Source organism: Triplophysa rosa, linkage group LG21, assembly GCF_024868665.1.
Source record: "Triplophysa rosa linkage group LG21, Trosa_1v2, whole genome shotgun sequence".
NCBI lineage: Eukaryota > Metazoa > Chordata > Actinopteri > Cypriniformes > Nemacheilidae > Triplophysa > Triplophysa rosa.
Genome location: NC_079910.1, coordinates 13163491 through 13307669, shown reverse-complemented (window position 1 = coordinate 13307669; position 144179 = coordinate 13163491). Strand labels below are relative to the sequence as shown.

At 38.1% G+C, this 144179-nt stretch overlaps 4 protein-coding genes and 1 long non-coding RNA gene across 9 annotated transcripts; 4 read left to right on the top strand and 1 right to left on the bottom strand.

The window, feature by feature from the left end:
• Positions 1–49783: 49783 nt before the first annotated feature.
• Positions 49784–51735, top strand: LOC130545342 (protein LKAAEAR1-like). Its single transcript, XM_057319780.1, has 3 exons — positions 49784–50065; positions 50209–50328; positions 51632–51735. Exons 1-3 carry the CDS (start codon positions 49784–49786, stop codon positions 51689–51691), a joined length of 462 nt encoding a protein of 153 aa, XP_057175763.1. The 3' UTR covers positions 51692–51735.
• Positions 51736–53728: 1993 nt separating this feature from the next.
• Positions 53729–94013, top strand: rgs19 (regulator of G protein signaling 19). 4 transcript variants are annotated; one of them, XM_057319152.1, is made up of 6 exons: positions 53745–54257; positions 66970–67080; positions 84080–84219; positions 85630–85713; positions 85833–86067; positions 87353–94013. In XM_057319152.1, the coding sequence occupies exons 2-6, from the start codon at positions 67066–67068 to the stop codon at positions 87539–87541; spliced, it is 663 nt and encodes a 220-aa protein (XP_057175135.1). In that variant the 5' UTR covers positions 53745–54257; positions 66970–67065; the 3' UTR covers positions 87542–94013. The 4 variants fall into 4 exon arrangements, with proteins under 4 accessions (XP_057175133.1, XP_057175135.1, XP_057175134.1 ...); XM_057319153.1 differs by lacking the exon at positions 53745–54257 and adding an exon at positions 63157–63304; XM_057319150.1 differs by lacking the exon at positions 66970–67080 and having other exon boundaries at positions 53729–54257.
• Positions 94014–97012: 2999 nt separating this feature from the next.
• On the bottom strand, positions 97013–103871 carry tcea2 (transcription elongation factor A (SII), 2). The gene is made up of 10 exons (XM_057319874.1): positions 103671–103871; positions 103001–103063; positions 101119–101224; positions 100944–101037; positions 100379–100512; positions 100221–100288; positions 98556–98699; positions 98304–98450; positions 98004–98075; positions 97013–97073 (listed from the first exon to the last, which is right to left on the bottom strand). Exons 1-10 carry the CDS (start codon positions 103737–103739, stop codon positions 97065–97067), a joined length of 906 nt encoding a protein of 301 aa, XP_057175857.1. The 5' UTR covers positions 103740–103871; the 3' UTR covers positions 97013–97064.
• A 36-nt stretch (positions 103872–103907) lies between these two features.
• On the top strand, positions 103908–122905 carry LOC130545412 (uncharacterized). 2 transcript variants are annotated; one of them, XR_008961644.1, is made up of 3 exons: positions 103908–104010; positions 122464–122602; positions 122704–122905. It is a non-coding gene; the product is annotated as an uncharacterized LOC130545412 (long non-coding RNA). The 2 variants fall into 2 exon arrangements; XR_008961645.1 differs by lacking the exons at positions 122464–122602; positions 122704–122905 and adding exons at positions 114761–114889; positions 115132–116237 and having other exon boundaries at positions 103918–104010.
• Positions 122906–125281: 2376 nt separating this feature from the next.
• sox18 (SRY-box transcription factor 18) lies at positions 125282–130181 on the top strand. The gene is made up of 2 exons (XM_057319204.1): positions 125282–126379; positions 128049–130181. The coding sequence occupies exons 1-2, from the start codon at positions 125980–125982 to the stop codon at positions 129041–129043; spliced, it is 1395 nt and encodes a 464-aa protein (XP_057175187.1). The 5' UTR covers positions 125282–125979; the 3' UTR covers positions 129044–130181.
• The last annotated feature ends 13998 nt before the right edge of the window (positions 130182–144179 follow it).

Here is a 144179-nt window from a genome sequence, read left to right as displayed (position 1 = left end):
TGGCAGACTGCTTACTTTCAAACAAGGCAACATAACACACTGCATGAAATGTAATTTTCATGATCTCATGCTACTTACTCTTTAAGATAGTGAGAATAATATTGGAAGACCAAATTCAATTCACACCTGAGTAGTATCTGCATGCAAGTTGATGAACCCAGAATATAAATGTATGGTTTATTCAGGGCTCTAGAGTGCGACCTAATTTCTCAAAGGTGCGACTAAAAAAAATCTGAGGTCGCACCAGTGCGACCAGCCGTTCGAGGGAAAGAAAGTCTCTGCGAAAGTCTCCCTGTGGTTCAACAACAGACACATTAGGCCCATGTCGTGGTCTAAACCAATCAGAGATAGTGAAGGGCGGACCCCCCTCTGATTGGCCGTGGTCCAGATATTCCTGTACGTGTGTGTGTGTACGTTTGAAAATGCTGTGCTGCAGTCGGACAGAGAGGTGAGTAGCCTATAGGCCCGTCAGATAAACAGAGTGGATGTAGCCGCGGATGATGAGAGAAGATGAAAAGAACGATTGACAACTTTTTCGTTAAGAATGTTAAGTTAAGGCCTGATCCGTCCGAAAATAATAACCAATGCTCTGACAAGCTAGACTGCGACTAAATGGTCTCATTTTGCGACAAATTTTCCTGCCAGTGCGACAAGTTTTTCTTAATGGTCGCACCGGTGCGACTGTCAAACTGATCAATATATAATTTTTGCGTATTATAAATTTAATGCGCAGAAATGTTATATTGCACAAGCTGCGCATTCAGTCACTCATTTTCGTCTCCCCTCCTTCAACCATTCACTTATCTATTAATGCCCCCGACCCCAAAGGCGTAATTCGCGGGTTACGGGTAAGAGGCGAAGGACCGAACGAGCAGACGAGTGAAGCGCTCAATCTTGCAACTTAAATAAATATGCAGAATACAAGAATTTCCCCTGCTAAGGTACAAAACAGCAAAGATAACGAAATGTGTTGCAAGTATTGTATGCATGTGAAGCTAATGCAGGAAACGCGTGTTTAAACTTTAAGCACTGAACTATTGTATAAAGATCTCTAACAATACTGCAAAGCATACAAAACGTTACACATCACGCTAAATACTATTTATTTGTGAGGCGCTATTGATAGAAGCCAAACGTGTATCAATGCAGCTTTCAGGAAGAATAATCACTAAAAGCCTTCAGGTCTCGCGGGTTGTTTGAGATATGCGCGCGCCCAGAGATTCAGAGCACAAAATACTAAACGGAGTTCTCTTTCACACCTTCTTACTCTGAAACGGACATATTAACACAAAATAACCTAAACATTCCCATATTAACAAGAAACCTTGTAAAGGTATTCAGTTTGTTTCGTGACCAAACAGTTGGGAAACAAGATACGTGTTCCAGTTATAATGTTCATCAAACAACAACGGACGGGCCCAAAAACACTCACTGATATTAAAGGAATTGTGTTCTCTTATATGAGTCGTTCACAACAAATAAAGGAAGAAAGTAGCTTTAAGAAAGATGTGCTTTAAATATGGTAAAGTGTTGAAAGAGAGTTTACATATACAATAAAAATTATTAAATCATAAACAATGATTTGTATTAATTTCTAATTGATTTGTTAATGTATTAAACACATTTTAATGAAGTTTTAGTGATTCTTTTTTCTTACCTCATCCCATGACTCTGGTGCTATCAAATTAAGGGCTGGTGCCACCAACTGAATAACTTGGTAGCACCAGTGCCACCTCTCTCAAGTGTTAGTCTAGAGGCCTGCTTTCTTGTAGAATTGTGCATCAAATAAAGAACTTTATGTTGACCAGATTGTTAGTTAATCATTTACAAGTCAGTATGGATCAATATTGCCTATATGGACAGCGATTTAAAAAAAAGTGAACTTGTAAAACTGCGGTGTTAAATGCGATGCGGTCGAAAATTTGCAAAAAAGTTAGTCTAGAGCCCTGGGTTTATGCCATTTCAGCATTTTTTAGTGGCATTAATCCAGATGTGTTTTTGAGAATAAATATCTACAGACAAGCTGATGAGGCCAGAATTAAAAGCGGACGTAACATACGCAGTTTCTGCCAATCTCAAATTAATCTTGAGTACCTTTACAGTAGTATTGCATACGTCGTATCTGCGACGAGTCTTTAGTTTGATCACATTTATATAAGACAGATGCAGCTGTATGATTATTTCTGAAAACAGACGAGTCCTGAACGCGTGCAGGGGGGGTGGTGGTATTTTGTACAGATGCTTTTTATTCAAAAAGTGCAATTATTCCAAGGCTGAAGAATTACAGTAAATCAATCCCCTTCTCCGTCCGCCTTAAAACTCCGATCCGGACCGGCTGCGCACAGTGACAGATTTAAAAAATCCTAGTGACAAAATTCTATGAAAATTCTTAGAAATGTGTGTGATTTCCTCTAAAATTACAGAAAAAATTCTAGTAAAGAAAAAAGTTATTCATAAAGCATCTTAACCCTTAAAAGAGCTCTTAAGGAGTAGTGAGGAGGACTTTTAAGAGGCTTAAGAGTTGGACTAAAATGGACTAAATGGAGAAAAATGGACTAAACGCAAAGAGGGAGAAGAAATGTGTTGCAAACAAGGCATGACAAAATAAAATAATCACTACATTAACTACATTAACATATTCAGCATCTGGAAAAATGCAACTATGCAGCAGAGATGATTTGGTTCTGTCCCGACCTTCTGTAAGAAAAGTGATCAAGCGAAGAATTACAGCACTTATAGAACCTTGCTTTGCTGTTCATTTCCTATCAAATATGTTAAGTATGACATTGGAAATGAAAGAATAAATATACATAAAAATTTAAAAACTGAGTTATCTAATTTTGGAATTAAACTCTTCATAGTGTGTGTGTGTGTGTGCGTGCGTGCGTGCGTGCGTGCGTGTGTGTGTGTGTGCGTGTGTAATCAGCAACATAATTTATGCAGTTTGTACCATGTTTTTACACTCATTAAAACTTGTACAGTATGTATAGGGTGTTGCTAGTAGTGTGGTAAATTAGTCTAATATGTCACCCTACCCACTAACCTTAAAGGAGTCATGAATTAAGACCTCAATTTTAACCCAAGCTTTTGTTATATAAGAGGGAATCATATTCACGCGAACATCATGTAAGTGTCAGAACTGAAAACACCCTTGTTACTGAAATTACAACTGTTATTGACACCAGGCCCAGTGAACGCCAGGTCCTGCATCTATCTATGATAGGTTGAACACCGCCTCTGCAGAAAAATATCAACGACTACTTCTCTAGCCCCTCCCACTGGTTCGTGAATGACAGTACTGAAGTAACACAAGTGGAACCAGATAGAGCGAGCAAGCAATAAACATGCCGTTAAAGATCGCAAAATATTGTGGAGTCAGTGCCTGGTTGTGGAAGAACATAGTCGCTGCATAACCTTCCTTCGGATTCTGACATTAGTAATGCGTGGTTGAAGTTTATTTTTAAAGACGTTCCAGCTCACCATTGTTGGGCAAGTTACTCTGGAATGTAATTAAATTACTGATTACTCCTTTTAAAAGTAATCAAGTTACTGGTCTGATTACTTTATTTCAAAAGTAATTAGTTACACTACTCGTTACATTACTACCCCCCACCCCTCAAAAACACAAAATAACCTCTTTAGCCTTCTCAAGACTAAACTTTATTGGGAAGTGCATACTCTACTCTATCTCGTCTTTAATTATTTTGATACATTCATTCTGCTTATTCCATACTAAAGCCTGTCATAAATAATAATAATAATTAAACTCTGTGACATTTTAACTTAAAACATTTTTTCATATGTTAACTAGTATTTCTAAACCTGCATACTCCATAATGTAAAAAGTCTCTCCTTAGTTTCTTATAACTTGTATATCTTGTATATCTATTTTTTATACAACTTTTTCTGTAAATTATATTTCATTCATTCTGCTGTATATAGCACATACCTTGTACTACAGTAGTCTATTCTTATTTTTTACTTGTACATATTTACATACATACATAGCTTTACACTCTCTATATCTTTATCTTATGTTTATTGTATTGTATTTCTTAATTTTTTATACCCATAGGCCCTTATTTAAATCATTGTGTACTGTATTCTATTGTGTTATGGTCTCTGTGTAAAGTTGTTGCTGTTTCTGTGTTCTGGATGCTCCTGTCACCAAAACAAATTCCTTGTATGTGCAAACATACTTGGCAATAAAGCTCTTTCTGATTCTGATTCTTAACTAGTGCTTCTGCATATTTCTATGATGATTTCTTCGTCATTTAACAAATATAACAGCGTTAGAGCAGCAAAAACTAGTCTGACAAAACAAAACATGTTGCTAATAGCAGCCTGGCTGGTACTCGACAACAGAAGTTGATTCATTTCTCTCCGTGCCCGGTGACGTTACTTTCTCCAGAAGTTTAACTGTGCTGTACTGCCCTTTCAGGTTGTTTTTCGCGGGAGAGAGGGTTTTGCATACCTCCACATGACCGACAGAAATAAACTCAAAATAATGGTTGTATTTCCAGCTACAGAACGCATACGTTTCTCTCTCCATGCTGAGTTTGTTTTCACTGGTGGTACCAAAGATTGTCTTGTGACAGGGAGATGTATGGGTATGTAATACGTACAATTGGAGCATAAAGGCTAACATCGATCACGAGAGGCACCTCAGCCAATCAAATCCGATGTCTAGTCTCCTTGCCTGCGTTCCGTGCGGCGATAGCATTGGCCGTTACGAGTTTTTAGCTTAAGGTGGCAGGCTTTCCATGGAGTGGCTTTGGTAGTACTTTCCGCGCAGGCGCGTTTTAGTTTGATGACGTCGCGGATGCGACAGGCAGGCATCCAGCCAAGCTATTTCGCTTTTTACAATTTAAATGATAAAACGATACAACGGCAATGATGTAACGCAGCTGTAACGTATAGTTACCTGGGCTTGGAACTATAATCTAATTACTATTTTAGGAATTATAACGCGTTAAATTACTCCGTTACCAAAAAAGTAATCAAACTACAGTGACGCGTTACTGCCCAACACTGCAGCTCACATGGGTAAAACATTGAGCGTTTGTTTGCTTCATTTCAAAGCGGATTCCTTTGTGAACAAGGCACACCATATTTTAACACCGAGGTCCTGTGATAATATTAGTCACATGTGAATCGGCATCTCTGTGATTTGGCGGGCTCATATATCATTTTTCAAGGTTTTATCCACGGTTTGCGAATAATGGAGGCTGTTTTGAAGTGTTTTGATATTATTTTGGGTGCTGGGTCATATCCATAAATTACCTGCCAACACTGTCGTTTAATACTAATCCCGTGCGAGTAGAGCTAATGTGTAACCTAACATTACGTGTCTACCCAAATTCACAGAAGGCTCCAACTAAGTTTACTATGCAAACTGCTATCCAATCATAGCAGTGGGCATTTACTTCCAAGTCTTCAATGCGACATGCCCATTAAAACAGAGCGTTTGTAGAGCCAGCCTCAAAACCCGGGTGGAAAATAGCCTATTACTTATTGATTTAGATGTTTTTGAATGTAAAAACCACTCGAGCGTCATAAGTAGACCTCAGGCAACAGTATAAAACAATAAACAAGCCCAGTTCATCACACCTTTAATCTGTTTTACATTCTGTCATTCTATATATTCCCCTACCTTCACCCTTAACCTAACGACTCTGGGGAAAAAACACTCACCATATGCTTCAATTTAATGTAAACGATTAATTGCATTTTCAGTGTTTAATTTTCAAACTTTTATTTTGAAAAGTAAATGAAGTCTATAGCTGTATTGCGAGTGGCGACTCCACCCCCTTTTGGAGGTTACCGCCCAATTTTTATGTCAGTTCGTGGTATGATTTGACTAAGACTGCCCAAATGTATTCACAAGTAAGGTGGGCATGCCTTTATACAGGTGCTGGTCATATAATTAGAATATCATCAAAAAGTTGATTTATTTCACTAATTCCATTCAAAAAGTGAAACTTGTATATTATATTCATTCATTACACACAGACTGATATATTTAAAATGTTTATTTCTTTTAATTTTGATGATTATAATTGACAATTAATGAAAATCCCAAATTCAGTATCTCAGAAAATTAGAATATTACTTAAGACCAATACAAAGAAAGGATTTTTAGAAATCTTGGCCAACTGAAAAGTATGAACATGAAAAGTATGAGCATGTACAGCACTCAATACTTAGTTGGGGTTCCTTTTGCCTGAATTACTGCAGCAATGCGGCGTGGCATGGAGTGGATCAGTCTGTGGTGCTGCTCAGGTGTTATGAGAGGCCAGGTTGCTCTGATAGTGGCCTTCAGCTCTTCTGCATTGTTGGGTCTGGCATATCGCATCTTCCTCTTCACAATACCCATAGATTTTCTATGGGGTTAAGGTCAGGCGAGTTTGCTGGCCAATTAAGAACAGGGATACCATGGTCCTTAAACCAGGTACTGGTAGCTTTGGCACTGTGTGCAGGTGCCAAATCCTGTAGGAAAATGAAATCTGCATCTCCATAAAGTTGGTCAGCAGCAGGAAGAACGGCATCAAATGCCGTTCTTTCTCTCGCCTCTGAGCTTTCAAGTGCACAAGTTAGTTTTGCAAAGGGTTTATCGCGAAAGTAGTAGCAAAAGTCAAGGCGGGAAGATTTGAAACTGCAGTGACAGATCTGAGAGGTTGTGGATGCCTATTTGTGGTTGCAATTCTAATCTGAATCTAGGAAAACGTGTAAATATGTGTTATGCATTTGTATCTGCCAATGTATTTTGTAAATGCCAGTTTACACATTTGTGACTATTTTTCTGCAACTTCAAATTCAGAAGACAGATTTGTGAGTTTTGTCTACGAGTGCAAATCTCAACATTCAATTTCAGTTTTTTATTTGACAAGTTTTCACATTGGGGCTGTGAGTGTACATTTTAGTGTACAGGTACAAATACTTACTTTACAAGTTCACAAATTAAAATCTACATGCTCTCAAGTTTTGCTACTGAAATACCTTCATATACATCCATCCATCCATCCAACCAACCAACCGTCCGTCCATCCACCCTCCCTTTTCTTACTCCCCTCATTCATTTCTTTCATTTCAACTCAGCTCCTGTGACTGCACTCGTCTCTCCAGCCTCATCTGTTCTGCTCCCTTTCTGATTTTCCACTTGGAGCCAAAACGCATTACATCTCCTAACAGCTCTCTTGCCGTCTGGCATCTGTAAACAAGTATCGTCCTGCTGTACCCCTCTAGTCTTTCATGTCTGATCCATTACTGTTCATTCAGGGAGAACACAGAGTCCCACACACAATTTCTATAGTCCTGAATATGCCACATACAGTATATTGGAGGAAGCATATTCACATGTGATTCTCTTATATTGTGGTCAAACTATAGAATATAGAATAACCAACTACTTTTTAAGTACATTGGTTGTAGTTTCATTTACATACAAAATGTAAAAGTAAATAATAGCTTTCCCAACACTGAACAGACTGAATTTTTCAATCAAAACAAGTCAAAGATCAACACAAAAGCAAATGAGGACACACCACACAGAACTCTTTGGTTCTCTTATTGAAACATGAAGAGGTGCAATGCATCTAAAAAGACCTACTTAAATATATACAGTAGTATGAGACGAACAGTATGCAAACGAGAACACTCTTTAAAAAAAGGGTGCTTCTCAAAAGAACCATTTCCTCCTTACGTTTTTGTAATCTAACTAACCTTTTACCACAACAACAACAAAAAAACATTTATGAAGCAGAAAGGTTCTTTGGATATTAATGGTTCTTTATAGAACCACTCAGACAAAACTGGTTATTCTACGGCATTTTTCTATGGCATTGCGAGTGCAGTACACTCTTAAAAATAAAGGCGCTTAATGGATCTTCACAGCGATGCCATAGGACAGGAGTCTTCAACTAAAATTGCTTGAGGTCCAGTAAACAAACCCTCCTTACCAGCCGAGGTCCGGACAATTAAATACCTAAAAATATGAATAGATGGTTTTTTTATATCTATACAATGGCATAACGATGTCTGACAACAATATAATGAAGGAACATGTGCAAAATGCCCTAATCTCTAAACCTGCACTGAACATACATTCATTTCAACATCAACAACTTTAAAAGAAAACTAAAGTGTTGTTTTCTGCTGAACTGGGATGAACAAATAGCAGCATCAAGTTGTGACTGATCATCCTGATAACATTTCAGCTCTTCTTGTGGCTGTTGCAGCTGAAAGTGGGGTTTGTTTAATATTTTCTTTTAGTTCATGTCTTTATTTTCCTTCTAAAAGTGTTTCACAGAAGCCTCCATGCACTCTTTTACTTTTTTCCCCATCAGTAAAGGGCTTTTTATGTTTTCCTAAGATCCACTGTATTCTTAGTGAACATTCATATGCTGGTCGTTGGGCGGTAAGTGAGTGAGGGAGGACCCGTGTAGATCGCTACTACTCGGCTTTGAGCTAATATATTTTTCGTGTCCTTACCTCGGACTGCTGCGGGTAAGTTTCTTCAAAGTGTCCACGTCTAATTTCATAATGCCTTTTAAAGTTTCCAATTTTGACAACCGCAACAGACTCCGAGCAAATGAGACAAACCGGTCTCGTGCATGTCGAAGCAAAAAGAATAAATGCAAATCTCTCGACCCGTTCATCTCGGAAAACATGGTTTTCGGCGTCAACTTTTCTAACTTTTGAAAAGGACATTGTTTTTCAGTCACTGACAGTTACATCTGTCTGCGCGCTGTGCAGCGAGTCTGTCACGGCTCTCTTCACTCAACGACGTCTGAACTAGCGACAGTGCGCATATGTTAACTGTCCGTGGCGCCGTAGGACCCAAACTGCTACTGAGCGGACCTTGATGTGCCTGGTATACATTTTATTGCATTAGAAAATAATGTTAGGCGTTCATTTTTTTTATTATGTCAAAAGTCTTTGAGGTCCGGACGGACACATCTCGCGGTGCGCATTCGGACCGGAGTCCGCTAGTTAGTGACCCCTGCCATAGGAGAACCATTTTTGGTTCCACACAGAACCATTCAATCAAATCGGTTCTTTAAATCTTTTTCTTACTTTTTACAATCTGAAGAACCTTTTTTGCCACAGAGAACCTTTTGTAAAACAGAAAGGTTCTTCAGATGTTAAAAGTTCTTCATGGAACCAAAAAGTTATTCTATGGCATCGCTGTGAAGAACCTTTTAAGCACCTTTTATTAAGAGTGTATGTCCGGAAGCTTAATATGCAAATACAGTATGTAAGTCAGAAATACACCTGGATGCTCGACTGCTTTCAATGAGATTCCTCAGTATGAATGGGGAAAAGTACGGCAACACGCAAATGCGGAAGTGGTTATACAGCATCTGGGACGCAGCATCTGTTGTTCTGTTATTATGGATATAATAGACAGGTAAGCACATTTTTTTATTGTAATAAATGCTAACGTAGCATTACATTCCACGTTTCTTTCAAGCTAATTCATTACGATGACATAAAATAAAATTCATTCATTACGTCGTCCGTGAACATGATGGGCGATCTCCACACGCCTCTGGATGGTGAAAACGACATGTCCCATAATTCCACTCTACTACATTCGCCTTTTGTTGTTGTTTCGAAAGTGCGCCATCTAGCGGTCCAAATATTCCATATTGTGGCTTTAACATCATTCCAAACAGAATGTTGAAAACACAGCGACTTAAATCGGAGAGTATAATTAGGCAGGAATATATTGAATATTCCTCCAGCATTAACAAATTAAGTTGATAATTAGGTTTGACATTTTAGCAACATAACTCAGGTTAACTGCATAATGCGCCATCCATTCATCCTGCCTGCAGTGCCAAAACTAGAAGTACGATGCTAACAGCTGCGACGGACTTAGTGTAGTGTATGTTTGTTTGTTTGTCAAAAAGTTCTGCTGAAAATATCCTCAGAACAAAAGACTTAACACGGTCTATTCATAGGAATGAGATACTCTCTTCTGAAATACTGTAATTACAATAGTCAACTACTGAACTTGGTGACACATAATTATGGGAAAAGCGCATCAGAGAGAGACTTATTAATGCCAGACTCGATGATGCGTGAAGTCTTCCGGTTGTCGATTAACACAGAAGTGGAACTCAATATTATTTCATGAAAGTCTTTGGAAAATTCTGGTTAAATCTGTCACACGGCTGTCACTTGGAGTTACGGTTACTTTAGATGCAGAAATAAATCTAGAATGTGAATTTGGTTATAACGCTTGAAACTTTCTAATGACTGTAGTTAAAATGCATGAGCATCAATCAGGTTCTCATGACTGACTGACTCTGGTTTCTCCCTGAAGCTGAACTCTGTCTAGAGAGAGTGAAGAAGCACTCTAGAGGACTTCATCCAAAACCCACATCCTTTAATTACACACACAGTGAGATGATTGAACCACCAGTCTCACGCACGATAGGGTGAAGGCGGTCCCCATGGAAACGCATCGCCATGGCACCCGAAGTACAATGGGGCGAAAGAGGACAAAACAGTCATGTAAAAGTGAAGGTGTAATGGATATTAATAATTGAACAGGTAATGAAACGTGAGAAAGGAAGGATCGATGCGAGGCAGATATATACGCTGCTTACATTCTGAAGTGAAGAAAAAGGCCGCTGGCGTTAAATACCACCATTGTGTTTAAAATCAACACCACTTAGTGTTAGAACTACAGTGTGATGGTATGCCATTAGAGAGTGAATGCGTAGGCTGTAATACACAACAGGATTACATGTTATTGAATTAAATACACACTTGAATGCATTCATTTAAAGTGTGGATGACAAGGTGGAACATGTTTTTACTGTTGTTTATATTTTTATAAGTTTTTTTTTTGTATATGCTTCAAGACGAACAATTTGCAATTTCATTAGTCAACACACAGCATTTTCTCCTAAAACTGCAGTTTAAAAACGGTCTCAAAAGGAAGGTTTGAGCCCACCTCTGTTTTCTTTGTCATAAGCATGTTGTAACCAATCACTTCACACAGTTAGTGCGATAGATAGTGGATCTGGATCGGGCTGAGACCAATTTGCATATTAATGAATCAAGCAACCATACACCATGATAGCACACATACATCTGGGAGACGTCTATTTGATGTCTCCATTTAGACCTCCAAGACATATTTTTCTGTCATGGCTCTGCTTCATTTAGTCATGATTTTCTTGGTCCTGTAGCAAAGTCATGACAAAGCCTTTGGTTATGTGTGGAGAGAAACATATTATTGTCCTTTTGACAATAATATGCGTTCTCTCCAGTGTCTTGTCATTGGCCCCGCCCCTCTCGTTTCGTGTATTGCTTTCCTTCCATGTCTAATGTTTCTCACCTGCCCTCGCTCGTTATCCTTAGTTTGTCTTACCTATAAATGCCCTCATGTTTCTTTGTCTTGTGTTCGTGGATTGTTCTGTGTACCTGGTACTTCGTGCCTTGTATTTGTGAGTTCCTGTGCGGTGTCTGTATCATGTGCCTTGTTTGTTTGTTTATTTAGTTACCATACCCTGCCTTGACATTGTGTCGTATTTTATTTGAGAGATTTTTTTGCCCCATCGTGGGAAGTCTTTTGTTTTATGTTTGTATCTTAGTTATGTTCTTGTTCTACACCCCCTCGTGGGGTTTTGTTTAGTTTAAATAAATATCTTGTTTAACCCCTTCACTGCCGCCTTCCTGCATTTGGGTTCTTCCCTCACCACCCGTGACATTTTTCAGTTTGCTCATTTCCAGCATTATCTATGTGGAGTCACATGTCAGATGTCTGTAAGATGTTTATGATTTAGAATGTATGTAAAACTGCCTTTATAAGACATTTATTAGTTGTTTTTACACAGCAGGGCCCGTATTCATGAAAAATCTTATATCTTCCTAGTGACAAAATTCTAAGAAAGTAATTAGAAATGTGGGCGTTTCCCCTTAGAATTACAGAAAAGATCCTAGTAAAGAAAAAAGTCATTCATAAAGCATCTAAAACCTTAAAAGAGCTCTTAAGGTCCAAAATTTTAGGAGTAGCGATGAGGACTTTTAAGAGACTTAAGAGTTTCTTTAGCAGCAGAAAAAATGGACGAAACACGAAATGTGTTGCAATGCATGACTATTTCCATATTACTTTAAAGGTTTATATGATTTTTTTTATTGATTTTGTGTGTGTTCAACATTGGTTTATCTTGGTTTTCTTGTGTGCTTTGATGCAATGCAAATTGTAAAAGCGCTATAAAATAAAATTACATTGAATTGAATGACAGTGAGTTAAAAAGACACAACACATTAGATCGTGCAGGGTTCATGTTTGTGACCGATCCTATTAGAGACACGCTAACGTCTTCAAGACAGCTCAGAAATGCCATAGCGCTAGTGATCACACAAACAATTTAAAACTGCGCTGCCTAGCATACATCTGGTGAATCTGCGCTCTCTGCCAAACAAAACGGATAAACTTCTACTCTACCAAACAAATAAGGATTTTTCAAACTCTGCTGTTTTGTGTTTCATGGAAATGTGGCTGAATGACATCATCCTGGACAGCGCGCTACATCTGCCCAGCTACCAGCTGTTCAGAGTGGACCGCGACGCAGAATCAACGGGGAAATCGCGCAGTGGTGGGGTATGTTTCTACATCAATGAAAAGTGGTGTACAGATACAACACTGCCCTACAAAGGCAAAGTGCAGTAACTACACATTTACTCAAAATTGAGTTAAGGCTTGAAATGGGCTTTGTGACACCCGCTTTGTCTTGTGACAAAGTCTCCTGGTTCAATCTTGTACCATTTCATAGAAACAAGTGCGTCAAAATTGCAGTAACTACAAAATTAATTACTCGAGTAAAACTTTAAAGGGATTTTTTGCATAGTTACTGCACTTCTTTGGAGGGCAAAACAGTGATGAAGAAGATGTGCTGTCTCGACCTAGAAGCACTCTTCATTAACTGTATGCCCTTTTACTCGCCGCGAGAGTTTTCCTCGTTCATTCTCGTGTGTGTTTACATTCCACCGCAAGCACACGTGAGGGTGGCGTTACAACAGCTCGCCGATCACATCACGGACACTCAGCAAAAACACCCGGACTATGTTATTATTATTCTTGGCGACTTTAATCAGGCAAAACTTACACTCGAGCTGCCAAAATACAGACAACACATCACATGCCCTACCAGAGACAAAAATATTTTGGACCATTGCTACACCACAATAAAGAATGCATATCGCTCTGTCCCTAGAGCAGCTATCGGACTGTCTGATCACTGCCTGGTAGTGCTGTAGTACTCGAGTCCGGACTCGAGACGTTTTTTTATGGTCTCGGACTTGTCTTGGACTCGTTGGTATTTGAACTCGGACTTGTCTCGGACTTGGTCATTGGTCTCGCAAATGTTCTAGTCGGTCTCGTCTGAGTCCAGCGATATAATGTGTTTTATTTTCTCCTTCAAAACAAAACATTGATAGAGCAATATTCTTGTGATCCGAAAACTAATGATCCGAAAACTGTTGCCGACTCTCGACTCATAAGTTCTCTTTTCACACAGCAGTTCAGTTCAGTGTGTGCTGTTGTTGTAATTAAATAACTCCGGTATATTGGTTCAAGTCAGCGGGACTGTCATGCACGCCAGAAAGTGAATAACTGAATTAATTTGTGGATAATATTAAGTGTTTACGGGAGACGCTAAACGGGAATGATTCGGGAACTGGTTCGACCGGTTCACTAAAAAGAAAGAACCGGTTCGAATGAATGATTCGTCCACGGCGCGAACCAGCATCAATCATTCATCAGGCACGATGTGAGCGAGCAGCGGCATAATACAGATTGGTTTTACAAACCATAATAAATGAATCGACAGTGCGCTTAAAAGGAAACTTTTTTTTTCGTAAGACACCTGCAAAGGCATCACAAAGAGAGGTAAGTTAATGCCATGTTTCAGAGTTAGCAATGCATTTGAGTATTTTAGAAAGTTTGGAAAGTAGGGCTTAAAGATAAGAATGATCGTATTTTTATTGTCATTGTGATGAACATGTTATTTAAGGATGGGCACCGACGTGCTTATAAACGAGCCGTGGAGCCTCTGCTCTTTCTAGCGACTCCTCTATCGAACACGCACGTGCACAGGCAGGCGCGCACACGCACGCACGCACGCACACACGCACAAAAGTGTTTATTGCTGCACAACCTTGCTGTTAGGAGGGCTGATAAAAAAGTTCCTTAAAAAAGTAATAAACAGTTACACTTCGGCTTTGTGACTTTAGTGCTATACCTACTGTATATAGTAAAAATAAAATGACCTTATTTGATCTGCTTTTTGATCATTACAAACAATAATGAAAATGATTATCTTAGAATAGAAGATATGCTGTCTCTTGCATCACATAAATTATCAATAGTTAAGTATGTGGTCTTGTATAGTCATGATTTTTTTTCTGTCTCTGATTTGACTGTCTCAATTGGACTCGGTCTTGACTTGGACTCGAACCTCTCTGGACTTGGACTTGACTTGGACTCGAACCTCTCTGGACTTGGACTTGACTTGGACTCGAACCTCTCTGGACTTGGACTTGACTTGGACTCGAACCTCTTTGGACTCGGACTTGACTCGGTCTCGACTAGTCCTGGTCTTGGACTTGTCTTGGACTCGACAATGGTGGACTTGACTACAGCCCTACTGCCTGGTTCACCTTATCCCAGCCTACAGACAGAAACTAAAATCTGCCAAACCTATGGTAAGGACTGTTAAAAGATGGAACAACGAAACAGAGCAGGCCTTACAAGCCTGTTTAGAGTGCACCTATTGGAGTGTTCTTGAAGCTGCTACCACCGATCTGGACGAGCTCACAGAGACTGTAACATAATACATCAGTTTCTGTGAGGATTTGTGCATTCCTACTAGGACTTCCTTAAAATACAACAATGATAAACCATGGTTCTCAGCAAAACTCCAAGCCAAGGAGGATGCCTACAGGGGGCAAAGTCTTGTACAGGCAGGCTAGGAACACATTGACAAAGGAGATCAGAGTGGCAAAGAGAAACTACTCTAAAAAGTTGGAAAACCGGTTTTCAGCCAAAGACCCTGCGTCTGTGTGGAAAGGCCTGAAAGACATCTCTAACTACAAACCACCATCCCCCAATTTTGCAGGCAATCAACACCTGGTCAATGATCTGAATGACTTTTACTGCAGATTTGAAAATGCTAACTTTACACCTCACTCCAACTCTGACATTCTCTCTACACAACACCTATCACCTTCAGTCACCCCACCTCCTGCACTTCAGATCAGTGAAGAGGATGTGTGCCGAGTCTTTAGGAAACAAAAGACAAGAAAAGCACCAGGCCCAGATGGTATCTCCCCAGCCTGTCTTAAAAGCTATGCTATTCAACTAGCCTTCATCTTCTCACAGATCTTCTGGATCACTGGAGCTGTGCACAGTTCCTTCCTGTTTCAAGCGCTCCGCCATAATCCCCATACCAAAGAAACCCAAAATCACAGGACTGAATGACTACAGACCCATCGCTCTCACATCTGTGGTCATGAAGTCATTCGAGAGACTGGTACTGGCCTATCTGAAGGACATCACAGAACCCTTACTGGACCCCCTGCAGATTGCCTACAGAGCAAACAGGTCTGTTGAGGATGTAGTTAACATGGGGCTGCATTTTGTCCTGAAACATCTGGATAGACCAGGGACCTATGTGAGGATCCTGTCTGTGGATTTCAGCTCCGCTTTCAACACCATCATCCCATCACTGCTCCAGACAAAGTTAACCCATCTATCTGTTCCTGGCTCTATCTGTCAGTGGATCACCAGCTTTCTGACAGACAGGCAACAGTTAGTGAGAATGGGGAAACTCACATCCAGCACCCGCACAATCAGCACAGGGGTGCGTTCTCTGCTCTTCTCTCTGTACACCAATGACTGCACTGCGCAGGACCCTTGAGTCATATTTCTGAAGTTCGCAGACGACACCACACTCATTGGCCTCATCCAGGATGGTGATGAGTCTGCGTACAGACAGGAGGATGAGCAGCTGGCTGTCTGGTGCAGTCATAACAACTTGGAGCTGAACACGCTTAAAACAGTGGAGACGATTGTGGACTTCAGGAGAAACCCCCCTGCACTCCCCCCTCTCACCATCATGAACAGCACTGTGGCAGCAGTGGAGTCATTCAGGTTCCTGGGTACCACCATCTCTCAGGACCTGAAGTGGGACAATCACATTGGCTCCATTGCTGAAAAAGCCCATCAAAGGATGTACTTCTTACATCAGCTGAAGAAGTTCAACCTACCACAAACTCTGTTAAAACAGTTTTACTCAGCAGTCATAGAGTCTGTCCATCACTGTCTGGTTTGGCTCAGCCACAAAGTCAGACATCAGAAGACTACAGAGGACGGTTCGGACTGCTGAGAAGATCATTGGTGCTCCCCTGCCCACCCTCCAAGAACTGTATACATCCAGAGTGAGGAAAAGGGCTCAGAAAATCACCCTGGACCGCTCACATCCAAGCCATCATCTTTTCCCAATGCTGCCGTCTGGTTGGCACAACAGAGCACTGAGCACCAAAACAACCAGACACAAAAACAGTTTCTTCCCTCAGGCCATCTACCTCTTGAACAGTTATTTTTTTACCCACCGTGCAATTAATAACTCTGTGCAATAATAATTAAGTGCAATATTAATTATATCCTCCAGATAATACACTATCTATTTTTATACAACTTTTTCTGTAAATTATATTTCCTTCTGCTGTATATAGCACATACCTTGTACTTACAATAGTCTATTCTTGTTTTTTACTTGTACATATTTACATACACACATAGCTTTACTCTCTAAACAAATTCCTTGTATGTGCAAACATACTTGGCAATAAAGCTCTTTCTTTCGTTCGTTCGTTATTTCACAAGATGTGTATGATTTAGAATGGACAACAGCTCTTTCTAAGATGTTTAGCAGATGTTTTTACACAACAGATGTTTTCCAGATCTTTAGCAGACATCTTGCAGATGTACCTGTGCTATCTGGGTTAGCTTGTTCAAAGCTAGAAAGGGAAACATACAAAGGAGAATTGAAAGAAGGGAATGAATGCCATTCAAAGCGCTTCCAAGAGACCACACGGACTCTTAAATATTAATGTGGATGCCTGAGAAGATCAAGTGCCAGCTTATTAATATTCATGAGATCAGTCTTTGCCATATAGTAACATCACATGGCAAACATCTTGAAACCCTCCCCATGTCTAAAACTCCTTCCTGTGCCACTATCTCTCGGTTTGAGTAATTAAACAGAAATTTCTCCTAATTGTTACATAATTCCTATGTAGTTATGAGTGTTCACTTTCATGTTCATTTGTCTTTTCCTGTGTCATGCTATCGCGTGGATGCTGGCCACCACTTCAGTCTTCCAATTACAAAGCACCTGTGCCTGAAGCACCTGTGCTAAATCAATAATCTAGTCACACTACACTCTAGTGTGCTTGCTGTAACGACATAACGTCTGGATAGCGCCAGTGGCGAAAAAATGGGATATTGCAGTATATGCGGTGCATAGGGGCGCCGCATAAGGGGGGGGCGCCATTGTGCCAAAATATTAGTTAAAGAATTTTTAAATAAAACATTATAAATAATGGAAAATATAGCGAAAAAAGTAATTATATAAAACGTTTTAGTTGAACCTTTGTCTAGCATTTTAAACGAGTTTAACAAATATATTTTATTTAAATCAAGTTATTATGTCAACTACTCACTCTGTGACAGTCACATGACCAAATGGATCGAGCAAAGAAAGGAGGCGCAGAACAGAACAAGAAAATGAAAAACAAGTAAATTGACTCGTGCTGTTTGCTGTTAACATCAAGACAACAATCAAAAACAAAAACTATGTCCAAGTTAATAAATATCTATTGGTATATCATTTCATGGCTAGTTCATATCATAGTATATGATATATTAACGTATCAGTTCACCTCCACATACCTCTGTCGCTTGTAAAAGAAATCTATGTTTGTGAATGAACATGAACTGCCATTTCTTATTTCAAATGCAAAACTCAAAACTATGCATATCTCCATCAAACTTTAAAACTGCATTTCACAATAGGCTTTTTGCCGAACGTCATATGCTGAAACCAGAAAACAAGTCTCATCGCATCCGCTTGTATGAAAATGCTTTTAAAACATACACAATAAAAATGGCTGTGCTAAAACAACACATTTTGTGTTTAGTTAAAGACAACACACAAAATACTGTATGTTGTCTTTAACCAAACACATCTCTGTTATTTCTGGACAACACATTTGGTGTTACTTTTAACACTACTTGTGTTGTCCCTTACATTTATTTACCACAAAATCGACCCAAAATGTGTTAAAATGACACACAATAGAATAACACAAACAATGTGTTAAAAATTAACACATCCTTTTGGAGAGTGTAAAGATGAACTTAGTCGATGTCTATAATAGCCTATAGTGATATTTATTGATATTGATATCGTTTTTCTTCTCACTGACATTACGACAAATCCTGTAAACAACAAGAACACCGATAAAGTAATGATGATGTAAAAATTTGGAAAAAGGCATCTGGTATCATGTCCAGATCTAAAGTTCACGCAAAAGCTTTTTAATTTAATGTTTGTGTGTGTGGTCACTAACTCTTATCCACCTTTTCCCCACGCGCTGACATTTTGCACGGTGTAAACAAATTTTTCTGTTGTTTTTCTAGTCTTTCATAGCAGGATGTATCATAAACTATGACGGAGCTTTTATAGGACATCAACATAACATCCACTGCTTAATAGAGAAACAGGATGACAACTCGTGGCCACTAATTACTTTGTACATGTTGATTTAGTTGTTAGTGACAGTAAGGCAATGAGCAATTTGAAAAGCTTTAAAGCTCACCAATTCATTTTCTGTAATAATGATAGTCAGGTGCTATTCAAAGAAGTACACTGTATTCCCGAATAGTACAATCTACTCATTAAAAATGGTACTCAAAACTGAAATAGTTCCGTTAACTTAAAACTTTAAAGTGTCCCAGATAGCAAGCAACCATTGAATTAATTTAAAAAACAGGTTAAAATTTCCCAGACTACCATTATTGTGATCAGTGTTTGCTTTAGTTGGGCTCTTGACTCTTATGTTTTACTACTAGAACATTTGCTTTGGTTCTCTTTAACTGCTGAAACAGTGTGGTGAAACCCGTTTGTTAGGGGTAAAAAGAAAAGAAATCTGGTAGCTGTTTTCAATTGGTGATTTAATCATTATGAATCACCGATTAAGAGCGGTGATTGTTATTACTTTGTGAAGTGCTTTGATATTACAGATTAGTGTTATGACTGTCACATTCTCAGAGACAAAATAAATATGCGAACAAACCTTTTAACTAAATAAATTAGACATGTATAATCAGTGTATGAAACTCAACAATGGTGACAATCAACAAAATAAAACTTCAAGTTACAATGCATGCTGGGTAACATCATATGTCACGAGTGGTGAGGCGGAAGAACCCAGATGCAAGCAGGCAGTGAAGGGGTTAACAAACAAGACTTTATTAAACACAAAACGCAAAACAAACACCCTCAATGGGGGAAAACGAAACTAAGAGATATATATAAAACAAAAAGACTTCCCACGTGGGGGCAAAACGAAAACAAGAACAGCAAAACTAAACTAAAGGACACGACCAAACGTCTTACACCACAACACGACACGACACGACACGACACGACACGACACGACACGACACGACACGACACGACACGACACGACAGGGTAGACCACAAAACTCACAGAACACGGGCAAGGCTGGGAACAGGAACACTGGACGATGCACATACACAGTACAATCCACGAGCACAAGACAAAGAAACATGAGGGCATTTATAGGCAAGACAAACGAGGGATAATTACACAGGGCAGGTGAGGAACATTAGACACGAGAAGGAAGCAATACATGAAACGAGAGGGGCGGGGCCAATGACGAGACACTAGAAAACACATGAGATGTAAAACATACACAACTCATGGCTCTCTCACATAAAACCTAAGGGCCGATCCTGCCACACGACTAGAAATACAGAACCAGGAAGGCAGGACCGTGACATCATAGTACAAAACTCATTCATGATTCCCAGCATGCATTGCAGTTGATCTGTTTATCTGAATTTGTTTGATGATTGTCACCATTGTTGAGGTTTGTATGTTGAGTGTTGATGTCTAAATGTGTCAGTAAAACATTCTTTATTTTGACACAATCCTTGTGCACTTATGAACTGAAACATTGTTCATCAGTAAGAAAAGGCTGGAACTCATTCTTGTTTACAACAGCTTCTGTACGTTATTAAAAATTGACATCTATTATGAAATCTGCTCCAAACTGTACTTTTTAAAGATCTATTTTTAGTCAATATGCAAGTGTTATTTCTGAAACACACACAAGCACTGACAGAGAAATTAACTTAACAGAAGGCAAGAGTCAAGAGCCCAACTAAAGCAAACACGGATCACCATAATGGTAGTTTAATCACTTGCTAATAATTCTTTAGTAAAGTGAACACTATTATAATAAGTTAACTTAAGTAATCATTTTGAGTCAGCAGTACTTAATTGTACTTGATCAGTAAGTTCAGACAACAATTATTTTTGAGTTCTACTAGCTTAGAATTAAAACACTTCTTTACTTAAAAATATTTGTGCAATCGGTTTCCTCATTTTTTATTAGTAAAGTCAATTTATTACATTTCACAGTTTGACAGAGCAGTTAATGTTACTAATTATTTTAAGTTCAGTCTACTTAGAATTTAGTGCAATGCCCTTTTTTATGAGCTGAACATTTTAAGCTCACTTTACTCAAATATCAAATACACATTACTTAACTTTTTTAAGGCAATCGGTTTCCTCAAAATGTTGAAATAAACTCAACTTATTCAGGTTTACAGTGTAGGAAGTGATTTTTGATGTGTGCTACACCATTAAAGGGGTCATATGGAGCGAATACGTGTTTTTCTGTGTCTTTGGTGTGGTATAAGTTGCCCATGCATGTATTAGACACGTGACAAGTGTCGGAACAAAAGATGCATTCTATCTAAAAGCGAATGCTCACCCAGACCTGCCTGAAACGCCTCGTGTAACCACACCCCCACAAATCTGCGTCAGTTCGTGGTATGATTTGACTAAGACCGCCCAAATGTGTACGCAAGTAAGGTGTCAGTACAATTGCTTTGGAACCTGATTTCCACGGAATGTGGAAAATACAGCGTTTTTGAACCTTAAATCGTGTATAAACATTGCATATGTGTAAACAAACGATACTATTCTTTTCAGCCGTGTCATATGACCCCTTTAAGGTTGTACCATCAGGTGGAAATTTTATCTGACAAATTATTATACCGAAGATCTTCTTTCAGCAACAGCTGAAAAAAACTTTACACAACATTTTGCTCACGAGAAAGCTACACAATAAATACCTGCAGCTTTCCAAAGAATGTATCGGGTGAGATATGTCCCAGATGAAAAGTGCACAAATACACTAAAATGTACTTAACGTGCTTTATTTTCACTTACTATACAAAAAATTGTTTTTACAGAACATAAACTTAAATGTGCAGTGTGTAATCATTTTTTGGAGGATCTAAATATACATAACTATGTCTTCAGAGGTGTATAAAGACCTTACATAATGAAGCGTTGTGTTTTTATTTTTTGACTGGTTGTAAGTTCAGCAACGAACATCACATGTTGTTCCCTCATAAAGACATTTTACCATATTCCCATCTGAAGCAAACAATATTACAATTCAGCACATAAATCGCAACACAATTTACTTTCATCGGACCAAACCAGTCAACATTGCATTGCTACTTCTGCTTGAAGTTCTACCCATAATCGTTCTTACAGTATAAAGGCTGAAATGCACCATGACAACAGACTCTCAGAAAATATTCTATGTCCTCACATGTTTGTTTACACAATCAGAATTCTTAAATAAACAGGAATGACTACAACTAGCTGAATACTTGCCAGTCTGTGAGAAGAAAGCAAATGACTCCAGCACAGAACATTAAAAGCTAGATTAATGTCTGCGAGTCAGGTTTTTATGATCCTGTAATATCCTTGTGAGCAAATAAACATGTTTATTTGGAAAGCAAGTTCACTGAAAGCAGACTTGGAATTTGTTTCTTGGTATTTTGGGCATTACTGAAGCCATATAAAGCCAATACAGCAGTGTTATTTAACAGAGCACCGGTCAAATGTATTTTTTTAATAAAATGTCTATTAGAATATGAATATGAAATTAAGCCGTGAGTCTGGGGTGCAAATACAGACTGTCAGCTCTAATGTAAAGGTATTTTAGGTTACAAACTTTCTTCAAAATATCTTCTTTTGTGTTCTGCAGAAGAAAGCAAGTCATACAGGTTTGAAATGACAAAAGGTTGAGTAATTGATGACAGAATTTTCATTTTTGGGAGAACTATCACTTTAAGCATAGTATTTATGTGCATAGTGTTGAGATGGTTTGAGCATTTATGGCAGACCCTGGACAGGGCTCATTGGCCTTCACCGATTCTATATTATCGTAGATCTTCATGAATGAATGAATTTTTACAAATACAGATCATAGAGGACCAATGTTTAAAGTGTAATTTATGTACCATTAGAAACACCAAAAGAAATGAAAGAAAAAAAGACTTTTCAAACCATTATTACAGGTCATCCATCATTTGTATCACACTACCACCCATATACAGTATGTGCCTAAGATCTGTTGGCACGGAAACCATAATTTAACTGTAAATCAAATTTAAAGAGATTTAAAGAGATTCATTTATTCACCCTTATGTGGTTCATAACCTGTATTTGACCCTTTCTTCTGTGCAAGACATTTTGAGAAATGTCTCAGTGGTTTTGTGTCCATACAATGGAAGTCAGTGGGGTCTTGTGTTGTTTGGTTACCAACATTCTTCAAAATATCTTTTGTGTTCTGCAAAAGAAAGTCATGCAGGTTTAGGAATACATAAAGATGTAAATTATTTTTTAAAAATCATTTTTGCGTGAACTATCCCTTTAAGGTCAGAGATCTAAAAGTCTGTCCAAAGAAGCATGAAGCATGCAAAACATACAATATTTGAAAAATAAATAAATATCCTTTACAAAAACAGCTAAGAACTATGAAATATGTTTTTGTGCAAAACTGAACAAAGCAAAGATTTGAAAAACAGGTGGAGCATGACTGTAATTTTACCATTTGTCTCAACCACCTCAATGCAAAAATTGGCATGAACAGTGATACAGCTTTTCAATTTTCTTATTTCGTATCCCACCGTGAAACTATTTTTTACTCAGTTTATGCTTCAGCAGACCCTGCTATGTCAGGCTGAAACAGGAGCCAGCTAACAGATTTAAATGTAAATATTTAAGCCAGAAAAGTTCTGGAAACCACAGTTTGAAAGATTGTACTTCAATATTCCAACTTATAGGTTACTTTCTATCACGGTTTGATATTACAAGCTGGAAATCAATCGATACGTGATCTCGCCCCATGCGGCTCTATTTATATAACCATTTAAATATCATGTTGGAGATTAACTATAAAAATCAATAAAGACTGCAGTCATTCTGTCTCTGGGTGTCTGCTGGGATAGTGGCGGTATATCAATGTCCAGCACGGGAATATGGAAACAAACAGGTTCATGAAATATAGAATTTCAATGAATGTTGCTTTTCCAAGAGGAACAGAGCAAACAGTAAAACAATGAGAATTATATTATGAATATGACTTAATCTTATGAAACTGTTAAGGTGATGATAAAATTTGCAATGGAAAAAAATATCAAGAGTACAACAAGCATTTTCCTTGTGAAAAGTATCCTTATTTTTAGAATCTGTTTAAATGATGTTCTTCTCCCAAAAAGCAACAGTATTACTTATGTTCGGAGTATGCAGTGATGCAGTGATTAATGGGATAATGCAGCATTAATACATAATGTAAGATAGGCTGCGCTGGGCTAAAATCAGCCTCTTTGTTCCGTAAGAATGGAGGAAAATTGAACGGAAATTGCATGACAAAATCGCTACAATGTCTACAACCAAGCCAATGAAAAGACTATGAATAGTAATGTAGAGGCCGTGCATCCACTTTTGACTTCATGCTTTTAATTAAACATCCTCTCACTCTTGTCAAAATCCATGAGTTTTATTTCTCAGCAGGCTATGTATTCAAACATCAAAACATCTACAGGTATTACATTAAAGGGACATATACAGCAGCGGAAAAAATGAAGAAACCATTCCAAATTTTCATTTCAAACCAGCTTTTCTAGATTGTGGCCATTCCAGTCTAGTGTTTGTTCTTTTTCAATAAAATCAAACCTCTGGAGTGACAAAGACATCCAACAGCAATGTGAAAGACTGACAGCATGACAAGACACATGAAAACTGTGATAGAAATCCAGGTTATCACATAAACTTTTCTTAAATACGTGAACAAATATTACTATTGTACTGCTTAAAAGTAAATATGAACTTGTTTTCTTTGCAGTATTGTTTCTGTTAACTTGACCTGTTTCTCCAGTTTTCATTTTCTGCATTCATATGGTAGTCAACGGGGCGAAATCTATCTAGTTATAAGCATTCTTCCAAATATCTTTCTCCGTGTTCATCAGAACAAAGACATTTATACAGATCTGGAAAAACTCAAAGGTGAGTCAATGATGACAGAATTGTCATTTTTGGGTGAACTATCCCATTAACTAATAAACAAAAATGATGTATTAGTTACTTGTGTTCCAGAGAACAAAGACATATAGACTGATTTCGCGCCGCCGCCATGAAATCGAAAGCGAGGCAGAGGTGGGAAGAAAACCGGAAGGACTGCAATGGTTTGGACAACCAATGAGTTATTAAAGCGATATATGATCTTAAATGTGAAAATATAAGCATAGGATGCATGTCACACGAGCTGTTTTACTTGATCATTTTAGCTGTACCATCACATATTAGTGACTGTTTAAGCTGCCAGAAGCGGGTTTCATTCGTGCACACACAGCTACTGTAACGTTGTTTTAAACACATCATTTATTTATTCATGTCACAGACACCCGTTGGTTGTCCAAACCATTGCAGTCTATCTGTCCTTCCGGTTTTCTTCCCACCTCTGCCTCGTTTTCGATTTCAACATGGCAGCAGAGTGAAATCAGTCTATAGGAATGATATACAGTATAGGCAAATCATCTGAATTGTTTGAACTCTCTTTAATATTCCAATGGCAGCAACTTTGGTTTTAATATGCATTGATTGCACTAAATGACAATATGAACAACAAAATAGAGAACACTCTTTCAATTCCCAGACGAAAAAACAAGCCCTGTCACTTCACGGCACAAAGAAAAGCTCATGGTTAAAAACAAACGACTCCGAATAGGATTGGGTTCTAAAGCCACTGACCCTGAGGTCTAATAATGTGAATGGAGATAGGAGACGTCATTTAAAGCAAGGGTGGCTCGTGACCGGCCTCCTTAATTTAATCTCTGGAGAATTGTCTTTGGAAATTATTCTTATGTTAAAGCAATGTAACATTCAAGATTAGGGGAGGCGATAGTCCAGAAGATATACAATGGAGACTTGCAGAGCAAAAGAAAACTATGCAGGGATGAAACCATAGGGATATAAATTGTATGTGTATGAATAAGGAAAAATAAAAAAGCAGAGGTTATGAGAGAGAGGGCACGAGTCATCGCAATGGAATATAGTGTGTATAGCGTAATTCATAAACTGATATTGTTGGCATGCAAATTACCTTCCCATACACACAATGAGTACTGTGTGTGCATGCGTGCGCGTGTGTGTGGAGCTGAAATGACAGCAAATAACACATGCACAGCAACTGACACATTCTGAACACAAAAGATGTTATTTAGCTGCTATTCTGCAGTTTCTGAAAATTTAAGTATGCTGTTGTAGATAAGAGAACCCATTTTATGCAACATAGAGCTAACAAGAAGAAAGAACCTGAAGAAAGTTGTTTTATGAGGAAAATAAGAGACATTTTTGTAGATTATGAACATCTAGGGCTGTTTCATCACAGATTTATTGAAGTCACTGGGCTTTGTGTACATGCTGAAGGCCCAAAAAATAACTTTAAAACAGGGTTGGAATGTAATTGTTGATGTAATCAATTATGTTGACAGATGTGGTGCAACTTCAAAACACATAAAAAGAGGTATCTTTTCCATCATGGCTGGTTAGGACAAAAAAACATTACGATTACATTGATGTCTCAATGCATCATTCATCATATGACCAGCAAGACAGAAAAAGTAAGGCAAGAACTTAGAAGAAAGGGTTTAGTAGTGTCCCTGTGTCTGTAATTAATCTTTTGTGCTTTATGGTCAAAGGTCACAATATTGCATGGCTACTGGATTATCAAATGCTGTTGGTTGCTAAAAATGTATTAATTTATTATACACATCTCAAGTCAACTCAAGCACATCCCCTGCTGTGACTACCAGCACAGTCAATGAGAAGGTAACCTTCAATCTAACCAGAAGAACCAGGTCACATTTACAGGTCAGATTTTTGAGCTGAATGTGCAATGAATTTCTTATTCTACAGTTATTTAAGGAAAAAATATTCAGTATAAAAATGCAGTGGTAGAAATCTGGAAATGTTGAACATGTATGTAGTCCAATCGAGTCACACCTTCAGCAGGTCATTTGCTTAAAAATCATGTAACCACCAAAAAAAATCTTTAAGAAATTGTTAGAACAGAACATTATCAAAATGTCAAAGCTGTAAATAATTATTATGTTTATAATGTGCTAAACAATAGGTGTTCATGTCTTGATTTTCAAAAAAAGCTTTTATATATTACATATTTCACCTGTGTTTTACACAGTCATCTGGATTCTCACAGGCTGTTGAGATCTTGGTTCTATGAAGTCCATCCTTCTGAAATGCTCTGATTGGTCAAGTTGAGTCAGTCTTTTGTGATTGGTCTATAGCTTAAGAGTGTGTGTTTAGATGTCCCGCCCATTACCAATGTAAATGTCAATGTAAATTTTGGGATTCATGATGTCACCAACCAGGAAAAAGTTTGTTGTAGTCCCAACAAGGGTAGTTCATTGAAGTCTTTTGAAGAAAATATTGTAATTTCTGTGAACTTTGAGCGTTGCAACTTGGCAGATGTTGTTTATGCTCAAACAGCTATACACTAACTAAATTTAAAGAAGTCAAATTCCATCAGACCTCCCCTTTAAGAACCACTAAGTTGTTAAAAAGTGTTTTTTTTATTTTCTTTCGTTTATGTTTTATCTCCCCTGAGGGATCAAGCAGAAGTCAGAGATGCCACAGAGCTCACAAAACTGAAACTACATATTTTTCAGCACTGCAGACTTGGCACAAAGTGCACATTATACTGGATATAGGAGGGGAAGAGTTTACTCATGTATAAAACATCATTTTTTCTCTAATAAACCCGTTAGTTACTTTAGCATCTTATGAATGTCAGTATTGAACTTGAATAACATCTAAACAATTGCATTTGATTTAATTTTCATCTTAGGGTTTAATGCGAGACAATATTGGTAAAGGTTTTAAATAATTACAGTATCGTGTGCAAAATAAAACTTATCTGCCATTTGAAATCAGATAAGAGATACCACCCCAAACCTACCCAACATGAATACTGTGAAGCTGCGAGTTGCATTAGGAAACAGACGAAAATGTTCAATTCCTCCTCTAAATATACCATCCAGAATACTTTCCAATGATTTGTCAGAGAAGATATCCCCCAATTCTTTCCTGTTGTCTGTAATTTGTAGGCCATTTAAGCGCTGTTTTCAGAATAACATGAAAATGAGCTGAGAGATCGCTCACCTCTTTCCCATTACAAACACAACTCTCAGAAACAAGTTAAATGACTCACCAGCAGTGTTCAATATATCACTATTAGTATGAACCACAAACAAACAAAACAAATGTTTTACAGTCATTTTAAGCGAGCGTTCGGTGTTAGCCTCAATTGTTTGTCACTTAAAAGTACAAAGTCTGACAAGTTTTTAAAGACATTATGGTCCTTAGCCAACATATAAACCTGGGCAAACAGCTCACCATTTATTAAAGCTTGAAAAGCTTTTCCCTTTTCACTGGATTGTTTCATAAATTAGCATGCAAAACATGTTCCCCTGTGTATGCTAGAAACTCTACAGATGGTCAAAAATAGCTCCGGGGAAACATTTTGGACAGCGATTAGAAAGAATTGGTTTGTTCAAGGTTGCCTAACTTGGCTCAGAGAATAAGTTTTTTTTTACAGACAACTAAATCTAACAAAGAACTTAATAATTGCTTAAATCAGGTGTGTGAGCACTGAAACTAAATAACATGTCGACTGCCTGCAGGCCACAGACCGACTGCAGACTAAAGAAACAAGTGAAAGCTCCACTGAAATGCATTCTGGGTAGTTAAAAAATAACACTGGCCCCCATGTCTTTCATGTTTTTTACCACACCTATTTGCAGTTCATTGAAATAGTCCTGCAGTGTAATACTTTACAAACACGTACAAATGAGAACAAATAGAACATGTGAGGGACAAGAGAATGAGGTCATAAAACTGAATGCATTATAAAGAATGAGAGAAATGTCATTTTAGATGTTTAGCATCCCGCGCTACAGGACATTACCATCACAGCTTGAAATGTCACGTCGACTGATTCACAAGCAAGTAAACACATTGCCTGTATAGTGTTCAGAGATTTTCTGGAAAAATCTAAAGACATATTTTAAATGTAACTAGACATACAGCAAAATAAGTGTTTTTCATTCAAAAAGATAAGTCGATTTGATTTTACAGTATTACTTCAGAACAATTAAATATATATTTTGAAAAAAAACTGTTTGAAATTCCTCATGGTTTGCACTGTTGAATATCTTGAAATGATTTTTGACTCAGAATAAGTTGCCGCCTGTTGACCGAACGTTACTCTGTCATTATGGTAATATTATAACCGAACAGTATCTCTGTGTGACAGGTGCTGTATGGCCAGAGATGGAGAGATGTTCTGGAGTTGACAGATTGGGAGAGGTAAAGAGAGAGACAGATGCCAAGGTATACAAATCAAACTCAATCAGCCACCGCTGCAAACCCTGGAAGCGGCTCGGCACCGCGGCCATCTGACTTGTAAACAATCTTAGTGAAACAACTCCTGCGCCGAGCATTTTAAACCTGGTCCATCTATTTTTCACTCTGGTCAATTCGCTAGAGGAAAATAGGCCGTAGAATCTAGCTAGCTGATGTGACACCTCTCCAGGCGAGATATATAGTAGATGCAGTCACAAAGCTCATGAGACACAAAAAAGAATACATACTGTATATGAAGTAGCTTGACCTTGTCCTTAGTGTGGAATAAGATTTGAGACTAGGCTTTTACAATCGGATGTTTATGCACTGGATTGTTTATGATATTTCCATGTGTAGAATTAACACAATATCAGAAATCATATTTAATAATATCATGATTATTGTCAATACTGTTTGAGAGACAATTACATGTACATTATATATATTATATATATATTTTTATTTTTTTATTTTTAGAGGAATGTGAATAACTCACCCCCACATCACAAGAGTGCTGTGGGCACAGATAGAAATAACTAGATTCCGCATTATAGCAGCTGTTTCTATGAGCTGCTATACGTAGGTCGTCCGACATATTGGAGCGAGCCGGTCTTCCCGTCTTCACGGTTTTCCCTTGGAATTGGATTACTTTTTAACTGTTGCTATGAGTTGCTTTTTCTGCAGGTTAGAAGTGGGAGGATTTTGTTATTTTAGCTGTCAATCTTAAAATGATTTTATTCATGAATGTTGAGTCCTGTTAGACTAGGGACATTAGACTCGTGATAAATGATTTTGTTACCCAGATCTGGCAGCCCTGCGGCAAACCGGTCCGTTAACACTCAACAACAAGCTGATTGTGCGTTTGCAACTATACTATAGTTATGCACGTGTATGAAAATAATTATCTACTATTGTGTGAACTCAAATATTATATTTGCTAAACTTACACGACAACAAAGGGTATCCCATTTTTCGGGAATTCAAATCCCTGTGGTTTACACACACATGGCTGCACAGTGTTGTGGCATTCTAGCAAACTGAGAGTGACGTCAGTGGATCGTTCCAAGACGGCGGACAATTCTATGTGTCTGGACTGCTTAAATGAGGCATCTAGTTAGGGCCCGAGCACGGAGGAGCAAGCCACCGGCTTGCACCGCAGTGCAGAGCCCTATTGTTTCTGTGTTCTCCCTCTTTGATAGCTAATTTGAAGGCCGAAACATGCTCAAAAACTCACAATAATTTGCACACGCATCAGACGTGGCGAAAATTTACGTCTGATATGGGTTTTAAAATTAGGCGTGGCAAAATGGCTCGCTAGCGCCACCTAGAACTGCCCAGACCGCTACGCAAAACATACATGCACCAAATTTGGTGGGCTTATAGAACACCCCGAATCATTAAGAAAAGTCTCTTGGGGCACATCTCTAAACCCAACAGGAAGTCCGTTATTTTTAATTTCCTGTGCAATTTGGTAAATTTTTGCAATTTCCAGAAGTCGTACTTTAACAAACTCCTCCTAGAGTTTTAATCCGATCAACATCATTTTCATGTCATTCTCATCTTAAGGCCTTTGCGAAGCTAAATTGCGGAGATCCTGACTTTTCGTGGGGGAACGTGACCCTGGCGGCCTGTCAAAGTTTGGCGTTTCACCATGAACAGGAAGTTGTGTAACTCAGGCATACAATGTCCAACAGGCCCCAGACTTCACACATTTGATAAAAGTCCTGGCCTGAAGACATCTACATGGTAATATTCAGATACTGTTATAGCGCCACCTGCAGGAAACAGGAAGTGGCATGTTTCAAACTGTGATTAACTCCTCATAGAGATTCAAACAGGTCAGCGTCGTATATTTGAAGAGTACAGCCAGTATGATCTTCAGACCTTTGTGAAGATACAATGAAAGATCCTAACTTTTCACTGAGGGGCGTGTCCGTGGCGGCCTGACAAAGTTTGATGTTTCGCCATGAAACAGGAACCTAATGTAACTCAGGCACACAATGTCTGACCAGTCTCACACTTCACACATTTGATAATAGTCTGGCCTGAAGACATCTACATGGTAATATTCAGATACTGTTATAGCGCCACCTGCAGGAAACAGGAAGTGACATGTTTTAAACTGTGATTAACTCCTCATAGAGATTCAAACAGGTCAGCATCATATTTGGCCAGTATGATCTTCAGACCTTTGTGAAGATACATTGCAAGTTCCTGACTTTTCGTTGAGGGGCGTGTCCGTGGCGGACTGACACAGTTTGATGTTTCGCCATGAAACAGGAAGCTATAGTAACTCAGGCACACAATGTCTGACCGGCCTCACACTTCACATGTTTGATAAGAGTCCTGGCCTGAACACATATCCATGTCAGTGTTCACTAATAGCAATAGTGCCACCAGCTGGCAAAAGGGAATGTGACGCATTTAAATAAATAACAAATCCTACTATAATTCGCCAGCATTAATTTTATCGCCTACCATTCACTGTTTTCCTTATGCAATCGGGTTGCGGTGGCACTTTCCGCGAGGGCCCGATCATCGCTGCTCGCAGCTTTAATTATATATATATCTATAGTTGTGCGAACAAGGTGTTGTTATGTGGTTACTATGGTGTCTGCAAGATGGTTTCTTACTGGTCAAGTCAAGACAGCTGTAGAGAATCTAGCATAAGCCAAATGGTCGGAGTCATTGAAAGAAGAGCCATCAACCCCCACTCCCTTTTGTCCTGGTTTCTTTTGCTATCATCATCAAAAGACCATAGCAAAAACCTGGCTCCAGGGGTCTGTTTTTTTTAGAGTTTTGATAACGTTTTGTCTCTCTGTTGGATATTTATGACCCCTATGCTTCAAAGCATTGGTGAGAAGTCTCTGTCTCATCTCTAACTTAACATCTGAGGCTAACCAGAGAAATGTCCCTGACAATAGGAACTTATGTGATTAAACTGTCCTTTTCTATACATATATCTAACTATCTAGGTTGTGTGTTGGCGCTCGTGCCATTTTAAATAGTCTGTCACAGTTAGATATACAAGTTTAATTCAGGCTTTGTTTGTATGCGTTCCATCTGAATGAATCATGACTTGTTGCAATTCAAACCTGTCCATTTTTGATATCTAAATGTTTGTCTTTACAATTCCTCCTTGTATATATACATTGTGTGACCATAGAACACTTTCTTTTCATTATGTTATAATTGGGAATGATATTTTATAAAGTTACCAGGAGGTCATAAAGATGCAAATTAGCTGTTGAGTGGACAAAGAACCTCTTCCCTGCTCAACTCTGATTGGTCGATTCAAACTCAGGTGGGCATGCCCTCTCATGAGGTTAAATATCGAGCCTGCTCTGAAAACCCTCTCTTGTCTTGTCGTCATCTCTTCACTTCCGGCTTCGTCTCTTCCTCCTGTCTCTTCGGAGACTGCCCTTCCCCCCCCCTGGGGTCAATTCTGCTCGTTCATTGTGTGCTTTATATTTTTTGTCAGGTATTATTTTATGGACTATTAAGATTATTTTCTTAAAAAGGAATGAACAACTTGCATTATTACATCCAATAAAGACACGTTACAAATCTTTCTGCGTACTGCCGCCTGCAGCGCCTCGCGTTTTAGGCGAGCGCTCTGAGCGCACGAAGTTGAAAAAAAGTCAACTCTGAGCAGAAAAGCGCTTGACGTCATGTGTGCTTTTTTCCATTGTCCAATCGAATGAGTGGAGAGGCGGGCCTTCCGACATGGTGATGGAACTTTACAGTTGATTGGAACGTCAGGAGACTGCAATGATGAAGGAGAAACTTGTGCTGGCTGACACTGGTTAACCGAGAAAGGTCCGAGCAAACGCCCTCTGCTTGTACCTTTTTAAAGTTTCTGATAATAAGACAGTTAACAGGAACTAGAGCGCTCACGCTATAATCCTTGACTGACAGAACAGCTGTTTCGGTGATTACCTAGCAACATAAATAAACGCTGCGGCATGCTCTTTTCAAAGAGTCACCAAAAGAGCAGCGCGGCGCGCCTCGCGTTTTCGAACATGAAAAGCGCGTTCTGTCTGATCGCACCCTAATCCACTGCATGTCTTCAGTATAGACTTCCTGGTCAGTGAGCTGTCAATCCAAATCTCACTAACCAATGAGAGTAAAGTTGCCCACACGTGAGATTTGTGCCAGAAAGGCGAACGAAAACTTGAGAAGCGTAAACGAAAACTCGAAAAGCACAAATGAAAAATCTAGCAACGAGTTCAAAACTATTATTTGCAAAAACTAAACTTAGAAAATTGTTTTTTTTCTTTCTCATTGTATAATTCTGTTCATTTTTTTAAGTTTGCGTTCATTTTTATTGACACAAAAGTAATCCCATATACTGTATATGCTGAGGTTTAGTGTGTGACGCAATCGGAGCAGGACAGCCTATAGGCTTGTTCGAGTTGACCCATACTAGCCTGCCACTGGCGAAATCAGACGGTTGCAGGCGGGGGAGGAGTAAAAAGATGGCCGTCAGGTTGGACACTTTGTGCTTCCCGTAGGGAGCTGAACCTACAGCAGACCAAGGGATATTTATTTCTTTATCACGGATTAAGTGAATATGATAGGAATACCAGATTTTTTGCATTAAGATCAGTACAATAAACATAAAATGTGATACAAAAATAAAATTTGTGAGTATAATCGTGTGTCAGAATATACACGCAACACATTTCACATATACACGTGAACATTCTGGCCAATGAGAATAAAGTGTGTCGTCATCAAGGCTTTCGCAGCCGATTTTGAGAAACTGCAGCGCCTGACCTAGGCGGCTGGTCTCGTTTTGCTCTCGCGGTACTTTAATGGCACATGTGATCTTAAGGCGGCTGCAGCGCAGATCAAAGTCTATAGGCTTGTTCGATTTGATGCGGAGCCGCAAGATCCGACGGGCGGATGACATCAAAGTACCGCGAGAGCGATTCGAAAGCAAACTTTTTATCGATTTTCGAATCGCTCTCGCGGTACTTTGATGTCATCCGCCTGTCGGATCTTCCGCGCCGCATCAAGTCGAACAAGCCTAATGTTAAATGCAATGTTCAATAAAGAGTTTATTTAAAAAAAATTAATAATAATTTTAAAATTATTAAAAAATAATTTATTATTATTATTTAACTGCCGTAAATTGAATCGACCGGACGTGGCGTAGTTTCGCGCATGCGCGGAACAAATCGTGTTTCCGGGACGGATCGGGTAGCGACAAGCGACACTGCACGAAGTCGAACAAGCCTAATGGCGTTTCATAACGTAAGCGAACATAATGACGCAACCGGTCTTTCATCTTTTTAAGTAGGCCTACCTGCCGGGCAAGCAAACAATCAAACAATTACAAAAAAGCCTGATGGCTTAGAAAAAATAACATGTCATCGAGCCACACACTATGAGGTTCGTGTCCACCTGCAACACAAAACGTGAGGTAAGCTGATTAAATCTCTAATACACCACATGAGCTACAGTAAACATACTGTAACTCTAGCTTCAGCAAGCACCACTAATAACACCCAATAAAAATGAACATATTAAACACATCAATTCATGCTAACAGTACATTCGTTTTTAAGGAACAATATTACTTGTGCAGTAGCACAAAAACGTAAAAGTGGCAGTAGCAGTAAAAAATGTTTTTATGGTACATTTACCATGTATTTTAAGTTGGCCAGGACGTATAAAAATGCTTTTATAACTCAGCTGCTCAACAGAGAAAGAAAAAACGTTACGAGTATGTGTGAGGCAGGGTCATATATCACCTGTCTGATAACATATTGCTACACAAACACACACAAGGACTCAAGTCTGAAAATAAAAAAGGCTCTATAGAAAACAAATGTTACATAAGCAGAAGAGACAGCCACATAATCGAAGAGATAATTTTTACTAAGAATCACAGTCTTTAGTAGTGGTTTTAATGCAGTGAAGTCATTCTTTTCATTTACAAGACACTATATAAATGCAAGTAGAGTGAAACAGCTGCAAGGTGAAGCAAAGTGTTGTTTTTCAAGGCATGTACTGTAAGCGGTTTGTTTTTTCACCTGAACTTTCATCAGAAGTAAGGGAAATTCAGAAAGTATTAAAAACATCCATCATCTTTGGACAAATATAGATTGAACAAAAAAGAGACATGTACATCGATAAAGCGTCTAATGGTGTGTGACTTGAACTGGTCCCTGAAAAAGCCACCAAATAGTAACACAAACACTGTAAAAATGTTGTTGATGAAGGACGAAGGATGGGCCATGTGATGTCTTATGGCCAGCTCTCATCACAGTGTGTGATGTTAGAGGACGTCATGTTAGAGGACGTCACTTATCGAAACTAAACGGAGATAGAGTAAAGGGCTTCAATAAATAGATTGTCTCCTAGCAACACCTTGAGGGATGACTTTCCTTTCACCAGTAGAGACTGGATAGGATTGGAGGTAGGGTACTTGTGGGGGTGGGGGAGGGAGTTGAGAATTTGCCTGTCCACATTGAACGCTAAATTGCTGAGCGATGCCACAGCCAGTCAGAACATTTAAATGTAGAGTGGGATTTTGGACCAAGGGCATCACACAGTGGGCGGAGCCACGATAGATGATAACCCAAGTTTGCATGTTACAGTTCCATATTTTAAGGGTCCAAGCCATTTTAATTCAAATACTAAATCACTTCTGTTGTATGAGACACAAAACCAATGCAAGTCAATCGGTACCGCCATTGTTTGGTTACCAAAATTCTTCAAAAGATCTTCTTTTGTATTCTACCGAAGAAAGTCATAAAGGTTTGAAATGACAAGAGGGTCAACCCAAAAACTGCTTGCTGAGGCCAGAGTTGCTTTGCAATTTTTTAGGGGGTTCTCATGAAACTTTTTCACTGGAAGAATTTCTAAAATATGCATATGCTATTACTGTTAAAATTCTCAAAGAGAATTTGCCACTGTTTAAAAAAAACATTTTTAACATTTTATCACTTGCATGGTAATTGTCAAGTGTGAAATGGCATTTTTGGCATTTGTGTTGTCTGTCTGGGCTTTTCCCAGCCAGTGCTTGTTTCTCTCTGTAATCTTTGCCTCTGTGCACTCTACATTAATCTTCTCTTTAAACACCCACTTGGCAATGTTTCACTTCAGCTATTTCCGTTTCTCTCTAGCACAGAATAATCCCACACATCATCCGCAATTACTACTCCACAACGCTGAATCTCTGGCACAACGCAATCCATCTGCGCTCTAATCGCTCTGCATGTTGCATGAAAATGTCCTCTTCTCATTGTATTGATCCACATAAAACTACACATGTTAAAAATGTTACAGAGTGTAAATATCTATGCACTGGTGAAACCAAATTAAATCGCAAAACTACTAATCATGTTGTTCATTTTTTCAGGATGATCCTGTATAGCTCTAGCAAAAAAAAAAACAGGTTAACTAAATAATAAAGATGTCAATGGTTGCTTGAAAATTGTAAATGGAGAATTTATATTGTAAAGGTAAAAGTATCACACTAGGGTTGGACCTCTGCCGGAAAGATCTCCAGGGACAGAGCTAAGCAGTCTCAATCATAAATTGAGGCGGATTATGGAGCTACAGTACTGTAATTTGTTCTGGGAGCTGTTGAATACTAGACAGTGCTGAAGTCTTGAGAGCTCAAAGGTTGAACACACCAAACAAGCAAACCATACCCCAAGCCTTCCACCCCCTCAAGATCAATACCTCAGTCTCGGTGAAGGGTAATATAAATCATTAAAAGCATACAACTAACCTCCGATAGTAAACATCTAAAGCTCAAAGCTGAAGCCACCCTGGAGACGAAATGAAAAACCAAAGTCTCCAAGTCTACATACAGTAGTTTGTTTCCTAGTAGTTTCTTTGTGGGTGTATGCTGGGGCGTACAGTCTTTGTGTTCTAAAATGCCTACTTCCTGCTTGGGCAGCTGCCTTCTATGCCGCCTTAAATATGATTGAACGCTCTACTTAGTGAACTTTGCTCACTATACAAACATCATTCCATGTGCTAAGCAAACAGGAGACTCCAGTCGCAAATGACTTCAATAAAGGTATTGTGTGGAATGGTCAGATGGGATAAAAAGTGTACATTTTACCTTTTAGTATTAAATGAATTTCTAAAAAAAAATGTCAATGTCACTTGTTCAATTTATTATTTAGCTTATCACAATGCATTATGGGATTGCATTCTTCATAAAAGGATACATGTTTGCATTATTTGGCGTAAATGAGGTGTCATGGAATGCAGTAGCATGTTCTAATACTATAATAAACTCTTTAATTCTATATTTTATAAATAACCTCAACATGAGATACTCATTTAAGCCTATGGAGGTTGTCATACTGACTCAACAACTATAAAGGTTCCATTCACCAGTAAAATGAACTGAAACACAAAATGCTATTGATACATAGACATTCTCATTCATCTTCTGTTTGACATTTCACTTCACAATCTACTGATGGAAAAGATTTTTACATCACTGTAACCTGAGACCGGGTTTGGGTTGCAACTTTTTGATGTCACGTATTGTGACCCATACATTAATAAATCCATACAAATTCGAAGGAACCTGTGGCCGTGTGGACAGTGCACCAGACATGTAGCGCAACTGCTTTTCGGGTGACCCGAGTTTGAGTCCCGACTTGTGATCCTATCCCAATCCTGCCCTCTCTCCTCCTCATCGCTTCCTGTCTGTCTATACTGACCATGGACTATCAAAAATGGAAGTCCCCCCAAAGTTTTTTTACACTTTTTTCATTTTTATGTAGCAGAGTTAACATGGTTTTGTTTTTAGTTTTATTCAGTCATATTAATATTTTAAATTAGCCTTTTTTTAATTAAATTTTTTACTTCGTTTATATGTTCATTTTACTTTTTTTGTTACATGCTTTTGTCATTTTATTATTTATTTGTTTATTTCTAATGTTACAATATATAAGGTTAACTCGTTGTATTTTTGTTTTTTTAGTATTTGTTTTTTTGCCATATTTTTAGTGCCTTAAACTAAACAAAAAATTTAAATGTTGCCTCAGAAATAAACTGAAAAAGTTTTTCCAATCATTTTTAGACCAATATTTTATCTGATTTCAATAAACAGAATCATTTTCAAAGCTTTCCTGTGGCTCAGTGGTTAGAGCATGGCGCTAACAATGCCAAGGTCATGGGTTTGATCCCACGGGATTGCATATAGTCAAAAACAAATGTACAGTTCAATGCTATGTAAGTCACTTTGGATAAAAGCGTCTGCTAAATATGTACATGTAAATGTAATTTTAGTAAACAAAAATGACCTTGAAGGCAATGTCAGCTCAAATTTGTTAAGCCATACAAGTCTTCATAGTGGGGGTACTCTTTAAAATTCTACTGTACATACAGAGGTAGCTCACTTGATGCATAGTAACAGACTCCACTGATGGGTTGCAACCTTGAAATGTTCTTTAGTCACCACTAGAAATCTATTAAAGCATTACCATCAGCAGCCATTTATCCATCTTTTTCTTCGGCTATACTGCATCTCATCACGATATGTACATGTTTATGTGGCAGTGGTTCAACATTAGGAACACATCTGAAGCCTGTAAATAAAGCAGTTGAATGTGTTTAACAAACTATACGTTCGTAGAATATGTACTGTTTCAAGCAAGCATTGTGAATATTACTTTGGCTCTTACTAAGAGCAGGAGATAAGAGCAAACCTTACAGTAAGTACTAAACTTTAGCACATAACTCACATGCTTTAAACATGAATAATACCACAAACTGTGTACCGTTTTAAGAAATAAGCAATATTGGGCCTAGAAAGTCTAAATCTAAGTCCATTTAAGGCCTCAAGCAAGATGTTGAGTGCATGTCTTGCACAGTGATATACTAATGATAGTATCAACAACTGAATGACAATAGAAGCACCTCAACCCAACCTGCAGTTTGCTCTTCCACAGAGGGCAAAACATATCACCTTCTGGACAATAACTTTTGCAATATGTGGATTCAGTTTTACATCTGTCCAAGACGCTGCATTTGGTCTGAGACAGCACCAGAAACTCATTCTCTGGATTCCTAATCTTTGTGCAATAATCTTACTCTAGTAATCACACTATCTCTCCAACACACACACATATACAAGGGCAAACAAATACAAGCTAAATTGTAGGAGCAGCTGGCAAGACAGATAGAGTTTTAAAATCAAGACAGTGTGACAAGAGGACAGACTACATCATCTTCCCTGATCGAATTTCACTCTTAAAATACCTCTGCGTGCCACTGAGACACACTATTCTCTCGGTGCTTGTTTCTCCTTTTAAATGCTCCCACTTCTCTGACCTATCCATCCACATAAATGGCTACTCAAAATGGCACTGGCAAAGCCAAGTGAGCTGCCAAAGCGTGCGCTAAGACACAAAGAGATGCCAAAGGCCCTGCTAAGCAGCAGTTGACCCCTTGATGGGTTCAACAGTAAGCCAGCTATCAAGATGAAGATATAATACACAGATATCTCAACATTAGATAGAGAGAAAAAGAGATTAGAGGAAGATAAACACATTCAAAAGCCTGAATTTACATAAGCTATAACACAAGTTTTTGGATTTCAATGCAAATTTTACCTCAGAATATTCCATACAATGTATAGGCAGATGTTTGCATCTCACAACTTGCGTCTCATCTTTCCTCAACTATCTCCTTCACATAGTTGTAGCGATCATTCCTGTTCTATGTTCAAAATAATTAATATTCTATATATGTATACATACACATACATACTGTATATACACAATACATAAGTGCTATACAATCTGATAAAAGAACCATATTTGGCTGTATTTTCTTTATTATCCATTAAGGGTGTCCTCGACTAAGGATTTACATAGTCTTATCAGAATGGTCTTGTCTTGCCTATATCGACTGGGTAGCACTTTATTCTACAGTCCTGTTTCCCATGTACATACTGTGTTCTTATTACAGTAAATATAGTAACTGGTTAATAACTAGGTACTAACCCTGAACCTACCCCTAAACCCAGGGGCACAAAAATGGCCACAAGAACATAAACAAACTTAACACATGTCCGGGCCCGGTCCTCTCTCGTCGTACACACCTGTCGCTCATCCTTTTATGCTTCCGATCTCCTCCGTGAGAGATGCGAGACCGGTGTAACGCACAGCTGACACTCATTATTTCCCTCGTCACAGTGAAACTTTGAGCTTTTGGTTTCAGAACAGCTGATTTGAGTTAGTTCAATCAACTCTGGGTAGGCTTACCTTGAGTTAAGCATGTGCACCACGACTATGAAATATTACGATATTACAATTAACCATGGCAACGGTAACTTAACTCTGCCATCAGTTAAAATTTAAGATTTGCTCAGAAACAAATAACATTCATATATTTATAAGACCATCAGAGCCAGCCGTGAGATTCAGAAGACTTTGCCGAGGAAATACATACGCCAAAGTTCGATTTTGCATGCATAAATAGGCCTATTTCTGGCAATTTGTCTTATTAACCTGTCCCCTAACCCAAACCCTAAACCTAATGTTAGCGTGCGTGCATATTATAACCTCTACCCTAACCCAAACCCTAAACCTAACAGTATTATTTTAATTATTTCAGTGTTTCCTCTTCATGTACGTTTCAAAATGGCTGCTCTCCAGCGAGGTGCACGCAAACATTGGCGTATCATATGCACGCAAAATCGAACTTTGGCGTACGTATTTCACGATAATGCAACAGCGTGTTATTTATACGCAATTCATGAGACCGGGTTGCGCTGAGCGGCCAGTGATTGCCTGGAGCTCACATCACCGTAATCCTTCCAGTAAATAAAAATAAAAGTAGCGTCATGATCGCTTTCTAAAGTATGCCTTCATGGATGTGAAGCTTTATTCGGAGGTAAACAATTTTATAATGTGTTGATGAGGGGCGAACAGCGTAACATTTTTACAGTGGACGAGAAACTGTATCGTTTTCCTCCAGCGTCACATTATGTAAAGTGGATATACGGTATAACAAAGAATATATACTAACTCAGAGTTTCCACTAAACCTCCTTTCTGAAACGGGCCCCAGGTGGTTAACAAGGGTACAGCGCAAAGTGCAGCAACATTGATACACCAAAAAAACAATAAAACATTAATTTACAGAATTTGTTTAGAACAGAATATACCTTTAATAATAAAAAATGAAATAAGCCAGATTCAAGTCACAATGTGCAAAATAAATGCGTTTAGGCAAAATGTCTGAAATGCAGGGGAACATAATCAAGACACGCCACAAATAGTAAAATGAATGGACATTTTCCTTAAACAAGCGCGTAACAATGCTGTGCCACTTACTAGACCAGATCTCGCCTCAAAATTATTTTCAAAACTACTCGATAATAATTAATATGTTTTTACAAACGGGAATACAGCACGTTCATTACCAATGAACTACCAATAAAGTGACTTTATTTACCGCATGTAAAGGAGGAATGCTATAAAGCATCTTACCATTTAAACAGTCAAAAAGTCCCTTTCGCCTTTCTTCCTGCGCACTCTTTCTCTTTTTTCTTTCAGTGCAGAGAATGATAAGTTCCGAAAGTCTGCGCCGTGCTTGCTATATACGGTGGTTTTGGTTATACTTTAATAATATTTTTTGTATCATGCAGCGCAAAGTTCAGTCTAAGTAACGAACCACGTGCTTTTACAGACAAATTGTTAATTCATATTTATATGCCCATTGCCCAACATTCAGTAAATGACAAATGTTTGGAAACAGTGTACACATTCATTTGTGATTCATCTGCGGGTGCGTGCGGAACATGCTGCTTCTACCAGTCTCACAGCACAGAAGACGTGGAGAGACGCGATCCTGTTGCGGGTTGGATCCTGCGCTGGGGTCATGGCCAGACCTTGCGCTCATATGCACCGGGGGTTTCGGTACCCAACCCTAAAATCTCCCATTTCTTTACATCATAAATAATATTTTTGGCGGCACGGCGCAGTGCATGCCCGTCAGGTATGCCACAGCCCATATAACCAAAAATGGCATGATCCCCATTGCATAACACCTCTGCGAAGATTCGACTGTGAGATAGGTATAGTATATCAAAACATCTAATCTTCGACTATTCAGGGTCACCCCATCATCCACAGAAATTTACTGTTGCACAAATGGTTCTTTGCAGTGTAAATAGGTTCGACAGATTACAAAAAGCTAAGAACAAAATGTTTTTATTAAGAACTTTTGACCTAAAGGGACCTTTATTTTTATATGTGTATTTATATATTAATATTTTCCTCAGTCACAATGTCCTTCATTATATTCTTTCAATGAAGGTGAATGGTAATGGAGGCTAACATTTAGCCAAACATCTCCATTTGTGTGTCATGGTACAAAGAAAGGCATGCATAAAAGTATTAAGATTATTTTCTTATACCACATAATTACATTATAGGCCTACCAATAAATTAGATTTAGAAGATACATTTTTCTCCTTACAGCTTTATGTAACATTATTTCATTTTCCTTCACAGTTCAAAGACAGCCAAAGTAATCATTTCACCGCTTAAGTAATTATTGGTTTAACTCAATTGAGTTTGTACCATTAAATAATGTGAGGTTAAAGCAAGCATGCAGTGGAAATGACTGATTAGCTGACTAAAAGCCTAAAAACAATTGAATAAAATATAACATATTGTAAAAACTCAAATATTCAGTTCATCCAGTCATCCTACCTTTGGTTAAAAAGGAAAACTACACTGTAAAACGTTACTGTAGTTTTGCAGTAGGTTTGCCAGTAACTTCCTGTAAATGTATATTTCCTAGTACTGTTTTCAGTATGAGTTAAACTTAACTTTAACCAAAATTAATACACTTTGACTTTTGAGATTCAAAATGAGCAAGAGGAGACTGACATTAGCATAGCAACACTGCAAAAAACGACATTCTTCCTAAGCATTTTTGTCTTATATTAAAAATATTTGAAACTTCTTACAGTAAATTACGATACATTTACATAACAAGAAAAGTACGATATTTAGTCTTGTTTCATGAAATAAAATATAAGAACTAGGTAAGTTTATGTTTAAAACAAAATTGTAAATTACATTTACATCAAGTAAAAACCTGCTGCAAAACTACCGCAAAGTTTTACAGTGTACATACAGTATCTCAGAATCAGTTCACTGGGAAACAAATTCTCAGGCAGAGACAGAACTTCACAAAGCACATACTGAGAAAGAGTTGAGTTAAACCATTTGAATTAATTTCATACTTTACATAAAAAAACTCTTAAACTTTATTTGAATGATTAATAACCAATGAAGATGAACTTCCTTGCAAACATCTGCGACTCATCTATTAACAACTATAGTCAAATGTCAAATCATTATGAAGTCAGCTTCTGCTGAATTAAACATTTAATAATTTCAGGAAAAGAGTTTTCAGTTTAACATCTGCTGTGTCCATGAGACATAAAAGTCAGCACATCAAGGACATTAAATTGGTTACTACTTTAGGAAAATTGATTTAATTTCTATTGAAGTGTAAAAACATTTCACTGTCACCCAAGTATAGACGGTTTCAGTGGCAACAACATAAACAAACATTATGTGGCCCAAACTTAACTTCCGGCAAAGAATCAATAACTGTTGAGTAGTTTTAATACAATTAATATAAAATAAACTATTTATATAAATTAATAATAATATAAATTACATATAAAATAAATTGTTATATTACTAGCCACTAGCCAGACCCATAACCAAAAACAGACCGGAAGTGTGTGCATCCGATGAAACCGTCTAACCGGCTATACGTATTGTGCTGAAAAAACTAACTTCCACCAAACAACAATGCCATCTCATGCAGAACGAGCTAAAGATATTAACACTAGTGGCATAACCATTTGAATAGTCATTTACATATTCAGACAGAAAACTTTGTATGCCTGTGTTCCATCTGGGACAACACTTCCATTCTAAAACTCATGCACTAAAGTAGTGCATGAACATAGTAGAAGCTCATATTGTATAGTACTTCATTTGGGATGCAACTCAACAACATTAGAATTACATTTCTATATTACTTTCATTAAATCAATGTTTTCATTATTCTGAGAAATGTGCAGAGGGTGTGAGAGAGAGAGACAGGCTGAGACCCAAGGCTGACAGCTCCAATGAGTGTGATGTGTCTGGGTTCTCACAAAATAACTTTAGACTTTGTCTGTCCTTATATTTGTCATCACTTGCATTCCACAGCAAACAGAAAGTGAAATCTGGACACCTTCTAGCTTTTCACTGCCAAAACCATAGAGCAGTTGGCTAAGACTTTATTTGTATCCTGTCGACTCCATTTTTCCCCCACACCCTTCATATTTTCTGCCTTGGGCATGCCAGTTGTTTGGCGCTTGTGACCTGTATGAGATTTTAGCAGGGTCGATGTCAAAGAGAAGTGTCACAGTGGCAAACCCACTCAAGACTAGAATCAACACAATTTCTCTTGTGAAGGTCACATTTCACCCCAAGGGACTAATTTGCACATTTCACAATTGCAGGCATTAGTTTGCAAAGATTGCTTCATTTGTCACTGCTTCTTGAGAGATAAGTGCAGCAATTAAAGGAAATTAAATTAAATAAGACCTCATTTTGATGGAAATCTGTTAGACAAGATGGGATTTTCCAAAGCATCAAGAGTGAGTACAATTTTAGTGTCAAGTTAAGCTTCGCTATTCTCAACTCTTCGACAAATTATTTCTAACAAACGTTTTTTTCCTCCTGGTCTATTCATCACTACCCTATTTGTGCTCTTCCTAAAGGTCAATGATCTTGTCCAGAAGCGGTCAAATTATAGCCTTGCTCTTCAGCAATGACATTGGCTCTGCGGACGACGCAAAAGTGGTAACAGTATATTGTATATTGGTGGACTTTTGTGCCTGGTTTCACAGACAAGGTTTAAGGCTAGTCCCAGACTAAAATGAAAGTTTGAGCTGTCTTAACTGAAAATAACTTGCCCAAATATATCTTAAAACATGTCATTGCCATTGTTTTGTCTCAAGATGCACACCAGTAATGTGTTCATCTAAGGCATTTTAATAAAAGCAACTTAAATATCATAATTTAACTAAGGCATAGTCCTGGCTTAAGATAAACCTTGTCTGTGAAACCGGGCCCAAGATGTTCATGCCTGATTTATCTTTGTTGAATTAATTTACTTCTATATTTTGTTCATTTAGTTTTGTTCTGTCAATTAAAAGTATATGCCAACCCCCATTTAATGCCAACCAGTATTTTTGTATTACCGCAAGTGTTTTTTTATTTATCTTTTGTTTTGTTTTGTTGCAGGGACCAGCCTGTGTGAGATTATCTGTCCTTGGGGGTCTTCTGGGTCTCCTCCTGTCTGCACTGTGTGGTGCCGTGAGGTGGTCTTCACTGCATGGAACTAATAGTGTGTGTAATGTGGCTTGTAGGATTTACTGCACTTATATCTTTTGTAGTGTTGTGTGTGTTCTTAAATGCTGGTTTGAGGCCCGGTGACCTGTGCTCTTGTCTCTCTCTTCTCCCAGGTCTGGTTCCTCCTGTGGTTTATATTTCATCAGGTTAAACCTGGTTGGCACGTGTTTTAATGATGTTTTAATTAACTAAGTTCGGGAGGAGCATGAACAGGTAATCAACCCGGCTGGTCCACTATCAGCAATCACAGCATCTAACCTATCGGCACAAGAAAAGCCGTCTTACCTGCATTCTCTCTACATTCTCCAAGCATCCCTCCACCACAACGGCTCCTCACCATGAGCCCGTTTTGCTCCCGCAGGACAACGGGGGGAGCGTTCTGGGTTCGGGCTAATACTGGACTCGGAGCCCTCTCCCCGGACAAGGGCAGAGTACTCCACGTTCGGAAGAATCCACCAAGCTCGGAGCCCTCTCCCCGCACAGCACGCCACATACGCATACCTTCTACCCTGCATTATAATTATTATCTGCATAGGCAAACTCGTGAAGTGAAATGTTTTTGCTATGAAGTCCCTCAAGGAGTGACCTTTTAACAAAGTATTCTCGAATTAAAGACATTTTTACATTCTTCTTAACTCTCATTGTTGTGAGGTTGTTTAATAAAGCGATTGACTTGAAGGTCAAGTCTATGTCCTCACTGCACTATTTGCTACTAAACCTGTGTGTCCTAACAAGAACATTTAATAAAAGTTTCCGTGGGCTTTTGTCCCCGGTGGAGTAGTCTGTTATATAGGCCCTCTACTGGGCCCGGTTACATAAACAGACCCAAAAAGAGATGCAAATCGACCCTTAACTGTATCAGATTGTAGAGATCACAGAAGTAGTTCAGTTTAGTACTACGGGATCCATAGTGATGGAGAACCTTGAACTCTGAATAGCACTCAGAGATCAATGTTAATAGCATGGAAACAAGAGCAGCCGGTGCAGTTTTTCTGCAGCAGAGCCCGCAGTGAACCAATGATCAGTTTATCGTGTTTTTAGTCGTGGTCTAATGGTTAGAGAGTCGGACTCGTGACCAGAAGGTTGCCGGTTTGATTCCCAGGGCCGGCGGGTAACGACTGAGGTGCCCTTGAGCAAAGACACCTTACCCGTACTTGCTCCCGGGCGCTGCAGTGATAGCTGCCCACTGCTCCGGGTGTACGTGTGTTCACGACTTGCTGTGCGTGTGTTCACTACTCTCTGGATGGGTTAAATGCAGAGGTCACATTTCAGGTATGGGTCACCATATTTGACTAATAGGTCACTTTCACTTTCAATTATGTCCCAGCGGGGGGAGGTGAGATAAAAGAGGTGCAGGTGTATGTACAGAAGCTAATTTTCAGGAAGTGCGAGTATGTTTAAATCGTGTCCTTAGTTGTTTACTTGTTGAGGAACAGGGACCCGTTTCAATAAGAAGGTTAAACCAACACAGAGTTAAAATGTGAACTCTGAGTTTATTTACACAGAGAAGCGAAACTTTGAGCTGATTTGAGTTAGTTCTATCAACTCTGGGTAGGCTTACCTTGAGTTAAGCGCTTGCACCACGACTACGACAATCCATGATCAATGGAGCTCCGATATTACGATTCACCATGGCAACGGCACCAAAAAAAGCAACATGGTGGCAGAAATCGCTTGAGAGCGAGGCACACTTTCAGCTCTGCATACAGTGGATTTACTAATGTGATTAAAATGACTTAAGTTTAAATTAATAAATAGATAAATATATCAATAAACAATTAATCAGTAAATGAATAAAACAACAGAAATAAAACAGAAATAATAAAAACAATCTTATGTTCTCACTCCACATCAGTGCTCTAGTGATGAGTGTGAAACTTCATGGTGTATAGGACACTTGTTAGGGTGTCAGACTTTCATGTCAAAGTAAGTCTGATCACTGGTTCGAACCCTGCTCAGAGCAGATTTGGGTAGGAATGGCTGCAAGTCTGAATTAATTGTTTGTTACCTTTATCGCTTTAATTCTGTATTTATGTCTGTATTATTCATGCACTTTATTTATACACTTTATTAAGTCATTTCTTATCCTCCATAGAAAACTACCATTTGTGATAACATGTAGGGGAAAGAATATGCTCTGATTTAATACATGGCCACGGTGGCTGATGTTATTGATGTAAGGATAGATGAGATATATTTTGATATATCTAATTCACTGTAAAGAAAAATGATACAGTTTTAATAAAATGACAAAAGTCCACTTGGGTCCTAAATTGCTCTCCTGAAATCAAAGTACATCCCTATGAATTAATGCAGCCTCTATAAAAGCACATGAAATTTTTTGTCATGGTTCTGCCCCTTTTGGTCATGCTTTTCTTAGTCTTGAGGCAGGATCATGACAGAGCCCACGTGTTTAGTGTGGAGAGAGACATGGGGTGCTTCTCAATATGCCTCCTCGTTTCATCGCTCCTCCGTCCTCCATCCTATGACCCGGAAACCGATCGAGCTCAGCCATCTTTAAGGACGTCTCAATTCTCTAATTGCACTGGGAGGAGGTGAGGATCGAGGATCGAGGAGGCTTTCTGAGGAGTCATGAGCGAGGATACACGTTTCCTTTGCAGAAGTGTTTTATCTACTAAACCTGACACGCGTGTTTTGGCATGCCATGCGCTCTCTCCAGTCTCGTCTCTTGACCCTGCCCCCGTTTCCTCATTAATTATCTTGTTATGGTTTCTTGCCCTTCACCTGTTCCTCTCTTGATTTTATCCCCCATTTAATGCACTTGTGTTTTCTGTCTTGTGCTGTTCGTTTTTGCCTGATACCCTGTTCATATTCTTTGAAAGGCAAGTTGAGTCAGTGTCTTAGTCAAGTGTTTATTTGTAGTCTAGTCTAGTCAGTGTTTTGTTTTTGCCAAGTTTAGTTTGTTTGTGCCTATGGTTTTCCCCCTCATGGGTTTTGTTTTGTGTTTGTTTATATTAAAAGTATTTTTGTTAACCTTACCTGTCTGCACTTGGGTTCTGTCCACACAAACCGTGACAATTTTTAGTCACTGAGATGGTCTCTGTGTGATGAAAATGTGTGCCATGAATGACTGTACTAAATGAATGAATCAATGAGGAACACCATTTGGATTTAAAAAGGGGGAGGAGATCGAAAGAAACTCTGGGTTTACCAAAGAAAACCTGCTTCCGACCAGGTTAGGTTCACGGAGTAAGTTACTATGGTTGACTATAAGTATAAGTCACCTCTGTTTTAGAAACGGGTTTGACTTACCCTGCTTTCTAGAGTTTGACGTACCTCGCATTTTGAAACGGAAAACCCAGAGTTTCCCTCATTTCAGGGTTAATATAGTTTTAACTGAACCTCCTTTCTGAAACAGGCCCCAGGATGAGAGCAGGCACTGTGTGTCTCATTCCTCATCTTCACAGCACCTGTTGTAAGGAGAAGCTGGGACTCATGCCAGTTGCTTACCCCTCCCTTCATAGAAACATACCCAACCAAAATAGCTTAAAACATACAGACCTCTTCTTTTAGAATGTCTTAATATGGTTAATGTACACTCAAGCAATTTCATAATTACGAAAAAATGTCATAAGATCATGTGCATAGTCAGTGATGGTTTCAGAGTAACATAAAAAAAGATTTACTTAAAAGTAAAGTAAAAGTTTTTGCAGTAAATTATTAAAATTAAGCAAAATTAAAAACGTGTGCAAAACTTGCACACAAAATAAACACAAAAAATTGAGTAAATCCTACTAGTTGTTTTTATAGTGTACATGATACTAAAGGATTACCATAATAATTTATTATAGTAAAAAAATCTAAACATTATAATAGCCTGTTGCAAGCTGTTGTCAAGTTTGACAGACAAATTAGAATGGAATAACACTGCAGTCTAGTTTTACAGAGTTGACTTTTGAGGTATAGACTTAGTTCCTTGCTTTTGTTTACAAGACAAAGAACTTCACTATGACAACATCAGTAAGCACTTTGTGTTTACCTTAGCGCCAAAGAGGAACTCACAAGGTAAAAGTTTTAAAGTACATTGAAATATATCGTGAATAACTTTTGCTATTATTTTAGTAATTTAAAACACAAAAAAATGTAGAACAGTATAAAAGTTAGAGTTGACAAAATTACGCATTTTTTAAAAGATAAATGTTCCACCTTTTGTTTAAAAGAACTTTTCGCCTCTGCTCTTAATCAACCGCTGACGACAGTGACCTAAAGTGCAAGAGAAAGATGGCAGGACGAAAATCAGACAGAGGGGAAACTGTGAAGATGTGCCCTCAGCAACGAGCTCGTTTACAAGCATATGAGGCGTCTAAAGATGCGCAGAAATGGATGGCGGCGGCGGGAGCGCGCGCGCGCGTACATCTGACTAAACAAAAATTCGGCGGGACGTGCAACCCATCTTCAGCGGCACCTGTATCTGATCGTCAGAAACAAATTATCGCTCAATTAAAGGCCACAGAAGCGCGGAATCGTGTCAGAAACCTGAGGCTGCGTTACGAACGCATAAGGGCAGGCTATGTTTAATATTTTATTTTCTCAGTATACGTAACACGTTTATGTAATAAGCATAACGTGCTTTTGTGGAGTAATCTAGTGTGCAAGTATTCCCAAAGCAATTGCAATTCTAATCTCTCCCTTTTGCTAATGACCAGGCGCAGGAAATCAGAGTGATGATTTCATGCCAGCCTAGCGCGTGGAGAGCGCAGCGCCTGGAGCGCATGCTATCAGTGAATGAGAAGGTGAACCACACAGACAATTTGGACCCAGCAGAGGTATTTATACTTTAAAATATATTTAATCCAATGATTCCCTTTATTATTAAAAGAAATATACGGCCCACTTAGAAGGTGTGAAAGTGGGCGTAATTAATCTATAAAGACATCTCTGGTGCATGCTGTTTTTCCTATTTCTTATATCCTTGTAAAGCTTTAATATTATTAGTTTCCAATTGATGATTTCCCACTGGCCATCTCAGCTCCAATGCTATCTTGTAAATTGCTTCTCTATATCGCTTCATTTCTCCACATCTTCTGACAGGTGGAGAGACATATTTCCATTATCTCCTCACAGCAGGCAAATATTTAAAGGACTGCTTTAAAGTCATTTTTTCACTTTAAAGGTGTTCTCATAATGAAAGAGGCATCTTAATTAAAAAACTGTTATTTTAGTAGAAAAATGTCATTGCCAAGTGTCATCTGTGTGACATCAGCATGATCAATGTTGCTATCCCAAGTCCCTACAGAAGTCCCTAGTGAATTGAGATATCGTGTGTTTAGACTGTATGTGCATCAGTGCAAAGTATTTAAAAGGTGCACAGAGCAGATCTATATTTCTGGATTGATCACCTGCTGGTTTTGTTCATCACAGGTGATGCGTAAACATTACATTGAAAACTGGCTTGATCTCACCTCGAGTTAAATTGCACAGTAATATCATTGTACTGTATGCTGTACTGTATATTCTTCTAATAATGTTCATTTTATGAAGTCACTACAGTAAACTTTCTGCATAATTCCTTGGTCGTTTTAAAATGCTTTTGGGGCATTCCCCATTCGTAATTCAGATAAGTGACGATGAATGGAATTACAAACAAACTTTGAAGGACATTTTTAACAACATGAGATTTTCTGCCATTGCATATCTTTGTCTCTTGGTTGTATCTTTTGCCTCATATTCCTGTTTCCTTATTTTCTTTTTTCCTGTTCCTCATTGTTCTCACCTCTTAAATGAGAGAGCATTTGTGTTGTGTTATATAAACAAATATGTTAACTAAGTTAAACTGTGTTAGACATTAAAGCCCTCATTGTTCTTTGTCATGTCTTATTTGTAGGAATGTATCCTGGGGTTCAAAGTTTTGTGAAATTTTTTTTTTTGAAAAATGTGTTTCAGTAATAACTACTGCACTTGGATTAAGTTCTGTCTATGTTCCTGCTATGCCTTAAAGTACTTCTGCTTTTCAAAATGATAATGTTCCAAAAGGAACACCACTTCAAACTGAGCAGCAAAGCTCTTCTGAGACATGCCGAAAGCATGTTCTTAACCTCGATTCTGTCTTATTCCTGTGCTTTGTTCTAGAGACGGAGACTAGAGGAGATTTTAGACGATGAGAAGGGCCTGACTATGCTCCGCAGATGACTGAAGAAAAAATATTATTTTCTGAGACCATTAAATGCTGAGTGTATTGTGGCCTCAGTCAGTGTGATGTGAACATAAAAAATATTTTTAAATGGTTGTACCTCTGGTTTGTAGGTCATATTTCATAGTCTTTGTAAACCTTTGAACATTTTACAACCGTTTCCAAAACTAAAGTAGGGACTAGGGCCCGGTTGCATAAAGCACCTTAAGTGTAATTTTCCCTTAAGTGTGTCCTTAAGTATACCTTAAGTTTTACTTAAGTTATTCTCCTATTGTCTTTGGTAAAGGAAAATCACCCCTTAAGTGTCATACTTAAGGGAAAAAACTTAAGGTGCTTTATGCAACCGGGCCTAGATCTTTGGTAATTTTATCTTTGATTATAATTAAGTGCAAAAACCCAGATAGCAAAGACGACTAATTTCAAGTGATAATTAACCCAAAAATGAAAATCCTGTTCTCATTTACTCAACCTCTTGTCATTTTAAACCTGTATGACTTACTTTATTCTGCAGAACACAAAAGATATTTTAAAGAAAGTCTGTAACCAAACAGCGGCAGAACCCATTCACTTCTATTGTATGGACAGTTGGACACAAAACCAGTGCAAGTCAATGGGTGCCTGTCAACAACATTGTTCAAAATATCTTTTGTGTTTTGCGTAAGAAAGTCGGACGTTTGAAATGACACAAGGGTGAGTAAATGATGACAGAATTTGTATTTTTGGGTGAACTATGACTTCAATGTTGAATCAATGTTAAGAATTACCAATATAACATTGATTCAACATTGAATCAATTATCTTTGCTCTCTGGGAAGGCACCTGCCTGAGGTCTCCGGGGTGCCAAAAGGACACAGTAAGGAAAAAATACTGACACTTTTAGCAAATAGAGAAGAGCATAAATAACATGGCAGCTTGCTATGTCAGTAGCAGTCAAGCACAGATTGGAGGCAGCAAGGCCTTTTTGTGTTTGAAAAGCCTGGCAGCAGGGGGTACGTCTGTCAACAGATGATGTGTCTTCTGTGCTGGAGTCTGATCACCTTGCTAATTGCTGACGTCGGGACAGAAGGGAGTTATACTTGCTGCTGATTTTGTGTAGAAATAGCATGACCAAATTAGACTAAAACCAAAGTACTTTGTGTCATGTGTCTTCACTTTTAAGAAGCGAGTTTCGTTCCATCTCTGCATTAGATAATTATTGTTTTTTAGTCATTATGTCAGGGTTGTAATTAGAGGGGAGGGATGGCAAAAGATTGGTCAATGCTATGTCACTTAGATTACAGATGGCCTGAAGATGACAGGAAGCAGATAAGGCAATTGTGCGAGCTACACAGGTGCGGAGAGAAAATTGCCTGTGGCCTTTAACAACATATCATCAATTATATGTAAAAGGAATCTAACTACGGAATGCATCTAACTACCATGAACCAAATGCTCAGCAAAATGCTTTTAAGAGGGATAAGCATTACACCCAATAATGAATCAAACTGTTGGCTGTTTAATGCTGTAGGGGAGGGGGGATTCAGGTCCACCACGAGGAAGAGAGCTTTACTGACACCAAGTGGCAGTCACACAGGTGTCCCTCTCACAACCACCAGCCATTTCCTACAGTGTCTCATCATCAACTTGCAATGTAACAAGGATGTTTTCTCAAAAGAGGTATTTTGGATGAGTCACAAAAGTTTCACATTGTTACGCTGCACAGGAATTCAGTAAACCCCTCGAGCGTTCAGCTGCATCTGGATTTAAAACACATCTAGTTGATTTCAAATAAAGACACTTGTGTATTTACCAGAATGGGTTAAATGTATTGATATACGATTTACGTGTGCCAAAATGTACACCTTTATCTCAGACTTTAACATGCTGTGGATCATTGTACCCCGTTGTTCTCCTTAGTGGCTGGCGCCTCCTGCTGGATATGCGCAAAAACCATCTAAATTAAATTAAGCGCACTTATCCATCATTGATAATGATCATTACAATGAGAGAACATTCTGCAGAATGTTATTCATTATAAGTATGCGTTGTCGTGAACAAAATATTGGGAGCATATTGTAAACAATTCGAGTCAGTTTTTAGCAAACCAGCCGTAAAATAGTGACCATGAATTGCAACTTTTTCACATGTACAGTATAAGACAGAATAGAATAATAATGGTCAAAAAGGCAATGCAAGACCAAGTCAGTATCGGCTTATTTTGGCTGAAACTTTTAGTAAAAGTCCTTTGAAGCGCAGCAATATAAAAGCAGCCGTTTTTTATATTAAAGTCCCCACATTGTATAATATGTTAATTGCCTGATGACGGTAAGATCCACTCTTTTGAAAAGTTAAACTGGAAACGACAATTACCGAGGAAGTCCTTCGTCAATCGACTGAGTAGAACTGTCTAAATTAGCGCATGCGCAATTCATCCTCAGCCTGCCTCGGTAAGGGTGTCGATTCTCAAGCTGGAACATTGGAGGAAAAAGATACTGTATTTTTACACACAAAACAGGCTCAAAGAAACGGATGTGCTTCAGAAAACGCAACGGCTACCGCCCTCCAGATCGTTTTAATGCAAAAATTGTAAGTATAGTCATCGGCAGCCTTTTTCAAGAGCAAACGCTTTGAGTTTGCCCGTGGATGGTGTTTTTTTTTTCCCGTTTTCAAAAGGTCCGTGATTCCCAAAGAATGGTTCGTCCTCCGTAAATCCCGATCTTCTCTTTATATCCAGCGCGAAAAAATGTTTTTTGCATAGTGTAAAGGACAGCAACTTACTTCTATGGGTTGAAGAGAATGAAGCCTTTCTAGAAATAGAGAGCTTGAATGTCTTCGCGACTACAGTGGTTATTCGCAGTCGAGCAGGGAGTACCGCTTATTCCCCCCGTCTGTTACTGCTTGTTTCGCTTCATCGCGATGGGATATGTACGCGGTTGGAAAGCTAAACTGTGTTGTCAACTGTCTATATTGTGTTGTGCATCATCTGTATTTCGTGAGCTTCTTGCAGCACGTCGTGCTCCGGGAGGGATGTGTTTTCTGTGTACAGTTACAGGAAGAACGAGTGCACCCGGTGTGTGTCACGGGGATTACGGTTTAGCAACAGTTTTCCCCAACGATAAACTATATATGCATAAACAAATGTTAGGTTTCACTATACAGCATACTGAAGTGACCTCTGGAAGGGTGTCGTTGTGTAACGTTGCTTCAAACGCTGCTTGGCTTCTTATAAATCTGTGAAACAAATGCGTTGATAAAATTGTTGGTTCGTGGCATCGTGAAGTGAAAGCTAATGCGGTGTGAAAGTGGAATATTATTCAAATGAACCATAGGAAGTGGGGGAGGATAAAGCTCAGGTTATCATCTATCAGAAACGTTTTTTATTCATACATTAACCGCATGAATACGCGGTCGATGAGAGTAAATTCAACACGCCTTGTTCTCCGTGGCTTCGCGTGTCTTTTCATCTCGAAATATGTTCCCTCTCTCCGTTTTGCTGGCTGTGTAGTAAAGCGCGTTCGCGATTCACGCGCGGGACCTTCGGGTGAATGAATTCTGTGCGCGCGTACTCGTCTCGTTCGGGGGGCGGGGCCCGCGGTGTCGCGTGGCGGCGAAGAGCTTTGAACGCGGTCGCGCGTGTGTTCGCGCAGGGCACGCGCTTCGCATACGGAGGGGAGACACAGTGCACGTGTACCAGTGACGTCACTGTGAGAATTCCCGAGGTTAAGAGATATTTATGTCCAATCGATGATATATAACCTTATTGTTCCTCAGAGGAACTCAAACGTGGCTTTTTTATTGTAACTTGAAAAGAACAGATCATCTTAGTGTGTAGGCTCAATATGTAGTCTTCTTAGTAGTGACAACAACGAGGTCTATATTTAGCAAAAGGAATTACATGTTTTGATACATAAGGTATGCATCCATGGGCATGCCAGTCAAGTATGTCTTGGGTCAGACTAACTAACATGAGAGCTCAACATCACAGCTGTTTCTATCTTTAGTTATTTCGAAAATATATGTAGTACATACAAACGTTATCAACGTTATTTTGCTTTATCAACCTCAAGCTAAAATGTTAATCTACATGTTTGGTCTTTTATCCAAATGGAAGCTAGTTTTGCTTTTAAAACTTCTTGTGATCTGATATCAGATATTTTATGAATACCATTGCATGCAGATCCACCAGCACTTTCTTATTTTCACTCATTTCGTGACCTCAAAAAGTTTGCATTTGTGCCAAAATATAACGACCTACATCAGGTTTAGAGATAGCAACCATTGCTGCAAAAAACCACATCCTCCTGCGATAGAAAACTCACTCTGTTTGCAACACAGGCATTATTCAACACAAGTTTCTGAATGAACAAAACCAGAGAAAATAGAATTGCAATGTGACCAGTCACTGGAGCAGGATCCTGAATAAATGATTCTCTTATTCAGGGCCTGCAGGGTTGTGCTGGGTTCATAAGGGGCTAGTCTGCCTCTCTGAAGCCCTAATTCAATCAGAACGGCACTTAACAAACACAGCTCCTTTTAAAACCAAAGTGTTTCTCTCCTGGCGAGCGTGCCTGTTTTTACGTGAGGAGCTGGAGTTAATGACTGCCGGCTTCATGTTAGCATGGGTGAGAAGTTTTTTCCACAGCTGATTGCTTGGACAGAGGTCTGAAAGTGTGACCAGTTAGCAAACCAAAGCAGAATCTGTAGTTAATTTTATTTTGTAGTGCTTTGGGGGCTAAAAATAACTTAAGTTAAACATCACTTAGACTACTACACTTTTGGAAGAGTTCGGAACGATTGTACGGGTTGCTAAATGTTTAATAATCATATTAGCCAAAGAATTTAATAAAAGACCACGGCAGGATGTGTAGAAGTGTTTTCTGTAGCACTTTTCACACTACTGTTTATCGCCACAGCAAAAGAAATTAGATTTTACATAAATTATTTCTGAAGTGAGTGTAATATGATAAAGTGTCTGGGAATGTTTTTCCGTTGCATTATCTTTTTTGGCTGCATGTGAAAACAACATAGAGTATTTAGCATCATGACCCATGTGGGCAAATTACAACTATTTTGAGTCAAGTTCTTCTAATGAATTTGTCAAAAAAGCCTCACAAATTGAATCCAAGTAAAAAATACAACAAAGAAAACTTCTTGTGAATGACACCCATTAATATTCTTCAGACATCTGCAGAGCTTTCTGATTTCCCATGGAACTGTTGATAAGTTACCTTGTAAGTAAGTGTGGAGTATAAGCATAGTGTTGCCTATTGATTAAAGATCTCAGCTTCAGACCAAAACATTTTAGGTTAAACTTAGTCACTAAAAATGGAAAACTTTTTATGCGTTTTGGCTATACGACCGACAACAGCGTTTTGGGAGACCGAAAATTTAAAATTTTGAAAGCCGGTCTCAAAGTGCAACTTTTTGAAAACAACGGCGTTATCGTCTGTGTGTAAACTCTGAAGATGGTGTTTTCCAATAACGATTACATCATACGCATCTGTATAACGTGTTCAGTCTGTAGTCATGCGCGAGTAGTCCCAAAACAATAAAAGCGGCCTCCATACTGTGTGTGCTACGTGACATACTTGATAACATTTCTCTAGCTAAAAGTAGATTTACTGCAGGGGCGCAGATGGGATTTTTCAACTGGGGGGGACCAAGCTGTAGTTATTTTGCGTAATTTGGGCTTTAACTAGTGCTCAAGTAGTTACTTTGCGTAAGTTGGGCTAATGGTTTGCACTAAAAAGCCATTGGAGGATTCTTATTTGAAATCATGGATAAACAACAATGAACAAAGGCCAACCTATCAACACTAGCAATGCATGATCAAACGGTTATTTGCCTAGTATGCTTATCACCCACCAAAACTTCATGCCTTCTGAAAAATATGTTTTATTTAAACAGATATCAGAGCACATTGGGTTAGATAATGATGTTATGCCAGGACCCTAATTTAGTCTTGCAAGTCCAGATACATTTTCAGATTGATTTATCCAACCATTCTTTTTGTGTTAATTCGCTATTTGCCTCTGTCCACTCACCTAATTGCATAGTCTTGCTCTCCACATTTTGCTGTGTTTGCTAAGTGCAAAAGACTAGCTATACAAATAAATAACAAAACTTATCTGCCACATCTGGGAAAAGTCAACAGGCATAGGACACTTACATTGTTTGGTTTTTGAAAAACGAGGTGATTGTTTTTTGTCTCTTCATTGCCTTTATGTGGCAGTTATGCAGTCCATTTTTTCAGTCCAGAAAAATCACCAGCTCAGTCATCGACGATGGCATTTGATCACTATGGTTACCGCTACTACAGGCACAATTGAGGCAGCTAACAGCTCCTCGTAGGACCCCGGGGGCGGGGTCAGGAGTCGTAGCAGGCTAGCAGCCAGCAGCACACAGAGAGCACAGAGAACGTAATGTCGGTGGCCGACCCGGTTCTGAAGCAGTGACGGCAAAATAATTAAGGAGCAGCGGCCCTGTCCGCCACTACTTAGGCTAATGTAACTTTACATAGAGGAAATCCTGATTGATCCTCAGTTTTACCGATGTTTGTCACCTTTCATAATGAAAGTGAGGGGGACGGATCGGGATCTGAGGGGGTCATGTCCCCCCGTCCCTAGTGCTATCTGCGTGCCTGATTTACTGCACTACTCCGACCAGCGGAGACATAGTATTTATATACACAAACTATAAACACACATACAAAGGGTATTAAAAGTTGTGGGGATTCATGTCAAAATCAGGAACAACTGCTGGTAGAGTTGAAATAAATGTCCATTTCTTTATTATAGACAGGTTTCTTTTTTAAAAAATGACAGGAAAATAAGTTTTTCACCATACTATGCACTGGGTCCCGACATTATCACCTGGGACTCCCAGCCCAACCATACCCAATTCCAAATTACCCCCCCTTTTCACCATTTGGGACAACCCATTCAGTACATATGGAGGGGGAGAAAAATACCACACATAATTATCACCTCACACACCATTTAAACAAAATATAAATAAAAACATAAATCATTTCCACAATTAAAGAAAATGAAATGGAAAACAATACAATATGATATACAAACAAATACCTAATATCATCTATTTCTAAACCAAATAAACTCCACACCTACTTCCCCATACTTCCCTAACAAAATATAAGGATAATCGGGAATTAGTACACCCGTTTGATTAGCAATTCACGACTCCTGCTGCAGTCCAAGATCGTGGTGGAACCACGGGTAAGGAAACAAAAATATTACCTTTAAATAAAGATTTAACCCAAAATATTTAGTTTGTTGTATTATCCCTTTTTGTCATGTCTTTATTTATTAGACTGCTAGCGTGCACTCTAACAATAAAATTTAAAAATACACCATCGCATTCTAGTTGTATTAAAGGCCAGCAATGCTTCACATAAACCAAACTTTTTTTGGGTTAAGAAACGAAACTACTGATACAAAAATAAACCTTATTACCATAAACAATAAAACAACTAGCCTACTCCAAACACTAAATAGACCAACATTTTACATATTTATACATGATATCGATTTGTGTGGCCTTGGCCATCACAAAAGTGCTCTTGGCTTAAAACAGAGTATGTGTGCAGACACGTAGTGTTTCTTTACAAAGTGACATCGCTATCCACTGGCCTGGCATGCACAATACAGTGTTTTACTCATGTTTTGGCGGATCTATGTAAACGCAGATCATTTTGACCAGTGCAGGGCTCTAGACTCATTTTTCCCATTTGTCGCACCAATTTACAATTTGGTCGCACACTTATAGTAATCATAATGACCTTGGTTGATGAATCGTTCTGTTAATTTGTCACTCTGTCTTTTAAAATTGTCGGCTATAGATCGTTTTATATTTGTGCTTTAACACATTTTTTTATCTCTGCACTGTGCACTTGTAGGTAGGGGCGAAAGGAAAAGTTAATCTCAAAATCAAAATTGTGTTCTTTTTTCTCACCCACATGACGTTCAACATGTTTTAAGACCTCTCGGCGTCTTCGTAACACAAATAAAGATATTTTAGGTGACATCCGAGAGATTTCCAGGTCTCCTCATAGACATCATGGTTATAGTTGTTGTCAAGATCCAGAAAAGTACTAAAGACATTGTTAAATTGGTCCATCCACTCATAGTGGCTCAATTGCATTTTTTTGAGGCGACAAGAATACTTCATGTGCGAAAAACAAATCAAAATAACGACTTTAATCTATATATTCTCCTCTGTCTTGTCAGTCTATGGTGCGCGTTCACGAGAGCACTTAGACGCATGCGTAGTCAAAATTGTACTTACTACGACACAAAGTGACAATGTGCGTTAGGTTCATAGGTTTATCATGCAGACTTGCAGTCTTATAACTGAACTGAACTGTCACATACTCTAATACAAGTGAACACACCTAATAAAGCTGTTTCCATTTACATCTTTTTTTTTGTCTCTGTTGTCAAGACAGGAAACAAGTATAAAAACACACTACCCATGATACTACATGTTGACAATGAGTCACTTTTTAAACACTTTTTAAATTTTATACTGCAACATCGTCTGACAAAGTCACCATACATCTACATTAAAGAGTGGTGGTTATTTTCCCATGTAGTGCACTGCCTCCGCCAACAAACTATGTGCATGTTCGTGTACTCAAACAGTCAGTAACAGTGACAGATGCTTAAATTCTGTGTTGTACTCGTTGATGAATCGCCCGAGTTTCAGTCAACTGAATGTTTAGCTTATCCGCCGCACACACACTGCACAAAATAGATGCTGAGAAAACGACCTTTTCCAACTGAATGAAAGTTAACATTATGTCAGGTCGCCACAAATAAAACAATGCATGGTAAACGGCTTCGGCGTGTTAGTTGCAGTGTGTGACGTCCTATGCAACAAGCTATTTTAAACAAGCAAACGTTAAAGGCGGGGTAACCGATTTCCGAATTACGCTTTAGACAACTCAGTCAGGCCGAGTACCAAAACAACCTTGTAGCCAATCAGCAGTAAGGTGCTCAATGCACAGGACGGACATTAGCCGAGCGCTGATGAAAGCGAAAGATTGGGGTAGGGGTGTGTTTGTTTTGGTGATTTGAACATCAACAACGGCTAAGAGAAATCGGACACCCCGCCTTTAACTAGCTAAGTAACGTTTTAATCGCTAACATAGCAGATTCATGGAAAAATACATCAGTAATCAGTAGGGATGTAACGATTCACTCAGCTCACGATGCGATGCGAGTCACGATTCTGATCTCACGATGCGATTTATTCACGATTTACTCACGATTTATTTTTACAAAATGAGTTGAAACAAATTAGAAATGAACAACTTCCCTTGCATTATTTCTTAAATGCTTCACGTTTCTTTGTATAATAAAATAATGTTTTATTTCAAATAACAAAACTAAACTGCAATTTTATAACAAATTAATAATAGAAAAAGTCTCTTTAATATAAACAAACTAATACTGTCTGAGCTTTTCTTGGATTTTTTTTCATTTAAGAAATATCAGCATGTCCACGTTTAGATTTGCAGTGAAAATAGCGGCCCCTGCTGTTCAAAAAATGTATTGCGATTCAGTTCACACCTCAACCGATTTGAATCGTCACTCATTATAACCGATTTTCAACCGGCTCACAGTGAATCATTACATCCCTAGTAATCAGCCTTTTTTGCCACAACTAATTTATTAATGAATCAGCATCAACCACATTAAAGAGAATTACTTCATTTAAAGTGAATAAAATAGCCTTCTTACTGAAGTTCAACAGCCACTGATGAACTGAGCTGCATACCTGATTTATGTGTAGCATAGGTGAGATGAACAGCAGGCAGTGGGCCAAACCACTGTGAGGCAGGGGAGGGGGAACTCAACTGTTTCTAAATTTAAAACACATTTTTTGTGTTTGTATTTTTTTCTAATTACACAATTAATTTAGTTATACATAAATATATTTATCACAATAGATAGTGCGAGTTTTAATGATTTGGGGGGAGCAACCCTCGGATGGAGGGGGGCAATGTCCCCTCCGGGATTTATGCCCATGGTTTTGACAACGGTGTTGTATGTACGTGAAACTTTTATAAAACGGAAAGGAAAAACCTTTCTGTTTTCTATTCCGTCGTTGTTGTGTAAATGTACTCTTAAACAAGAACTACAGTATCATCTATTGTACGATTGGCTTTTCTTCAATTGTCTTGTGCATTTGTCAAAAACATGTGGTTACGAGATAAAAGCTGGTCAAGACCAACCAAGAATGTTTTCACGATGCTGCATTTTTATCTAGTATTATGCAAAAGCCATTGCTTGACTATACCAAGCCCCAACGTGCTGACTTGAAGAGAAACGCCGTGTCTGAATTATGTGTTTGGTTTTATTTTTTAGATTTACCACTTGAAAATTGAGTTTGCAGTAAAATGTTGCTGTCAGTGAAACTAAACAACAATCTGGAGGACAGTTAGTTGAGTATGAGTGTAAAAGCTCAAAAGTTTTAATTTTTTTATAGACTTTTATCAGGAGTTTATTAAAGACACGAGTCGAACCGCATGCCAGAATTAATACAGATGTGAAGAGCCAGTGTTGTTTCGGGGCTTTTTGTTTGTTTTGGTCGGATGGAAAAGGCTGAAGTGTAAGTCATCAGCAGATTAGCCGGGTGTCACTTTAAGAAAAAACTGATTTTTAGAAGGAAGCATGAGTCACTCGTGTGTAGCCATTTTGCTCTCTTTCACAACCAGTTTCTTTACTTTTATTCTCTGCGTTTTTCTTTTAACACATAATTTAAACTAATAATTTTAAACTGTTAACATTCAGTCTATTTAGTCTATAAATGCCAAACTAGTGGACATGATCCATGAAACCACTGTATGAAAGGAATAGCTCAGTCTTACCCCCAAAATGCTGTCATCAGTTTCTTGACATTTTTAAGAATATATTGTTGAATAATAATTGAATAGTGACTGGATCTTAAAGACTTTAAAGGATGCAGAGGCGCTGAAAAATTAGCATACAAGTACATTTCCTTAGTCTGTTACGTAATGAATGAGAGAAGTGGCGATTTGTTAAAAACATTTTTTAGTCAAATCTTTTCAATGAATCAGTTGATCATGTTTACAAAATTTACCGCCACAAAAAGTTACAGTTTGACCTGTTTCTATTTGTCTATATTCCTATATAGATTTAAAAGGAGCGACAGAATTTTCATATTTGGGGAACTGTTCCTTTAACTCTCAACTACTGAAAACCAGTTCTGTTACAACATTTTCAAGTGTACATATGACATTTCATAAAGCATACATCACATGAAAAATCAGGTTGTGTCCATAAAGAGGCTGGTTAACAGAGACCACTCCCTCCAACTTTACCAAACCCTCCAGGCTTGTGTTTTTGCCCTCTGTCTCAGCTTATTTTACGCATGTTCTTGCCAATGTCCTCTTTTCTTCCTCGTCTTCTGTTGAGCGTTTCCTCTTTTTGTGTGGCGCTCCCCGTCCTCCCTCTTCTTCAGAGAGTTAAAAGGGAAGTAGGAGGTTTTGGGCATAGCAGACTCAGCAGTGCCTTTAGTTCTCCATGTAGTCAAAAGCTTTAATAGAGATTAGCTGAGAGATATTTATCCCTCGAACCTGGAGTGATGTAAGTATCAGTCTGCCTAAAAATTTATTTTAAGTATTGCGGTTTTGTACGTTTGTATTACTATATAAAGTTTTTACATTTTCATTTTTTTTGATTGGTGGGAATAAGGACATTGACATTAATTTCGCTCAAAATATTATTTCGCAAAGTTTGGAACATTTATGCACCTAAAGTGAAGAATTGTAATATTAGCATATCATGACCCACATGTTAATATAAAATCATGTTGCCAGTTCACTACTGATTCCCACCCCACTGGTAACATTTTATAAATATTAACATAGATTAAATATAATAAATTAAATGTAAAGAATTTATTTGAAATGACATTAAAAGATTGTTCAGTATGTCATGGGTGGATTGACCTTTAGATGCACATCTGTGTATGAATGTGAGGGTGGTACAGGAACGTGGCAGCTGGCTAACCATCTGGGGCCGATTTTGTCATGATTCTTGGCAGATCTTGAACACAAAAGCTACAAGAGTTTAGAGAAGTGATTCACAGTGATCTAGTAAATCTCAGTACTGGTTAAATTAGAGTAACATGTTTGAATTTAGATTTCGATGTTTGAGTTTATGTCATTTGATTTGTGTTTGATTTTCTATATCGTGGAAAGTTAAAAAGCAGTGTGGTACTATTTGCTCTGTTTGTTTATACAGCCCAACATGGCAACATTGGATTAAGGAATGACATGATTTTAGGGAAGGACTATGTGAAACACTGGTTATGAAAATTGACATTACCTAAAATGATTATACAACTTACAGTACTACCTATTAAGTAGAGTGGGCTTGTTTCCCCTCACACTGTAAAAATTAAAGGTTCATTGAGCTACCATTTGGGGTTCTTCACATTGCCACGCCGGCGGAACCCTCAGGGGAAACTCAAGGCACCGCTTCACGAAGGGCGGTTCTCTGATTAACCCTCAAGGCTTCATGGGGATCCCTTTTATTAAAATGGTCTGGAACCATCTTGGGTGCTTCAAGGCACCATTTCAGTTTATATTTGCTATTCACATATTTTAATAAGCAGAAATACTAAAAGCAAATACAAAGCAAACAGTTTATTAATAAACAACAACAATTTACATTGAATAAATATTCAGAAAATCGTCAATATTGTACATTACAATTCTAAATTCATGAAATCAAATGTATAATTAATGTTGTGTTGGTGATATTGTTATAAATTAATTCATCTAAACAAAACTAACCAAATAATTTGCCTTAACTTTAAATATAAATACAGAAATATTTCAGGTACTTTGTACAAATGTACAATTGTAAAAAAGCTCATAGCAAGGCCTACACCCATGGTAAAGTTAATTTTCCAAAAAGCAAATCCTTGTGAGCAAGAAAAAAAACAATGCTGTTCTCTCCAAATGGGTTTCCTGCTATTACCAGGTGGTGTGAGCATCTAAAGTCAAAATTATTTCTGTAGTGCATTTCACAATTTTGTATTGCTAAAGTAGATATGTATTTATGGCAAAAAGAGAACAGGAGCTGCGCCTGTTGGCCTTAGGTGTCCCATGCAGGCAGTGCAAGGATGAGCATCAGGGTGGGCTGGAGCTGGGTCTGTTGGCCTTGGGTGTCCCTGGGAATAAGACATAGAGACAAAAAAGAGGGATTAAGATAACGTCTCATAAAACATTACATTTAATCATTTAGCACATGACAAATTGGTTTACAAATGTAACAATAAACAAATATTAAAATGCCTGGAAGTCACTGCTTTGGTCTTAAGGAGTACAATAGGCTTTTATAGCAACAACTGTAATAATCAACTTTATTCAGATTTTTTCGTTGTCAATGAGTACTATTTTTAATGAATTTCAATGAGATGTATTTTTACATGTGCAAATATAACAAATAACATAATAATAAAAATATCATAATAAATACAATACTTACTTTTTTTGCTGCTCAACTGGAAAATACTGAACATTCTGAGGAAAAGGATAAAAACAACTTAATATGATAAAAATATTTAATTACATTTATGTAACATGGGTGGGGAAACCATTCAACACAAACTACAAGTTAAAAAAGAGCAAAACATTCACATAAAAGTGAACATAATAGCTAAAAGTGGCTAAAAGTCATTGTCATTTAACACTAACGTTTCCCATTTAACGTTAGCCCCACAAGCTTCATAATTAACTTATATTCGTTAGCATCTCGGCTAAAACAAGCGCTGTCTACACTGTAAAATAAACAAACGGTTTAAACAGCCAAAAACGGCCATACAATTAGACGTGTCAGAGTACACATTTATACAAATTGTATATAGTTAATATATTTAAGTTATGTATATATTTTTACTTTACTTACCTCCAATGGGACAGTCGAGAGGTTGTTGCGGTCCGTTATTTTGAATTCCCTGTGGCAACTGTCAAACTGTGAAAACTCGTATCGCCTCGTGCCAGAGTGATGTTTGGTCGCAGAGGGATCGGTATGACATCAAAGCACAGTGAGAGCTATTTGTGAACTGACTGCTCTGTATGCTTTAGAAATGCTATTCTAATGCCGTATGATTTTGTCATAAGGTGATCTGTCTGCGCAGAGCTGGATAAAGTTAAACACATTTCAACGAAAGCGCCACATGCGTTTGACGCTACGACATTGGGCCAACAGCGCCACAGTACTGTGGAGGGCGAGACTGCACAATAAACACACAGAGCAGCTGCAGTTTGTTTGGATGGAAAGCACAACAACGTTTACATTTTCAAAAGATTTCAGTGACTTAGGATCTACTTATAGAATGAATAGTTATTGAATGATAGTTTTGTCTCCAATTAATATAATATCAATAGTAAGAAATATAAAATAATTAAAAGCTTGCTGAAATTTTTCAAAACAAATTGGCCTTTTTTCTAATCATGTGCATGATTTTAAAATGTGTGTTCACATAGCAGGGGCCACAAACCAAACTTTGGACTATTCTTATAAAACATCAAAATGATCAGACACTAAAAATTTCATGCAGAATTTTTGGGGGTTCCTCTAGATACTGTCTTGTACAAGAGAGATTCTCCAGGAACCACTTACAAGTTTACAGATCTTACAAGAATATTTTTTTAGAATTTGAGTTCCTTCAATAACCCTCAAAGCACTTTGAGGTCCCAGTGTAGTGAAAAGGTGACTCCAGAACTTCACAACTGAATGTGGGGTTATTCAATTATAAGTTCCTGGAAGAAGCACAAAGACTATAGATGGTTCCACCAATAACCCCATTATGAGATACGGTTTAAGGATCTTTGAGTACACAACAGGATATTTGAGGCGCCTTTTCTTTTTGAGCCTCATTATACTTCAAAATAAACTTTAGTTTTAATTGAAACTTACTTAAATTAACTTAAAAATTACTGTAATACTAAAATATTACTTTATTTCATGTTGGATTTGCATGCAGGTGAATTTATTACAGACTCCCTTCTAACTATTATTTATGAATTGAAAGTTGTACATTGTAATTTTTAGCTGACATTTATTTAAAATGCCTGAGCAAATTCGCTTAACTAACACACAAAAAATCACACAACTAATTGTAAGCATTTGCTTAAAATAACTAATATTTCGCCCCCTGTTTTTCTCTCCCCATATTTGTGTGTGCGTGTGTGCATTTCTGTGTTTGCGTGTACGTCCCTGTGTGTGTTTGTGTGAAGGAGAGGTCCAAGGCCTGCGGGGGGATGACATGCATGTGTCCAGGCAATTAACATCATTGAGGATTTTAAGACTAGTAGGCTGCCCTCCGTCAAGCCATGATGGACATTCTGGTAACCGGCCTTTTAACTCTCATTGGTGTTTGTGGTTCTTCATTTGTGTGTTTTGTTAATGCAGTGGTTCTCAAACTGTGTGTGTTTGCAAAGTGTGAAACTTACAATACTTAAACAGATTTAACAATTTGTATCAAATAAAATAAAAAAGTGTTGTGTTGGAACTTTTTTCATTTTTTTATTTTTGTTCTATTTATTATAGGTTTACTGTATTTATATTTGCAATTTGGTGAGGCTGCTGCTAATCGTTCACACATTGCATACTGACTGTTTTAGTATAAGCAACAACAGACCTTGTCAATAAATTGACGTGATCAACAAATAGACAAGTTAAAAAGTCTTTGAGCAACATTTAGATGCTGGATTTCCTTAAGACCTTAAAGGTGGTCTGGTCTGCTTTTGACCTGTTACTATTATTGCTGCTTTATTAGGGTACTCTTACAGAGCTGCCACAGGGACAGTCGAGGGACTGCTGAGGTCTTATAGCCCTTTTGTTTTGGATTAGTTACAGAAATATTGATGTGAATCAAAAAATTGCAGAATGTTGTGAGTGTTGCTCACAGTCCTTAACCTTGGGCTCAAAGAGATTTGGGCTCATTTTCGACAACATTAGAGGGAATGTAGTGACTGACTCATAATACAGTATGTGGTATATGATTGATTTTTGCTAGATTGCTCTAGAATTATGTAAAAAGGTGATTCTCTTTGCTTCAGTAAAAAAAATCATGATTTGGATAGAAGTTTCACAGGGCTCCAGACAAAAAAATATTTTAAGGAGCCATTGGCTCTGCCGACTATTGGGGAAAAAACAGGCGCCAAATTGTTTTGTAAGAGCCGCATAACATTAACGTACATTTTTAAATAACATTCTCTTGTGTAGGCCTACCGTACCTTTAAGTGGCTTTATCACTTTACAAACAACCTATAAAAGTTCTAAAAATGAGATAAAAATTACAATTATTAAGTTTAAAAAGTTTTAAATATTACATTTATTAACCAAAGAGAAAAGTTGTTTAAAATCAAATATAGCCTAAGCTATTATACCATTTTCAACTAAGGGTGTTTTCACATCTGTAGATCGATTGCTTTGTTCCGAAACCGGGGATTAAATTGCTACAGTGTTGCAGTTTCATCTAGGTTTGGTTCGCATTCACAAGGCAATATTTCCAAACGAACCAAACCAAGTCACGTGTGAGTAAACTCTCCTTTAATTGGTCAATGTGCATCTGTTTATTTTCCAGAATTCCGCTCAAAGTTGTCATCCGTCAGGATGGACAGATAGCAGCTTTGCAGGATTGTTGTGGCTTTTTTGGTAACTGCTGTTATATTTAGGACTGCCCCCCTTATAGTCGACTATTCGTTATTCGATTAACCGTTATCCGATTAATACTATCAGTTAAACGATTTAAAATGTATGTTTATTTTTTTAAATTAAGTAATAATTTAATAATACGTTTTTAAATAACTACTAAATCATACATGTTTTTAGTTTTCTGTACAGTGAAATAAAAATATGCTATACATGTGTTAACCAAATATCAGTCCATTGAGTGCACGCAGTGTTTTTGTAGACACCTGACAAAGGAGAGCAGATCGTTGGCACTGAACGTGCGGGAAAAAGTCCAGCTGCATCCAATTTTAAAATGAGTACATTTGGATGGTCGCCAGTGACGATCTCTGCAAAAATATCACTCGCAGATTAATACTTTTGGTTGCAAATTGTAGGAGCCCTGTTTCATAATATTTAGTGAAACACAGTAAAAAACTTTTTTGTGTAAAGTGACCTGGTGACCACTTACTACTTTTTATTCATTTAAAAATATAAATTAAAGATATAAACTGGTTGTGCTACTGGTTGTGGTTGGCTGTAATCATTTTGATCACAGCAAGTCATGTTTTGCGCTACTTGTGAGATGTAAGGAGTAAAGTTGGGGACATCTTTGGCAGATTAATCCTAATTTTCTGCAATATTTAATATTTGTGATATTCTTTAATATTCTATAATGTCACACAATTGTCTCGAGAAATTTCTTAATTTCTTTATTAATACAAATCTCTTAAGCGGGATTGATAATAATCTTTTATTGTATTGCATTTTAACTTTATACACATTATCAATAGACTCACGTAACTCTGTTTAAATATACATACAGTATTTCAAGGCATGATTATATAAAGTACTTTTCCAAGGTCAGTAATGCATAACCGTAGAAATATAGTTTTAGTACTAAAAGCATGATTTTAACAGCTTGACAGATCAAATAGCACATTTCTGTATGAAAGGTGAGTGCTTTAATAAAAAATATGATCAGTTGTGAGTGTTGCTTAATGAGGTTCACATTTCTGTATTTACTGTACACACCCCGGAAAGTCTTGCCACATAGACGTTATGAGTGCATTACTGTAAATGTGTTTTTCTGTTGTTTTACAAACTGAGGGACGAGTTGCCCAGTCACAGATGCTGTGCATATAGTTGTTATAAACACGGATCATGTTTAACACAATACTTGGTCCTTTTGTAAGATTTGTACTAGTAAGCACTACATTCTAAAATGTAGTATATTTTCAGACATTTTCAGTCATTTGTTTTGAGGTGTATTAGAAAACTCAAAGGGATTGACTTGAATAATATGTTGAATAATAAGTATTGCTATTTCACCACAATAAGTGTCTGGTTAAATTGGTTAAATGGTGGTTTTCACGCTTAAACGCTGCATCTCTTTAGTGAATTTGCCCTATATAATTTACCCTCGCTGAGAAAGATTAACAGAGAGAGAGAGAGAGAGAGCAGTGGAGGGAAAGAGTCATAAGTCACATGATTTATGACCAGTCTGCCATGACATCTGGATAAAGTTATAGAGGAAAGCAAGATTTAGATCTAAAAACAGACAAGCAGACATCCATTCTGTGTTTGCGTGGAGGAGAAACTTACACACAAGTTTTCTTTTTTTTGTATAGCAAACACTTATCTAGTCTCCAGCCCTTTATAATGTTGCAAACTTCTCCCGGCCCTATAGACCACAGCTGCCCATCAGTTTAATTGATATATATAAACCCAAACATCATTGCACGTATTTTATATCTTCCTCTCCTTCGCCGTTCTACTGTGTCTAGTTTCGTGCCCTAAGGAAATCATAGTTTCTCACGCCGGATGCCAGGATCGGGGGTGTTCTCACAAGCTTGTTGATTTCACGGCTGTTTTCAGAAGGTTCAAGAATAATACAGTTAATGATGGGTGGAAGAACAGTTTGGAAATTATTTTTTTGTTTTGTTGCATAATGGCCTTGTAGTGAAGACCCAGACTTGTAATACGAAGGTCTAAAATCCTTTAGTTTAGTAAGTGAGCGCAGGTGGATCTCTGTGTTGTTGTTTTAAAGGGGCGATGAATTAAGACATCAATTTTAACCCGTGCTTTTGTTATATAAGAGGGAATCGTATTCAAGCAAACATCCTGTAAGTGTCAGAACTGAAAACGCCCTTGTTACTGAGATTACAACTGTTATTGACACCAGGCCCAGCGAACGCCAGGTCCTGGAATGCACCTATCTATGACATCATTACTTCTCTAGCCCTGCCCACTGGTTCACGCACGACAGTACTGAAGTAACACAAGTTGCGCGGAATCAGTTAGAGCAAGCAATAAACATGCCGTTAAAGATCGCAAAATATTGTGCAGTGCCTGGTTGTGGAAGAACATAGCCACTGCATAACCTTCCTTCGGCTTAGTAATGCGTGGTTGAAGTTTATTTTTAAAGACGTTCCAGCTCACGTGGGGAAAACATTGAACAAGGCACAGGTCGACCCTGGATTTGCGGAGAGACTAAAATTAAAAAGCAGTGCTGTGCCGTCAATATTGGATCCGATAGGAATGGCGCAGCAATGATATGCCCTGAGCCCTATTCGCACGGAATCGGAATTTGCGAATCGGCCATGTCTGTAATTTGTAAAGTAAAAATTCCCCCACAAATGACCTACCATATTTTGACGAACACCAAGATAACATAGTCCCGTGCGAATCGGCATCTCTGTGATTTGGCGGGCTCATATATCATTTTTCAAGGTTTTATCCACCATTTGCGAATAATGGAGGCTGTTTTGAAGTGTTTTGGTATTATTTTGGGTGCTGGGTCATATCCATAAATTACCGGGAGTCTCCCGTTTGTTTATTTATCATGGAAACTCTCTTAACATTTGAGACCCGCGATTGTGGTGATATTCTGTCCGGTTCACGATCACGGGTCTCAGATGCTGACAGGTACGGATATCATTAAACACCCTACAACTATAGGCTATACAAACTATACGCAAATCCTTGCCATCACATCCGGGAAATAAGTCAGTAAATTTGAGTAAAATCACGCTACGTTAACGTTACGCCTCTAACCAAATTCACAGAAGGCTCCAACTAAGTTTACTGTGCAAACTGCTATCCAATCATAGCAGTGGGCGTTTACTTCCAAGTCTTCAATGCGGCACGCCCATTAAAACAGAGCGTTTGTCGAGCCGGCCTCAAAACCTGAGTAGAAAATAGCCTATTACTTATTGATTTTGATGTTTTTGAATGTAAAAACCACGCGAACGTCATAAGTAGACCTCATACAACAGTATAAAACAATAACAAGCCCAGTTCATCACACCTTTAAGGGTTGACGTGTGTGCTCACAGTGATTTAAAGATGAAGTGTGGTCAGTTTCGGGTGGCTCGCTGCTCCCCTGCGGTCGCTCTTCAGTAAAACCACTTCCTCCTCTCATCGTCTCTTTGAGGCTCCCTGCACTGTCCCTGTATTTCACACTCTTACTTTCTTACACCACTAATGCTTTTAAGTGAAGCTTTTGCTCGTTCATTTTAAGACGCTGGTCCCAGCAATAACCCTTATGTTTGTTTTTATGTTATAAACATGGATTGGCTTACGTCACAGCCACACCATGCAGAGAAACTCAATTTCACTTCAAATGTTGAAGTGTCCTATACAGCTGCTGTTGCTCTTATCTTATTTTAGGACAGTTGTCTTCTTTTGTCATAGATGACATCTTGACATTTTTTACTCTACACAAGTGCTGTTTTTCTACTATTATCAAAAAAAGTATCTAAAAAAAGAGTTTCAGCTTCAAGCAGTTTCAAACACTTAAAATGTATACATTTTTAGAGCATAAAATGATTTCGATGAATGTACCAAGTCAGTTCCCGTTTCATCACATTACAAGTATGTTTCACTAATATTTAAAGACAAACATATTTGGACACTTTCTGGTAGTCATTTTGCAATCTCACAATTGTTTGTTTTATAATTTCAAACTTTTTTTTATCATTTTCACGTTTATACTTATATAATTGTTTAATTTGTTTGTCAAATGTTTTGTTTGAAAAGCTTTATTTCTTTCTAACTAGGGATGCTCATTTCGGTTAATTTCCCTAACCGAGAACCGACACTCGTTATCCGAACATTAACCGTTAACTTTTAAGATTTTAATATTAAATTGGAATTAAATAAAAATACATGCTGCGTGCCTGCGTCTCATTTCGCATGTGACATCTGGAGGACGCAGGCTTTCGAAATGAGACACAGCTACAGTTGACGAGGGTCTGTGACACATTAAAAATACAAAACATTTTTGCACAGATTTATTTTAACATGCAAACAGCAGCATAACGAATAGATCAACAACAGCACCTGCATTCACATATTATCACATTTTCACGAACCTCCAGTGTTTTGGACAATGTAGAAAAAGTAAAATAATATAAATCCAAAGCATAAAATAAACAGGCAAGAAAATAACTTAAATAATCAACAAATTATGAGTAAACGAAAACACAGAAGAGTAGCAGGCCTACCTCAATCCAATGCTTGGCTAATTTTTATTTAATAAAGTAACATGTTTACGTGTTGTGGGGATAGTCTGGAGCCTGTTGACAATTAGACCCGCGGCAAAAAACACCCTTTCAGATGGAACGGGTGTCCCGGGAATGTAGAGATAACACCTCGGGAAGCTCGTTTCATTTGCTTTCCACAAGCCAGGATTAATATCCAAAGAGGGCATAAATGTGTCTTAGCTAAACAGAAATAAATCCGATTTACTATACCCACCCAAAATACAAACATTATTTATTACTTTTTCATATTTCACATTCGTATTTTTAGATCACATCTAAAAGAAGTCAGGGAAACCACGGGCTACGAAGTTTTCACCTTCTTCCCAAAGCGCGGGAGGCTGCTGATGCTAAGCATCCATGAGATAAGTTTATGTAAAGGATAAATTGATTGCTAGCACCAAAATTCCCTTGCAGTAGCTCTGCTATTAGCTTTGCTTTGCTGAGCTTCATTTCGCTGTTGTGTAGACAAGCCGAGAAGACAGAGAATGTCACAGGATGAATGGATGAATGCTTGTAACCGAACAGTTCTTGGCCACCATTAACTACCATAGTAGGAAAATTTGCTTAGTTTCTTTGTCCTGTTGAACACAAAATTAGTTTCTTTGTCCTGTTGAACACAAAAGAAGACATTAGATCTCATATCCAGGGGTAGTGACCTTTTTATAAAACCCATGAGCTGTAAGGAAAGGGACAGTTTTATTGACTCATACAGGACGCTGGCATGTCACATTGGCTCTGACCATGGGCACAGAGTGCTTCTGCTTTTGGAGGTGGTATATTTTAACTCAGAAGATAGTCATGGGTCAATGGAAGCTCAATTGGCATGAGAAAAACCTGGGGTTTTAAAACTGGGGGAGGGGGTGGGGATATTGGTTGGGGAATTGGGTTTCAAGTAAATGTTACTGAATTGTGGAAAGTTTCTCAAGAGGTTTGATCTCAAGTCAGTTTTGTCGATTAAATCAACAGACAGGAAACATCTCTAAACTGGTCTCTTACACTAACATGTTTAAAGATGAAGTATTTACCTACATAATGTAATATTGGTGGTGTTTGCTAAGGTAAGCATCACTGTTATCATTGTTCATAATGATAACAGTACATAATGTAATATTACATAATGTAATATCACCACTACATAATGTAATATTGGTGGTGTTTGCTAAGGTAAGCATCACTGTTATCATTGTTCATAGGAACTGTTTGGATTTGAACCAAACGCTAACGCTACGTGTTAAACTTTGACATGTATGTGCAACCACATTGCTTGTAGGTATAAAGACAATAAGTCATGTGTGCTGTTACTTTTCTATAGCTACTGGACTTTTTACTGGACAGAAATAAAAGTGAAGTGGACTGTACTTTTTACTCTAATTGAGTACATTTAAGTAATTTGTTTACCTCATTTATAAAGCAAAAATCACTCCACTACATTTTGTAAATATTTTTTAATGTTTTTTACCTTTTTATAAATTAAAAATCTACAACGATTAATTGAGTCCAAAATAAACGTTTTGTGTTTATATTTATATGTTTATACAGTGTATATACAGTATATATATATAAATGCACACATACAGTACATATATATAGTATAACCATTTTTTATGTAAGTATATGTACTTTTATATTTTTAAATATAATATAATTTATGTTATGTAGAAATATAAATACATATTACACATATTTCTCATGTATACATGTATGTTTGTGTATTTATATGTACATATTATAAATATACACGCCACAGACACATATACTGTATATTGTATAAACACAACATTTATTTTGGAATCGATTAATCGCGATTAAATTGGTAGATTTAAGTATTCAAGTTAAAAAAATCAGCATGAATTTATGAAATGTAGTGGAGTAAAAGGTGAAATAGGCTTTATAATGTAGTAGATTTTTTCCAAGGTAAAAACATTTTGATAAATCACTTCAAAACAGATACTTCAAAATGTACTTGAGAGTAAAAATCTTTGAAAAGTTCTGTCCACCTCTGAATTCTTGTTCTTGAAATATTGTTGGCGTCGCTGCTTAACGTTAACTCGGCTTGGTTCGCTAACGGTTAAAGTAAGTCTTGAGGCTACTGCATCTTCATCGGATGCTGCAGAGGCTTCCGGTACAACATATAGGTTGCATTGTATTACCAGATGGCTTACTCACTGTGTTAAGTAGAAATGTGAGTGCGTACATTATCAGATGAAGAAGAGGGCATGTGAGGCTGTGTCGGTATGTTAACTGCAGCAGTGGTGGTGTTGTGGACTCATTGTTTGTCAGGACTGATGGCTATCAGTGGAATAGTGATGGTTGTTTGGTTTGATCCGCCGAGAGGTGAGCATGCAGAAAGAGGAAGCAATGTTAGCTGACTCACTAGGTTTCAAGCACCCCGTGTCACTTACAACATCTGAGTTTCAATACTTCCTCTCTCGCTCTTCTCTCACTTTTTATGTGTTTCTGTGTTAATCTGACTGTCATTAGGGCTGTGCAAGATTGTGTGGTAAATAGAGGTATTACTCACCCTTGTGTCTTTCTAAATCTGACTTTGTTTTATACATGGATCGCAAAAGCCTTTTACTATTTCGAATGAAGTACAGTAAAGTGAATGGAGACTTGTCGTTTCAAATATCAAAAAGGACAAAATAGCCTCATTAAGGTGGTTCTTGTCTCTTGTGTGCTATATTTAAGTTTGTTCGTTTATTATATGAAAAATAGAGGCCTTATTAAAAAATTAAAATTATTATTATATGGCTTTGCAACATGAGGGTGAGAAAATGATGACAACATTTTCATTTTTAAGTGAACTGTTCCTTTAAAGATTACAATTAGAGACGGAGAGTTAGAGGCACATATTGATCACTTTATGTTTCTCATGGAGCTCAGGAGGGTTTTCATCGCTGAGGTCTCCGTTTCCCGTGCGACTGTACGGAAGGAGCCGGAGTTCGCTTACTGTCAAATTTCCTTAAATGGACATCAAACTACAACATATTTGCCGCAGCTCGTGCTATTAAATATAACTCTTGGCCAAATAAACTATTTTTGTCTTTGCCGTTTGTGTGCGTATGTTTGTTTGGATAGATTTACAGTCTCAGTGGATTGTTCATGTGTATTTAATAGCAGCGAGGCCCGCAGAAATCATTTCCAGTACAAATATCTGAACATCCTTATGGGTGTTGTTTTTCGTTAAATTGGCAAATTATTTTTCCAGCTAAGAATTTAGAAAGTTGTGTTGCCCCAGGGTATTGTCATTGTCACAAATATCTCGCCGGTTTATGTTTCACATTACGTTGTGAAGTCATGTAAGCAGTCCTAGTTGAATAAAAAGAATCCTATTTTATTCTCTATATTCTCTCGTCATATTGCATCAAATAAATGTTCAAAAAATTGACTATTTTCAGCTTTTTAATGCCTCGTATGTTTAACAAAACTGTACAAGCACAAATTGTTCCAAATTGTTGCATTGTCATTCAAATGACCACATGCATGAGACATGTTTCAGTAGGTCAACAGGTGTGGCATAGCAAACAAGGTCATGGGTTATGTTCCCATGCAAACTGATACAGTGCTTTCAAAATTGTCTATTACACTTGTCTTGCCTTTCCAATTTATAAAATATGTTCATAAATGAGACGTTGATACATTCACACCAGTATTTTCATTGTATTAGAAGTGCGTGTGCCACACATTACCTGTACATCATCACCTGGGTTAAAAGCGATAATTCTATCTTTTTTTCCCTTCCGGAGTTGATGATTAAAGTGATAAGTGAAGAGAAAGTAAATATACTCTGGGTTTGCAAATCCCTGGGCTGACGTAGATTAGCGTGTACACATGTGTAAAGTTTTGAAAACTTGTTCTCATTGTTCAACTAAGAGCTTGAGTTTCAGAGCTTGTTGGGACAAGATCAGTGCAAGCAGCTTTCTCCTCTTTTTACGTCTCGCCTCTTCCTTGGAAAGTGTTATGACGTTTTATGATGTGTTAGCTGTGTGTGTAAATATGTGAGAACAAGCAAATAACTCTGCCCTCTGTTAAGACCCAGTAAAGCCTCTGTGTGTGTGTTGCAAAAATGTTCATTTTGGAAACCGGTGACCGTTCTGACTTTGCCAGAGCTTTGTGTTTGGTGCAGGGCTCCGGGGTTGCGTCAGGGCTCCGAGCTGCTCCATCTTGCTCCAGAAGTGTTTGGTTTGACTGACGTCCCTTTCATGAACATTACTGAACGCATTGCAGAAATCCCGGACAGAATCAATGTCCATACTTGTTTGTACTAGTAAAATATTTTTTTGTAGACGTTCTCTATGGGGTGCATCCTGGTAAAGGACTTTCCATGAATACTGCAATACTGCTTTTGCTTTTATCTATTCACTTTGTCGATTTTAAAGTTTTATTTACACATTATAAACCCGTATGACTTACTTCTGCAGAAGACAAAAGAATATATTTTGAAGAATGTTGGTAACCAACCAACACTTGACCACAATGACTTCCATTGTATGGACACAAAACCACTGAGACATTTCTCAAAATATCTTCTTTTGTGTTTCACAAAAGAGTCATACACAGGTTTTTAACCACATGAAGGTAAATAAATGATGACTGACATTTTTGTTTTTAGGTAAACTATACCTTTAAGTGTGTCCACGCTTTTTTGGTCATGTTACTGTTGTATATCTCTATTGCACTCTTTTAAAGGTGGAGCATTTGATAGGCCACACAAGCGTGCAACAAATAATTTTGACTGCTAAATCTCTCCATTGTCAAACATCATCACCATGTTGATTTAATTCAGTCTCAACCAGAATTACATTCTCACATGGAATAGCCACCTGGCAATGCTCCTGCCCTTTAACCTTTGACCTCTTAAGAAGCAGCCACCAAATTCCCCCTTAAGGTGCAGCAGTGCTGAGTCACATTTAAAGAACCGACGCACACTGAGATTCCAAACCGTGTGTTTTTACTTGTTTTGTACATACGCCACATGTCTCTGCCTGTCTGCACGAACCTCATTCATTCAAGAGCTTGTCAGGCAATTGCGGTCCAGTATTAAGAATGACACAAATTCAAAGGTCATTGCCTTATATTTGTATGTATCCTGAAGCAGTCAAATTATACAGGATTTTAGTTGCCAATGCCTGATGCTGATATTTGGGCATGCAACATTAGTGTCTGTCAACATTAGTGCTTACAGTTATTTGAACCTCCTTGCCTCTCTCTCTCTTTCTGACGCTATACTTGAACACTGATCTGTGTTTGATACTATGAGAGAATAATCACACAGATTAATTCTCAAATGAGCTCTTAATTGGTTTAAGCCCCCGGGCATGAACAGCAGAGCTTTATTCAATCCTCCACCACCCAGAGAGACACGTTCCAGCATGCATTCATTCCGGTTCCCACTCTCCATGTGCCATGTGTTATTCAAGGGCCCTGATAACACCAGAGCTCCCAGGGATCTGTATCGTTTTATCACACTGTATTGGTGTCTCTATCACACATTTTCCTTGTCTTCTGTTTCTAATGTGCAGAAAATAGATTTCCTCTGGGTTGTAGTGTTGTGTTTCTGTATTGTATTACTTTATTTCATTTTTGCTGTTCAGCTAGACTTTCATGACAAATGTGTATTATTCACTGTTGATTAAACTCACCAACATGATGCTAAAAACTCACCAACATTCTGATATTAGCACTGCAAGTGATGTCTCCATTAAAGGGGTCATATGGTGCAAATACGTGTTTTTCTGTGTCTTTGGTGTGTTATAAATTGCCCATGCGTGTATTAGACACGTAAAATTGCAAAAAAGAAAGTGTCGGAACAAAAGATGCATTTTATCTGAAAGCGAATGCTCACCCAGACCTGCCTGAAACGCCTCGTGTAACCACACCCCCACAAATCTACGTCAGTTCGTGGTATGATTTGACTAAGACCGCCCAAATGTAAACGCAAGTAAGGTGGGCGTACCTCTTAGTACAATTGCTTTGGAACCTGATGTTCCAAATATGGTAAGAGGCGTTACATTTCCGTCACACGCTTGCAGTATTCCACCAATCACTACGCACTGGTTAACTGGCCAATCATAGCACACCTCGCTTTTCAGAGCGACGAGCTTTGTAAAAAATCTGCGCGTTTCAGAGAGGCGGGGCAAAGAGGAGATACAAACATGCACGGTATGTGGAAAATACAACGTTTTTGAACCTTAAATCATGTATACACATTGCATTACATCTAAAACAAACAATAATATCCGTTTTAGCTGTGTCATATGACCCCTTTAAATTGATTATTTTGTTCTTTATTTTAACAGCCGTTCAACATTAAACTACAGTAGCCTAAAATTGAGAGCTATCATGTCTAATACGTAAGAAACAGGAGCGATTCTAGGTTTTCAATATTAGGGGGGCTCAGCCTCCAATTAGGATATATATAAATATATAGCCACACTCTAAGCACAACATACTGTATACATTACTAAAATAAATAATTAAGAAAGAATATGCAGAAAAGCATAAAGACAAGTTATTGTTATTCAAATGAATATCACATTAATCGGTCAATCTGCAACATTTATAATTCAAAGTGACAACAACAGCCACAAATCCATATAATAAATGTCACAATCAACTGCTGAATCATTATTTAGTAGGAATAACTTGATATGTTTTCCTGCCATTCATTCTGATTGGCACGAACGCTGTCACTCCTGTGCATAACTGCGTGTTCATCTATTACATACACAATATGTTTTAAATTAATAAAAATACTGAAGCATCTGAAAAACGACAAAGAGCTTCTAGGTACACTTTTGTTTCCTCGGAACTCAGAACAATGAATAACACAGCCGCACCAGGCTGAACTACAGTAACGTAACTCTATCTGCCCGTCGACGTCTTTCCGGGGCTGTCAAAACTACCGTCAACTCTCTATAACTTAGGTGCAGAAAAATCAAACAGCACATCATCATGAATGACACATTTCTGTGCGCAACAATATCAACATGATCGTTTTCAAAGTATGCCGTCATTGGTGTGAGGTGATGCTTTCATTTTGCTGGTGGTAACGTAAACAACTAACGTTAGTTAACGAGGGGTGAACGCAGACAAAACTTTTTTACAGTGGATGGGAAAGGGTCTTGTATCGCTCCCGCATCATATTAAGATGGATTAATAACAAAGAATGGCAAAAATGCAGATGTCATGTTAATGCACACACATTGTAACGTTACTCTGCTTATGATGTTCACTCCATTGTGCTGCTGTGAACTGAAGAATGCGCTAAATAACGCAGACTAACGCCGTTTTCATAATAAGAGTTTTAAAGGGGACTATAAAGCGATCTCGAATTCTTGTACAGATTACATTATTACTCAAAATATTTTAGGGGGGCTAAGCTAGAACTTTAGGGGGGCTTTAGCTCCCCTAAAAAGGGCCTAGCAACGCCGCTGGTAGGAAATATACAGAAATTGAATTAAGTTCTCAAACACTTTACAGTCTTTAATTACAAATTCTAAATTAAATACAGAATTTAAGATACAAAACACATTGAATTCCTCCTTTCTTTTGTTCTTTGATTAACATTAATGACAGGAGTCAAAGCATCAGGTTTAAGCATCCCACAGCTAGAAGCTGTCTATTTACTTATACCGAACGAGTCAAAGTAACTGTTTCAAATCGCGCTTAAAGGGTTTAAAGGCCTTTACATGAATAAGAACGTGATTATATAATACGCTAGACAAAGGATGACAAAATAAACGGATGCTGCGTTAATTGTTTTAAAAAAAATATTTACTTCAATTTGCTCAACAAGGTCTGTTGCTCTGTCATCAAAAAGCTGACCATAGGAGTTTATGGGAATGTTCACTTTAGCACCCCTTGTGGCAAAACTTACAACATACTTGCATTATAAATTGAGTTCTGACAAATTTCAAAATGTCGCACTAAATTAAACTTCTGATTTTAGCACAGCTAAATATTAAACAGCTATGCAAGAATTTGGGTCCAGTTACCCATACAGAATTGCTTTGCAACATGAATTGTCATGCCTGCCCTGCATTGGGATTTGTGTCTCATTAGGGGGAATCTTGCTCATGTCATTCTCTCTCTTTCGCATGCTTTGTCTCTCACTCCCTCTTACATCGAGGGTCAAGAGGGACAGATTTCGGGGTTGCCAGGGTTCGACCAAATCCCTCCTAACGTGATTAAAGGGAGAGTTAACAAGATTAGAACGGACTGAGCCATCACTACTCCTCAGCCCCAGACCCATAGAACACATACATTTATCTTCGTTTTTCTCTGTGCCATGTGGAGTTTTGTAGTAGGAATATGATGATTTCTGTTTGGCAATAAAATGTCAAACGTAACATTATTAATAGTGTTATAGTGACATAAGAAGCTTTTTATTTGTCCACAATGTCTCCTAAAGACTTTAAAGGCAAGTTTATAGATTAAAAATATGCTAAATTGAGTTTAAATTTATTTCATTTCTGTAATTTAAGTGAATTGGTTCCGTTATTTGTACCATATTTTAAGAGATTTTTGTGTGGCATTTTATATTTCTTAAAATGTTTAAAAGTCATTTTTTATTCAGGAAATTTGTTTATTGCAACATTATTTTATATTGTTATATTGTTTGTTTTATAAGAACATAATTCTTTTTTATATGCAACAGTGTAAAAACTAGGGATGGGTATCGTTAAGATTTTATAGATACCGATACTGCTTATCGATACCGGTACTTATCAATACTGTTATCGATACTACGCTCTATAATTTGATGCAAAAACACATGATGTGAAAAGATGTTAAACATTTTAAGTTTCTTTATTACAGATGAGCTTTAGAACTGCAGTTTACAAATGCTTCTGAGCAAACAGAAAATGCCACAAAACAAAACGTGTGTGTGTTCCTTAGCATACCACATACCACATCATAATGTAATTCAACATATTTACTTTACATCACTATGGTTATTTGGCTGGTAGACCGTATTTCTTTTTTCCTTTCTGGTTTTAGGTCTACATAAATTTAAGTACTATTTTCTAAGCAAGTAATATTTTTTAAATTATATGTACTATTTTTTATAATTTTACTTGCACATTTACTTCAATTTACTAAAGTAAGTAAATATACTCCATGGCCGAATTATTAAAAACAATGTTATAACTTGTTCTCAAATAATGGACTTTTATTTTGACGGGTTGCCGCAAAGGGGTGTTTGACAGAAGCTTCCTCGTTGTGAAACGCGGACGCTGAAAGCTCCACAAGCGCAACCATGCCACTCTTTCACTCATAAACAAGCAGATTACAAATACACCGTGGAAATCATATGGCCCTAGATATCACACATACGTCGAGCAAACTTTGGCCATTCGGACATCATTCAGGGATGGAAAATGACAGACAGCAGCCTCTAATTCGCCATTTAACACCCGAATACACAGAGATAAAACAACGATATAACAGTATCGTTTGTCATGAAGCTTATCGATACTCTGGTATCGACCCAATTATGTACCGGTCCAAAAAAGTACCGGTTCTCGGTACCCATCCCTAGTAAAAACCAGTCTTTAAGCTAAATTTTCAAAGTATTTTTGCTGATATAAATGTTTTTGGTAGACAGAGATCCAAATGAGATCAAACGAGGCTTAAAACTATGGAGGTATAATTTTTAAGCCACATTACCCTGTCCTGTTTTTCAGAACTGAATGCAAGCTAAACAGTAGTCCACATTTGTGTAATATCTCGGTCATTATATCAAGCGAACATGAGTGAAACAAAAGACCAAAAATGCAGACTAAACAAAACCACAACTGTGTGCAGGACGTGGTTTCATACGGTCATTGTGAAATGCTACAAAAGCAAACAGGAGAGGTGTTTAATATAGACAGGAGGACCTCCAAAGGGAAATACAACACCGCTCGCTGTTGGACTGAAGGAATGGGGGAGGACACAACCCTCCTGTGCTTCAACAGTATTTGTGAAGTGTGCGAGTGTGTTGTCAAAATTTCTGGCCAGCGCTGACCCCAGCGCAGAAAATAGCTCTCCGGCAAAGAAAAAAAAAGGAGAGGGGAGGATGAATGGGGGTCTGCGAAAGGCTAAAAATAACTTGAGCAGAGAGAGTTTAATGCTCGAGGGCCAAAAAAGTTGTGAAATTGTAAAACCTTTAAAATCGTGAAGAAAGGTGTATAAGTTGTTAAAAGCAATTCTCCTGTTTAGAGCCATCAGAGACTGAGGGACAAAAAACCACAACAGACCACATATAAAGTTACAAAGTCTGTGGTTTTAGGTTTCATAGATCCTAGTAGTCTCACATAGACAGATCTGTGACCATTGGCATAAAGTCTGGTCGGCATTGCAACTGTTACAGTTAAAAACCATTAAAAATGGTTGATATTTGCTCAAAATAGAAAATGTGTGACTTTCTTGCTGCAAATCACTGTCTGTGTAAATGCCACATGAAAACAATGTCTGACCAACCACAGCTCCTTTTTTATTGACATTAAAGTGGAGATAAATCTAAAATTGGTTGAATTGACTTTACTTGCTACTGACGAATTGACAATTGATCCACATTTTCCGTGCATAAAAAGGCAAGCAGACATGACCTCAATATATACCCTTATATACCCAAATTCTTCCATATTGACTCACAGTTAACCACATTGTGCTGGCATCTTTGGGTGTGAACGGGCAGTTCCTCCTCAGTCTCGTGCACACTTCCTGTTGCTTGAGTTTCCTCAGCAAACAGCATTTCCTCCCTCATAAGCTAAAGCTCGTTCCTGTCTGGAGACCCTCAGGGGTTTGTTGTTGTTGTTTTTGTTTTGTCATTCTAAGATAATAAAAACATAACGCTTCATTATGAAAGATCCTTATACACCTCTGAACACATAGTTATGCATATTATATTGCATTTCGGTCAATACTGCAAAAAAACTCACACTGAGCCTTTAAGGGTAAGATTGGAGGAAAGTTTGATTGAAGGTGGAAAGCCTAATGTTTAGATTATGACCTAGTGAGGTTGTTTAGTTGAACGAATTACAACCTCACGACCACAGACATGTCACAAAATTTGAAGATTTCTTGTGTTTATTGGTGTGTGCACATGAGTTTGTGTATTTACTTTAATGTGTATCAGTACACAGGCCCTATCCCGGCAGACCGCGAGTCTCCGATGGCACGGAGCGAAACGTCCCCCAGCCGCGCCCAGCATCCCTCCCCCACACAGAAACCCAACACCAGCTGCTTCTGCTGGTGCTGCTGCTGTAGCTGCTCATGGTACGACCCACACTCACTCACCTGTCTCTGTCTACACATGGTACAATCCAAATTCCACTCATGTCGGCTCCACCACTTGGGAGATTTCAGAGAACCTGCAGTGGCCCCAAAAAGCGGACACTTAAAGGGATAGTTCACCCAAAAATGACAATTCCTCATTATTTACGCATCCTCGTGTCATTTCAAACCTGTATGACTTTCTTTCTTCTGCAGAACACAAAAGAAGATATTTTGAACAACACTGGACCCCATTGAATTCCATTGTACGAACACAAAACCACATTTGACACGTTCCTTAAAATAACTTCTTTTGTGTTCCACAGAAGAGTCAAATGCAGGTTTTGAATGACATGAGGTTTTAATTTTTGGGTGAACTATCCCTTTACCCTAGACTTAGGTCAGTTGTCTCAGAAATGACAGCTGTAGTTTATTATATTAACTGTGGACATGATCCACTAGGATCTAGGATACAGTCACTTGTATCACTATACAACTTTGAACAGTTATCACTAAGTTTTACTAAATGTTTGGCTTTAAAATGAATGCCACTTTTTTATATTTTGTTTGTGACTACAAGTGAATCTGTATGTATACGGTCCATACTGTGTTAATGGATGTGTGCCATGTGTGTACTCTTCTGGATGAGTGAAATTCAAGTCTGCTGTGTGTCAGTAGAGTAAATGTGCTTAAGATTGCTCTCATTTTACCAGAGGCCCTAGAGAAAATGGGAGCCATATTCACATTTTTCACACGCACACACACACACACACACAGTCTTATGCAGACCTGCTTCAAGTAGGGATTTACAGTGAGGTTTTCAGTGCATTCGCATTCATTTCTTTCCTCGGCAGAAACCGGTAAGCAACCTACAACCGATGATGCAGACATGTAATAAATTTTGTTTGTGTTTTTCACTGGAACTCAAACCTATGACCTTGCCATTTTGTAGCATTTACCAGTTAAGCTACAGGTTTTGTCAGACACAAAAGGGGGATGCCCGCTTTCACATTGTGTACCAGGAACATCACGAATAAAGATCACAGATAGATCTCTCAGACAGAAGTGAGATTAAGCAAAGACTAATCGAGATTTCTGCTAAAGTGTCATGCATCTCAGATATATTTTCTCATTTAGAGTTTCAGAGGAGATATCAAACTCAAATAACCTTACGTCAAGATACCAAAATTTGTTTTTTAAAGATTTTAATATTATCTCAAGCATTTCTAACATAGACCAAATTATCTAAATATTTGAAGTGAAAACTCTTAAGGATCCTGAGACAAGAAAGAGAAATCCGAGGAATTCTATCGTGGGCTCACATAAATGAAACCGTGGGGTCTTACGTGTTGTGTAAGTTGTGTTGTTTTGTTCTGTTCTGTTATTTCTCAATGCCATTTCACCACCTTCTAGTCTCACTGTTAGGAGTGAAGATGACAAGCGCGGGTGGAGGAAAGCCCAAGAGACCAAGCTGGAGCCCTTTCCATGTGAAACTTGGTGAGATTCACACACACATCCAATTACATGTACTGACATCATTGAAAGCATTTTGAGTTTTCTCGAGATCATCGATTTATTGTTCAGAAGTTGCTTAATGTGAGTTTTTCTTCTCGCAGCACCAAACCAACCGTAGAAGAGATTAAACAGTGGGCGCAGTCTTTTGATAAGATGATGAAGAACCCGGCGGGACGGAACAAGTTCCGCGAGTTCCTGCAGACAGAGTACAGCGAGGAGAACATGCTCTTCTGGCTGGCCTGTGAAGACCTGAAGAAAGAGATGAACAAGAGCTGCATCGAGGAGAAAGCGCGCTTGATCTATGAAGACTACATCTCTATTCTCTCACCCAAAGAGGTGCGTCATTCGGCCCTTATGAGATTATGAAAAATTCCCAAATTCTGTTTTCAGTTAAAATTTTTATGCCTGGGTTAAATTACAACTATATCATCCAGTTTAAAAACTGCAAAAGTTTATTGATAATAATTTGCCTGATTAGTCTGATTATTGCTTTATAATTGCTTTTAAATTGGATATATTGAATGTGTTACAAACCACTCAAGATGTTATAACGTTATAAAAGTTTCTTTCCATGTTATTTTATATGTTATGTGGTGGATAAATGTCCCAGCATAGTGTCGCCTCTGTTTAGGACTTGGTGTACAAGTAGAGAAAAAAAGAAATGATATACAAGACAATAATAAAAATACATGCAAAATGTTCAATAATATCTAAATAATATACTCAATATATTTAATAACATCATTAATATATTTGAGCTATTGTCAAACACACAATGAAACTCAAATGTGTTTGCGGCGTCAAAATAAAAGTCTAGTTAGTAAGTTTGGACAAATCGTGACACACCCACATGAAAAAATCTGTAGTATAGACCACTTCAGATAACATTGGTTCAACGCTGATCTAGAACTTCCTGTTTCGCCCCAAACATTTAAACAAAATCAAAACATTAAACAAATATATTTAAGATTTAATTATGTATGTTAGACTTTTAAAAATTAAACTGGAACCAGTCTGGACCAGTGTTTACATCTTGTGAAGTGGTCTATACTATATTATTTACTTAGTAAATATAATAAATGTAGTAGTAAATGTGCCTGTAAAATTACTAAAAACATGCTACTAAGATTTTAGTAGACTAATTAAAGAAATTGAAAACAGAAAATGTTTTTTAATGGTTTATATTATTTGGACATTATGCCCTAAGGTTTATAAATAAATATGGAAAAATGTAAAACACAGAATTCAGAAAAATAACAGAAGTTTGGAAAAAATAAAATGGATTTCATAGGTTTTAATTATACAGTGTCTACACCGGAGGCAGCACGACATGACAAAAGACAATAGAACGCATTAGAACCCTTTGTAATTTTTAATTTTGTCCACACTGGATGCGACAGACACAACAAACCCAGTCGCTTTGCGTCCGGTGTAGACACGATGCTAAGAGTAAGTACAAGTCATAATATACAGTATGACAGCAGTCTTCCAGTGAGCAAGCCAGATGGGTCAATATTATATTGCCATAGCATACTAATATGTAGAGTAAAAATGTACAATTAGGAAAAATGTATTTAGCTCAGTATCCTGACTGTCACGCACCACTCTCTCTGTCTTGAAGGTGAGTCTGGACTCTCGAGTGAGGGAAGTGATCAACAAGAAGATGCAGGAACCGACCCCTCACATATTTGAAGACGCACAGCTGCAGATCTACACGCTCATGCACAGAGACTCCTACCCACGATTCCTCAACTCCTCCATCTACAGATCACTGGTGCAGGGAGGGTCACGCTCTTCGTCCGAGTCATAGAAACCCTCTCACTCCCCACCTAACCCATTACTCTCCATTGCACAACCACTTGAGGATAAAGTACTTTTTCGTGTCGTCATGGTTGGATTATAATTTTTGTTTATTTTTTCTTTAGTTGTTTTTTTTTGGTCAGTGTTGCCATTTTTGAGGGAACCCCTCGTTTTTTTCGCCGTTTCTTCTAAACCTGCACAGGCTCAAACTGGAACACAGGGTTGAAAATGCAGTTTTGTAAGCTCTCCGTTCCTGTTCCATCACTCCACGTATGTGGCAGCAGCTACATCAGCATCCACTACTGATTTTCGCAGCCATCTTCTGACTTTTTGTTTCTGTTATGTGTGCACACGTGTACATGTCGTAAGTCTTTTATCATCTTCTGACGTCTCTGGATGATGAGAGCTGAAAGGGCCTCTGCAATAACATACACTGGAGTGGCCTGACCAGTCAGCTTCTCTCACCTCAGCCTTCACTTCACTGACCCGTCTACTGTCTCCGTGCTCTGATTGGCTTTCGAAGCGAGGAGCTGAGATGTGATTGGCTGGTGGATCGTAATAAGAGAATAGTGCTGAATAAAGAGGTACAAATAAATATATATACAGGATATTAGAATGCTAAATAATTTACAGGCTCAGAAGGAATCTGACATTTTTTTTCACATATTCTGTGCTGATTTTGGGAGAAAATTCAGATTCAGTAACTCAAAATATTTAAGAAAGGAAAATCGAGAGTGGATGTGTACTCGAAAGACGTTTATTGTTTAGATATCTGCAAAGCTTTCTGCACATTTTCTGTGTGGGCCTGTCAATTTCTAAGAACTGATATAAACAAAAAAAAGAAGGTTCACCAATTTTAGAAATTAAAAAAACATGAGAGATGAGAGAATGCCAGGGTCTTAATTAGACTGGTCACTCACATTTAAAAGAGTATTTTTAATGTTATTTATTTTGTTAAACTGTGATTCGTTTTTTCTTGTACATATATTAAAGACGATCTGCAAAAGATGCGACATACTGAGCGAGCTCTTAGTCCTGAGTGCTCAATAGAGCTGTATCTGTCTCTCACTGTATGTTTGCATGTGTTTGTGTGAAGTTGTATGGTGTGAGTTTCTCCGGCACCTCCTGTAGGTAGTTTAAGGTACTGCCATCGAGCGTATTACACGGACCGCTTTCTCTCAGTCTCAGTCTGTTTCACTTGAGCTCTCAAAGCTGTTTCTCAGTGTTCTTGCCTTTTCTTCATACTAAAAGACAAAAGCGGCCAAATCACGCGATCTTAAAGTCAACACGAAATATTTTCATGCAAATTTCATCAGTTCAGGTTATTCCAAAGAAATGCTCGTCTTTGTAATGTTTCATCTAAATGTAATACCTGGCTCCGCCTCTTTAATGTCCCTTCTGTTCGCTGTTGGTAAATGTTAACCTATAGCTAACCTATAAAGATAACCTATAAAGTAATGCTGATATTTAAAAATACGCCACGTAACTTAGTAATTAAACAATGGATAATGTTAGTGTAACAAGGTGTACGGCAATGATAGCAAACAGCGATAGATTTAAAGGAACAGTTCATCCAAAAAAGTGGAAATTCTGTCATTTACTCACCTTCAAGTTGTTCCAAATCTGTATAAATGTCTTTGTTCTGTTGAACACAAAATGAGATATTTTGAAGAATGTAGGAAAGCAAACAATTCTGGGGCACTTTTGACTTCCATTGAAATTGTTCCTACTGTGGTAGTCAATGATGGCCAAGAACTGTTTGGTTACAAGCATTGGAAAAAACAGGTTTGGAACAACTCGAGGGGGAGTAAATGATGACAGAATTTTTATTTTTGGGTGAAGTGTCGCTTTAAAGAATTAGAGCCTTCTTAAAAATGACATGATTCAGTGCGGGTAGTTTTCACGAGCCAATCAATTCCCGATTGAGAAAATCATGTCACGGCCCACATTTTATTTCTGTTTTTCAAGAACATGTCGCATTACAGCTAAAACAGTTTGCGAACAATGTTTTGTTTTGACTGTTTTGGGTAGAATCACAAAATCAGAGAATTTCACTTAGACAAATCTCAAAGCAGAGCGCTCACTCCTGTAACAAACATTGATTCACAAACACACATGTTCAAGACTTTATAAAAAGTAAATCATTTTTCATGACTGTTCTCGGAAACAGAATCTGAGTTTAAGTCAAGGGGCATCACAGCACCGTCACAGGTTTATACATCTATGGTAGTGATCTGTAACTACAGAATTAAATTAAAATGTGCAAGACATTAAAATACACAATCATTTCAACAATATTTATCCCAGTGTCTTTAACAAGACCAAATCAGTTGTTCACACTCAAAGCAAAAATGATACACAACACAATGACCACTGTTACAAAGAATCAAAGAGCTGCTGTAAAACAAAGATTAAACAGTATAAAAAAGAATTGTGTTGGAATTATTTAAAATGATAAAAAGTGTAATGCTCAGATAAAGTAATTTCAGTGTTACAGTAACTTTAACATAATACATCATGTATAGAATATACTGAGGGATATCAGATGATTGGACTGATGTTAACATCGTGAGATCTGCTTGAATGTTTGTATTTTTAAGCATTTCATAATGTGAATCTGAAATCAATCGGTTCTGTGCCAGTGGGTCCACAATTATCAATCTTAAGAGTTAAGCCATGTTCATACCAAGAAAAATAACTACAACCACACCAATGGCTGATAATAAAGCTTGTGCGCTGCAGTTTGATCCATTTAAATAGATTTTGATTGTTTGTCAGTGGGGTTTTTTTAGCTGGAAAAATCACTCTGCAATTGATCACATCGGTAATGTTCATCTGTATCTTTAAAGTTATAGCTGTGGTGCTATTTTAATCATTTGTTTTAGTTATAACCATCATTTTGGGTGTGAAAGGGCCTTCAGTCTTTTCTCAGCACTGATCAGAATATTGATTTGTGAGTATATGTGTGTGTTGAATCGCATGTCCACGTCCACTGGAGGTTTTTATTTTTCCTTAGCCTTGATCATTAGTGGTGGTTTGACCAGTCCAAACTGATCTGAGACCAGTACTTGAGACAATTCTCAAACAGCGTCACGACTGTCATTTCACATTGAAATAGATAAAATCATCCACGCCTGTAAGCCCTGGTACTTTCAGGATTCGCTTCTTTGTAAATATATTCTTACAGTAAGATATACAAACTATATTCAATCAAGCAAGTTTTAAAGACAGAATTTACCAACAGTGAGAATTTATACGATTTAGGTATTTGGCAATGTTGTCAAACACAATGTAGAGGAACTTCATGTACTGTAGTACCAAAAATAACGGATGCCTTTATTTTTTCTTTTGGATTCAGTAGTTGCGCATGAAGATGTACATTTTTGAATGATTTGTGTAATATACATGTATATTTGAATATATATGTACATTAACATATATTTAGTATTGCTCTTATTGTCCAACATGATGTGACCAGTCTAACTTAAGCCAGATGGATTTCTGAGTGTGAGTGTGTGTGTATGTTTGTGTGATTAAATGTGAACTTTCATACAAGACAATGGGAGAGAGAAATCCGTTTCACTGGGGCCTTGTGCCGTTCCAGAAATTATTTCCGGGTTGAGGTGGGAAATATCCTAAATCCGAGGTGTCTCGAATGCAGCAGTAGTCACATGGTTACGGAGTCATGTTCCTTCACATTTCCAACCTGAACATGAAAGGCTTCTGATTCCTTTGCAAATCGCTGTCAGTGCGGACGCATCACATCATATGACACAACAAATCTGAACACTTCAGTTGTAAGCAACAAAACCGTATACGCTGCGAGCACACAAAGTCGATACGTTAACAAAATCGCTTGCAGTGTAAATGACTTTGTTGTGGCGTTTTAACATGTTACATCATTATCTTGCGATATACACCGTGTTCCCGTTACAGCATATTCATCCCGTCTTTCAAGTGAACAAGGCTGCACAGGGCAGATGGGACTTTTACAAACATGTAACGGATTGGAGAGACTCTGACCTAGAGCTGCTCATGTTTACATTGATTTCTTTAAGGTGCCAAATGAATCTACAGTAGCCTTCTGAAAGTCTCAAAACAACTAAAGGACAGTTGTGCAAGCGTGTGAATGCAAGATGAGTCTGTGTCAATGACTGACAATGACAATGTTTCCATCATCTGTATTACGTGTTTATTCTGCATCGCACCACACCACCAAATTGTCACAATTTCATATTTTTAAGAAATTACTTTTTTGTTTTAACAACTGTGCATATCACATGCCAGCCTCAAGTTCACACACTGTAAACTCACATTTATTTACATTCTCTCCGGTTGCTCTGTGAGATTCTCTCGTAGTATCATAATACAGCACAGCGCCATTATACAGCAAACTCGTGGACTTCTAAGTACACTTATTTATTGACATTAGCATTATATTTTGTATTAAAATAAACCGAGTTATGTTTTAAAAAGCATGTTTGCTGGGCCGTTTGTTTGTTTGTGGCCATTACTGCGTAACCTCTCCTCGACTCTTGGGTGCCAATGGCAGGGCGCCCTCTTCAGGTTGTGGTTGGGATGGACTTGCGGTCCCTTATTAACAAACCAGGCCAGCTCATTACCAGTATTCAAATAAATATTTTAAAAAGAAGATATGATTATAATAATAAAGACAATTGTGCTATTATTCATTCGCAGCTTTCCAAGAGATTTACTGTGACCTCCAAAAAGGACTTTGATACTATGCCAGCACTTCACATATAAATGTGCTTTGAAGAGTGGCATAAAAGACATCAACCCAGGGTCACAAATGTTACTGACATGGGATTCTTTAGGGATAGTTCACCCAAAAATTTAAATTCTGTCAACAAGTGTGGAACCCATTGACTTGCATTGGTTTTGTGCCCGTACAGTAGAAGTGAATGGGTTGGGTACCACCGTTGTTTGGTTACCAACATTCATTAAAATATCTTCTTTTGTGTTCTGCAGAAGAAAGTCATACAGTTTTGAAATGATGCCAAGTATGAATAGCCTAAGATGGTAATATGATCAACTGTCTCTTTAAATAGCATTTACTCTAAGCTTGACTCCCTTCTCCACATCTGGTTTTGGTTTTAGGAAGTTGTCAAATGCTTTTGGTATATTTTCGGTTGCTTAATACTATTGCGTTTTAAATACAAAAGTGTGATTCTTTTTTGGCTCCTTAAAGGGATAGTTCACCTGAAAATGAAAATTCTGTCATCATTTTGTCACCAACATGTCATTCAAAACCTGAATATGAGTGCAGAATACAAAAGAAGATATTTTGAAGAATGTCAGTATCAATACAACATAGGACTCCATTAACTTCCATTGGATGGACACAAAAATTATGATTTTTTATTTTTGGGGTAGACTATCTCTTTAATTTCACATTAAGTCATGAATGTCACATTGGTTAAGAGCTTACCATGTCTTATTAAGTATTGAGTTGATAAACTTTCAACAGCCGGTCTAACCCTGACTTTATACCCAAGCCGATGTGACTGTCGAGGGCTTTAACGCCGGATGAGTTTAAAACTCTTTCTCAGGCTTTATCATTCTCATTGGCAGCACGCATGGAAATATGATCATATTGCCAAAACAAACATGGGTACCCTATACCCGCTGCCTTTCCTGTGTAGGTGACCGCTGACTGAAATGACTGAATGTAACTGCATGTATCAGCATCTGATGACTACCATTTAAACATCTGTGTGTTGCATAAACTTCAAATGTATGACTAAAAAAAAAAAGGCTAAAACTGCGAGAAGGAAATACCGATACAGAAAGACATTTCATTCCTCCCCCTTCAAGTTCCACAAACATTCCTTCAGTCAAACATGAGGCTCAGTTAACATTGACATTCCAAGTTGGTGGTAGATGTTCGCAGCGATAAGAGATGAACAGAGATTATTAACTTATGGAAACAGGAATATCGCAATAAAAGGGATCAGTTACATCATAAATGAGGAAAAAAGACCCTTTACTAGACCAATAAACATGAGAAACTTCTCATAAGATGTTCGCATAATATGTGACAGTTGCTAGAAAGCGACTCCTAGGGCTTGCTCTTTAAAACTTTGCGTAGACTTCATGCTTCTTATAAATCCTAACGATTAGCAAAATATAAAATAAGCAAGCATTCTAAAATTATAAATACAAAATAATTAACATAGCTCACACTATACAGTACACAGTACACTTGTAATCCGCTGTCTTTTTGTCATAGCTCTGTACACAAGACCTATATGGTCAAACGGCTGTTGCAAGCAACCGCAATAAAAGTTAAATTGACAATTTTTCATCATTTATATCTTGCAGTTTCAAACCTGTATGTTTTTCTTTCTTCTGCAGAACACAAAAGCAGGTATTTTGAAGAATGTTGGTAACCAAACAACATTGACCCCCAAAGAGTACCTCAGAGATGACGTAGGCTAACCCGGAAGTTAGCGCTGCGCTGGTTCCCTCGACCCGGAAGCCTATTTATGACCCTGGACAACAAAACCAGTCTTATGGGTCAATTTTTCAAAATTGAGATTTTTACATAATCTGAAAGCTGAATAAATAAACTTTCTATAGATATAAGAGTTGTTAGAATAGGACAATATCTGACTGAGATACAACCGTTTAAAACTCTGGAATCTGAGAGCGCAAAAAAATCAAAATATTGAGAAAATTGCCTTTGAAGTTGTTAATCAGGGGCACTGTGGCAGACCATCCACTCACAAAAATAAAGTTTTTATATATTTAAGGTAGGAAATTTACAAAATATCTTCATGGAACATGATCTTTACTTAATATCCTAATGATTTTTGGCATAAAAGAAAAATCGATAATTTTGACCCACACAATGTATTTTTGTCTTTTACTAAAAATGTTCCCGTGCAACTTAAGACTGGTTTTGTGATCCAGGGTCACATTTATTTTCCCATAGACTTAGAAGATTGCAAAAAAAATAAGTCTGTGATAGAAAAAAACGTGTAAACATCATGAACATTTGTTAATCAAGATAATCTTTACAGATTAACACAAGATTTGCTATTTTTGAAGCCTAAATACAATACGCAGAAGTAAAAAGCTAACATGAGGCTATAAACAGACTACACTATGGTCACTCGATATCAACATCACCACCACCAAGCCTTTTCTTTTCAAACTTTATTAACAACGTGTTCCCTGGTAATAACTACGTGAATGAATCCCCAACGATGTTTGTAGAGATTTGTGCCCGTGTTGCAAAATTTGTGAGATTCATATGCGAGATGACGACTAACGTCCCTGCCTAACCACAGACCTCATTTCAGGAGATTTACCAAAAACCCATTCAAAAAACCTATAGACTTTGGGGCGATGGAACCGGAAGTGCTAAAATGCTTTTACCATGCCAGATTTTGAAGGATTTGAGGGTAAATAAATAATGACAGAATTATTATTTTTGAGTGAACTATCCCTTTAACACAAGCTGTGGTGTCCAAGGCATTAGGAAATGCTTTTAAAATGAATGGGCACTGATAAAACATTTATAAAAGCAATATTACCTAAAAAATGAATTTAATCAGATTCTAATTCTGTCTTTAGATAGAGAACGGTGCTTTTAAGATCGAAATGGCACATAGCAGCAGCAACTTAGGCAGAACATTTTAGACAGCTATCATAAAATGTGATCTTGTATCAGAACCACTCTACTTTCTTTTAAAAGTATGTTATAGATCTCCTTGATATCTTTAATAGTCTTTACCTGAATGTCTTGGCTTAGTGGTTTGTTCCCTGGATGCCTTGAAACATTTCCAACCGTTGAACACTCATTTATTAAAAATCACAAGCACAATACGAATCCTCTAATACCCATGACTGGGGCCATTTTGACAGCTTCTTTATACGAAAACGGTGGTATATAGCACATCGGTCACCCCAAAGAACCTCTGAAGAACCACTGAAGCACCAAGATATGGTGCTATATAGCACTAATAGTGGTTCCCCTATATGATTACGAGCAAAGAACCACTTTTAGTGCTATATTGCATCTTTTTTTTTTAGAGTGTAGGGTTGTAATTGTTAACATTAGTTAATTCATTAGCTAACATGAACTAACAATGAACAATAAGGTTCATGTTCATTTGAGCATCTACTAATACGTTTTTAAAATGAAAAGTTGTAACTGTTAACATTAGTTAGTACGCAATGAACTAACATGAACAGTTGCGCTGGCATTTAAATGAACATTAACAAGGATTAATACATGCTGAAAAACTATACAGCTCATTGTTAGATCATGTTCGCTAATGTATTTACTAATGTTAACTAATACAACCTCATGGTAAAGTGTTACTGCTCCAAGCAAACATCACCTGTGTCTTATGCAAATCACAAAGGCTCAATTCTATTCGTAGATTTTGAAAGGAAAGCATCCAAAAGATGTGAACCGTTATGAAAGCCCTCAAATTGAAAGAGACATCATCCCTATTATTAACATCACCTGCGAAGTGCCTTTAATACATAACAAATTATGTCATTGGAACACAGTTGTTCACCCACTCCAACTACTGGCTTATTGGTCTGTCAAGTGAAAAAAATCGAATGTACTGGTCAAATGCACTCACTAGAACGACTTAAAGGAATAGTTACAGTATATCAATTACTCACCCTCCTGGTATTCTAAAATCATTTTCTTGCATGAAACACAAATAGAGAAACACTTTGAAATGTCCGATTTTGTGATCCAAAAAGTACACGTTGAGAACAGCATAAAGCTGAAGAAAAAGTGCATTTTTATTGTTGGTTGAACAATTTATTTAACTTTAGAAATGTTGCTGGGTCTTGTAAGTTACTGTTGGATAACATAAACGTGTCAATTCTGTTAAACTAACATAATGATTTGGACTGAAAAGGAAAAAAAGAAAAAAGAACTCGAATCACAAACTATTTTAGCCAAATTTACTGTGACAAAACATCGGACTTATTCATATAATACATATGAACCATCATTCATGTACTATTCAAATTAGCTCCACGTCTAGCAGTCTAAAGGAAGTCAATCGTTTTCTTCAAATACTAACTGTTAATCTTTTAGACTTTCTAAACTCCGGAAACACAACCAATCTAGATTTGGTTAAATAAATCATTTGTGAAATGCATAAACTGCATATACATATATGAAAAGCACATGTTCAAAAAAACTTGTATATTTACAATAACTTGGCACTCATAGAGCAGAAAGGCACAAGAGCGATATTAAAGGCAGAAAGCAGGATTCATCGAGCCAGCTCACTTTCTAAATCTATGTCATCGGCAGTCCGTGAATGATAATGCTGTTACACCAGTACAAAAGAAAAAGAAATACAGAAAGACCTCTTTTTTGAAGTAGCAACACTCACATGATATATATATATTACAAGGCGATGATAATGAAATGTATAAAAAAAGACATCATTTTTTCCTCAAAAGAAAAGTATTTTCTTACATGATTGACTATTAGGTCATTCTTCATAAGAAGAATCCTGGTCTCTTTCGTCTTAACAAAACTGAAGAAAAACAAGGGAAGACAAAACATATACATATTAAATAGATGTATAAATATTAATATAAATTAATAATAAGAATTAAGCAAGCGTCTGTTATTTTAAGATAAAATCAATTTCCTTCAAGCAAAATTACATTCTATATATGATCATCTGGGGCTAGTTGTCACAAAATATGTGAATATTAAGCGATACATTTCTGAAGTTCCTGACTACAAAAAAGTTTAATATTTTATATTTTTACTGTTAGATTTCCCAATTTATTTAATACATATAGACTGGGAAATTTTGTCTATATATATATATATATAAAGAAATACAAACATTTAAGTATGAATTTGTGACTCTTAGGCCCGGTTTCATAGACAAGGCTTAGCCTAAACCAGGACTATGCCTTAGTTAATTTAGGCTATTTAAGTCGCTTTTATTAAAATGCCTTAGAAAAAAAACATTACTGATGTGCATCTTGAGACAAAACAATGTCACTGACATATTTTAAGATATGTCAGGTCAAGTTATTTTCAGTTGAGACAGCTCAAAATAAATTTTAGTCTGGGACTAGTCTTAAACCTTGTCTGTGAAACCGGGCCTTAGTTACTGAGATTACCCTTGTGACAACTAACATCAGTCTTCCCTTGTGCATGTGTATTTTGTTTCAATAAATCATAAATGCACAGTTTTCTAATTGTCATTACTTGCAGTATATGGTCTTTCCTGCGAGTGAACTTTACTGGTACTGGTGTGATATGCAACTATAGTGAGTAAATACTGCCATCGTGAGGCTGCATTGCAATATAGCAACACATTGTCAACGGATTGTGAATGGACACATGGATTCCAGTCTCATCCGTTACTCGGAATACACAACTCAACCAATGGCTTTTGCACTGCCTGTGTGTGTTTGTGTGTGTGTAAATATACAAACATTCTTACTTTCCACCGGTTTCCACACTCGTTGCACAGCACGAAGGTGGTCATAGGTTCATCAGCGCTGCGTGTCTGGACCTGCATAGACATCCTGCATTACATTCCTGTGCGTTTCATGCGTCAATGCAATATAAACTCTCTTTCACTCAAGACAATACGAGGTCATCGCATGAGCACGTCGAGGACGGTAGGTGTAGTGTGGATGTATTTGTGTTTCGGGTGAACTGCAGTGTAAATGTGTTATACAACAGTCGTAATTGCTGACGAGATGTCGTAACATCATACCTGAGTGTCGTAACATCATACCTGAGTATAGGTGCAGTTCTTTCCCTTGCACTTGCCACAGACAAACATATCCGTCTCTGTGCCGCCCACTTTGGAGAGCTGGTGCTCTCGAATGGACTCCTTCGTCAGAGCTTTTCTGATCTCTTTTAGCTCTGCACTCGCCATCTCCTGCCACGAACGACAAAAAACAAACATCTCACATTCGGCACTACTGTACTGTATAAACCAACTCGGAGCAAATCAATTCATAAAGTACTAACTCTGATCACATACTTCTGCTGTCATGTTGGCGATGCGGTCCGGTGGGATGTTGCCACATAGAACGTTTCGGCGCAAGTCTGGGTTTTTCTGGTCCTTGAGGTTGGAGATGCGACTCCTCAGTCTGGACTTATACTTCATGTCGGTGGATTTGAACTCCTGGTAGATATGTGAATCATGCAGTCTCCAGTCAAGGAAATATAATGTTGACTGTGAACCAGCCATCACATCTTTGAAACATGGACTATGTTGAGAGAGAATGCAAATTTCTTGCAACTCAAACAGGATTAATGACAATTTTTTTAAGGGGCTTTCAACGATTTCATAGTTCCTAACCAGGAGAACAGGAACTACCAGCGAGTGTATGCTGAATGGGTGAACGCATGCCATAGAACATCATTTTAAAATGTAGGTTCCTATGATTATTCAGGCATAAAAACAAAAATTTATATGGGTAAAATTTGGAAATTTCTATGGGGAAGTGAACACATGAACAGCATCCCCAGAGCTGCGGTGAGACTTCACGAGCATTTTGCTGTTTCATTTGACAAAAGCTACTGTTTAACACACAGCTAAGAGGACTTTGGGGCGACTCGTCAAAATAAAAAAAACTCCTGTTAACTTGAACAAATATGACACACCCACGTGAAAAAAACTGTAGTGTACTATATTATTTACTTGAGTAAATTGCACTAAATTTACCTGTAAATTACTTTTTAAAAAATACTACAATTTTAGTACACTTAAAAAAAGAAATGAAAGCAATAACAGGAAATTTACTGATAAGGTACAGGTTTATATTACAGATAGTTGCACATTATGCCTTATTTTATGGACAGTTTTCTGTAAGGTGCAAAACCACTGTGGTATATCATCTTCTATGCTATAGTATACGCAAGTATTTTTTATAAATATAAATATTTTACTACTGTATATTAAAAAAACGCGGAATTCAAAAAATTTAAGCAGAAAAAATACATTTGGGAAAAAATAAAACGGCCTTTAGGGCTCTAAAAATGATACAAGACATAAACATTCAAAAAACTAACACAGCTAGTACGTTTCTAAGATCTCTGCTAAAGATCTGGAAATCTGAAAAACATCTGCTGTATAAAAACATCTGATAAACATCTTAGAAAGGGCAGTTTTACATCCATTCTAAATCATAAACATCTTATAGCCATCTTCTAGATGTCTACAGTATGTGACATCTGACAGCAGACATCTCAGAGATGCGTTGCAGATGAACAAACTATAAAATAAAATACATCTAACAGATGTAAAGGCAGACATCAAATAGACGTCTCCCAGAAGTATGTGTGCTATCAAGGAATGTAAACGCCATTTACCCGTTGCATGTTTTGTTTTTGCCAGCCTCTGGTATATGTCGCACTGCATGTTGTTGTGTATGAGATTTTGTCCATGACAGACAACAAACACAGCTCCGATCAAATCCAGTTGTTTTCGTTTTTTAAATACAGCACTGTCGAGTGGCTAACGTCACCTCAGAGGTCCTAACGCCAAAGCCTATGCAACCAGGAAAATGGCGCAAGGGAACATTTTATTTTATAGAGATCGTCCACGTTCCTATAACTACCCGGTGCAAAGCAGCTAAAGCATCAAAAGAACCGTGAAAGGGTTTTAGTCAGAGCAGTGCTAAGGTACAACGTTTTTCGTAACAGGAAGGATATAATCTTCAATCTGTGCTGCTAGGTGTTCACAGTCTACTCCAATTGTTTGGTAATCACCTGCATAAGAAGACACAAGTTTAAATCTGAGATGCCGAATATTTTCTGTTCCTTTGTTGCTTTTAAATGGACAACGTGTTCATCTCTTACCATCTGTCTGGAGTGCTGACACCAGCAGCACTTTGCATTTAGTCCGGACGCTGTCAGTCGTAACAGGCACAGGTGGAAAAGTGGTGAACTTGGGGTTTATCGGGGTGGTGGGAGTTTTCGGCGTCTCAGGTTTACTAAACAACATGAAAGTGTAACAATATAACACTTTTCTACTGACAGTTTCAAGGCAACAACATCAACAAACATTTCTGCGCATGAGCGCGTTCGTGGGCTTCCCTAATCCTCAGGTACACATTTTCAAATAATAGAGTGCCTGTAGATTATTTCTGATAACAACCAAAGAAATACTTTATTAAGTATTTAATAAAATAAACATACAACAAAATTCAACAAATCGTTTATTTATTACAATCATTATACAATAAAATAATAATGTAAATGAATATTAACATAAATAAAATAAAATAGTTATATTATTAGACACTAGCCAGACCGATAAACACAGACCGCAAGTTAATTGCAGTCCAGTTCAGATAAAACGGTCTATAACGGCCATTACGAATCGTTTAATGTTGTGATATGTTAATAGTAAGATCTCACACACCTAGTGTCACTGGATCCAGGAGAGTCTTTAGAAGAGGACGACTGGAGAGGAGATCCTACTTTTTTCTTCTCCTCCGATTTACCCTCAGAACCATCTGTATCAGAGACAAAATACTCAAGAGTCCAGCACATCAGATTCAAAGGCACAATGATAGATTAGAGAATAAACAGCGTACCCAGCAGTTTCTTCCAGGTCTTGATGAGTGATTTAGCCAAAGTCTGTACCTCCTCATCTGAGCTCTGTTTCCGCACCGCGTTCACTGACATCCCAATCCGGGTGGACTGAAGCGTACAGAGGGAAGCACATTTGAATAAAGCAAAAAACACATTTGTTTGAATGAAATGCAGTCAAATACATTTACATTTACAATAGTCAATTTTAATCTTGTGACACAGTGACACTCATTTTAAAAATGTTGCATCTTTAGACTTCAGAGGAAATAAATGTGTAAATAAAAGGAAGGACTTTTACTTATAGGGAAAGTACACCCAAAAATAAAAATTCTGTCATCATTTACTCACCATCGAGTTGTTCCAAATCTGTATAAATTCTTTGTTCTGATGGACACAGAGAAAGATATTTGGAAGAATGCGTGTAACCAAACAGTTCTTGGCCATCGTTGACTACCATAGTAGGAAAAATTACAATTATAGTCCAAGGTGCCCCAGAACTAGGGTTGGGAATCGTTTCAATTTTATCGATTCCGATTCCAATTCTGATTCTGCTTATCGATTTCGATTCTTATCGATTCCCAGTTTCGATTCCACAGTTGAAGTAAAACATTTAGATATCGACCTGTATGGTCATTTAGCCTGCTTATTGACTTGTTTGCAAAATATATATATATATTTATGAGCACCGTTTTGTGTATATTTACACATAGAAACACACCTTTTCTGATTTATTACAATTTGTATTATCATAGTTGAACTACATCATGGTTAAACTGCAGTTACTATAATGCAACTATGGTTAATTTGTGATTCCTGTGCTTTAATGCAAATTCTATAGCTAAACTATGCTCACTATAGTAAAAAATATCGATCATTTTCATAAGGGCTTTTATTGAGATATCAGCAGATCATGCAACGCATGTACTTTTCTGAAAATATGCACACAGGAATTGATAAGAGGAATTCAAATTTTAATCTCAAGTATCCGATTCCTATTCCTTTCGATTCCGATCCGATTCCTAGCCTTTCGATTCCGATTCCAAATTGGAATTGATTTTCGATTCCCAACCCTACCCAGAACTGTTTGAAACTGAAACTGAACTGTTCTTATTTCAAACTGTTCTTATTTCAAACAGTTCTGGGGCACCTTGGACTATAATTGTAATTTTTCCTACTATGGTAGTCAACGATGGCCAAGAACTGTTTGGTTACACGCATTCTTACAAATATCTTTCTCTGTGTCCATCAGAACAAAGAATTTATACAGATTTGAACCAACTTGTGGATAAGTAAATGAAGACAGAATTTTCATTTTCGGGTAAACTGTTCCTTTAATAAATGTGCAAACCCCCGACAGCAACCAGAAGTGTCTTAACCTTACCACTTTTGTAGGGTTTTGAACCTGCTCCCTTTGGTTTACCATCTTTGCATATACTTTATCCTTAAAATGTGCCTGGTGCGCATGTTTTCAGGTTAAAATGACTTTGTGATATCTGCATGGAACTCTGTGCAAGCATGTTTCAATGCCTAGTCATCAGGGCATCTTTAACCACTACACAACCCACAACACTGAGCTCAACAGGATCACTAGTTGTTCATCTGCTATGCATTTTGATGCAAATATGTATCTTTTGATTTTTATGCATGACCCTGTAGTTAGTTCCTGTAAATAGTTAAAATCAATAAAAATAAAGACATTTCTTAGTTTAGTTATTTCTAAAAATATATAAATCTTTCTACTTATGTCAAGCGCTAGAATATTTTTTTATTTAGAAATATAAGAAAAGTGTGAGTGCCTTAAAATGTGCTTAATGGGGAGCCTTAAAGTCAAAAAGGTTGACATCTACTGATCTAAACTGAGCAGTTTCTTATCCACGTGAGCACCTGTAGGGTCTCCAAAGACATCGTCATGTTCTTCAGCTCTTGAAGCAGGTCAAGGGCGCCATCCTGCAAAACCCCCACAAAATCAGATCAATACACCAGCTTCAACACGCATCAAACGCCATGCTTTTAACATGTAGGTTTTTAAGTATGGCATATTTGACGTTAACAACTGCGCATCTGTTGCGTTTTGGGTATGAAACGGGTAACGTTACAGACTCGTGTGTGAAGTGTTAAATCCCGCTTTTGTTTGCGCTGGAGAAATTTGGAGAACAACCAGCTGCCAACTCATCAAAGCACACAAACACGAGGGTAAAAGTCCCCACATGTGACAGTGTATGAAGACTGAGCAGTTCAAAACAGGTGATAATCCGACTAAAAACGCGCGTGGGACCATATTGATCTGCCTCGCGCTTGTACATTTTGGTTAATATTAAAGTCTTGCAGTAAGTTTAAACCCTCAGCAGGTTGTCACTAAAGCATCTGCTTTAAAAGAGAAAAAGGCATCGTTTTTAAAAATAGCATTGCCGGTCCAGGCATCTAATGCTGATGGGACACGCGCACGAGAGTTGTGAAACAGACACATTCATGCATCTCGGGAAATTTCCTCCACAACTGTTCTCTTTTAACGTTACCTGCTTTTCAGATGCTACAGGAAATCTGTCACACTTACTGTGTTTTTCTTGTGCACCATTTTGTCCAGCTTTTTAGCGATGCGCTCCACTTCTTGGTCCTTCACCATGTTTAAAGGTTTGCGGTTGTTAGATGGCGCTTACGCTCGTGCCTCCATTTATGTGTGAAAATGCGCCTATCTGTGTCTCTTTTAGTGGCCGTATGAGAGGAATCCACTGCCTTTCTCAGGGCTCTCCACTGTTGTGAAGCAGGGCTTATGGGAAGTGTAGTTCATACGGGCCGACGCAGAAAAAACGAGCACACAGATCAGGAGCGATATTTTTAAGTGTTCATCACAAGCACCGCTACGTCTTCGTGTTACATGTAGGTGCTGTCGTCTGGTAAGTGATTCAGGATTCATTGTGATTTTTATATGAGGGAAAATATAGCGAAACATCATGGCGTTCAGTCTATGAAACTTGAACTTGTGTGATGGGAGCCGGATTTTGCTATGCTGAGGCGGTGTGACATGGTTTCAGTTTAATAGGCGTGTAACGGGACGATTCAGTAGAGGGCGTCATTGTAACACATCTGAAACAGTTACACAGCGGCTCTAAAATACCACACCTATAGACACATTTACAGCAAGTTCTCCTCATGCATTAGCTAACAACACATAATATAGTGAAACAGCATGCATTTATTTCGCTTAATGTTAGTTAACACAACTAAAATTGATTGTTGGTGTTAGTTCACTGTGACTTCAATGTTAACCACGTTTAAGTGTGTATTTGTAAATGTTGATAGATAAAATGTTGAACTATTAAATGGTGTATGGTTGTGTTGTGTTGTGTTAATGTATGTTAACTAAAATAGTTAACAAATGGAAGTGTTACTAAAAAGCACACAGTGTTAGGGCTGCACAATATATCGAAATATCGCAAATGTGCGTTTCACAGTATGCACATTGCAATGGTTTGCAATAGATAAATATGAATAATTCCAAAAGTTATGTTTAATCAAACATTCAAGTTGATGCAGATAGCAGAGCGACTGTGTCTGATGTGTGAATGATCAATAATTAGAAAGAATGTGAAACATGTATGCTGTATAATTTTCAGTTTTTAAATATATTTTAATATAGTTTAAGTTGACTTTAATTCAGTTCAATTCAATTCAAAAAGCTTTATTGTCTATCCCAAGTAGGGTAGAAAATTGTCTTTAGACAAACGGCTCAAACACACAAAAGATTACAAATAATCATCACAACAACACTTCACATGATTACATAAACCACTTCACAATAATAATACATTAAAAAATCATTTTAAGATCCTATTTAAAATACCAATTGCAGTTGGGATAAAGGTCTTTTTATACATGGCCCTTTTCGCTAGAGGCACTTTATACCGTCTGCCTGAGGGAAGTAACTGAAAGTAACTGCTTTAAGCGTTATCATGTCGCATTATTTAGCAACTTATATCACATTTTTCTTAAATGTAGCACTGCCTATTATAGCTTACCATCATGTCAAAACAATAAAAAAGAGGAAAAAGTTGCTTAAATGTAAATGAATGAGCTTAATACCGAATGAACTATGTTGGAGTCGCATGACCAGATTTATCTTAAACCCTATTCTATCCATATGCTGTATCAAATCCCAGATAAAAACATGTACAGTAGACACAAAAAGGTCAGAGTGATACGGGCATCTTTTTCCTTAATCTCGAGAGTGTCAGAAGTGAGTGAAACACAATGTAGGAGTGTAGTTTTATCCTAAAATCATTTTTTAAAAATCTGCAAATATGAGTATTTTTCTAGCTGTACAGTCCTTTTAATGGATTACATTGAAAAACACCGCAACATGCCCCATGACAATAAGACAAGACAACATGCTGTTTTTCCCAGTCAGATACCTGACCACAATTGACCCATAATGCCCCACTGAATCCAAGTTCACACATTCACTATGTACACATACAGAAGGTAAAGCCTCTATATGAGTAAAGATGACAGCATGGCATGTTTCACAACTGAGGAAACCCCACCTCAGCTACAGTATGATGGAGAGGGGAGGGGGGAGTCCCTGAGATGGCCAGCTCAGGTCTCACTCAGTGGAGCAGGAAACCCGGTCTTCATCACCCTGCTGAGGTCATCTCTGATTATAACTGGACCGGGTTAAGCCAGCCCGACAGGCTCGCTGGAACATGCCCTGTTCCTGTCATACAATCACTATTCAGAGAGACACAGGCGGTGCCATTCTTACTTTGGGCTTTTGTGTGTTTCAGAAATGTGCTGATTGACATGAAAACGAAGTGCGTGTGATGTGATTTATTTCACAGGGTTTATCAGTGTGAGACTGCTGCCCTGCATTAATCTGTCATTACCAGATATTGTGTTGAACTGCTCGTAAATAACAAATTACTGTTATATGTGACCCAGCTAAAGTCCTTTTTTGTGTTTTCTACATTAAATCATCCCACATAATGTAAAGAACATTCTGTGAAAATATAACCTTGATTTCTTTAATATTGATGGGATGATGCCATTTCCAAAATTGAAATCGCGGTGAAATTAATGGTTGAAATCAAACTTCATAATTACATTTTTTCAATTCTTTTTTTTTTTTTTCAAGGGAAACAAGACTTTTTGGTAATGTAAGATAATAGATGACAGTTAAAGGATCAAAATACCTCATCCTGACACACTAGAAAAAAATCTTCTTACTCTGTATGTTTGTATTGTTTTCCAGTAGAGATAAGATTCTTAGATCAAGATGTATTTACGTGAGAAGCAATAAGACATTAAGTCTTGTTTTCTGGGGATTTGCGATAGTAAATTTATGCTGAAAACAATAAAAAACATTTGCCATTGGAGTAAGAAAAAATATCCTTGCTTTCCATTTGAATTAAAGGTGGGGTGGTTGATTTGGAAAGGTGCTAACTTTAGCCTGCTAGCACTGAAATTATAATCCCACCCTCTATGCGATTCGTCGTCCAAAGCCACACCTCCTCCAAACACATGAATGTATTTTGTAAATCCATGTAGCGAATTACAAACCAAATCCATTAAATTCTTCTCGAAGCATGTACATACCTGTCCAAAAGAAAGAGAGCAACCATCGTCTTTCAGACCCTTTGTGTGTCGGGGCTGTCTCCATCGTGTAAAAGATGAACCGATGTTAATTCGAGTTTTTCCTCTTTCATGATCCAGACGTTTTTTCGTCACTGCTTTTTCAAAAACTAACTTTCGTTTTGTAGACTTACTTGTTGTCGGTTCCGCAGGAAAGTTTGATTGTTGCTGATTGTCCGCCATTCTCCCTACATTGACACAGCGGACGTGAGCGTGCTGCGGTGCTGATGATGTCTGCGTGAACAGGGTGCGCAGTGGTATGCAACATACGTTGGCTGAAAATGTACACATGACCAGTCACAGCGTTCAGCCAGAACGTTTTGATTGGGCGAACGTTTTTTGGTACTACGCCTTTCACAGACGATATACAATTATAAAAATATTATTTGATCACTATACTTCTTGATTGCTTTCAGCATGTAAAGAGATTTCCAACCAACATGACAAAAAAAAATTCTGGACAGGATCACCCATCCTGCCTTTAAATGTATTGTTCTTACCCATTAGCAGATTTTTTTCACACAAAAAGTTACTTAATTTTGACAAATCTTTCAGAAAAAGCTTTAATATATCTAAAAAATGCTAGGTTATTTTCAACCCAGTGTTGGGTCAAAAATGACCGAACCCAACCGTTAGGTGATAAATCAACATGGTTGTTTTAACTCATTGTTGAGTCAAATATAAACATTTTCTGGGTTAATTTGCTTCTCAAATCTTATATAAAATGTTTAGATATTTGTACTGAAAACAAGACAAAGATTTTAGAAATGTTAGAAATTAAAAGAAATGTCTAATTTCTTTGTATGGTTGTACCAAGAACATGTCTATTTTTGAACAGACTGTATTATGTAGACCAATTACTGTAAGTACTTTAGGACTGTCAGATGGATGGAATAGTGTATATAAAACCTCCTTTCCAGAATCCCTGTTCTTTTTCATAACATCAAGGGTACACATTTGTTTAGCTCTGCTGTTCACATACAAGGGAACAGGGCTGTGTTTGAGCAAGCGAAAGAGAGAGAGAGATGGTAACATCTCATGCAGGCAATATCATGTGTGCTGAGTTTAAACAGATCACTCTGTCAATAAGCACGTTAAAATTGAAGTCAGATGCCGACCACTTCTAGTCCTAAACCTACATCTTTAATCACAGAGGATATTCAACATCGCTCGAGTGAGTGCGACCTGTCCGATGCATTCTGAAAGCGTATAATACAAACAGTTTTGGCAAAGACAAACAGGGATTGCGTACTCTTTTGTTAATGTAAGCAAGTTGGTATGTGTTTATTACGGACGAATGATGCAAGATCACCCTGGCGAGGTCGTGCACGAAATATCTCCGGCACCAGCTCTGACAAAAGCTCGATGCGATAATTTGGACACAGCGTATCTGCTTGACCTCAAAGTGAGCTGGTCGTGTTTATTTAGCTCACTGTTGCGTGTCCCCCGATTCTCTTCCTCCCTGCAGTGCTTTTCGTTGTCGTCACCTAACCGTGTTCTCACATTACCTTTGTAACAAATGGATTTTTCTCTGGCCGTCCCCAAAAAGATAACAAACTTATACTGTGCCATATTTAATGTCTAGAGTAATTTTTCACTGTGTTTTTTACTATCTGGCAGTCCCTCGTTCGGCGAGATACCGTAAAACATGTGAGCCCGGTCGAGGCAAATGATGAGTTACATAAAATCTTAGGGAGAGAGGGACTGAACATCATCCAACATCTTATTAGAGACAAAGAGGCTTTCTCCTTTTCTCTGTCAAGGGTCCTTTCTGTCTAAAAGGAAAGTGCATGCTCTTGATTTCTAACACATGTAGGCTATGGGAGCACATAAAACAGTGTCGGTAGAAGTGTACGAGCGGCCTCAGGCATGCTCTTTATGTCCTGGTAAAGACATTCAGGTCAACAGTGATCTGCAGAGAACATAATCTAAACTCTCTTGTTCTGCTTTGGTTGGTTTCAGCAATAAATACAGTCAGGGCAATGTTAACATTATTAGTGTTCATGTAACATGCATTGAGTTTGCATAACAAAAGTCATGGGTTTGATTTTCAGCGAACACACATACTGATAAAAAATGTATACCTCGAATGCACTGTATAGGTTGCTGTGGGTAAAAGCATCTGCCAAATGCAGAAACGTTATGTGCTTATTTTGACTGTTGACACTTTTCATTGTTATGCAAGATCTGGAAACATAGACTGAAACGGAGAAGTAGCATAAACAATGCAAGTGATGTAATGAGGTGGCTCATGTACTGTAATGTACTGTAAATTGCTTATATACTATATCATGATCTATCTAATCTCTCTCTCTTTTTCTCTCTCTCTCGCTCTATACAGTATATAGCATAGCTATACACATGCACATAGCAAGCATGTTTGGTAAAAATTGTATTGAAATATCAGCAAATCAGAAGCACATGAACACTTCTGAAAATCAGAAATGGAAAACAGGAATTGATAAGAGGAAATGAAATGTAACTTTTTTGATCAATTATCCGATTTCTAACCTTTCGATTCCAATTCCAGAATTGGAACTGATTTTCGATTTCCAACCCTATAGGGAGCTCTGGGTGGTTCTGTTATGCGTTTACTTTTAATATTCAAGGTTTGAGGCTTATTAGCTTAATGAAGAGCAATAGAAAAGTGATGCTTACTATTGTAAGGGCTGCTAATAAAATCCAACGTCCAATGACATCATTGTTTTCCCGGTTGGACTCACGACAGGGATTTTTTATTTCTCAACAGGAAGTACAATAATGCAGCCACACAATAAGCCATTAAACACATCACACACATACATCAGCGATCACAATTGACCCAGCACATTTTGTTAATCTCCTTTTATAAAAATGAAATCTTCACATTTCTTGTCATCTTTAACTTATTTATTTAACACTGTTAGCCTTAAAATCTCAAGACCTCAAACCCCACACTGAAAACACTGGTACTAGCTCCAAAGAATCCAACTGCCCCAATCCAGTAGCAAAACCACCCACATCCTCTCAGTTTAATATTTCATCTCCTTTCGACAGCCACGCTCCCCTCAAAATCCAACCTCAATCTCCACTCTTCCCATGCACAAACATGACACCTCCAAACCTTTTACAGACGCTTTTTAGAACCCATGTCCTAATGCTCAGTTAAGTTACAGAACACATCTTCCTCAGGCCCTTTTTATTTCAACACCTCACCCACACGTTTCTTCGCTCCACCGAACCTTCCGGCCTCCTTCTGATCATTCCCTCCCCACATGCCCAGCCTTGACCCCCTCCGTCAGGGGAATTGAACGCTTCCCCTCGGCCCGTCTCAGCAGGGTTACCGTGCTGCTGTGCTGCAGGGCTCTGTGTGGGAAGCCGTCAGCACTCTCACTCTCACACGCACCTCGCCGCTCTTCCCATTCAACGCTTCCTCCGGCTGCCCGCCTGCCATCGCGCTCACACATGCCTTTTTTGTTTTTTTGTTTAGCTCATTTGTTCTTTTTTCTTTTTTTCCATCTCCCTTTCCTTCTCCTCGGGGATTGACAGAAGAATAGAGGGACAGTAAACCCGAGGTGTGCGCATTTCCTCCGCTGCTGGAGCGCTGGCAGCATTTGTACTCTCTGTCACTCTCTCTGTTCTTCCTCCACCATCGTCTTCCTCATGTCCCGTGAGGTCTCCTGATACAGATCAGATCCAATTTCATACAGCTCCATTAGACATCCTTTGCTACATTATGAAGCTTATGTGAAGTATACAGTACAATGCATTATAATGGAGTTTTCACTGATAGACTGATATTCCTCAAATATTTTAGTTAGGGTTTGTAACCCTCAGAATTACACCTCTACAATTTTTTCAGCTTGAACCATTTAACATGCATCGTGTTTTAAAGTCACAATATGTGAGATTTTTGCATTCAAATATCCCAAAATTTAGCATTATGTTTATTTTATTCATTGTTTACTTATATTATCCCAAATGTTTCCAAAAATCTTTCCAGAGAATTTTGCAATTTTAACAAGTGTAACATCCTCTGCGTGAAGAAGGATGCATGTGGAGGCAGTTATCCTGGGTCTTCACTTTCATCTTTCAGTCATCTGGCTACACCTTTGTTATTGTTTCGTGACTTCAAGCAGCACAAATTACTTATTGTGCCTTTAAGGGGCAGACTTTGGGGCAGTCGTGGCCTAATGGTTAGAGAGTCAGACTCGTGACCAGAAGGTTGCCGGTTCGATTACCAGGGCCGGCGGGTAATGACTGAGGTGCCCTTGAGCAAGGCACCTTACCCCTACTTGCTCACCGGGATAGCTGCAGTGATCGCTGCCCACTGCTCCGGGTGTACGTGTGTTCACCACTTGCTGTGCGTGTGTTCACTACTCTCTGGATGGGGTAAATGCAGAGGTCACATTTCGGGTATGGGTCACCATATCTGACTAATAGGTCACTTTCACTTTTTTTCACTTCAAGTGTTCTGTTTATTTTGCTGTCATTTTTGCTTTGTAAGCAATTTAGGATTTGCGTTTAGGAAAAGTACAGTTGACTAATTTCACTATTTCAGAATTTAAAACATTAGCAAAATTATTATTCTGAATGTGCTGAAACATGACTCTAGATAATTACATTAATTTATGTGTTTGGTTTTGTTTTCATCTTCTTTAAATGAACAAAAGAAAATATATGATGTAAGATATATAATGCAGGATGGTTTAAAAATAAAATAACTTAAAATAAAATAAAATATGCATGATTGTATTTACAATGTTTTTATTATTTATTTTTATTACTTATTATTGATAAGAATGTGTATTAAAATTATTATGAATGTATTATACTATAGTATATGTACAAGCCTTATAGAAAATATGATCAAATTTCCTTATTTACCCAAAACAAATTCGTCTTAAAAACCCTCCTGATAACCTATATCAATTCTAGTTGCTGTGCCACGTCACGTTTGGTTCTTCGAAAGGTCACCGGCAAGGTAAACCTGTAATCCATCTCCTTTAAAATTGTTTTCATATTGTTTATGATCCGCTTCCAGCCCCATGCTGTTTTATTTTTACTTCGCTAAAGGCACTAAGTCTTTGCATTCATCTCCACCCATGCTGATCATCACCATAGAGATTCATCCATCAGCGTTTCTGGATTCACCAGCGAGAAGATCTGCTCTCAGGAATCTCAGCGTATGGGAACTCTCAGTTGTGTGTGAAGTATTTAGAATGATGGATCTCGTGATCTCACCGCGCTTTGATTCAGTCAGACTCTGGGAGGGATTTTCTAACGGACAGATGAGGCTGTGAGCGGGGCCCCGAGACGTGTGGCCGTTATATTTTTCGGTGTGCATGCACACATTGTCTCAGGTCTTGTGGCATGTCACTGTGGTATTGTATTTAAAAAGGACTCCTGGGAGTGTTTGCGTGTGTGTGTGTGTGTGTGTGTGTGCGTGCTGACTGGTTGGAGGCCATGATCTTAATTGGTTTTGAATATATTTGTACATATTTGTGTGTTCGCGTTATGGGGTGTGAAGGCCGAATTCATACTACAATCTGAGCAGACACTGTATACTCATTTACAGTATGTATATACATTCATATGTAATTTTTTTTAAGTTCATATGTGCAGCATACAGCATTTTTGCAATAGCCCTATACTTAAAACATCCTTTCTCACAGAATACATTGGGGCATAAATAAGCAATTTGTTTGCATTGTTTTTTTAATCTATGTATTGATAAACAAGAGTCTGGCTCTGTGATTGTTGCATCATTGCAAGTATTGTTTTTATTATTACAACACCATATAGACCACTTCACAAGATGTAAATACTGGTCCAGAAGCACTTCCGGTTTCATTTTTAGTTATTTTATTTTTAAGATCTAGATAGGGATTTATAGCGGCCACTAGCGGTGAGTTTGAGAATTGCAACCAATCTCTCAGTCCAAACACGACGGTGGCCACCACAGTACAAAAAGATGTCATCGGCTGAGACAGCGTGTCTTCTCATGTTGACGCAGGGAAGAGATCATTAGAATTTCTAATTAGCATTAGAAAGACTGTGAGGGATGTCTTATATTTATTACATACAATAAAGGGTCTGTGGATTTTAAGTGTAAAAAGAAGGATGAAAGTCAAGCAGGAGCTAGGACCGCGCGTTAATATTATAAAGACTTTCAATTTCCAGTAGAGATGTGTTAAGACCCGCGGTAATAAGGCTTTTAGCGGAGATACTCATAGATATGTATGGTGATAATGTTACTTTCCAGTGGAGAGAAAGATCGTCTAAAAATCAGAAGGTTGCTTTGATTCGGATCAGTATGTGAGTAACATTGGTTTTACTGTTTGTTAGAACCAAGATATGTTATTGATGTTGTAATATTAGCTGTGTAATGGAGCAGTTTTGAGCATCATTGTTTATCTGGAACCAGTGTGCTGTTATATATACTCGTGTCGTCTTCGCATATTTTATTCATTTGCATTATTATTTGCGTGGTCTAAGCATTTAATGCTTCCATTGCACAACACGTTTGAGGGCAGAGCTAGCTAACAGTAAATAGCAACGCTGTTAAAGGTGTTTGAACTGACAACAAGATAGCAGTTAGGAGTAAGTTAGTAGACGTTTTCCCCCCTTTGCAAAGTCAGGGACAACCGGACTAACTTACGTACCGCAGGGTAGAGGGAGAGGAAGAGGAAACGCGCTTTGCAGAGTTGTTTGTCCGTTTAGGGCTACAAAACATGGCGGCGAATTCAGTGTATGTAGGCCTGCTCTGTATGAAGATGGAAATAGCTAATTCTAAGGTAATACAAACATAACGGTTCATTACGTAAGGTCTTTATACACCTCTGAAGAAATAGTTTTGTATATTATATTGCATTTCTGTCAATAGATCCTCCTAAAAATCCCACATTGCTCCTTTAAATCTTACATGCATAATTAAAGATATTCTTTTAACATTTTGATTTGTTTATAAATGTTTTATGACTGTATTTTGTTCAAACGTTTGTGTAGTGTTACAAACTGAAACAGGAAGTTCTTCTGAACCAGCGATGGACCAGCATTGTTTACATCATCCAAAGTGGTCTATACAAAAAAGCATACAGAGTAGATTTAATGGATACTTCTTATTATTAGTTATTATTAGTTGGTTCTTTATTTTAAGTATACTAACAACAGCACACTTTAAAGTGAGGTCACTCTTAAATAATCTAGTTCACCCTAAAATAAATAATCGGTCATCATTTACTCACCCTCTTGATATTCAAACCTGTATGACTTTCTTTCCTCTGCAGAACACAAAAGAAGATATTTTGAAGAATGTTGTTAACTGGTCCGCATTCACTTGCATTGGTTTTGTGTCCATACAATAGAAGTGAATGGGAGCCAGTGCTGTTCGGTTACCAACTTTCTTCAAAATATCTTCTTTTGTGTTCTACGGAAGAAAGAAAGTCATAAAGGTTAGAAATGACAAGAGGGCGAGTAAATGATGACAGAATTTTCATTTTTGGGTGAACTATCACTTTAACAAACTTCTTTTTGTAAGCGTGTTCACTCCTGTTTAATGCGTTTTAAATGTTTATTCAAGAAATAATGCAATGAATTGTTTTTCAGCCTTGAACATTTAATATTTGTGATAGACATATAATAGATTTTTCTTTTTTTACAACAAAAACAAATCGCAAATTTTTTCATAAATTTTTCAATAAATTTGATTTGACAGACGTAAATGATAAATATTAATGTTATTTTGCAAGTATAATTGGGATAAAGTAAACATCTGTTAAGTATTTCTACAGCTTTTTTGGGGGGTGTAGTGATTTAAAAACGGAATAATGTTGTGGATAAACTGCGAACATTGGCTGAGTAACAAAACTGTGAACACCATAGAAGGGATAAACTCGTACACCCCCCCCCCAAAGTTTAAATAGGCACTCTCCTTAGCAGTTAAATATGTTGTTAATCATAAAGTAAATATCTGTACTTATAGTCCAGGGAAACAAATGCTATCCCATTCCATTCTCTCTCTCTTTCTGTGTCTCTCAGACGGACGCACATTCACAGCCATACCACCAGTGTCAGCACAATTCCCAGAAACTGCCCCATTCCTCCACCACCCTCTCAGGGCCTATACAGCAGCTTCGCTCTTCAGAGAAACTGCATGCTTGGCGCCAGGTCCGTGCTCGCACATAAACACCCGCACATATATAGATCTCAGTCAGATTAATGGTTTCTCTGAATACAGTACACACTTATTCACATTGGCTTCATTTCAGTCCCAGGTTTGTGTGTGTGTGTTTGTGGTGACCATGTGCTTTTTGTTTGTGAGTGTAACAGTAGTTTTACAATGCGAGTGTGTTTTTCCCCGCTGTGCCGGACTGCTGACTCAACAGTGTGCGCTGTCTCTGTGCTTTCAGGGACGCAAAGGCCCATGTGAGTGTGTGTGGCCCCTGTGCACTTTCTCTGCCCCTGAAGTCCCCGTGAACAAACAAGCCAACCATCGGCCAGCGCAGCAAATTCTCCAAACAGTGCATGACTAAGATTTTTATGGGTCCTCTCTATATTTAAAGCCTAATTTCACAAGCGTGTGTCTATAACTGTCGGCGTGTCGACATAGCTCTAGAACAGCATGAATGTGAGATCTATATTTAAAGCTAATTGTCGGGCAGACGCTATGTTTACCCCCTCTGGAGCCATGTGGCTTGTCTGTTACCAAACCAAATGTTTTCACACCAAATATACAGTACACACGCATGCACGCACACACACAGTTACACATTCTGTATTTTTAACCCCTTTTTCATAAAGTAATTTACACACAGTATCTGGTGTTAATGCACAGACAGAAAACATGTCATAAGACTGAAAGGTTTGACCGGAACCGATCCTCACAGACATTCATCAATCACATACACACACTCTCGAGTCACGCTGAGAACCCCCCCACTCTCCAGTATCAAACATTTTCCAAATAGCTGTGCAGACCACAGAATAGTTCCCCTCGTTTAGTGGCAAACATAAACATCAGAGACTCTCTCCTTTCTAAGACGGCTGCCGCATCCAAGGAAGATTTTCCAGCAGCCCTCCACAGCTCTACTTTCTCATTTTGGGGGACTGAATTATAGCGTTGACACCACATCGGCTAACGGAGTATCATCCAGAAGTCGCGGAGTCTCACTTCAGACTGTGATATCATTAGGTCTAGAAACTTAAATTAAAGCTTGTTATCAAAATAACACACACATAGAATGCCACCGTGGACTGAGTGACCTTGAAATTGACTGGTGATTTTACAAAAGTAAATATTAAGCGATATAAATAAACTTAAAAATTTTAACCATTACTAGTTGACTTGACCATACTGTAAATGCACTGAAAAGAATTCTACCCACTAAAATTAGTAATTTGATTGCCTTATTTGTATTTAACAAATTTAATTTGGAGTAAAATTGGTGGCAAAGTTTTAAATTACTTTAGATTGATTACTTCAGATTTACTTATGTAGTGACGAAAACAAACACAAAGAAAGAAAAGTTCATCAATAAAACGAATACTTAATACAAACAAAAACATAAATTCTGTCGCGGAATAATGATCGAAAATCATAAGGATTCAAAATGACTACAGGGACTGCGTAACAATAATCGTTACAAAACCTCATGACAGCGTTCAATACGATCAGCACTGCTAAAGCGACAGTAAAGAAACACAAAATTATCAAAGCAAGAACAGAACCTGAAACCAATCAGAACATTAAGTAGGACAACTTAATCTCCCTGAAAGCAGCAGCGTCGCTCGGGGCAGCCATTGGAAAACTGTTTTATCAAACACCACATTAAGACATTAAAAATACCCACTAACAAACATTTAAAATATCGTAAATAATGAAGAAAACTTACCCACCTGATAATGTGACACTCAGAACCATGTTCCCAAAGCTCATACAATAGCTTCTACGGCCTTTACAACGTCACAGTCACTTCGTAACTTTAAACATTAACATTTCCATTGATGCTAAAACACAATGCATTGCAACATGTAAAATACAGGTGAAACGGCTTAAAAAAATTAATACAGTTAAATCCTTCATATTAATACAGTATATCGTGCCCTATTTTTACTGATTATATACGCTGCAATTCGATTTTAATAGATTAAGATTATAATAATAATGTTGGTCACGATTTTGCTGAAAACGTCAGTTCGACTTCACATACTTAAAGATAAGTAGCATGCAGTGTTATATGTGTTTCAATCAGAGATGGCGATAGAGGTGGTTTCTAAGTGCTTTTGTGGCCCAAACTTTACTTGCGGTACACATCTTCAAAAAATAAGAGTCCCTGTAAATTATTTCTGAAACCAAGCAAAAGGTATTATTTGGGGTTACCAGTAGAAGAACCGTTTCTTGGCTAAACTTCAACAAATAGTTTATTTAATAACATTAATATACAATAAATGTCAGCAAATCGTTTATTTAAAACAATTATTATATAATAAAATATTTATGTAAGTGAAATAAAATACAAATAGTTACTGTATACTATTCACTAGCCAGACAAAACACAGACCGGAAGTCTTCGGGCCAGGCGCATGCGTCCGATGAAACCATCTGTAGAGGCAAACGTTACAAACTAAAGCTTTAAATTAATTGCATTTACATGTAATATGTGTAACATGTCATACTGTTACCAAGAAATCTATCCAGACTCATAACAGAGGTCAAAAAGTGCAACCAAGTGCAACAAATGTAAACTCCTCGCCCTCCTGTATGTTTGGGTGAGCCCCACTTTGACCTACAGGTCATGCCTGACCACGCAAACTCTTTGCTGATAAAAGGTCAGCTGACGTCCTGTGGTGCGGCATTTTTGTCTCAATCTGCGATCGCTGGGCATGTGAGTTTGGGCCAAGTCCCTGTGTGTCCAACGCTGATAGCATTGACCTAAGAAATCACCAACATCTGATTTACACTCCCACAGTAGGACTACAAAAGCAGGCTGGTTATCTGCACACCAGCTCTTCTTTTGGAATTAAACAAGCCTCCCTTGATTTTTGCCCTTGAGCACAGATAGATGGGAAAGAGAGATTGGTTCTGGAAACACACAAGAGTCCCAGTGTAAGAGTTTACGACTTAAAGTGAAAAATACAAGAGAAAAAATACACAAGACAAAACAATCCCACATTTATTTGTTGTATGCTGCAGGAATACGTGAAACTTTGCACATTTCACTAAATGCTACATCTTATCATGGGACTGCATCATAAATCATGCCACTTTCTGATTATTTCCAAAAATCAATGCATTGTTCAAATTTCAGACGTGACTTAACTAGCATATAGATATAAACACTAAAAAAGTCTAGATACTACGATACAGTTCTCTTTCAGCTTTTTTCAAATTCTGACCTCATGTCATTTCTTTAAACCCACTTGAACCCTATTTAACTTTGCCCTAATGTTCACCAAACTTGTTTTAATAGTAATTACTTTGAAGTGATGACTGATGTAGGTTTAGCCAGTGTCAAAGTGTCCTATGAGGCAAATGTATCTCTTCTGGGTGACTATAGAGTGTTGAAGGTGTGGTCCACATTCTTAGTGTGTTTATAACGGTATTATGATACTAATTGCAAGTTTGTGGCTCACAAGATGTGGTTTACATAAAACCCACAAAACCTCTCTATGAGTTGAAGAGGAGGCTGGGTGGCTGATATAACAACAATCTATAGCGCGAGAGGAGAACTACTCTAAAAATATTGTTACATGGCAATTGAAAATAGTCTTGATTTCTGAAAGATTTCTACCATAAGACGCACAACATTTTTACCACATTTGTTTGTATTCACACTATAACAGTGTATAGCTCTGCCTATATGAATACCTGTGTGCTGAGCTGCCTTCATGCACAAACGCTGCCAGCTTTTCTTTTTACTAAAAAGCGCTCTTGTCAACTTTTTCTTGTCAAAAAAGACTTCAAGTGCGTTCATGGCCTTAAGAGGTGTAAAATAAAAATGCTTAAAACTATAATTTTATGATTATAAAAACTATTTGCTGTAAGAAATACATGGTTTTATAACAATATTTTGTTTAATGACAAATAAATTATAATTAAGTTTTTAGCAAGATCAAAATCATAATAAGCATTATTCCATGGTTTGTTTGAATACTCGATTCTGATTGGCTGGAATGTGTGCATTAAAACCATTTAACAGGTAGTTCCAGCCAGTTTGATCAATGTTTGAAATTAACTGACAAAAATAACTGTCATTTTCACCTGTCTGATCAAAAAATACACTGTAAACATCAATAACAGCTAAGCTTTAACTTGGTAAATGACCATGGCATAAGCGGGATAACACACAGCTAGCCGTGCATTAAAGGGTTTTAATGCGCTTCGCAGAGGCAACCACCCGACGCGAAGCGGACTATGTTGCTTATGTAGTTTGTGGACCTTTGTGTATTACATCGTTACCCAGCGTCTAACAGGAACTATGCTGCATCGAATCCCGTTTTAAAGCTGTTGTTTACGTTAGCGGTTTTCGCTATTGTAGTAACGTTATTTACTTTGTACTGTAACGTGTTCTCACTGGTGAATGAGACATGATTTAATTGGAATTGGTCCAAGAGCTTCTGGTTTGTGCGCGTTCATGTGTTTTGGAGGAGGCGTGGCTTTGGTCGGCGTTTCGCATGGAGGGTGGGATCATGATTTCAGTGCTAACAGGCTAAAGTTAGCATCTTGCCAAATCATCTATTCTGCCTTTAATGCACGGCTTTCGTTAAAGGCATAGTTCACTTAAAAATAAAAAATCTGTAATTTACTCACCCCAAAGTTGTTGCAAGCCTGTAAAAAAATGTTGTTCTGTTGAACACAAAAATAAGATATTTGGAAGCTTGTTTGGAACCACTATAGTGGTTATGGTAGTCAATGGTGTCCCATTACCACATTCTTTAAAATATCTTCTTTTGTGTTGTACATAACAAAGACATTGATAGGTTTGGAACTACTTGATGGTGAGTAAATGATAATAACATTTTCATTTTTGGGTGAACTGTTCCTTTAATAATCACGAAATGCCATGATTGTGTTGATTTATTACAGATTATGTTCATAGATTATCCACCCTAAATACAGCTCATCTAGTTTGTCATTTAGCATGGTTTACTGTAAATCCACAAATTCAAGGTTTTAATTGCACACATAAACACACACCTCAGTAAAACATGCCTCAGTGCTGAATCCACTGTACTTCCGTCCACTGTTCCCGCACCACAACTGCTCTGTCAGCGAGTGGATATTCTTAGATCCAAACCCGACTGCTAATCAGCCTCACGAGGCGAGCTTTGTTTATCTGTGTGACATGACTTTGATTCCTCATTCTGCTTCTTCAGATTTATTTAAATAAATCGCTCTGGCTTCCTCTGTCTCCAAGTCACTATCATAACATGACCGGTCAGAGGGCCAGAGGAAGGTAACGGGGAGATGCAGCTCGGCTGCAGGCTGAAGATAGATAACGTGTACCCTGGGAAAGTGACCTACACTACGCCACACCTCAAAATTTAGTTGGACACTCATGTTAAACATAAAGGAAAGAGAGACAGTGACAGGCAGGTCTTTATTTAGTTACTTCCTAAATGAGGGCTCCAGCCGTTTCGTCCTGGTGTTATTCAGATGGGATCATCACAGAGGAATGCGAGACAGGCAGAGGGTAAAGAGAGAGATACTAGATGAAATCTTTCTTGTTTAGGAGAGATATTTAAAGGGTTTCTCTACCTAAAAATGAAAATGCTGTCATCATTTACTCACCCTCCAGTTGTTCCAAACCTGTATAAATTTATACTTTAAAATATGATTCTACAAAACGTACATTTACTTATACCATGGTCTTTTTGAATACTGGATTCTGATTGGCTGGAAGGTGTGCATATAAACCCTTTAACACACAGGTAGCTCCGGTAAGTTTGATTGCATTTGAAATTTAACTGACAAAATCACTGTAATTTTCACCTGTTTGATCTAAAATTTCACTGTAAACATCAATAAAAGCTTTAACTTGGCAAATGACCATGGTATAAGCGGGATAATCCACAGCTAGCCGTGCTTCGCGTCGGGTGGTTCCAGGACTCCACGTTGTGCATTAAAACCCTTTAACGCACCGCTAGCTGTAGTTTTCTTTTGTACCCTGACCTTGACTGTTTATTCTCTTCTTGGTGGACTATTCAATAAATTGCCATTTACCTGCACTTGAGTTCCGTCTCCTTTGTGAAAAGTCTTGACATTTTAATTTTTGCTATAAAATGGGTAGGTTTAGGTTTGGGGGTAGGTTGAAATACAATAGGTCTAAAAATACAAATCACTTATCGATACAATTATAAAAACGCACTGATCAAATATCTTAATGATATGAAAGGTTCGTAAATATTTTTTTTAGCTAAAAAATACGTACCAATTTTCACATTGTATACGTAGTAATACGTCCAAAGTTAACGTTTCAGCAAACATACAAAAGTTTTGTGCTTGTAAACGTTATGTAAATATACCTACGTATAAACAGAGACCAGGCTGGACTGCAAAGTAGAAAAAAAATATTTTTTTTGTTTTGTTTTGATTTGTTGAAGACAAAATAATATTTTGAAAAATTTAGTAGAGCAACGAGTTGTAGCGCACCCTTGACTACCATTCAATTTTTTTCTACTTTGGTAGTACTTTGGTGATGTCCCAGAACATTTAATTGCATTCTTCCAAATATCTTTCTTTGTGTTCAACAGAACACAGAAATATATACAGGTGGGGGTGGATATACTACTAAAACATTAACACAATGTCACTAAATCCAGGTCAACAAAAGTGCACTATAATACACTTAAATGTACTTAAAGTGCTCTATTTTTACACACTAATTCTGTACTATATTAATTTGTACTTAGTATTTCTTAAGATACTGTATACTTAAGAGGATCTAAGTGTACTTAACTGTGCTATTATGAGACACCACGAATAGAGGTACAAAAACTACATTTTTAGTATATTAATGTGTGACAATAGAGCACTTGAAGTACATTATGGAAGTGCACTTAAATATAAAGTGCACTTTTTTACCTAGAAAGTGTATTAAAAATATACAGTTTTACACTTGATCCCCATTGATACAAATAGGAAATATGAATTAAAAAGCATTGACTTATAAAACCACTTTGCAAAAGCTCCAATTCAAATCTACAGACATGAACAGACTTCAATAAATGATCATCTCTCAATTGGTTGGCTTTTTATTTTAATGCAGGCCTGCATCTGTGCAAATGTGTTATTGTAAGGGCGTGAATTGTTTTCTCTCTGCGAGTGAATATGCGTGTGTGTGTTATTGAATATTGTTAAAGCAGGGGATTCCCAAACATCGCCGGTTCCATCCATCAACACAAACTTCCTTTCATCAACCGGTCAAAAATAGAAAGGCGCATGAAATTTTCATATGAACGCACCCACATAAATACAACTAATTTAGGCCTATTTCAACACATCAATAAACAAAATCATACACGCTAGCTGACCTCATTAACACTGTTTTTGTTTATCAAAGCATGTGTATGTGTATGTTTGTGTGTTGTGTCAGTGCGTGTCCTCCCACGTACAATAAATAGAGAAATAAAAGATGAGAGGTTCTTGTGAAGTTCTCTGCCTCTAGCCGCTGAGTCTGGAATCTTGGCCAAATTTCCGCTGTGGTGTAGGTGTGGTGCCCGACTCCTGTTCTTTCACACAGGCGCGCACGCTGACACAGAGACAGCGGCAGACAGCGGCGAGGTGGGCGTGCTGCCGCTCGCGGCGGGCGGGAGGCCAGCGAGTGCCACGCCAAACCTGGCACCTCCACAAGTGCCCCTGAGGGGCCAGGCGGATCAGAGGTCAGCTGTCCCTTTCTTTTCCTGAACCCTGTCACTTCTTTCCTTACCGTTCTCAGTCCATCTCTCTCTCTCTCTTTCTCTGTATCTCTTGATCTTATCAGGTCCAGCATCTTTGACTTCCTGTTTCTGGAGGTGGAACAGAGGAACGGTGTGCCGTTCACACACACACACACATTTACTGTGAGAATGTCCAGGGGGGGATGCGGAGCAGACAGCCAGGCGAAGACCCCTGTCACGTATCCAACTCTTACCATCTACAAAAGGGAGCGACCTTCCCGTCCACACAACATCTGCCAGTAAATCACTGACACAGCAGAGGCATGCGTGTGTGTGTGTGTGTGTGTGTGTGTGTGTGTGTGTGCGTGTGTGTGTGTGTGTGTGTGTGTGTGTGTGTGTGTGTGTGTGTATTGTAAACACAAACATGAGGTATTTTTAGAAAAGATTGAAGTGATGTCACATGGATGTCATAAATACCGCATGGCAAATCTTCTAGGACAGGCAGATAATTCACGTTAAGGGTTTATCTTACGATAATGCGTGACTGCGTGTAAATTATCTTATTACACAACTACTTAACAGATAAATAAATATACTGAATTATTGATTTCAGGTGAAATAATTTTATTATGTGAGAAGTTCACAGAGTGATATGAGAAACATGACGGTCATTACTCAAAAATATTTGACCACAGAATGCCACGACTGACCAATCACAATGAATCTCAACCACCCCTCTAATAAGTATAAATACATAACAATCACGCCAAAGATCAATTTCAGAAAATTATGACTTTAAGCAAAAAAAAAAAAATTTTGTGGCCTTTTCCTACTGAAATAATGGAACCAAATCCTCTTTATGTAAAAATAAAAGGATATTATCTCTCGCTGTGCGATTCGGTGCGGCCTGAACTCTGATGCCTCGCCTGGATTTATTCATAGAGTGCAGAAATATTGATGTAGTGCTCAATGGGGGGAGAAATTGGTTGAAAGCAGCAGTCTAAAAATGGATGAATTGCAAAGGTGTGGAAATGAGGAACCACAGCCTTAATTTGTGGCTTTTACATCGACATTGCACACGTTCTGTACACATACATGCACTTTACACACATTCTCAACACTTACAGGTTATATCAAACTCTATAAAAATACATACTGTGTGCACATTGATTTTTATTTTTCGTTGTGTTTGTGGATCTGTGTGTGTCGAACTCTATTTGTGCGTTAAGATTGATGGTCTTTAACTTTCACATCCTCCGAGGTTAAATGATTGGGTTCAATGGTTGTTGACCGTGACCCTTCTCAAACAGAAGAGGCAGGCCGACATCCCATCTCATTAAAAGGTCGCTCGCCCTGACCCACCCAATGCTGCCATGTCATATATTTTTATAATAGGTTTCCAAATGGACACTTTTATGTCTCAGAGGTTGATTATTAATAATTTATTGTAAGGATTGCATTGTTTGTCTAGACCAAACCATTCTAGAAATAATCTAGAAGTATGAATATCAACTAAATGTGTTTTCCATCTGTAATAGCATGTTTATCTGTAACAAACAAACTTTTCAAGAAAAGCGGTTTGTGAAAGGGAATGCTAATGGTTAGTATTTTTGCAGCCCATAACAATATATCGATTTCTTGTCATCACGATCGACTGATACAGATCCTGATCCCAATACTGCTATATTGTTTACAGAAATTATGAATTTGATTGTTTTAATAAAAAAACTGACAGTTTAATGTCTTTACAAACAGTATCCCATATTATAATTATTGAAACAACACAATGTCAAACTGAACATCACTGCAACATACGTGGTGTACAAGGTGTACACAAGGTGTAAACATTGAACATTATGTGACTATTACATCATTAAATAGTCATCGGTTCATGAGATCCTCTAAATTCATTGAGTAGCGATCGAGACGTGATTTTCGGCTATACAGTTCTGAGACATGTAAAAAAATAAGTCGAATTGAAATATTTAATGTGCATGAAAGTGTCCATAAGTGTAAAAATATTACTTAAAGGCGGGGTGTCCGATTTCTCTTAGCCGTTGTTGATGTTCAAATCACCAAAACAAACACACCCCTACCCCAATCTTTCGTTTTCATCAGCGCTCGGCTCGACTAATATCCATCCTGTGCACTGTGCACCTTACTGCTGATTGGCTACAAGGTTGTTACAAGGTCGGTACTCGGCCCGACTCAGTTGTCTAAAGCGTAATTCGAAAATCGGTTACCCTGCCCTTAACTGTGTAAAACAAAATCAAATGCTATGAGAAACACTTGATAAGAAGTGATGGAAATCTCTGTTCTTCTCTTAACAATTTGTATAATCTCCCTTTTTCCTACATGTTAAAAGTTAATAAAGCTAAGTGTAAAGTGTGAAGTTCATTGTAATCACATCGGCTTAATGAGCCAACTCCTCCCATGCTGCATTTTTCACTAACAGGGGTGTAATACACGATGCTGTCACCCGGCGTGTTACACTATAGTTCATTAGACTATAACAATCATGTTTAGATGAGCAATAAAAATACTTTATGTTGCATACAAACCCATACAGAGATGCATGCAGGATCACACTACCCTATGTGAATAAAACAAAGTTCATAAATAAATGTCTATAAATAATCTAAACATGTCCATAAATGATCTAAAAGATGACAATGATACTTAGTTGTTGTCAGAAGGACTTATTTTTAATAAAATTAAATTATTTTTTACTGTAAAGTCAGTTTATTTAGATGTCACCACAAACACTTTGTGCGTTTAATGTGTGTGTGTGTGTCTTTTCGTTTCGTTTGAGCTTCATGTTACAAGTTGTTAACACTTAAGCGCACAGCTTTCCTTGTGGTCTTGACCTTCAATACAACCATCAAACTACTCTTCTGTTGTGTGTGTGTGCAAGTGTTTTATGATTTAGTGTATGTGCCCTATATGCGTGTGTGTCTGTGTGCAAGCCGAAACAATGGCACGCTCAGATTACATCTCTGTGCATGTGAAGGGGGGCATTGTGGGGAGAGGCTGAACTCTCACTGGCTACCCCTCCCGCCTCTTCTGTCCGAGCCGGAGCTGTGATTGGCTCAGGCCACGTATATATTTACAGCATGGGTTCATCAAAACTCACTACAACTTTCAAACTCAGAGCAGGAACCGTCCGCACAGTCTGGAGATTCGGAGTTACAAAACACAACCATCTGTGGGATTTTATGCTTCTGAAGCCTTAGCAAACAGGGTGCAGCATTTCCTAACTCTTTAAACAACCCTTGAGTTGCAATAACTGCAGAAAGACGCAAAAGCACCCAAAAAGCTAGTGCTGGTTTTCCGGCTATCCAAAGAAAACAGCGTGCTTTAACTGTGCTGGTCTTGTTGGAATGAATATATCTGAGTCTAGTTGTTGTCAAGAGGCCAGTTCTCAGCCCAGCCAGGTTGTGGAGCGTGGAAAATGGGGTTCCCCATCCTGCACTCTGGGCCCTGACAGGGGGCATGGTTTTAACCACAGCCGGACCACGGAGCTGGTGCCGGTGCCCAGCTCTGGAGCTCGGACGGGGTCAAGAACCGGGGGCAATGGAGGAGCGACGGAGGCCAGGGCAGGAAGCCCGGACTCAACCCGCCCCGGGGCTCTGACCCTGGGCTCTAGCGAGGGAAAATCAGGGCCGGATTCACGGATCAGGAGGCCGATGAACGCTTTCATGGTGTGGGCGAAAGATGAGCGAAAACGACTGGCTCTGCAGAACCCGGACCTGCACAATGCTGTGCTCAGTAAGATGCTCGGTAAGATCAGTTGCTTTAGGTCACCGATGGGGTTCATTCTAGAACATGATCAGGGTGTAATATCAAGTTCAGGGCATAATTGAAAACCAGGAGTGGCTCAGATTTGAGGTTTGATGCTGTCGGATGTTTCACACCTTTTCAAATCTCAGCGCAGATTTTCAATTGTCTGTGATGCGTAATTTATTAAAAAGAGTGTTAATGTGATTTTCAGAAGTCCAAGATGAATCATTGTTTGTATGGACTTGACTCCAAGATCAATTAATTTTGTAGTTTACCGTTGCCATGTGCCTAGCGAACATCACCACATTACTTACAACTTCATAATAAAATCTTATAATGAATTATAAAGAATTTAAGTTAACAGTGAATTTTTGTAAATAAATATGTTCATTTTGTTATGGCATTCGTTGTTTAAACCATATTGGTACTGCTTAAAATCTGGGCCCTTTGTTTTATAATCATACTGTTTTGTTCATTTAAACTAACAAACAAATTTTGTTTATTATGATGCATACAAACACTCACACATGGCAATTATTGTAATCTTGAAAATTGTCAATTCTTCTCATGCAGCTCCAAATTACAGATGAGACCATACAAAAGCTTTGGCACACACGATGGTAGTGATTTTAAAAATGTATTGATCTTGCACAATATTTGTGTTACGTTGTTTCTGGGGGAGAGAAATGTAATGTTTTTGATTTTTTAAACACATCAAATGTCCTGTTACTAACAGGGTCAGAGCAGACACACAAGCTGCTGATTGTCTGTAACCGGTGACCCAATAATAATTCAAAAACTACACACCGCTCACAAGCAGTGATTTGCTCATCACACACGCACATCTAGGTGACATTTATTCATTTAGAAGAAGCTTTTATCAAAAAGTGACAAACGAAGGAGCATTTAACATCTTGCCATAAGACTTAACCATAAACAGTATAGTTATAATAAACAATGTCATTTAAAGAAAAAAGCTTAGCTAACTTTTTTAAATGATGGGGATTGCGGATTAAGAGTGTTTTGTGCAATGGATTATTTAGTTGAATAAATATTTTATATAGCCTGTATATTTATTCCACAGCCTGTTTTATGTCAACGTTTTTTTTTTTGTAAATTTGATAGACTATCAATAATCGTGTTTCTTAAATAGTGAATTATTGCATATTTATATTTGTGCAAATAAATATACTATACATAGTTGACCGATTATTATGCAAATTTGTCTTATGGTGTGACCGCAAAAAAATTGGAAAAAAATGACAATGAAGATGAATCTCTCTTATGCTATTTTAAATGATAAATATTAATAATATAAAACCATGTAAAATGAACAGTTTGTTTTCTAGTTTTGCTATATCACACCATATTACAAATTTACGATTTATTCTTCAACTACCCATATACATATATACTATATACACACATGTACACTGTATATACAATAAACATATATAAATATACTATTTCATATACTAACATTTATTTTTTTGTTTGTTGTATGTATTAATGAAAGACATACTATAATACAGAAATTCAGCTAGTTGTATTTTTTTTTAAACTGAGGTAAGATGGTGTGTATATAGTGTATAAAAATACTTAAAAAAAGAAAAAGAAATCAAGGTACTGCTCAACACTGAAGCTATAACACTGATGGATTTTTTCTTAGGTCAGTCCTGGAAAGCTCTGAACACCCAAGACAAGCGTCCATTTGTGGAGGAAGCCGATAGACTCCGGCTGCAGCACCTCCAAGATCACCCGAACTACAAATACCGCCCTCGACGTAAAAAACAGCCCAAGAAAATGAAGCGCGTGGAACCAGGGCTGCTCCTTCAAGGCCTGGCCCACAGGGTCCCTGGAGGTCCAGGACCCGGAGATGCCTATTCCCCACACCGCCATGCCCATCACCTGCTGCCTCCTCTAGGACACTTCCAAGATCTCCACCACTCCGGAGCTCCAGAGCTGGAGACTTACGGCCTGCCCACACCGGAGATGTCCCCGTTAGACGTGTTGGAGGAGGGAGGTGGAGATTCTGTCTTCTTCCCTCCTCACATGCAGGACGACGTCGGTTTGACTTCATGGATGAATTACCACCAACATCCAAACTCTGGTCACCACGGAGGCCATCACCCTCTCACCGTACCTCATCACAACTCCCATAACCTCCAGCATTCCCACCCACATCTCAACCAGAAATCTCCACTTGCCTGCCTTCCACTGCAGGAGAAATGTCTTGTGGTCGAGTCCACAAACTCTAACGCTCTCTATCCTCCCCAGCCCAACATGAGCCTACCGGCATCCAAGGCTCCTCGTGCCCCCCGCACTCCTACAACTGCGAGTTATTACGGTCAGATATATGGGAGCAGTCAACCCCAGCCTGCCTTCACTTCTCATCTGGGCCAGCTGTCTCCACCACCCGAGACCCCTGTCACATCCTCCGTCCCTCAGATTCAGGATCCTCAGCCCTCTCTGGACACAATGGACCACCTAGGAACCTCAGCTGAGTTCTGGGGCGAAATGGACAGGATTGAGTTTGACCAATACCTGAATGCAAGCAGGACTCGAATGAGCAGAAATGCTCCAGGTGAGGAGAGCAGCGCTTTGATATCGGCCCTGTCCGATGCGAGCAGCGCAGTCTACTACAGCACGTGCATTACAGGATAAAACTACTTCTGATCTCATGAGTCCTGACGTCTGGTGCACATATGACCTTCTGAGTCTCACATTCAATTCTGTTCAGAAAGTTTGAACCTGGTGTTTTGAATCCTTTTTAAGGTACAGTTCACTCAAAAATGAAAATTCTGTCATCATTTATTTACCCTCATGTCACTCCAGACCTTCTACAGAACCCAAAAGAAGATATTTTGATGAATGTCGGTAACCAAACAACATTGACCCCCATTGACTTCAATTGTATGGACATAAAACCACCAAGACATTTCTCAAAATATCTTCCACAGAAGAAAGTTGACCGAATTTTTATTTTTGGGTGAACTATCCCTTCAAATAAGGGAGGTTGTTACCCAACTCTACTGTTCTCATGGTTTAAACTGCACAAAATCACATTTCACAGCATCATTTCTAGGCTCGATAACCTGTACTTTCTGAGACTGTGGTCAATCTGAACCGATCATTTTGCTGACTCCATCCAGCTACTGTATTCTTACGGTCTCAGTTCAGGGTACTAGGACGTGGAAGTCAAGAATGTGAATATTTTTTATACATATATATCTATTGCTTTTTTATATTTGTTTATTTCTATTTTTATAGACATTGTATATGAGGTTGTATTGAAAACTGTTTTGCACTGGGTATGGGACAACCACTCTAAGTTTTTTTTGTACTGCACTTAATATCTTTCAAGTATACTGTCTCATGCCAGAGACGTCAGATCCATGTAAAAACGATCTAAAGAATTCTGATAATTTGACAACTATGATTTATTCAGGGTTTTTTTAGATTCATGTATAACTGAATACATTTGAATTGGGCATTTCATGTGATAAAATGTATTTTGTAATCTTCAGCTTTTGAGGAACATGTTGAGTCGACAGTAACTCTCCCCTTTTGGTAATAATTATCTTCAAATAAAAGAGTTTGCAAAAAAATGTCTCCGAGCTATTAAATCAACACAAATTGAAAACACACAATTGTACATAGCATTTCACTAAAACACTTTCCCACACCATAGAGCGCATGTGTTTTTCTAGAGTCCCTTTTTGCTTAAAAAAACAGCTTTTCTTTTAATTGGCGAAAGAAATTTGTATTACACATCATGTATGAATATTTTGCAAAATAAAGTTGTCACTAAATGTACAGTTTTTGTCCGATTATTTAGCATATTTTTTCATTTGATTTATGCAAAACGGTTCAGTTGCAAAAACCGAGAAAGTGAGCGAGAGAGAATGACCAGGTCCATGATGTTTAAATTGTAATTCAGTCTTGTCTCTCTTATTCCCTCCTCGAAAATTTTTGATCAGCCACAAAATGAGCTTGGCTCATTACGCTATTTTTTCCCCTTAAACCACGAACAGAAAGAAAACATTTCAGCGGAGGAGAACAAAACTGAAGCTGTCTACTCTCATGTCTTCAGACACAGAAAGGCAGCTCTGAGATTAAAGAAATGTTCCCTCATGTTGATTCACTCAATACTGGAGGACAAAAAGACAGATATAACCCGTGCTTCAAAAAGGAAAGTGGTCTTTCCAAATCATTTACATTTTGGGCAAAATGCCCCGTGTGTGTTATTCTTTATATCAAATGATACACAGTTCATGTGTTCCTTTCCTCAATATACACCCATATCATGCTGATTTGGATGTCTGTTGAATGACATATATCACCGATACGCCTGCCAAGACATTAAGTGGTCTCAGCGAGGTACGGTGCAGGTTAGGCCCGTGCGGTAAAATTTCATCCCGCCAATTAATTAGTCATAAAATTAGCAGGAATGTCAAAACAGAGGAAGATCCTGGGGAAACACGGGATGTTAGGATAGCTGGAATATCTGTGCAAACTGCAGCAGGAAGGATGTTAAAGGGAAGGGAAGAGAAGCTTTTTTCTGTCCCAACGCCTCTCCCTGACCAGCCCCTAAATGGAAAGAACAACACTGACCAATCCATGCAGGTCCAGTAATTCTTAAATCCCATCTGCAGGTCAGCAAAACTGCACGTGCGTTTACAACAGCACATTGAGTTTTCTCATGATTGCGTTCAGAAGACACTAACATTTATTTATTCTGCCACAAAAATATATTTGTGCCCTTTGGCGAACATTTGATAGAGAGAGCTTAAAAAGCTGTGTTTGTGAGTCGTGTGTTTTCTATTTTAACAGTTTAAAGTTTATTGCACATCTGTGGCTTCATGAATACAGTTTTCACCCCAGCCCCTGGTGATTTTGTCAAATAAAACCAATGATAAAGCTGTTACATTTTTGGACGACTGAATCATCAAAACTATCATTCCAGGCATTGGGAATCTCTGGGTATTAAACAGTATTTTGATTTCAGCGAAGAGATGTCAAGTCATTGTGTTTTAGTCATCAGTCCACTCCCAATTCTGGGCCTGAAGTAAAGTACTTTTTAACAGTTTGATCTGACCGCCTTTAATATATACAATCTATCTTTATAATATATGCAATATGTATACAGTATATATGTATGTGCAGTGCTTAACAAGTTTATTAGACACCTGTCGTAATAAGAGAAAACACAAATATGGCTGCTTTAGCAATCTGTCAAAAAGTTGTTAAAAACAAAACATTTTATTGTCATTCATTAAGCAAATCACAAATTGAAACAACATTCATGAAGGTTGTTTGAGCCCAAATTTGAACCGTCACATTCAACTTCTCTCTGCAGAAATTAATCAAGCGTAACATTTAACCATTAAAACTTATTTTTCTATTAAGGACTGCAAGTAAATAACTGTAAGTGTGCATCTGAATAAAAAATAATAAAGTGCATTACAATGTTTTCAAACAGTAAATTCGAAAATTCATGGATAGCAACAATAATTCTATTTAAGCATTGAAAGTATACTGTGACTAAAGAACTTACACATACTGGTCGATTAACCATTACAGAAACATTGAAAAATATTTTGGTATTTTTGATGGTGGTGTAATAAATTTGTATATAGTTCACCCAAAAATGAAAATTCAGTTGTTACTCACTCTCAAGTTGCTACAACACTATAAAATGTATTGTTCTGTTAAGCACAAACGAAGGTATTTTCAAGAATGTGGGAGACTAAACAGTTCTGGGGCACCATTGACTACCATATTAGTTTTCTTTATATTATGGAAGTCAATAGTGCCCCAGAACTGTTTCTTACAAACATTTTTACAAATATCTTTCTTTGTGTTCAGCACAGAAACGAAATTTACACAGGTTTGGAACAACTTGAGGGTAATTAAATGAAGACAGAATTTTCATTTTCGGGCGAACTATCACTTTAAGCAATGTATTTGTATATATGAATCTCTGATAATTACAATCTCTGTTGTAAAAACGTATAAACATGAAGATATGGAGGACTAGAAATACTGCAATTAATTTTGCTTGAAAGTAGAAAAGAATTGAGCGATTGGGAAAAGAAAGATAGGGGTTGGGTTTTCTGACTTTGCCAGTAAGCAACCTTAGCAAATCCTTAGCAACTTAGCAAATGTCATTTAGATCTGTCTTGTGTCGATTGTTTGTGTGCTTGTGTTAGAAGGCAAAAGGTCGGTCCTGATCTGAAAAAGTGTTTTATTATTGCAGCTGAGGATCACACGTGTGTGTGTTCAAACACTTGCTTCAGCTTTTCCATTAGCCTTCATATGGACTCTCCCCAAAACTCCGTCCAGCAAACCTGCGCATGATGTCATCAGTTTATTTTCTGTTTCTTTCCTCCCTCCTTCTTCTTATCAGGAAGTGTGGCCCCCTACTCTTCCCTTCTTGGACAGGAAGTAACTCTGCCTCACCTTCCTGCATGAACAGCAGGACGAAGAAACAAGTGTGCACGAACAAACATGCATGTGCCAGTGAACGTGTGAAGAAACCATGTATCTTTTTTGGTACACGCAGGCTTGCGGCCTACTCAAGCTAGAGTTCAAAGGTCAAATGTACAAGCTGATGTAAGAGCTGACCTCTGACACTTGCTTCTGCTGCAGTTGATTTTGAACAAACTGAAGATTCTAGAGATCATAAGGTGTCATTTAGCAATTACAGTATGTGTATTATCATTGTGACTTTTTGCATTTTGATTAATGTGAGCTGCTTTTTAACAGAATATTGTTGTAGAGGCAGCACTGGAAAACATAGAGCTGCTGGTTGTTAGTTCCTGAGTTCTCGCATCTAATCTTTATTGTTGAGCCAGTGTGTAAGTCTCCTCTGACTTTCCCTTTCCTGAGCTGTCAGCGTAATTTACGAGCAGAGAAGCGCACAGGCCTGCTCGTGGTTTGGTGGCCTTGGATTTGTGTGACCCGTGGGTTGTGGGTTCAAATCCCGGACAGGACAGTAACCATGACCAAACCGAATGGCCACATGCCATCCCTCTCTGAGCTGGAGACGCAGGTTGCGACCAGTGCAGGGGAAAGTTTCTTTTAAATTTAGTGCTTTATATTATTGCACTACAATTTCAAAACAAGCTAATTATGTTACATTTTCCAATAGAAAGACGCACTTATGCTTTTTTTAAACTATAAACAAAATTGTTGTGGTCTGAAGCTTGTGTTTGTGAGTGGAGTGAAGTGATACCAAATATATTTAATAAATGAATATTAAACATGCTATAATTCTGTCAGCAATGGTTTTTATGGTATTTTATTTGTATATAACTTTTTTATTTTTTTATCAATTAATATTACATGTATTGTGACACAAATTTTTATTTTTGTATCTTTTTCGTATTTAAAGGTGCAATATGTGATTTTAGCGGCGTCTAGTGGTGAGGTTGCAAATTGCAACCGATAGCTCAGTCCATCGCTCACTCCTTTCAAGGCACTACGGTGGCTGACAAAGAACTAAGATGTCGTCACGTTTTCACGTCTTTGCCGAAAGAAATAACGTATTTACATGAAGAGCACTGTAGAGCAGTTTGTCTGCTGTAGAAACAACACGGTGAATTCCATGTAAGGGGACCCGCTGTGTATGTAGATAGAAATATCATTCTAGCGTAATAAAAACATAACGCTTCATTATAAGGTCTCTATACCACTCTGAAGACATAGTTATGTACAGTATATTATATTGCATTTATGTCAATAGATCCTCCTTATTATTACACAGTGCACCTTTAAAATATTGAATACTACTTTAATACTAAATTGTAAAAATAATGTACATTGCATCTATTACTTTTAACATATCCAACGCTGGTTTTGACCACAGCTACTATTCAAACAATATGATAACATCTGTATTGGTAGTATGGATGGTTGTAGAGATCGCAAACACACTTTGGCACATTTCCACATGACCTCTTTTCTATTTAAAATATGTCAATTGTTCAACTAATTGGTAAACTAGAAGTCTGTCATATTGTATAGGACAACCAGCAAAAGTCGGGAAGGGTCAATTTCTCCACGACATTCTGCAGTTTCCATGACAGTGTCATAATTGACAGCATAGCATCTGTGAGACGGACTGCTGACCCGGAGTGACGCCTTGCTAAAGATCGTGGAGTGATCCAGCAGACTAAAACAGCCTTCATAAATGCTCTGTTCTTTTTTGGGGGGGTTGTTTTGAGTGTTTTTGATGTTTGGAGGTTATTTTTTCCTTTCACACAATTCCCCTTCTCGGGTTTCTATTTTCCCTTTTGCAAACATATCATTGTGTGTCTCTGTCTCTGCACAGTCAACCAGGACTTGGCCCTCAGTGTGTGTGTGTGTGTGCGTGTGTGTGCGTGTGTGTGTGTGCGTGTGTGTGTGTGCGCAGCCCCAGCCTGCATGAGGTTTTAAGGGCAGTGCCTCCACTAGGTCTTTAACAGAGTAATTTCAATTGTTGACTCACTAAGACAGGCCAGTAGATCTCCCACACACACAAACAGTCTTCCATGTCTTTCCCAGGACCCACAGTTTCTTAACCCGCTGGTGCCAGGCGGCCGTTGTGTAACATCCACCCAGACTCTGTGTGCTGTTTTATTCCTGTTCTCATGCTGCCTGTTATTTGCCATCCGTGTAATTGTAAAAAACAACTCTGCGCCCTTGATGAGTGATGTTTTTTCTGGGATGTAAAGACACTAGCACTTACTCTCTGATTTATCTTCACTGTGTTAAATGGCTGTTTCCGTAGAGATGTGACAGGGCTCGGCAAACTGAGGACAAAACGCTTTTTTGTGTGCATTAAGTGGTTTTGTCTGCTAGGGAAAAAAGACAGTGAGACCACAAGTGTGTGGGGAACGGCAGGGAGCCAGAATAGGAGGGTGAGGGGGGAGAAAGAAAAAATATTAAAACGATTGCAATGCTGAACGACTGAAGAAACGCTTTTATCTTTGAATTTCTGCAATAAACACAATGTTCATGAAGCTACGCAGTTCTACAAAGTTTGCTTTCAATTGTTCCTTTTTCCCATTTGAAAAGTTTGTCTGTTTATTCCACTTATTTACTCTTTATTTCTCCCAAAAACTGCCTGGAAAGTTCCGCCCAAAATTGAACAAGACAGGAAAACAGCAACAGGAGGAGAGATGTTTCTCATGCGTCGCTTGTGAGTCTCTGAAGCTAACCACCCACTCCAGCTATTCGGCACATCAAAAAGAGCTTAAGTTTCGGATGGAAAGCCAAACATTTCCTTTTCTTTCTTACAGTCCCTCCTCTTCTGCAGCTCTCTTTGACCAGCACTGGAGGAGGCATTTACAAACACTGTGGTGATTCTGTTTCTAATATGTTCAAATGAGAATTTAACACAATACATTTAGATATTCTGTTCACAGTTTTTCCTATTTTAGGTCACAGAATTCAGATACGTTCCGAGTGACTCAAAGTTCATTCAAAGATTGTGTTGTTAGGAATCAAACCTGTTATATTGGTGTATATATAGGACGAGTTGAGCTTCAGGAACATACAAGTATGTAAATTCTAATAAATTGTAAATTCAAATAATTGAAAGAAAGAAAGAAAAAAAAGCATTACAAAATATAAGATCAACCTTAATAAAATCAAGTACTGTTGCAGATTAATATTTCTTTTTGCCTCCCATCAGTTCACGGTGTTCTTATTGGCTGCATTTACTCATTTATGCAACCAAATAATAATCCGACTTTATTTAATCCAACTGAGCTCAATGCGAATGAGCGTGGGGGGATGTTGTAGACCTAAAGTAATTCAATCAATAGGTGAAAATTAAACATGTAAATACTTAAACCAGAGATTTTTCCAAAAGTGAGTCCAAAATACCTCACACGCATGCACATCTTCAACGTCTTATGTTTACGTTCTACATTTAAAAAAATCACACAATACTCGCCCTTCGAAGCTAATTCATACAATGGCGATCTGCGTTATTATAAGGAATGAGGTTTGATTTTGTACCTTCATCCAGAGATGAAATATGAAAAGATGCAAAAAAAAACATTAGGGTTATGTCTTCCCAAAACACACTGTCCAATGAATATTTTTGTGTGAACGCTGTTTTTCTAGTAAGCTTGTCATCTTAATGTCTGTCTTAAAATTAGCATGCTGTCACCTGTTAAAATGTGTGTGCGTTTCCTCTTCCTTGTTATTCCAGTTACTTCCTGTTTCACACGCAATAATTTTACACTCAAAAACAGATATAATAGAGAGAAAATGAGAGCGAGACTGCACAAAACTTCTGAGAAAAAATAGGCTTTGTAGAGTGTTGCAGATGTCAACAGGTTATCTAAAAATGGCTTAATGACAACATCAGAAATTTATGAACATTCCATTTTATAACACCTGTCAGTTGCATCTTTTCTTTTTCCGTAAACAACACGTTGTCCGCCAACTTTGCCTTTAAAACCATATGGCAGATGTCATCGCATAGCTAACTGCAGTTGCAGCCTTACCGTTAACCTTCTGCACAACATTTCCTATTTCTCAATCTGTGCCATATTTTCCTCCTCAGTCTGAGGATGTTTTTTCCCTTTCCTGGTCACGTAATACTCAACATCGCTGCAACCTCAAGGAGGTATTTCCCATTACTTTGTATACGAAAATGTTTATCATTATGGTACAGATTACTGCATTGTTACACACAGAGCCAAGCATAATCTGCAGATTTGTTTTTTCATGGCATTTTCTGTGGTGATTTTGGGTGTAAATCTGTTGAATCCATTCAATAATATCAAAAATCAAATGAGCAAAAATCTCAAAAAACTTTATGCTGAATGTTACAAAGCCACATTTTTAGTCAGCCTAAAAACAAAAACAAAAAACAATACAAATTGTAATGGTAGTATATTTTGGGCCTTGCTCCAGTAGAATGTAATGGTGTTCTATGGGATCCCATCCACCATATCATTCCACCACAATTCCCACTATAACCATTAAAGCCATTAGAATTTCTCTCATGGTTTTTCCAGTGGTTGTCTATCCAACGTGCAGCTCTCCAAAATGAATTGTAAAGTAATATACTTTTGGTAGGTGTCACATATTTACAAGTTAATACATTCTTTCTGTATTTGGTCAGTGCTGTTAAATATTATGGGTGTTAACAAGAGCACTGGGGAATATTCATGAATATCTTGTGCTTAGTACAGTTGCCATGCTGGTTATAGGTGTTTACTGACCCAGAGAAAAGCCTTGACAGAGCAGCATCTATGAATGATTCAGACGTCAATAAAGCCCTCTAGGCCCATCTCTATTATTCTCACAAACCTCCCAGAGGAGTCTGTGTGAATGTGTGTCTGTGAGGTTACTCAGGTCTCTTTGTTGATCCTCAGGGACAGTTACGAGTTTGTAGGAAAAACAGGAAACAGTGTTCATGGTGATGCAAAGAAACAGAAGTTTGGAAAGAGAATGAGAGAGATAGAGAGAGAGAGAGAAAGAGAGAGAGAGAGAGACAAAGAGACAAAAGTGAAGGAGAGAGAGAGAATGATGGCTGAGAGTGTCATAAACATTTATAAATTTGCCATAATATACATCATCTAAGAAGTATTGATCATTTTGATTATGTGTAAATATAAAGATAGCCATCATATTTAAAAAGGGTCTCATCCTCATGTCATTCCAAACCTGATATTTTGAAGAACGTTGGTAAGCAAACAACACTGAACACATCCAGAAAGTTTCAGACAAATATAGATCATGTGCAACATCATAACAGTGTTTTTCAGGTATCATCCCTGTTGAAAAAAAACAGCATATGCTTGTTTGGTATGTTTTGATGCTGGTTTGTGCTGGTTTAAACTGGTCATGTGCTGGTCCTTAGCTGGTCATGTGCTGGTCCATAGCTGGTTTAAGATGGTCAAACCAGCATCAAAACATACCTAACCCAGCACATGCTGTTTTTTCAACAGGGATAATCCTGGCTGACAGATCCTGGTCTCTGTGGCTGTGTGTGCAGGGCTGATGTGGAGGTGCTGAGGATCATGGGTAATGTGGAGAGTCGGGTTAGCAATGTGGTGTAGAGGTTGCTTCTGATGGAAGATTATAAAGTGAGCACAGCCACACCAGTCCAGAGGAACGTCAAACAGTGGCAGGCCAGAACCACCTTGTATATGTACATCTAAACTTACCTTTCTTTCCTCTAAAGGAAGCTTTGTGGTGTGGCATGTTGCAAGTGGGAGCCAATAAGTGAAGTTGTGCAGACCTAACGGCCATGAAACGTTCTGGAAGTGTTTTGTGCTATCATTCACACTGATTATACCTCATGCTGCCATTAGAACAGCTGCCGGACAGGGGCGGACTGACCGGTAGGACATTCTGTCAAAGTCCAGAACGGCCATCCCACCGATAATCCAGGGCCGATAATCCATTGTCCTACCTTGTCAGATTTTCCTACCACAGTGCAAAAATGAATATAATCTTCACCACATCGACAAAATAAACAGGTAGGATGATTTTACCATGTAAAATAACCTGTCAGTTTGTCCTACCAGTTTAAATAGAATGAGTTCACATAGAATGAGTTTACAGATTATCCTGTATAAAATAAACATGTAGGATTAATTTACTGCGCAAAATACTCAAAATGTTCTACTAGTATTCAATAAATATGTGGAATGATTTAACAACGAAAATAAATATCCTATCAGATTGTCGTAGCAGTATAAAATAAATAGGTAGTATGATTTTACAGTGCAAAAAAATGATGTAACATTGATGTGTGTTACATTTCATTTGACAAACGTACAAAATAACTCAAAAACATCAACCTTAGTTTATTATCTATACTGAACAACAGTGGGGTTTTACAAATAAATATTTATGATATAGCTGTTGACCTAATGAATTCAACCTAAAACTTGTTTCTTCCTGCATTAAAGAGGAAATTTGTCCCAACAGCAGGTGTTTCAGACTTTTTCTCTATCTACACACACACACACACACACACACACACACACACACAAAGGTTTGTCTAAACAGACGCACACAAGCCTTTCCTGAGGGTCTGCTGACAGGATGCTGCCGCTAGACCCAGCAACAAATTTTGCGGAAAAATAACAGACGCACACACATGCATACAAACACCCCATAACTGGGTGGCCTGCCGTCTGTTTACATCATTTGCTTGTATATTTGTATATTGTTTTTTCACTGTACAGTGATTGATACTTAATCATTTATATTGTTCCAGCCACAGTCTTCCACCTGCTAGACAAATTTTGTTTGATCTCACAATGCCTCTGTACAGTATGCTGTCCCACAATGGAGCCTATCTATATTTGATATGTCTAGACAGTCTTCTTATCAAAGCCTCTCATCTGAGCAGAAAGGAAGAGGTCTGCAGAGACATTTCTCATTAACTTGGTGTGTGCGCGGGAGAGAATTAATGGAGATTATAATACCATAATGTATTTGTTTTGCCTTTGTGTGAACAATCACGCATACTGTCATGTACTATCATGTTTAACATCCCAGTCTTTTACTGATCAGCAGTGGCTTGAATTTCTGCTGTTGATATTTTATATCACCTGCCTGCTGAAATATACATGATAGCCGAAAGACCGTGATGCACTTCTCTGCCCAGTAGAGGGCATTCTGGGCTATATGGCAACTGTGAGAGTGGCATATGGACAGGGTCAGCCGCTCTTTGATTAAGACTCAGTACAAATTCAGTAACTTGGGTGTTTCTCTCATTTTAATCCTAGAGATTCCATTTTCAATTCTATTTTTTATTGTCTCACAGCTACTAATAGAAACTCTTACCCTTATGGCAACTGGCAATCTGCCACTGTCTCAATTGCCCTCTCTCTTTTAGTTGTTGTGTTACGTTGTCTTGTACTGGACAGGCAGCTGCAGCGGAGCTGATAAGAGCTCCTGACCTTGGCAGATGGAGTGACTCCTAGAGAGAGCTAATCATAGAACTTCCTCCTCCAGAGAGAGAGAGAGAGAGAGAGAGAGAGAGAGAGGTGTACATTCTAATGTCAACCACAGTGTGGCAGCCTCTAAGTGTTCGAGACAGTGTCAGAGAAAATAAATTGTAAAACCTATAGTAATCAACCAAGCGAAAAAATCTTGTTTCAGTTTCAAAAGAAAATAAAAAATTAGAGCTGTGAAAATATGTTTGAAGAAAATTAAGGCTTTCTTAATTTTGCACTATACTGATGATTTTTCTGATAATTAACCACTTTTGCCAAATATCTATAGTGGCTACCAGGGCCGGCCCAAGCCTTTATGGGGCCCTAAGCAGAATTTCATTTGGGGCCCCCCTGTGCCCCCAATACAATCGACTATTGTCAATGTTTGATTATTTGCACGCATACTTTAAATTTAACACACCCAATTTTATTTGTAGCTGTGTTTGCCATATGGACTGTTATAAAAACAAAAACACATAAACCTTGCATTACAAGTGTATTGTGATTGTCAAAACATTTGATAATTTCATTGCTTCCAATTTTAGGTGAACTGTCCCTTTAAATTATGAGTACAGGACATACAAAGGTTGTGGAATTTATTGTTCAATGCATTTAACTATTTGCAAAGATTTTTTTTTAAATCATGTTTATTTTATTTTAACCACAACCTATAGACACCTTTTAAAGCCCACAGCCCTTGAGGATGATTTAATCTTTTTTTATTTAGTGTATTTAGTTAACCATTCAATTAAATTACAATATGCACATTTAATGTTTTAGTCACTTACAGTATGTCGTTTGTTGTACAGCACTCTTTCAAGCCTCTTGCTGAACTACAGCCGAAGACGTGACAGTAGCTCCGTCTTCTTTGATTTGATTGGTCACTGCTCGGCTCTGTAACCAGTAACTCCCGCCTTCTTTCATTTGATTGGCAACCTCACTTATTTTGATATTGCAATGTTGCGTTTAGTCAGTCATTTAAAAACTGTTTACACACACCACAGAAAAAAAGTGGATACGGCCCTACGTGAGGAAATCTATGTGTCTCGTGAATATATCACAAAAAAAGCTGTAATTTCAATTGCTCTTGGATGCTTTGATAAACTTATTGAAGGAGTTCCCATAGATTCTGGGCTATTACAGGTTGCTTTTCTTTATTATTTTGTTTTCATTAACAATGCAGATCATTTATTTTAAAAAGTCTTACTATAAAACAAATGTATATGTTGGCACAAATGAATGTTTTCCACATGACTAATTACACACATTCAAATGCTTTCAGATCAAAGGGTGCGTTTATATTTGGCATTAACATGCGACCTGTATCTGGATGTTGTCCACATACACATTGAAAAGACAAGTGTAAACGCGCTTCTGATCGGAATGACATCCGATCAGCGTGTCCTGATCCAGAGGTAGTCGAGGACGCATTGTGATCGGATCTCAGTGTAATGTAAACGCAATCCAGACAGTTTATCTACATTTACCGGTACAATTTCACAGAAAACCCCGCCCGCTATCATTATTCTCTCGTCTGTCCGAAATCTGTCAGACTGCAGCAGAAAGTTTGCTCCCGAACGTCGTTCATTTTCCCATGCGTCTGACAGTACTGTTGCGGCCATTCCTCATAAAGCTTATATTAAACCTGTGTGGCCTTATGGATTGTTTTGTAAAATGTTAAAGTTCATTTTGAAAAAAGAAATTATCACGTTTATTGTATTTGTTTTTAATAAAGAGAACAAAACAAATTTTTGCCACGTTAATTAGCTATTACATTTATTACGTTTAATAAAATTACTTAATATATTTGAAATATTTGAAAACACTGCTATATATATAACATTAATTTAATCTTTTTATTCTCAAAAAGTAGAAAATAATTGTCAACAAGAAACACAAACACAAGTGTATAAACGTACATTCGTGGCATTAACGGTCACTCTCCTCCAGCTGATTCTAATCAGACGGTTGATTCGCGTACATCGGATGTACACTCAAAATCAGAATGCATTGTGGGTAAAAAGTAGTGAACAAATGTAGGGAATGAGTTGATTACTCAGAATTCAGACAACACTACAAAATGGGGGACACTATAGTGCACTATATAAGTCTATATAGTGCACTATAACAGGTCTGTGGATGATGCAGTCAACATGGGACTGCATTATACCCTACAACAGCGTTTCCCAACCCTGGTCCTCGGGGCACACCTTCCAGAATGTTTTAGTTCTCTCCCTATATGAAACACCTGATTGATGAGTTGAATCAGGTGTTTTATATAGGGAGAGATCTAAAACATTCTGGAAGGTGTGCCCCGAGGACCAGGGTTGGGAAACACTGCCCTACAACATCAGGACAGACCAGGGAATTATGCAAGGATCCTGTTTGTAGACTTCAGTTCAGCCTTTAACACCATAGTCCCAACACTCCTCCAGACCAAACTAAACCAGCTCTCTGTTCCTAGTTCTGTCTGTCAATGGATCACAAGCTTTCTGACAGACAGGCAACAGCTAGTTAGAATTGGTAAATTCACATCCAACAGCCGTACCATCAGTACTGGTGCCCCCCAGGGATGTGTGCTCTCCCCACTGCTCTTCTCCCTGTACACCAACAACTGCACCTCTACTGACCCCTCTGTCAAGCTCCTGAAGTTTGCAGATGACACTACAGTTATTGGCCTCATCCAGGACAGTGAAGAGTGTGCTTACAGAAGTGAGGTTGAGCAGCTGGCTGTCTGGTGCAGTCATAACAACCTGGAGCTAAACACCTTAAAAACAGTGGCGATGATAGTGGACTTTATGAGAAACACCCCGGCACTCCCCCCACTCACCATCATGAACAGCACTGTGGCCGCAGTAGAGTCATTCAGGTTCCTGGGCACCACCATCTCACAGGACCTAAAGTGGGACAATCACATTGACTCTATTGTCAAAAAGGCCCAGCAGAGGCTGTACTTCCTTCGCCAGCTGAGGAAGTTCAACCTGCCACAGGAGCTGCTCTTACAGTTCTACTCAGCTGTCATTGAATCCGTCCTCTGCACTTCCATAACTGTCTGGTTCGGCTCAGCTGCAAAAACTGACCTCCGAAGACTACAACAGATAGTCCGGACTGCTGAGCGAATCACTGGCACAACCCTCCCCAATCTAAAAGAACTCGCAAATTCACTCTGGACCCCTCACACCCCTCACACTTTCTTTTTGAACTGCTGCCATCTGGTCGGCGCTACAGAGCACTCCACCAAAACAGACATAGTTAAAGTTTCTTCCCTCAGGCCATCTACCTCTTGAACAGTTAAATGTTCTACTGTGCAATAAAAACACGTGCGATACACAACTATATACTCATATTTATTATACATATGTTGTTGATATAACATTCAGCTATTCACATTCCCCTGCATAACTTGTACATAACAGTATAATTTGTATATAGCACATCTGTACATCCAATATAATGCATATTGTCCTTTCTGTCAAATGTGTATTGTCTCTCACATATTAATTTTTTTACGTTTTGTTACCTGTGCCTCGTCACTTTTTTAACCTGTATGTGCACTGGAAGCTTCTGTCACTAAGACAAATTCCTTGTGTGTCCAAGCACACTTGGCAATAAAGCTCTTTCTGATTCTGATAGGAGAGTTACAGCTTAGGTGTGTTCGACTTCATGCAGTGCTGCGCAGACTGATCAGCGGCTGACTTGAAGCAATGCATGCCGATTAGAAATTTTGTCAGACATGGACAGGCACTGACACCACGTGACTTTCACATGTGGCATCAAAGTACCGAGAGAGCATTTCGAGAACAGCCAGCTAGCTCAGCCGGCGCAGCATCTCAGGAGCGGCT

What these genes read in the sequence shown, in the direction of transcription:
- LOC130545342 (XM_057319780.1), top strand. Translation starts at nt 49,784, where the DNA reads ATGGCAGGACGAAAATCAGACAGAGGGGAAACTGTGAAGATGTGCCCT. An exon ending in TGCGTTACGAACGCATAAGG is followed by an intron (nt 50,066 to 50,208) that starts GCAGGCTATGTT and finishes GCTAATGACCAG; the next exon opens with GCGCAGGAAATCAGAGTGAT. An exon ending in ACAATTTGGACCCAGCAGAG is followed by an intron (nt 50,329 to 51,631) that starts GTATTTATACTT and finishes GCTTTGTTCTAG; the next exon opens with AGACGGAGACTAGAGGAGAT.
- rgs19 (XM_057319150.1), top strand. Translation starts at nt 54,201, where the DNA reads ATGTGCTTCAGAAAACGCAACGGCTACCGCCCTCCAGATCGTTTTAAT. An exon ending in TGCTGCTGTAGCTGCTCATG is followed by an intron (nt 84,220 to 85,629) that starts GTACGACCCACA and finishes ACCACCTTCTAG; the next exon opens with TCTCACTGTTAGGAGTGAAG. An exon ending in CTATTCTCTCACCCAAAGAG is followed by an intron (nt 86,068 to 87,352) that starts GTGCGTCATTCG and finishes TCTGTCTTGAAG; the next exon opens with GTGAGTCTGGACTCTCGAGT.
- tcea2 (XM_057319874.1), bottom strand. Translation starts at nt 103,739, where the DNA reads ATGGTGAAGGACCAAGAAGTGGAGCGCATCGCTAAAAAGCTGGACAAA. An exon ending in GTCAGCACTCCAGACAGATG is followed by an intron (nt 100,289 to 100,378) that starts GTAAGAGATGAA and finishes CTTCTTATGCAG; the next exon opens with GTGATTACCAAACAATTGGA. An exon ending in TCGCCAACATGACAGCAGAA is followed by an intron (nt 98,451 to 98,555) that starts GTATGTGATCAG and finishes CGTTCGTGGCAG; the next exon opens with GAGATGGCGAGTGCAGAGCT.
- sox18 (XM_057319204.1), top strand. Translation starts at nt 125,980, where the DNA reads ATGAATATATCTGAGTCTAGTTGTTGTCAAGAGGCCAGTTCTCAGCCC. An exon ending in TGTGCTCAGTAAGATGCTCG is followed by an intron (nt 126,380 to 128,048) that starts GTAAGATCAGTT and finishes ATTTTTTCTTAG; the next exon opens with GTCAGTCCTGGAAAGCTCTG.